This window comes from Bactrocera oleae, chromosome 4, assembly GCF_042242935.1.
Source record: "Bactrocera oleae isolate idBacOlea1 chromosome 4, idBacOlea1, whole genome shotgun sequence".
NCBI classification, from domain to species: domain Eukaryota; kingdom Metazoa; phylum Arthropoda; class Insecta; order Diptera; family Tephritidae; genus Bactrocera; species Bactrocera oleae.
Genome location: NC_091538.1, coordinates 70,418,565 through 70,562,743, shown reverse-complemented (window position 1 = coordinate 70,562,743; position 144,179 = coordinate 70,418,565). Strand labels below are relative to the sequence as shown.

Genomic DNA, 144,179 nt, shown 5'->3' with positions numbered 1-144,179 from the left:
AAGTAAGGTAGCGCACTATGAATATTTCCGTGAACTCGTTCAACCATTGCAGTGATGAAAAATTCAATTGCATATATACGTGCTTGATTAATTATAGAAAGGATTAATCCTACTTTGCTCGTGTAAAAGTCGTGCCAAAAGACGAAAATTGCATTATGCACAGGAAATTGGTTAAAATGTGAAAGTAACAAGCAACCCTCTAACCTTCAAAGCTACACAATATGCGCAAATATTTTGCGCAAAAGGCAGAGTTGCCAACATTCTTTGTGAAATATTCTTTCAAACCACATTATTTGTTATAAACAACCTAAAAGTCGAACCAAGATTGCTTAATAAGGAAAAAACAACTTTTATTAGATTTTGATCTTGATTTTGATTGGTCTGTTTGAATGGCTATATGCTATCGTGCTCCGATTTGAACAATTTGTATGGAGATTGACTTGAATATTATTTTGTGCTAAATTTCGTGAAGGTAACTCGTCCAATAAAAAAGTTTTCCATACAAGAACTTCATTTTAATCGTTCAGTTTGTATGACAGCTGTATGTATATTATATATATATATATATATATTATAATAATCTTCTCAAATATAAAAATTTTCAAACTAATTATACTCTCTTCAGTTTATAATTATTGAAAATTATCTACTTGGTTTATCTTGCTTTTACTCGCGACATTGTGGCAACCCTACTAAGGTGACAAAAATAACTTTTTACACACTGTAACATCTCCATATACTCGTATAATCATGTTTGGTACGGAATTATATTTATATTCAATTTAATATTTCAAAATTAAAAAAAATGGAAATTAATAATAATATAATTCAGTCCGTTTAATCCATTCATTTCGGCAGACAATTAATTTGAAAAATTATTTCGGTTTACTCAAATGCTAACAAAATTACATACACACAGAAATTGACATATGTACAAGCAGCTTGTGCAGGACATTGCTTCACTTGCGCGGCGAAGAAACGCAGGGTGTACCATCCTTATAACGGGTTCGGCGTCATTTGTTTGCAATTTCATCAACGTTTGCATAATTAAAATGGCAGCCATAGATGGTTGGGCGGGGATGCCAATGCATGTTAATACATAGCTATGCTTGTGTGTGTGTGTGTGTCCACAAGCCGAGTTTGATAATTTAGTGGCTGGGCAAGATGAAGTGGAAGGAGACCACACCAGACTATAACAATTTCATAAATAATTAAGTGAATGCAGTGGAGCAGCGAAAAAAGTCGGGTCACGTTCTCACGGCTTTTATCTTCCCAACCCCTCGTAAATGAGTAGAAAAGCAGATAAATTTAAAGGCCACAAAGACAGGTGCAAGGACAATAGGACACAGTTGTCAACAGCAAACTCTCGCCATTGAAAGTTGTTGCTGTTGTTTTTGTAAATGTAGCACGTGCGTTATGTCAATACGGTAGAGTAAACGTGTGCTTTTCTTAGTTGAAAGAACGAATTGACTACGTGAGCAACTAGTATATATTAAAGAGAGCACGTGAATTACTCAAGAACAATGCAAAATAATTTATATTCGGGTTTTTTGTTATTATTTATTATGTTTTCAGTTTCACTTGTTGCCCGCGTTCATTGACATACCTTCCCCAAAAATCTACATTTAATTGCTTGATTGGCGAATGAACATTTCGAGCTAATTAATTGTTTTTGCTTTCAAATACACAACTATGTGAGGCATCACTTTCTCTAGTTTCTTTTGAGCTGTTACTGAAATTAAACAGTGACCAGAAGAGCTATGTTATTGCTGTTAAAAAGACGCTAAATAATATATGGGCTGCAGTGAAAGTCGAGATGCTTTAAAAAGTCACGGTCCCTCAACATTTTCATGAATTATGTGCAAAAGTAAGTAGGTCAACAGCACCGTGCCTAAAAGCAGATATTTTCATGTAACATATCTCATCTCTTATATTTCATGACGTGAACTGATACCATTTTATGCCTCCAATGTCAACCCCCTTTTGCGCCGCTGTATCTCACTGCAATGACACATTCTGCCTCCAAACTAATAAACTAGCGCCCAGCATCGCTGTAAAATATTACTCTTCGGTTAGGGGTATTTCTAAAAAAATATTAATTTGTTACTCTTGTTACTGCACGACAACCGCTAAAAAATTTGCAGACAATAACTCGCTTCTTTTGACGTTCATGTAAACGTTCTTTTTGTGTTGACAAAAGTTTCTGGAGGTGAATTGAGACACAGTGTAGCATTATTGCACACATGTCTAGTAGAATTTTGTTCTAACCTTCTCATCCTAATTAAATTTAATTTCTATTATTTGACCTCATGTCATCACTTTTCCAAAAGCAAAAATTTAAACCGGTTAAGTCTTACAGATAAATTAGACCAAGGACCATTTTCAATCATGAGTATCATAGCCCTCAGTAATAAACAACATACCTTCGGGTTTATTGCTGCCAAAAACAAAAATCTATTAAAATTCATCGTCGTTCAAGGAAGAACTAATGTTTGTCGAATAAGAATAACAGCACAAATAATAAGGAGAATTATCTCAACCAATCAATCAAGCGACATTTCTACTTAAAGATTTGAGATAATTATAGAACCATCACTAGGGTTTTTTGATAATTTACTTCTTCTTGAATGGCGTTATTACCCTACAGAGTTTTCGGTCGATGATACAATGTTCCCCGGCGTTGCGAAAGTGGTAGATAATTCTAAACCCCTAGTTAAATTAAACTCTTCTTTGTTTAATAGTATTAAAAACATGGTACTCCAGCGCACCTTATCCTTATTTAATCAATATTCAGTGTGCTTATCATAATTATAAACTGAGTACTTTTAAAACTTATTACTGCACTCTTCAACAAAATATCTCACTGTGGCATACCAACCTGTCAGTTCGTCGTACGTCTCATTTTTCAGGTGTCTGTTTTCCAGTTATGAGTAGGGAAAAGGCCATTTCTGCTTCTTCGCACCTTGCTAAGTTCTTGTAGCTGCTGAAAAAATTTTTCAAAGCACCGATAACAGTACAAAAACAAAAAAATACACACATGCGTGTATGCAAAACCTGAATCTCTCCTTGAAGCAACGGTACACACCTTAGTGGCTAAAAGGACGCAAAAACTTATGGGAAGTGGCGAAGAGGAATGCGCTGGTGAAAACATAAATTGAAGATGTTTCATAAGTTTTTAATGGCCCAGCGAGGCGTATGACATGTTGTTGAATGGGCGGACGATACAACGTCGGCGTAATTCACCAGCTAAAGAGCGCGGAAGCGTGTGTGCATGAATGGAATGGCAAACACATGGCCGAGGGCAATGCAATTTACAAGGTGCATACGCGGATTATGAAATAAAAACGTAAATAAACTGCATAACATTAAATAACCAGATGAAGAGCGCGCAGATGAGTGCAAGTATTCGACGACAATAAAATATATGTGTGTGTGTGTGGGTATGTGAATTTGCTTGCATTCCAAGCCAAGTGAAAGTTTTGGCTCTGCAAACGCGCCATCGTTAATTGAGCGCCAAAAAGAAAAACCAAAAAAAAAACAAAATTAAATTACATAAAATAAGAAAATAAATAAGAGTAAATCGCAGCCGCGACCAACCGCTTGGTAAGCTTCGCTCCAACGCCAGTTGTTGCGCATTCGGCGCGTCGACCATTTGTGTTTACGACGCCCATTATGGCTTAAGTCAGCTTAGGGATTGCGTTGCGTTGCGACGCAATGACGACGGACGGCAAATAAACAAAAACAAAAAGCAGCTTATAACGACAGCTGGCCAGTAAAACTTGTCCAAGCGTTAGCCAATGCAACTTCTTGGGCCGAATGCATTCGCAGCAACAACAAACAAACTGCGACTACGCGCCGACAATTAACGCAACAAATCAGGAAGTCAACGGCAGCAGCGTTCAAACACGTTTCGCTCACAACAAACATATTTACTTGAATGCACTTTTTTTTTATTCACGAGTTGCATGTGGCAGCGTTTTGCTTTTAGTTTCGGTGTTTGTTGTTGAATAGAGACATACATATTTACATGGTTGCTTGCATTAACACTCGCAATTGCTGCAGCTAATTGCCTTGCCGCTGCGCTCTAATGCATGTTGCATGCCTTCAGCACGCGGTTGAATGACTGCTTGCCACTGCCAAGCTGCAATAATATTTACTACAACTGTCACGGTCGCTCACCAAGGCGACGACAATAAGTTGCTTTATCTGGTAATAGGCAGCGGCAGTTGCAAACTCGTCGCATATTCATGGCTAAATAAACATATGTATGTTTGTATGTATATATATATATATGTATAAATGTGTATGTGTGTGTGGGCATACATATGAAGCTATCATTATACGCCACCATTTATGGTTTTTTGCTCTATCCAAGGTAAGCATGGAGTTATTCAAGCTCATTGTTGCAATGCTTGCAGTATCTATTGTATTCTCCCCTTGCTTGCCTTCTCCGGTTCCTAAGCTTTAGCTTTCTCGGCTCTGCATTAATTGGCGCTTGATAATAGGCACAGTCAAGGCAGCTGTGTTAGTAGACTTTGTTTTGACACACTTTTCTTCGGAGTATGTATTATTACTTACCGTTATCCGCGACTCCTAACGATTAATTACTTTATTGATTACCATATTGATTGCCATTAGACAGTTGCGATCGGAAGTAATCATACTTTATGCTATTATAAAGAACTAGCATTCCGTTTTTCTTCACCTTCACCATGCCACAGCCTCGTGTGATGTCTATTATCAACCCCCTCAATGGCATTTATATTTAAAATATGGCTTAATGACAGTAAGGCGGCAATTTAGGCAAAGCTCAGCTAAAGCTTGTGCTAAAGTTTTCCCTTAAATTTAATTCTTTGATATCATAGATATCATCGTGTAGATTAAGATTATGTATTCTGCCACACCGTGTTGTAAGTAACTTGGATTTCCCAAAATTTAAGTAAAATATTATTTTCTGGAAATTTCTTACGAATGCGTGATTTGCATTACCGATTGCAGACTGTGTGAGCATTTTCTTGAAATATTGCAAGTACAATTGCCATAACACACCAGTATACCATATATGAGTAAGAATTGCTTAAATAATTAATGCTGTTCCATCACACCGTCGACTAGCCAAAGTAGATTCAAAAATATCATTGCACAGTGGGGCGAATATACTCGCATCGCAGACAAAATATGCTAGCTGCAAAAAGTCCTTAAATAAATTATACCTCTTCGTGATGTGTCCAACTGCCACAATTTTTTTTTTTGAATCCCGTTATAAACATAAGTGATCAGCGCGACAAGCTTAGTCGATTTGGACATGCCAGTCTGTCTGTCTATGTATACGTGAACTAGTATGACAGTTTTTGAGATATCGATCTTAAATTTTGCACAAGATCTTTTCTCATCAAGAAGCTGCTCATTTGTCGAAACCACCGATATGGGACCAATATAGCATATAGCTGCCATACAAACTGACTGATCAAAATCAAGCTCTTGTATGAAAGCTGTTTTATTTGTAAAGGGTATTATAGCTGCGGTGCAGCCGAGGTTAATGTTTTACGCTAAATTTTGACCATAGAATTCGAAATGCTTACCCACTGTGAATAGCTTAGGCGGATTAAATTCACGCGATTTTCATAATAATTTTTATTTTTTTTTTAACTTCAAATTTACAGTAACTTTGTTTAAAATTATATGTATATGTATATGTGTGTGCGTCAATGGATGTACGTGCTGCAGAACCGCCAGCCATAAATTCCAAGTTTACGCGCTTCTTTCAATTTTTCCACAGGGAGTAGCAGAGCAAAGCGCTTGAGCTTTAACGAATTTACACTTAGCCAAAGTTTTTTTCCGAGAAATTGCAGTTTCGAATTCAACTAAACTGGATACCATGTATGTGTATGGATGAGTCGGAAAATTCGAGACTTCAATGTGGTGACCAAGCGATTACGATACCCAAGAGGTGTAAAATGGAGAATTGGAAGAGCTTGCCACATATTGTAAATATGTGTGTATATCTTACATAATCAATTCAATCAGTGAAAAGAGTGGCGGTGAGGAGAAAAAACAGCAACTTCTTGCCACTTTTAACACTCAAATCGTTTTGAAGAAAGTCAAGCCGCTCCCACACCAGCTGCTTGATGGCCGGTCATATTTGTATCTTTAACTGCAGTCAGTTATATCTGGCAGCTGTGTATGCTGCAATACAGTTGTATTTGGGAATAGCACGCTCCCTCACCAAGCTCCACAGGGGGGAGCACACGATTCCCAATGAGAGTATTTTTTTTTCTTTTTTTGGGTGCGGAGTTTGTTGATTTTCGATTTACAACACATAAAAATCCCAACGTTGTGTGCTTTATTATTTAGTAATCGATGCCGTTATGGGATTTACTGGCGCGCATCCTGCAGCCGAAGGCAATGTATGAAGGCGCGTGTGTAAGCGTACACACACATACCAACGCACGGCCAGTTGCATGAATCACTTCGTACGCATCCGCAAAAAAGGATTGAATTGGATTGCTTTTGAAATGAAATAATTTTTTAGCGCTTCAGCTGCTACCGACTACAACTGGTGGCATCAGCTTGCCATACTCATATATGGTACGTACCAGCGTTTGGCGCACTTAACCTGCCACCGCTCGACGCAATGACAGTGGCAATGAGCCATTCTGTCGCATATTTAATGAGCGTCGGTTTGAGTTTGTTTACATTTACATTTATTGTTGGCGCACATGACTTCAGCTACATTTCCAGCACCATTAAACAGTGTACAAAGTCCTGCTCGTATGGTTTTGTTGCTGCTATGAATAAAAAATTTCACATTCCACCGCAATTCATTTGAATCCTACAACACTCCTGGTGTGCGCTGTTTACTGTCTCTGCCTTTTGTTTTTGCATTACATTTTACAGAATCGAAATCGAAGCTTATCAAATATTTAGGTGCGAAGTCAACAAAATAAATAAAAAACAATGCTCCAGGTTGAGGGAGAAGTGCGATATATAAGCTGAAAAAAAATTGAGTATTTGTGCGGTGAAGATGTAATGTCGGGTTAACCTCCATTGACTTTATGATAATGCGCGGCAGGATGCAAGCTCATTTCACATACCCTATAAATATATAGGGGTCTTCATATATAAATCTATTTACATATGTATGTAGTCTGCTTCATATGCCGCTGCACGTGTGCAAAGTCATTAGCACAGGCGAAAAATTGCAAAATATGTACATACATATGTACACATGTAGTATGTAGTGTGTATGTGCCCAACTAAACGATTGGGAATTTTTTAATAGTTAACGGATTTCTGAACAACTTGAGCTTCTTCAGATTGATTAAAGCACGTTTTGAAGCACTATTCATTAGGTTAGATGCTTTTACAATTGAGGCTTACGCAAATGATTATTTCCAAAATTGTTTCAAATCGGTATCAGACAAGAAAAATAGTAACTTAGTTAAAATACTCTTCAGAAGTGCACTACTTATGGAATGAGCTATTTTGCAGGTTGTTTATGTCAAACAACTTGGCTAGAAAGAGCTAGCAAAATGTTTTCCATTCGATGCAAATCGTTAGTCAGACATAGTTACCATAAGTAGTGCACTTCTGATGAGTATTTTAACTAAGTTACTATTTTTCTTGTATGAAATAAGAAAAGTTTTCCATATTGATTTCGATAGATCTGTTTGTGTGGCAGCTAGTCATATAGTGGTTCAATATTAGCGGTTCTCTAAATCATTCATGAGGAGATCCTAAATAATGTCCAAAATCAATTTTCTCTGGTAGGTTCGTTTACCTCATTTTACATGCACGGTACGGTTTACTGCATTTTAGGAGAAAATACATTTATTTGAGTGAGAGCTGTTTTTAAAGCTGCAAAAATTTATTATAAATTATGAAGTAGAACAGAGGCGCTCAGCCAGAAACTCAGTTGGTCCCTTTGGATCACTACCACACCGCTCGGGCGGTAGCTTATTTCCGTTGCACGGAACATTGATTTTTGATATAGGTATTATTGGAGCAAAATATCTGTGCTTTGAACAGTGATGTCAAGTGTTGAGTTAAGTGTTATTTCAAATTGCTTGAATTCTAGATGTGATCGCAAAATATTATGAAAATATTTATTCTGTAAATGGTGACATTTCCACTGACAATTTCTAATAAACGCGAATATTTTTGGTATGCAAATTATGCTCAATTCAGCAGTTTTGACAAATATCGATCATAAATTTGATTTTTGTAATTATCTAATAATCGTTGATCCAAGCCTATGTTTATGGGTAGACATATCCATAGTTTATATTAAAACAAGTGAATTCAAGCGAATTAAAGAAGGAAATATCAAATTGTTATTAGTCAATTATTTTTTTTGCATCTCTCTTTCGCTCGCTTCAAACCTTCTCTTTGCTCAAATTTGTAAATGTTTCACGATTTTTGCTAAATTGTGTATCATATGTGCAACATCAAATGTCCCGTTCACCTAACGTATGCTCAACTAAATCGCTGTGTTTAACACCAATTTGTTTGCATTTCTAAATTTTATTTATAACCTTATTACGGTTATCCACAAAGCGCAGGCATTATTGTGTCGGCACACACATAACTATGCACACACGAACATTCAGATACATTTATACTTGCAACACGTCGCGAAAATAACAATTATCTAGCCTAAATCATAAATCTATGGGGATCAGCGCGGCTTTAAAACGACGGCTAAGCCTTGTTGATGATGTCGAAAAGATTGCAACATTTGTACAGAAGCATATTTGAAATTTGAAAATATAAAATCTACGTTTATACGATTCACTTTTATTAAACACATGAACAGCTAAACGTGCATATGTATGCAAGCGTAAAATAACGGTAAACATGTAAAGGCGCACACTTGCATATTTAAGTAACTCAAATTGTACACCGTCACTTAAAACATGCGAATGATTTGCTCTCACCTACGCTGTAAAAAAAACCATCTCTGTACACACGCACACATATGTACATACGAACATACACATTACACTCGAAATTCACGTCGAATGGTGTAATAAAAATTCGCACGGTGATACATGCAACCCTGCCAAAGTGTGCACAATCCGCATGTTTTTAGAGTGGAATGTCAAACAAATGTACAACACAACTGTAAATTTGTATTTTGGCATGTTTTTCTTGTTTGCCACCAAGAGATTTGCTGCGAAAAAATAAAATGTGAATGCTTAAGACCGACGTTCATATAGCTGTGTACTTGACGTCTTGGGAAGGAGGAGGTTATGGCACTTATACGCCACAATTTCGCGGCATTTTGGTGGATAATGTGCGCTTGACACTAAAGCTGCATCACCGTGGGAAGCATACACTTAGGCGCATTACCACACACACAAACCCAAGCATACACACGAAGCTACAACAACAGCAGTCAAGTTGTATGCAAAATTCAAATACAATATTTTTGAATTGTTACAAAGCCCAAGAGAGCCAAATAAAATATTTAAGCGCTCTCCAGTAGCAGCAGCGGATAAAGTAGCAAATAAAAGCAGTAGCTGAAACTAGCGGCAAGTGAGCAAAGAACGCCAAGAAGTGTGTGGCAAGTAGCTGGCTCCTGCACAGTGATGTCACAGCGGCAAGTAAGCTTTGCGTTGATAGTCACGCTGCCTGCGGACCACTCGTGATAATCATATTCGACTTAACGGTCCCGAGTGGCGCGCCATAGATATACATTTAAAGTATGGTTGGGTGTCATCTTCAAAGAATATGCAAAGCTATAAAGCTACATATTTATTAAAAGTAAAAACTGTGTTTAAACGAAATTATTATTGAGGTTAGAGTTCAACTTGAGTTTGCCATAAGTGTGTCAAAGTGACTCGTGAGGAAATTTATTATATATATTTTTTTTCAAAATCTAATTTTATAAGCATAATCTTTATATTCATATATTTGAAGCGTCTCTCTAATCGCTCATTTCAAATAATTCTACGTTTCAAAAAAATTAGAAAAAATCTTCCGTATGCCCAGCACAGTTTTGAAGCGTATAAACAGCAGTTCTTTAGTTTAAATAAAAAAGTTTTCGTTTCTATTTTATTTATTTTTTTTTTAATATATCCATTGTCATTATCTACCATCGTTGCTTGGTTTTTAAAACTGCGCCTCCATTATAGCTGTTCAGAATATTTTTTATTGCAGTTTTATTTACTTACACCGAAGGTGTCGTTCGTACGCATTCCCGCTGGTGTAGTTTTCATTTTTCAGCAAAGTTCACCTAACTTTTTTGCTTGTCAAAGTTGAGGCAAAAACAACTGCTGCCAGCATTTCCCGCCTTGCTAAAGACAACTTGCAACCTAAATTAAAGTGTTGTTGAGGGGTTGTGTTTTTTCCTCCGAATTTATTATGTTTTTACATATTTTTTAAATCATACAAGTATACTTTTTTTTAACAATCTAAAGACAAGTGTGGAGCTTGTATTTCCTAATTGCTCCCCGACTGTATTGACAGTGGAAAATGTTTATTGTTGCACATTGTAGCTAAGAGTTGCTTCCATTCTTAAGCTATGCAAACAATTCTCAATATTATTTCTCTTTATATTGCTTCGTAAAATTTTTAAAATTCAAAATAACCTCTGCAATATCAAAACAGCAACAACATCCAAAAAACAGCAACATGCTTGACAGTTTAGCGGAAAAGTTTTAACTGAGTTAGCATTCTCATTCTCTGATAGTAGCAATCTCACATAAAAAACGATTTTAAAGCTGCCTTCAATTCAGTTCAACTGAAAGTCTGGCGTTCGAAAAACTAATTAATGTTATTGTTGTTCTTAACTATGCAGAAAATATTCGCTAGTAAATGTGAGTAATGTTACAGTTCTTAGCGATTAAAAATTCTGGTCCATCCCGGTTACGTATACCCGTCTGTCATGGACATAACGCTACTACACAATATAGTTCCAAAGTATGTTTTTGAAATAATTAATACAGAAATTTCTTAAATAATCAACTTAAATTCATTTTTCTTCTCTGATACCTCAAGCAACGAGTTTTCATTTGATCAGTTCAGCAGCTCTCACTCTATAAAACAGAAAATTATGTCAACATTTGGTTTTCCGCAAACTCATCATGTCTACATCGTTGTGGGGGTACCATAATAACGGTTGTTTTTCATAAATTCTTAAGAAGCTATAACTGCAAGGGAGGCACCAACCATTCACCAGCCCCACACCAAAGTCACGACGCTTGGCAGACTGCCGTGTTTGAAGGATGGTTTCGAGTTGTTCCCTGTCGCGCTTTTCTCTTCAATTTTTTATTAGCACCATGTCTTATGCATACATAAATTTGTGTAAGGGTGTGTGTGTGAGAGAGTGTGCTCGTGGCAGTTTTTTCGCAATGCTGTTGTTATTGTGTTTATATCGCCGTTTGATGGAGTGTATCGCACTCAATTATTATCAAATATGCACCTCCGCTTATGATATCGTCTTGGCTGCCGATGGTGTCGCTAACTTGGCAGCAAATGGCAATTTTATTTTCTTGGGATGCCTGGTGTGACTGGCAGAGAATGTGCCACTACCTCTCGCATCTACAAGTATTTACAGCTGTTTCATACCACTCACTCTCACATATCACTCACCCTTTCCCGTTGCACTCCACAAACCAGAGGTGCAAATCCACTCGTTGTCATTAATTTTTTCTCACATCGTAAATTTCAGAATAAGGCTGATGAAGAATTATTTCATTGGTTGAGGCATAGATATTAAACGTTAATAAAAATAACGGTATTTAAATTTTTATTTTGAAATTGTTTTCAAAAAATTTACCAATTTTTTCTTTTTTAAAATAATAGGATATTTTTCACTTTAAGAAGAGGCTAGATTAAGCAACAAAAGATCATATGTATCAAGAGAGAACTAAAAAAATATTTTAAAACCAAGACACTTGTATTCTTTCGTTAGTACCATATACTTTTTCATTTTATTTTTTGCTAATTTTTTATTCTAATTTTACTGTTATAAATATTTTTAAACAAACAATGCATTTTGTCCGTCTTCGTTACAGCTTTGACCGCGAGCAACCCTTCACATTCCAAATTGGCGCTGGCCAAGTGATAAAGGGCTGGGACCAGGGTTTACTGGATATGTGCGTCGGTGAGTGCAAAATAATATTCAACCATAACAATAATTCTATTTTATAGCAATATTTTTTTTTATTATATTATATATTTAATAATTTATATATGTGTTCATATTTGCACAGGCGAGAAACGTAAATTGGTCATTCCACCCGAGTTGGGTTATGGTGATCGTGGTGCTGGAAACGTCATCCCACCAAAGGCCACACTCTTCTTTGAAGTCGAATTGATCAATATTGGAAACACTCCACCACCAACCAATGTCTTCAAGGAGATCGACGAGAACGGCGACAAGCAGCTGAGCCGTGATGAGGTAAACGTTTATGTATGGATCGCACTTTCTTCACCACGTAATTAGTTACATTAAGACGTTATGTTGAACGTTCAATGGAATTGGTGATGGTGGTGATGATGACTTAGTAAATTATACATACTTATATATACATACATAGATATAGTCAGGGCGGTAGAGAGAAAATCGGGGCTCGGAGATGATTGTAGTGAATTGTTGGAGAAAAAAATCTGCAAAACATTGTTGCAGAGCGCCGGGAACCTCTGAGAACTCCGGACCCGAATGGAACCGTTCTCGATCTCTCTACCGTCTTTCCTTCACTGCATATAGTAGATGGGTATATATTTAAGTCTAACTTTATATTACTGTAAAAATACCCTACTGATTGGGGAAATTACAAGGCTCTAAAATAACGGACGTCATAAAACTATGTATAATTGTTGCTATATTTTGAATCGAGTTAAATATTTTTGATTACATTTCTTTGCCAGTTAAGAAGTCTATGTTAGTAGTCAATTACTATTCTTCATTACAATTCTTCAAGTCTAAGTTTTAAAGAGAAATTGAAGTTACTTTTTTGCGAAAATAGGCCCGAAAATCCTCTAAATATTCCATATTAGATTACAACTACACTTTATATAGACCTGGACCAAAACATTTTAAGGGGGTATTCTAGTCTAGAGACATGAATTTTTGGTATTTTTAAAGTGTTGTAGCAAAAAGTCAATCAATATTATTTATTGGTCCCAAAAAATTGGCACATGAACATACCCATGATTTCAATCCTCCTAGTCATCTGAAAAAAATCATCAATCTGCAATGATGTCGCAATTGTATAAACTAGCGATAAGTAAAAAAAATTTTTTTGACCAAATCGCGACTGTTTGGAAAAAAAACGATCTTATATCATTTTTTTCTCGTATTTGGGGATGAGGCTAGTTCATACTCGAGAGAGGTCAATAAAGAAGAACTGAAAATTTCAAGTAAATCGGTTCAGTAGAACTTGTTACGTGGGTATCGTATTGAAAAAGTCTGGTCTGAGAAATACGCATTTAAAGTTTCGCATAAATTATTTTGTTCGATTAGACGCAGCCGAACCAGTTTGGAGAACGGGTCAGTAAAAAGTCTATATCTCCGAAAATAATTTAAATTTTTAAAAATCCTAGCGAAGGCATATTCTTAAAGTGTGTGTGCACTCAAATTTATTAATTTTATTGTTTTTGGGTACCTTTCGCATGGGCACAACCTCCAGTGTACTAACACTTTTCCAAACTGCATGTACTAATATTATTTTCTACAATAATTTTGCACCCTATACATGTGTATAATTTAGCAGTATTATCCAAACTTTACAGATTAATACAATTTTTTCTCCTTTCTGTTTGAACAGGTCAGCGAATATCTGAAAAAACAAATGACCGCCGTTGAAGGTCAAGACTCGGAGGAACTGAAAAACATGCTCAAGGAGAACGACAAACTTGTTGAGGAGATCTTCCAACACGAAGACAAGGACAAGAACGGCTACATCTCGCACGACGAGTTCTCCGGTCCCAAACACGACGAACTCTAAGTCAACTGCGACTCGGGTGTGGTGGCAAGCTTGCCAAATATACTTGTACAATAGTAGTTATATTAATGGGTGGCTAAAGCTATCGCTACATCCCACACTCATACATTCGCAAAGAACACAAACACACGCGCACATACGTTCACAAAAATATACGTACATAAATTTACAAATAATTATTAAACAACAACAATAAATAAATTGCATTGTAGGAAAATGAGTTGATACATACATACGTACATACATACATCAAATATTTTTACAAGCAGGCGTAGAAATGAAATTAAATAAATTTGCAAACAATTTCATTTATATCTGCGTTGCAAGAATCTACCACTTTCCACAATTAAAAAGCAAAACCTAGAATAAAATCAAGGAACAGGTACTACTTAGCTATAAAAAGTCTACAAACAATTTGTGTTTTGTTATTTTTTATCATTATTCGCTTTTTATAGTCAATAATGTGATTCGCATTTTAAATTAATGATTTTATTTTCTTTTGTACTTTTTCACATGCTACAATACACACTTAAGTAAAATGTTAACATTGTAGTTTATGTTGTACATATGAACAATGCTGATTTTGATGAAAAATTTATAGTTTGTACAATATGTGTAAGCATTTTTTATGGCAAATATTGTATTGGATGGAAGAAAATGTGAAATAAAGTTTATTTAAAAAATTTTGATTTCTTTCCTTGGAGGTTTTTTTTTAGTTTACACTCTAGACGCTAGACAAATGTTCGCGTAAACATCAAGTTTCAGGAAACACAAAACGATATTGAAGATTTCAATACGTTAATGACACCTGTTAGCTCCACTGTCATCGAGTTATAAATTAAGTAATGTTGAGTTGATCTTTTGATTAGCCGAAATTCTAACTTAACCTGAAATTCGTGCGTTGAAAAGAGGAGCGAGAGTATTTCTCAAGCAAAGGAAAGAGAGGTAGAAATGAGTATGAAAAGCTCAAAATTCTAATCACGAAATCATTATTCTAGTGGATATAAAGATCGTCGCAAAAGTAAAAGGTTCGTAGAATAATTTCAATAATGGAAAACATATGTTCATAATTTACATAATTTATAGAGATACCACTACTCTAAACGGTAACATGATGAAATATGTTTCAAGAAATGATGGAGTTAACATTATATTACAAGTACCTATATATGGACTTTCGAGTAGCAACCGGTTGGCCAAAAGTCCACCAAATTTCAATTATAAGCGGTGAGAAGTTGTTAGAATACCAAAATATACTATTATACAAAATAAGGTCGAAACTTCGAGGTACAACAGTGTCACATACAATATCTATCGAATTATACAAATAATAATACCACTCGTATTTCCACTTCTTACTAGAATTTGAAAGTATGTTTTTAGATATGGAAAAAGAACCAAAAGTAGTTGATCGGTGAGTTACAAAAGTTTAAGTTTTGAAATTCAACGCCGAACAACTTTTGTCAATTTGGTTAAGAAGCAAACCTAGTAAAAATTGAAAAAATATGGATCTTTTTCATATTTCGATAGTTTATATCTTTAAAAATAACAGACTACAATTTTAAAACGATATCTGAAATTGTTTTTGAATTACAGCCTTTTATCGTTTATTTTCAAATGCGTTTTTTCTGGAAACAGCACATTTTTCACATTTTCTTGAGTGATTACTAGGTGAAATGAAAAATGATGCGATTTCATTTGCGATCAAATTTTTTCTGCTTGTTCTGTATATATATCTTCTAGTAGATATTTTGTTTTTTTTTAGGTTTCATCTACGAAGAAAGTCGGAGACATTGCAGCAGTGAAGAGACGTTTACTTTAGCGCAGTCGGAGAGCGCATGTAACTCCAAAAATATTTAATTTTTTTCTTCAAAACTATACTATGTATTCTTAAAACATATAGGTATATATATAAAATATTCTTAAAATTTGCACTTAATTATTACAGTTTTTTTTTTTTAAAATTACAAAACAAAAATCGAATTTTTTTTGGGTTGTCACACTAAGTCTGTCACTTAAATGCTGTTAAAGACTGAGGAAAAAATCGTGCACTAAAGTTACATATCACTTAATAAATCTCTCGACATGCACACCGTACCTAATCTAGGGTGAGTTGATAACATTCGTTGAGAAGGGTTCGAGCTAAAAATTTATTTACATTTCCAAATTGGCAAACTTGAACTGTGCAAACTTTATGAAAGGATATGTTTATCTAGCACATCCAGGTTCTCCAGCGTCTGCTTTCAATTGATGGTAATAAAGCAACAAGAGATATATACCGCTTTTGAAAGCTCCATGTGCAAGATTTGGCCACACTTTGGGTTTCGTTCTCAGTTGTGGACTAAACCTAAATCCCTTGAATAGTTATACAGCCAGTCAAGGAGTTGAATTTGTAATTGCAAGAAAAATTATTTCAGTTTTTGCTTAAAGCCATAAATGAAAGTACACATGTGTTTTTAATATTGTATAATATAGTTTGTTTATATAATTGCTAATAAGATAGGTACTTTATTTCTCATAAAATTTTGTCGTAAAGAAATTAAAATTTCAAATAAAATGAAGATACAATTCGTTTAGTTACATGTTAATCGTTACGCTAAAAACAAATTACACAAAAAAGGTCTCTAACCATCTTAACTACGTATAATCAATATACATACAAGTGTATGTGTGACCCCCTATACCAACAAAATCAGCTTTTAAAGCAGCCTTATTGATAACAGAACCCATGGTTAAACGTCTCAGCGCTGATTAAATGATAATATTTGTTTAACTACGTTCCATAATATTGCCAATTGTCATAACTTAGTTGCCACTCGTATATTTTGATCATAGCTAAGCCATAGCAAGAGTAAAGTAACAAGGTCTTTTGGCCGGCCTACTTTCACAATTTACGAATTTATGGATGTTATGCTACTTCAAGACATAACGCTAACTTTATCGATCAGTTATAGTAATACAGCGTAGAGTTGCGATCCTGTCCACTATATGCAATACTGCCTCACTTATCCAATATTCCCTCTAGTTTATAGTATAGACTAACAATTTAAAATGTAAAAAACTAATTCTAAAATTATTGCATCCTCAATGCCAGACGATTCGCCATGTAATGTCGGTATTAAATTGTCGTCCAAAGCGTTCATATAAAGCGGAGGGAGCTTGTTGCCGCGTGTGCCAGCCTCGTAGCAAACCTGCAAATCATATACATGAAATATTATAAGTATTTTTTGTTTATCTTTAGAATTTACATTCTCTTGATGGAGTGTTGCACGCAAAGCTAGCTTTCGGCTGCCACTTGCTACGAGCAAATCAAGAAAGGGCACCAATGCGACACATGCACTGCGCGCAATTTGTCCTGCCATCCGCGTGATGTCCATGGAAGTGGCTGCCAAGGCAGACTGCGCAGATGTGTACCACTCGTCGTACTGTTCCAAATCGTGTGTATAAATATTTAATATGCACATTTTATTAGCAAAATTTTACTACTCACTTTAAGTATATAAATATCTGTAAGTCGTATAGCGTAGTTTGCATTCGCGTAGTTGAAACTATCGTGCACACGCATACTGGAAATGCCTTCCATTGATTTTTCATCAATGGGTGATTTGACGCTGAAAATTGACATTTATGAATTTAATTCAGCTATTTTATTGTAGTTTTTAGAAATTTACCCAACATTAAAATCTGTGTCATTCTCCACCCATTTGATGCTCACAACCTCAGTTTGCTGATCATCGGCGTCCACCGGACCGCATATTATTTCCACATCTTTTTGATTTTGTAGGGAATTTCGTATTTCTTCCATTTTACTTGGTAATATTTGCACCATCAATCCATCTTCGACGATGCTACATTTGCCAGAGAGACCACTCGTACTTTTCAAAGACTCGTTTAACACGAAGAAACTAGCGCCAGTCACTTTTAATGGAAATAGAATATCACAAATGAAAAGCTTAATTAAATAAGCATTTTACAACAACAAGAATTTAATAATGATTATTAACAAGATTTATAAGTATTTTTACGACGAAAAACATAAATTATATTAAAAAAAAAACAAAACTATATAAAAGTTTTATAAAATAATTATATTATACAATTTTTTATAAAATTAATTATACGAATAAAATGATGTATGTATATAAATAAATTATTACATAAATGGGTAAAATATTTAATCAATATAACCTTAAGCGTCATGCTTTTGTTTATTTAAATATAAATGCGAGCATTCACTTTGCCTCGTCTCACCTTTGCGTGGCTGCCCTTGTATATTGATAGCTTGCGTTGAATATGCATACATTTCGGTGCCCATGTCATTGACGTTTTGCATGCACACCAAATGTCCGTCCGCAGTTTTCGAAAAGTTTCCACCAAACGCTAATATATGATCGCTGGCATTTTTAATTGCTTTAATGACGTCATCCTGTCGATTACGTGGTATCATTACCGTCGTTTGTCTATCCTCCATATGTATGTACATGCCCTTTATACATGGCAATGTATATGAATAATTGCGAAAATCCTGAAATAGATAAACAAATGTTGCACACCCACAAAAAAAATTGACGCATAGACAACAATCTTACTCACCGCCAGGAAATTGATTATAGTCTGCGCTATTTCGGCATAAACTGATTCGCGATTACGTATAGAGATGTGCGGGCAGGGATAGTAGCGATATTGCGCGCCCAATCGCAACATTAAGCGTAGTGGAAATACTTTGGCCCACGGCACTTCGTAGCGATGTATGAGTATGCCTATGAGAAAAGGCTGCTCCGGCACTAATACATCTTGCAAACATTGAAATGTAGCGCGTATGAAGATGAAACCACCATAATCACGCGTTCCCAGAAAATTACTCGATCGTGGGCTAGTATAAGACAGTTCGGCAATTGGATTGCCCAACTCGGCATCACGATAAATCTCATATAGATGAACAAAGATGTCCTTTGGTATTGGCGACGCAGTAGTGTCTTTACTGATCAACGAGTTAGTCGATTGTGGTTCAAGTTCCAATAGAATAATAAGCTCATCGTTACCAACATGATGCATGCCACATGTGCTGAAGTTGATAACGGTGCGATTCATGCAGCATTTTACTGTATATTGAAAAAATAAATTTAGGCACTTCTCGAAACTAAAACTATTTTTACTTACGATTCAATATTTTCACATCTACGAACAAATTCTTTTCCAATGCAAATCTAAGCGTTTCGCTTCGGAGCCGCTCCACGAGTTCCTGGTTGTTCTGCACTTCCTTGAAGTCAAAATCACAGTTGCTTTCGTCTTTGCGCACATAAATTGGTGGCAAAGTGTTATTGTCACCCGCTGGAATGAAGCAGCCATTTTCGTCGCTACCCGAAGGTGGCAGACGTTTGGGTCGCGAAATTGCAGCCGCATCTGCTACCTTACTGCTACTATTGGAGCTTTTCGTTTTATTTGTTACTGATTTCGTTGATTCTATGGAAAATGGCGAAACATGTAAGCACAAGCTCAAATTTCATATTTCGTTTCGTTCTCACCTTTATCATCGTCTTGCACTGCTGCCATTGTTGCCGCCGCAGCCATTGGTGGTATGGAACCGCGGAACAGCGATGCCACTAATCCCATTGTTGTTGCATCACTATTACTACTGCTTGCGCTGGGTTGTGTGCGCACCGGTGTAGGTGGTTTATTGACTGCACCGCTGCTGCCCCTTGATTTATCACTCTGCTGATGCGCTCCACGTCGCGCATGTTTCGCTTCTGTCCACTGATGCTCCATGCTAGCCAAGTCACTGCCGGGCGCTATTCCATCACTAAACATAACGCTTTTCCGCTTGCGAGTTTTCTTGGTGCCATCACCACCGCCGTTCGATGAATTCGAAGAATAGCTACTGCCTTCTTTTTTAAGCACACCCACTGGCACAATAACCGATGGTGGCTGTATGTTCTGTGTATTCACCTGCCGGTAGGGCGGTATGGTGGAACAGTACTCCATGGGATTATTCGGATTTGGTGAACGCACTTGGCCTTCTGTTTGATCAGCTGTTACATTGGTATTTGCAGCTGCTGCTGATGCAACATCATTATCCACGCCAGCATTGACCTCACTACCAATTGCGCCGCCACCCTGTTGCCTTTGGTTAAGTATAAGAAAACATTGTAAGCAAACACGTGATTCGGCGGTGCTACTGAGAAACTCCAATTTGAATTTTTGAGAACAACAAACGGAGCAAAGTACTTTGCCGCAAGCACGACAGTGGTGACGTCGTTTAATCATGGTGAATTTAGCGTGGCACTGCATGCAACCGGTAGCCATATTGTCTGGCACCCAAATTGGAGGCACTTTACCTAGATTCGCGTATGGATCACTGTAACCTGTGGCCTCAGCCACTTCGTTAATGGCGCCGATTTCCTCTTCTGGCGAACCGATTGGAGTTGAATTCGTACCACTTGTATTTGGCGCATTTGTATTGGTATTCTCCATGTGCATCGTTGTATTTTGCATTGTGTGTGTGCCAGGTGGCGTTTGGCCTGCATTTTCATATAAGTTAGACTGTATCGTAGGCAAATTAAGTGATGTTGGGCGTTGTGGTCGTTGCGCAGCACCTTCACTGTAAGCACCCTCATCTGTACTACCACTTTCATCGTCTGTATTTTCCGCAGAATTTTTAACTAAATAATCGACGGTACCGGTTGTAACTTCTTCGTCGCTGATTCGTTCGCCCCCAATGACGCCTCCCTCTAAGGAACACTCCGAACCAGTATACGAAGATGCAACGGAATTAGATGATGGCATCATATTCGTGTCAACATGCGCTGCTGCTGCGGAATGCGCACGTAATTCAGAAAACTCAACAGTGGATGCCTGTGAAAAACTGTCCGCATTAAGACAATCACTACTGACACAGCCCTCTGCCACCTCAGCGCCATTATTCCCTGCTACGCTAGTACTACTAGCAACATTGACGTCGCATTGAAGATCTGATTCCACGTTTTTCGTTGTTGACTTTGTTGGCGTAAATGCAACAACATTTTCAGCCTCTTTTGAAATTATAGCTGTTGACTGCGGCTGAGGGGGAGAGTTATGATTTATTGAAACATTAAATTTAGGCACAACGTCAGCCCCGCTAACATCATCGATGTCCATCTCCTGTAACATGCTATCCAGTTCTGTATCAGAGATTTCGTCCATGGTTGAACCAAATGTTATAGGTTGCTGTAGTACTTTTATTGGTAGCGGTTTAGGTGGCGGAACATCATATTCAAGATTTTTGCCTGCAATTTTCTCATCAATTGCTTCACCTGCAGGTTTCGCTTTGTTAAAATCATCGGTACCAAGAGGGGTAGACTATAATCATATACGGAATATATTAAAGAAATTTTTATATTTATGTACATATGAATATCGCGGTTTTCATTATATGATTGATAGTAAAAATAAAAAATAGAGTTTTTTTTTACTAACATAAAAATAAAGTTACACAACTCACTTCCGAATTTTCAATTTGTCCAGTTTCACGCTGCTGGCTTAATGGCGAGTTACTCGTAGTCTCCGACAAATCCTCCAATACGTTTTGCAAAACCGATGATACGGTGGGTAAATTAAGTTGAGAATTTCCGGTTGCCAATGATATGGATGACAAACCTACAGCTATATCTTCTATTCCCCCTGTACTTTCAACTTGCGGTGCACTCAATAAGTCGCTCTCCTTTCCATCATCCACTATCTCTTCATCTGTCATTGCACCCTGCTCCTCATCATCCTCATCATCTGGCTCAGTTACGTTTGGATGTACAGGCAATAAAGCATCCCGATCCTCACTTGCGCACTCTTCATCAGGGGTTAGCGGAGCTGAGTGTTCGTCAGTAGTGGAAACAATACCAGGAGATGGACCTGACGAGAATGTCGATGACGATGAAGTGGTCAAGGAGTCTGACGACAGTGGACTGTTATCACCTATTTCATTCTCTTCATAACCAACTCTACGAAGATGTCTATTATTTTCAGTAAATTTGTGCAAGTCGTCACTTGCCTCTTCTTCATCTTCTGCATCAACCTCGTACAATTTGCTATGAGCTATGCTACTATCACTTCGCGCATCTATTGTTTTCACAACCATATCATTATTGAATGTGTTTTCTTGCATTTGATTCGTTGCCAAATTGTCAGATATGACACCATCAACAAACTCATTTTCATTTGAAATCATCTCCAAATCCTGTTTCGGCTTCGCTACGTCTGATATAAGACGACACTCTTCATCATATCGCTGAGCCGGAGCAGTCTCCAGTGATTCTACATTTTTTTGATAGTCATCTAAGCTGTTAAATACCTGGGAGACACCTACAAATCCACTTTTGTGAGTAGAGCTATTTAAACTAACCAATGCACATCCATTATCCCCTTTAGATGGATGGTTAGACGATTCGGCATCATTTTGTGCTGTCGTCGTAATCAAAGCGGATATAGATCTATTGTGTTCATCTGCGGCCTCTCGCAATTCCAAATTGTCTAAAACTTGGTCTATATCCACTAGATCCATTTCAATGTTAAGTTCGTTGTTGCCATCTAACCTGTGGAATAAGCAATTATCATCATAAATCTTTTAGCAATTAATAAAAACAAGATATTGCAGCTGCGATTATGAATCGAAATACCGTCAAATTAACACATTGGGCATCACATCGGAACACAACGCAATGATTGCAGAATTTCGGCCGCTTGTGATATTTGAATGGTAGTAATTCAAAAACTCAGAATAATTGCCAAAAGTTCTTAATTTATTCTTTTGTAAGTCATAACAGATGTTAATCAGTTTTGCAAACTATTTACACATATTTAGGTATATGTACAATAAAAAAAATATTCCATCCGCATCACATTGTACTATGTGCCTATAAAATCATTAATTAGTCCAGCAGTCAGCCCCCGCATCCATGTAGGCATAAATATCACACCTACAGCACCTTTTCAAAAACGGTTCTAATATCATTTGTGTCCAGTTTATATGTATCTACGTATGTAAACAAAATCATATTGGATTAACTTTTTCAAAATCATGAATGCGGTGCAGTTTAGGAGGTAGGAAAAATCTATTTATTCCGAAGGGCCTAGCTTTTATTGCTGCGCGATTCCATTCTGTTGATGAATCATCTTTTCACTGTTTTTCTATTATTTACAAATTTTTCAATACACTCAGCTGTGCAAATTATCAAACATTACAAAGGTCTCTATACAATTTCCTAACTCCTCCAGTGAAGCTTTCACTTTATTGCCGACGGAATTGTTTCAACTTTGTTAATATATGTTTACATTTAATAGGAATCGTTATTACCGACTACATACCCTTAAATGTTTAAAAAGATTGACTTTCAGCTGGCGAATTTAGCGTAGCAAATTAATTTCTAAATCTGTGATATTAAACAAAAAAATGCACTTGTATCTGCAGATAAAGAACAGGGTTGTAGTTTCAAATTCTCGAAAAAAAAGTATTTTTAATACACTCAAATAAAATAGATTCCTGTTTTTATACGAAATTGATAAGTATTTTATTAAGTACATACAAATTTAATAACATTAGAAAAACTTCATTCATAAGAGATGTACACAGATATAACTTTAATTTATCAAATATATAATTAAGCCCTATAGACTTGATTTCATATATAATAAGTAACAAAATTTATGAACCGAATATAGATATATTATTGAAAATGGATTTGTTATTTACTTTCTGACTTGGAATTTCATTTGCTTGAGAATCTGCAAATACTAACCACTTGAGTTAAATATACATTGTATGATTGTATATAACTTTTAAACTAATATTTCTTTACTCATCATACTTTTGTATTCATGCATTTCTCAATAGTAACCGATGTTGATTCGGTTAATGAGCCGACTAACTCTAGTTACCATACTAGAGCAAAACTGTCAAGTTACAGATACAATCATAAGACAACCTTGGCAACTCTGCAATTTGTATCTAGATATTCTGTGCACCCGAAATTTAGTTCACTATTGTGTATATTAGTGATTTTTCGCTCCTGCCGTTTTTCAGTACGCCATTCAAAAATAAGAAAAATTTCATAAATACAGACTACTCAATCAATTTTTTTGGTGTTAATTTATGCAAATAACATATCCACACGACAACCTTTCTTGGCCCTTGTAACAAACATAGAGGAAATGTGAAGAGATTCACAATTGGAAAAGTGCAACACTGAGATCTCCAAATGTGTTTTCAATTAACTTCAACATGGAAACCAATTGTCCTGCTTATGAAGCGCCTGGATTAAATCAAATAATGGGTATTAAATAGTAAATATACAGATATGTTTTCAATTTATGGCGTACAAAACAATCGATAGGCAGTATGCAAGTGCAGATGTGGCTTAGTTTAAATGTACAACGTAGAAAGCAACACAAAAAATATATACCTAAACAGAAATAGAAAATGCGAAAATAGAAATAAAATCTGAACGAAAAAGAAGTTGTAAACTGTATGGAGCAATAACGTGCCTATTTCCTCTCACCCTTATGTAAAAATAGAAATAAATAATAATAGATTAGGTATATGCATATGAACGCATATGTGATAGGTAATTGTGATTGGTGAAAGTCCTTCCGGTACACTGCACAAGATGATGTGTGCTAGTCATTAGCTTTTATGGCTCCACTACGGTTCCACTTTGAAGGTAACTAGGCTAATATTTATATAAAAAGAACAATATCCATGAAATATGTAACGGATTGTTTATGTAGGCATGATATTGTGTTATTTATGCGTGTTTAACTTTAATGCAGACACCCCATCATGCAAAATGAAAGAACGAAAATATGTTGTTGCTGATCGAATTTCTACAATATCCTAAAAAAGAACACTTTTGATTGATACAAATGTAATATCGAAAATCAGACAAGTTCAATTAAACCGTGTACTCACCGAATATGAGGAGCTCACTTTGTTTATAATAGTGTATATGCTGGGCTACAAAAATATTTTCCTCATTTAAAAACATTATTAAATCCATAGAGAAGACCACACTCAAAACAACAATTTTTAATGTTAACAAACATTTTTTTACGTTTTGTTAATAAATCTGCCACTGGTGTTAGATACTTAAAATCGGTCTAATGGGGTCTGTTTATTTGGTTTTTCGATTGTGTATTTTTGGCCTTGAGTATTTACTTTATTTTATTTTTGAGATCTAATGTTTGAAATGTTAATTAATTAATTAAAAGAGTAAAAAGGGGTATTGAAAAAGAGATGGACATTCATAATTAGTATAATATCCAATTTTTCTTCGTCTTATTGTTTATTGTTTACTAAAATTTTCTAATATTCTTACAGCTATAAGTTCTGACCTCTTTGATATTCGAACAACTATAGTGGCAAAGATATTAGGAATCGTCGCTAATAAATAGAAAAGCCTAACAACATATTTTATTACACTGTAATAATAATATGGAAAATTTTAAAAACAACAATCGACCAACAACAACGTTGCAACAACAACATCAACATGGAGCTTCTGTTTCTGCTGTAAAAATGAGTAGTAATAGTAAATGCGTGACACCAGTTCCTTCAGAGCAGCCACGTGGATCCTTTTTTGAATACACACCACCTATAGCCGATGTGCCAACGGACTATGATGATATTAGTAGCAACAAGAGCACGCCCTATTACACGCCATTAGAATTTATCCATGGTACCTTTGAGTTTCCTTCGCCCACAAAATTGGAACACATGGAAGATATTGTGGAGTTGCATTGTTCATCGCCACCTGCGTCCGAACAAACGGAAATTGTTTTACAAAGAAAAACTCCCACGCCAACTCACGCCGCTACGTCACGTTCATTGGCAGGAGCTAGGCAACAGTTATCCAACAGTACCTCGCCGGTGGTGTCGCGAAAATTAAGACGATTTTCTCTATACGAAAGAAGATCGTGTTCGCCGCAACAGCTTTTAATAAAAAATGCGGTGTCAGCTTCTATGGATAGCAGTACAGAATGTGTGGCCGCCATGGCAGATAAAGAGAATGCTAAACCTTTATATAGATCAGGAATGGCTATGACGGAAAGGAGAGATCCGCATCTACGTTCAAATAGTGGCAATAGTTCTCCAATTGCCCTATTGGAGTCTGATGCAGTTTCACCAAAGATACACGATATTAGTACGGCTGGCGGTAGCAGCAGTAGCACTCGGCTGCCTTGTTCCCCCAAATTGTTGGCATCGTTAAATAATCTGAATTTAACTGGTTCTCCACTTGGCTTAATTAGTTCTGCGGGATATAAAAATGGCAACTACTTTAAATTTCCAGAGATTGATCAAGTGGTACATGAGCAATCTTCTGATCTACCAACTGAGGATACCTCCGCTTGTGTATGTGACAATCAACAAACTCGAAGCAGCAGACAACGGAGCAATGGAACCAGTAAAGAACGCCAAAAATCAGTTTCCTCTAATAGTAATTTAAATACATGTTTAAATAGCATTGGTCAAGAGCAAGCGCGAAACGATACATCGACAACTTCAACGTCCACAAAGCCAAGTGCAATATCTTCAACTGCAGCTGATGGTAAGAAAAATCGGAAAAATAAGAATAATTTGACTATAAAAATTACTGATGTGCCCTGTACTATAATCGGACCAAGTGGGACCGTACCGACCTCTCCTTCTCCTTCGTCAAAGCCAAAAACACCAACTATCAAAAATACCAAAGAGAAAGCACTGTCACTTGACTCAGCAGCAAAGGAAACAGAACTAACAATTATAGTTTCATCTGGTGGGCGAAACAGTTCTCATGCTAGTTGTGATGAGATTGATGCTCAAACGCTCCCCCGTGGCTATCTTCCGCTGCAACAATTTATGCCACGTAGCGTGAGTGGCGCGCGTTTTGAGCGTATTACTGGTGATCGCTCTTTGCGAATTCCATCGGCGGCCGCAAGCAATCGTTCCACCTCACTGTCACAATTGGCACTGCTTGGCGATGGTATAATTGCTACACATGGCCATCGTCAAACTCAATCCCTATGTCCAAGTAGTACTACGTCTTCATTAAAAACACCACTGAGCGGTAGTAGTTTTCCTCGGACACCGCGTCGTCGTTTACCCGGCGGTGGTAGCATGAGCAGCAATACGTCTACTGAATGGTTGGCGGCCTATCATCGCAATCGAAACTCTGCCGACGTTTATGCTACTGTTGCAGGAGAATCTGAGTTAACTGAACACTCGCAAGTCGATGTCGACACGGTGGTCGTTCTACAGGAAGAGACCGACAATGGAGGAAGGACAGGTAATAACAACACATTGCTGTCAGCACCAACGCTGTCTCTCACACCACATCGCGGTATCCATAAGCATAACGCCATGTTACACGCATCAAATACGAATTTAAAAACTCTTCCTGAATTCCTAACATTAGTCGAATTTTCCACAACGACGAATGCATCTAGTACACATCAACCGCATAAACAAAAGTCTATGGAGTTGCCCAGCAGTACGATGCGCGCTAAACCGATTTCATCAGCTTCTTCCACTAATTTGCTACAGCGTCGTGGTTCCAATCATAGCCTAACACTGAATCTGCACGGTTCGTGCAGTAATTTACTTGGTAATTGTCGCAGCGGCTTAAGTGTATCTAACTATAGTCTTGGTCCCGCCGTTAGTAATTCCACAACAAACTTAAATTCGAAATCAAGTTGCAATATAGATTTAAGTGGTGCGCCCATTATTACACAGCCACATGCTCACGCTACACCGACACAAGGTGCCAAACAGAGCCTCTTCCGACGACGCGGCTCCAATCAAAGTCTTACGCTAACAAGTCTAACAGCAGCCTCATGCGGAAATCTCAACACATACGCCAGCCAACATTCGCTGAATAAGGTTACACGCACTTCTTCATTTATCACACAAACTCAGAACACCACGAGTAATGCTACGACAAAGCGTGGGCTTTTGGAAAGACGCGGCTCCAATCAGAGCCTCACATTGAACATGGGTAGTTCATTTGGCGGAATTGGCACCGAAAGACAAGTGCACGCTAGCAGTAGTCTCTTTTTGGGTGACGCATGTGCCGAGGAATGCGATATGAGTGCATTACAATCGAAGCCATCCTGCTGTGCACCGCCCACACCGCATAGGAGATTTTTCAGTAGCGAAAGTCTGAATCGCGGTTCCACACCCTTTGCAGATTTGAATCAAGCTCACCGACGAAACGCTAAGCAAGTGTGTTTTGGTTCAGTATCAGATCTTAAGCCAAGCGCCAGTATGTCTTTGGACTGTGGCGTTAACGGTGGCGTTGGCGCTGGCACTGGCAGCCAACAACAATTGGGCGAGTTGCGGCGTGATAGCTTCAATTTTCAGGATAGCACTGTGTGTTCATGCACTGGTGTACGAAACATTATGACGCGTCCGTTGTCTCCGCAGAGTACTAGTGAAGAGTTCAAAATCTACTTAGCCAATATACAGATGCTACAGAATGCTTCCAATGCACTTAATCAGCTTGATTTAATTAAACTGAATTACATTTTCGACAACAGCTATGCGTCCCATAACAAAAGCTTAGCGGAACAAGCGGTGCCAATGTTAAGTGTGCGCGCCAATAAAGAGGCTGAAACACCACCGGGCATACGAGTAGCTACTTCTGAAGACTGCGAAGTGGCTGAGCGTTATTTGGCAGCTGTAGAGTCGGTGCTCACAACGATACGACCAGACGATGATGAGCAAAAGCGAATCTTCTGCGATTTGCATAAGGAGTTTTGGGATCTTCCGTTGAATCACCAAGAGAAACCGATGGTATTTGGCTCGCAGGCTAAGAATCGCTACAAAACAATTTTACCAAATGAAAACTCGCGCGTGTTGCTGGAGAAAGAAGGGAAACAGCTGGCTGAATTGGTCGAAGATATTCGAGAAGAACATGCAGACCTAGCCGAACACATATCACGGCAACTACACATATCCGACGAAGTTCCCTATATCAATGCAAATTACATAAAGGTTGGTTAGTGTAATTTAAATTTGTTTTTATAATATTAATGTTTGTATCTCGTAGGGTCCGGACTACACATCAAAGTGTTATGTGGCCACGCAGGGGCCCTTGCCGAACACGATATTCGAATTCTGGCTAATGGTATACCAGAATACTCGTCGATATTTTCAAACCACCGATAATAAAGCGGGAACGATACAATATTATCAAAAAGTCATAATGCTCACGAATTTCGCCGAAAATAATCGACAAAAATGTGCCGTCTATTTTCCCATCGATCTAAACGAAATATTCGTAACGACCAGTTGGCAAGAGTTCGTTGCACCCACTGCAGCGGCGGCGGATTTTTTTAACGCATATTTGTTGCCAAACGAAAGTACTCCACCTCCGCTAAACTTGGCTGATGGCGGTACAGAGCCTGAATCACACATTGGCATCGAATACTATCAGGCCGAAGTTAGCGAGGAACTGCAACCATTTCTACCATCGATGCGTGGCAATTACTTCGTTATCAAAAACATTGGGATCGTACGTAAGAACGGTTTCTCGATACGTAAACTGGTCATTTTGTATTGCATCAATGTCGGCGCTAATACTGAGGAGTCCAGTGCTGGCAATCGCAATACCAAATTGTTAATCAATCGTTTGTACTGTTATCATTATTGGTATCCCGATTGGCCTGACCACCGCTCACCACGCGACATCAATACATTGCTCGACATTTGTTTACACATACTTAATCTTGGCAAATGCGAGTCGGAATTTGATTCCTTCGAAATAGACGATGACGACAATGACGTTATTTCGGTGCTACAACCGCAGTCAATGCATGCTTCGCATATTGCAGCACAATCGGTAGATTTGTATCAACAGGATATATTCAATGCCATGCAGCCACTGCCAGTCATACATTGCTCTGCAGGCATCGGACGCACTGGATGCCTAACAGCCATACTAAATGCTGTTCGTCAGCTACGACAATCATTCGCCTATTCACTAACTACAATGGCCGCAGAGGCAAGCAAAAGACAGGAGAGCAGCGCTGGCGCTGGCGGCGAATTGGACGCACAAACGCTCCTCAGCCCTGTTGATTTTGAATTGCCTGTCCGGTTCGTGACAGAAGCGCAGCGCGCTATTATAACGCCGAACGGGGTAATCGACACTGAGAGCAGTTTCACACGCAACACGCTCTACTACATTAATTACATACTGAGACGTAAACAGCAGCAACAAAGTGACGACGCTGAGCATAAGGATAACCACGAAATTGAGGGATTAACAGCTGAAGCGGAGTCGTTACCTTGGTCGTTGCCAGCTATAAATGATTTACCAAAAATTCCCGATATTTTTGTCGATGTGCTGGGTATTGTCTGCAATTTGCGTCTTCAACGCGGTGGAATGGTACAAAATTCGGAGCAGTATGAATTAATACATCGAGCTATTTGTCTATATTTGAAGCGTACATTTGCGTTGAAGCGTTTCTAAGCTCAAAAACGTAAGATAATTAAAAATAATAATATTTAGCAATATATTTGCAGCATACTAGCAAGTAGCACTCCAATGCTAAGTTTACGTAATAAGTAACTAGCGCAAATGCGTATCGAATAGCATGCTAAAGATGTTGACCGTTAGCAAATGCATTTGTATGTAACATAATTATAATTATTAGTTTTGATAACCGAGCAACTCTGTTGAAGACGGAGTATTATAGCTTTTCAATTTGCATTACTATTTATTATTATTTTTCTTTAAGACTACATATAAGCGCATTAATTTAAATACGTTTTTACTTCGCTGATTTAATCAAATGAATTATTTCAAAGCCAGTTAGCTTTATATTGTCAGTGTGCAAGTTGAGAAGCGAAAAACTGGAAAAAGCAATCTCAATAAATCGAAAGTCATTTTTAGATCGACTTATAAACACTTTTCTGAATCGGGAAGGATTCAATGTTGAAATATTATGTTTTTTATATTATGCCCAAATTCGGTTACGCATTCATTTAAATAAACAGTACATAGGTATTTACCTTAAAATGCAATTAAGCATACTTGAACAGCTGTGTCCAAACACCAAAAACAGATTTGAAAAAAAGAAAAAAAAATGTAAAAACCGTTTATATAATAATAATATTAGAAATTGCGCGTAATTTAAGTATATTTTAAAAATCGATTTTTTCAACAAACGCATTTTAGAATCAGAATAATTCTACGGCATTGATTCGACAAAATTTTGTTTGCTTTTACGCAAATGTACGTGAATATGAGCCACGACCCTGGTGGCGCATAAGAATGCCTAAAAAAAACTTAGCGTAATAAGCCATCACAACAACAACAAAAAATTTAACACAAAAATTTCAAATATTATTAAATGTAATTGTTGCTAGTATAAATGTATGTATGTATGAATTGTACGCATATTAGATAAATGAAACTCGAAATTAGTGAATAATATTTTTTGCAACTTTCAATTTGCATATGTATGTATATATGTATTTGTGTATGTGTATGTTGTAAAATATAGGTTTTTGTACGCGTTTGGTTTATACGCTTTAAAATATAAATGCAATCCAATTCGATTCGATTAAATTCGAAACACGGTGACTCCAAAAATAATTTTTAATGAATTACTGCAATTAAATTCTAATTAAAATCACATGTAGTAAATCAATCAAAGCCAAATACAGAATGATACACATTAAATTTAAATTTTAAAAAGTATATATGTATAATTATTTAAAATATATGGCATTAAAATAAAAATGTAGTAGTAAGTTATATACCATACATTTTTTTAAATTCATAATTACTTTTCACATGACGATTTTTAAACGTCCGTTACAATAAGTTGTACACATCGGCAGCAAAATTTCGAGTTTATTTGTCTCATCGGTAATTTTCCCTAAACAATAAATTAAGTTTCGATAATTTATATTTTATAAGCAAACAGAATTTTTTTAAATAGTCTCTAAGCGAATGGACTAGTCAAATAACTGAATAAATATTTAATTAGAAAATATATGTACATGATCGTTTAAAAGTACAATGTATGCACAAATTTCTTCATCAAATTTATTTTATAAAACTTAAGGTAATTATTGCTTTGGGTCACATTTACTTGACATCTGATTCTTATTTACTTTATTTTACTCTGAATAGGGGTTATTAGAAGATATTGTTCAGGTAGGACCACTATAGCATATGGCTGCTATACAAACTGAATAGCCAAAGTTAGGATAAGAGCTTTTAATACCCTTTAAAAGAAATACACCTTAGAACATTATTATAGTTACGGTGCATACGAAATTGACGTTTATTGCTTGTTTCAAATCAGATCGCTAAGTATAATTAAATTAACTTGATTATCATTGAAACTCACCTAGTAGAGCAATACCTCTGTATTCTCATCATCCGCGTTGTAATTTAAGATAAACACGTGTAATCTTATTCTCAACCAACAAATTTTTATTCCATTAGCATACTTAATGTACCAATCCTAATTACAAGTGGGAAGATGCATATACATACATATATATATACAAAAAGGAAAACATATTCCAATTAATATCAAAATTATCTTAAGCTAGAAGCTATATAATATCAATTACCCAATAATCCGATAATCCGATAACAAAATAATTTCGAGTATACAACACCATTTATAAACCTATATTTACTTCCATTTCACAGCTTAGCACTGAATCGTGAGTAATCCAACGCTGGATAGTTTCGATAAATTTCCTTCCAAAAATCCATGCGATCTTTATCTGGATCACGATCCATTCTACATTCTTCATCAATAATCAAACAATTCAAGCTGAAGTCCTCCTTCTCATCATTTACGCTGTTTATTGGCTTCCAAACACAGCCCAAATCTTTTGTGATATCACTTTCTGCTGGAGTGGGATTACCATGGCGCGCAAAGTTTGTCCACATTACACTAAGACGTTTAATATTGCGTCTATCCCTCTCTGCGAATTTCATTGGATTAATACCTGGTGTTTGGAAAAGATAATTCAATTCGTCACCATGACACGCGCCAGGTATATCTTCCAATTGCAAATGTCTCTTAAATAGATCCCGACCACCTGTATAGTCATAACGGTAGAAATAGAGAGGTGAGCGCGTTTTGTATTGTGCTTGATATTTAACAGCCAGCTGCAAATCCACCATAAAGTGGTAGTCTGTCAGCAAGTTCGTCATGCAATCTAATTGGTCATATGTGATTTTGTGACCGTTAAAATAGAAATCGCGCAGTTTTTGTGCCAGAAATTGAATTTCGGCATGATCAGTGGCGAGTGGTATGTTTCGTGGCACAAAACGGGCCAGGTCATTATTTATTTCTTCGATTTTACGCACTGCATTTATCAGCATCAGAACACCTTCAGCTGAGTTGTAACCCATTAGCATTGGCATGGGCCGTGTGTCTTTACGTTGTAAAAGTTCCAAAACAGGCGTGTTAATAAAGGTATCTGTACTGCTCGAATCTTCAACAACTGGATGAAAGGTAAAAGGCAAACCTCGGCGACGTTCATCTGGCGATAGTACAGGCAAAATGTTTTTAAGCACATTCAGTGGTGTCACTTTATCATGTGACTGTAAAAAGTTAAGCATAACGCGCGTGTCACGTGATTTGCAACCGAGCAATTCGCAGAACCTACGAACTCTTCGCGCTGGATTTCGTTGGAATACCCACTCCATATTAGCAGAACCACTTTGCATAATCGCTTTGTGGAATAGTTTGTGGGCATGGGATGCTAATGTGTGTAAATGAACTGATGCCGCGCCAGCACTTTCTCCGAATAAGGTAATATTATTAGGATCGCCATTAAATTGCGCAATATTATCGTGTACCCATTGCAAAGCCAGACGCTATATAAAGTTCGATGCCCAAATTTATAAGATACACGAAAATATTATTTCCATATATGAGGAATTTACCTGATCCTTTAAGCCAGCATTTCCCCAAATACCTTCCTCAGGCAGGCACAAAAATCCCCATGCGCCCAAACGATAATTTAATGTCACCACAATAACATCTTCGGAAATTAAACTTAGGGGTAAAGTACTAGTAAACCGAAATGACGTAGAAAGTTATTTCCAAATAGAATAGAATATAATTAATTTTACAGTTTAAAAACCTACGAACCCATTGCTTGAACCAAATATGAAACCACCGCCATGTATCCATACCATAACTGGAAGCGGACGTGTTGTGGAAGGTTTGGCTGGAGCATATACATTAAGGTGGAGACAATCCTCTGTACCCAATATATTATCTGTGATGGGTTCTCGCTGGTGACAAGGCGATTTCTCTCGTGTACAATCTAAAATAGGTGTATCAAAAAATTCCAGTGGAACGGGAGACTGAAATATATTTGGACAAGATACAAGTTACGGGTAAGAATATTTTACTTCATGTTTTAATTACTCTAAATCGTAGTTCACCGAGTGGTGGCACTGCATACGGTACACCCAGAAACCTATTGTAGGGTTCACCATTTGGTAAACGATCTTCTCGACCAATGACAACACCTTGCCGTACTTGCACTTTAACCCGTGATGATTCCTGTCGATATACTTAACAATGATTATAATCTCAAAGTAAACAAACCATATTTAGAACTATAACAATGTACCATTGAACTGTAGTATCTTAGAGCACTGCGATTGGTTAATAGAAGCTTGAGAAAGTCTCAACAACATTGGGAAGTGACCGCAAAGTAAATTACTGTGGTAAGCTTTTAACAACATAACGACAACTTGATATGCACTTTGGCAGTGCAGTTTTAACAGCCGGTGTTTTTTTTTTTTACTATTGGTTATCCGTTACGAATAATTATGGATCTGTACTTTTCTTACGCTTATTTCACGGCATATATTTTTGATACTGATAACATAATATTGAACCCTTTAGCCAATACGTAATCTTGTTAACACTTAAAAATTTTCTTATGGGGACACAACTTCCCACTACACCAATATTATTTTGTAAATTTATAGTTTAGGTGCCCCAACTATATATTATATTTTGACGCGAAGATTACAAATACAAAGTGAATTTTTTCAATAATTCTATTTTTTTTAAAGCTTTTCATAACAATACATAACGTTTTTTTTTATTTTTAAAATAAATATGCATTAAAAATAAAAAATTATGATACATTTAAATGTGTATATATTTTATTTAATCCAATCAAATCATGAACTTAAAAACTTAGACTATTTCTATTAAATTTTTTTTTCTGGCATCCTTGTACAAACATATTGTGAATGATTAAGTGTAAGAAGATGAAGTTTTATTTGTTTTGCCATTTATATTGAAATATTTTTTAGAATTTATATAGTAGAGTAACAAAGAATAAGTTATTTGCCGATGGGTTCACTATTTTCCAAAAGTAAAAAGCAAAGCCGTGTTACTGAACACGACAAGGCTGTGCTGGTAATTAGCAACTTCACGACAGGTTTAGACAATATGCTACTACAATCGAATAATTTTTCTTTGTTTCCTGACTTAGCGATTGAAACAACAACGAGATAAGCTGAAACAGTATCAGAAACGTATTGAATTACAGCTTGAAAAGGATAGAGAGTTAGCCAGAAAATGTCTTCAAACAGGACGACGGGAGTAAGTGCAAATGAAATATCTCAAGAACTTAGTATTAATGAAAATTGTAATTTTTAGCCGGGCTAAATTACTACTCAGGAAGAAAAAGTTTCAAGAAACACAACTTATCAATGCGGATAAGCAATTAGAAAATTTAGAAAAAATGACTGCTGATTTAGAGTTTGCCCAGGTAGAACTGCAAGTGATAGAAGGCTTGAAGCAGGGAAATGTAGCCCTTAAGAAAGTGCACGATTTAATGGATATTAATGAGATAGAAAAGATTATGGACGAAACAAGAGACGGAGTGGAAAAGCAACAAGAAATAGATGCCATATTATTAGGAGCACTCAGCGAAGAAGACGAAGAAAATGTATTAGCTGAATTGGATGCATTAGCGGCTGAAGAGGCTACTAGTTTGTTACCTGAGGTGCCAGCTGAAGAATTACCTGAGCCGGAAATCAATACGTCGGTTGAAGATGCCACTGTCACTGCTGAAATTGATGATGCTGAGCCAAAAAAGAAGCGAAAGAACCTAGCAGAACAGGATAGAAAAGTGCTTGTGGAAGCGTAAATGTACATCTGTAAATACGTATCTCTTTACACTTTCGTATTCAATTAGATTCGGCAACACCGTCTACAGTTGTTTTTTGTTTGCTTTTATTGTTTAAATTAATACTAAGTCACTTAGTTTAAATGTGAATAAAAAGTTTTATAAATCAAATACAGATACAAATATTTTACAGAACATATTTCCAAAAAGGGTAAGTAATATAGTTATCCTAATTGTACGATGTGTTTTTGATTTTAAGTTCATAATGTCTCTGTCAAAGTAATACTAAGTCACTTAGTAAATATACATAAAAAGTTTTATAAATAAATAAAAAATGTACAGTTAAATACTTTTTAGGGATAGTAAAGTAAATTAATTATAGGATGAGCTTATACTTTAAGATTCAAAAGGCATTCGATATCTAGTAAAATGTATTGTATGTTCATATGTATATTAATAATTACTCATTCTCCAGTCTAGTAAATAAATGTTTATAGGTATTTTGGGTTTTACGAAAGAATTTAGCCCGACAAGTAAAAATAAAGATTATACGCAATCCGTTGAAAGTTTTATAAGATTTCACATCGTTGACATGCGGGCAAAGGTCATAATCTGTTCATGGTTCGAAGGTGTTTCTGGCGTAATTCTAACGCGTTGCCATGATTTTGTTTCGCTTGATTTGCGGATGGCATCCAGCACTGCTTGTACATATAGTCCATCTTCAAATGTTGCAGCGGCTTGGACAGGTTCCTTTACCCATGATGCATCTTTGTTTGCGAAAGCTTCCTTTAGTGCTCCAACCATTTTACATAAACCTTTTATATATGGGCGTGGTAACAAGGACTCAGAGGTTGCAAAGTGCAAATCTTGAACATCAACATAAATCGCTTCTTCCTTCATTTGCGGTGGTTCAGCTTTATGTTTAAATACAAACAAGTCTCCGCCACGCACGACTAAATGACCTTTGCTGCCGCAAATCATTACCTCTTGAGAGAATGACTTTGCCGGTACCGTATGACTGTGCAAGGAGGCAGTGACAAGTGCACCTCCGCCAGCCAACTCCATTTGGAATGTACAAAAATCCGGGGCTGAAATTTGCCGTATACCATTAACAGCCGCTGTTGTTTTTGTGTATGAACGCACGACGCCATGAACCCGCACTGCATGTTGTGGTAACAGATAGCTTACCAGATCAATAATATGACTGCCTACCAAATTCAAAGCTCCACCACCCATTGCTGCATCACACATCCAGTCAAATTTTTCTGGAAATAGTGTACCTAATTGTACGCGTATATCCACCAAAGAAATTTGATTTATAGGCCCTATAAGTCCTTCTAGTAGACATCGTTTCATATGTGTAAATGCAGGAAGAAAACGTAGTGAATAGTTAACCAGTGTTATTAGCCGAGGATAGTACTGTGATGCATGTACCATTTTCAAAGCGTCCGCTTGATGTAGCCCCATAGGTCGGTCGCAAACAACATGTTTCCCAATACCTAAAGCTTTTTTTGATATCTCTGCATGCTGAAAAGGTTGGCATACGATAAACACCAAGTCGACGTCCTTACGAAGAAGCACATCATCGATTTTGTTTGTAAAAAACGAAATCTTTTGTGACTGTGCTACTGATTCGGCCTCTTTTAAAGGTCCCCATATCGCCTTTATATCGAAACCTTTTTCGCGTAGTAGTGGTACCAGAACCTTTGTAATAGCACCAGTACCGAAAATTCCAACACCGGGTAACATTTTTGACTTATTTTTAGGAACGAATTATTCTGCTCGGCCAAAAAGTATATACTTTTTGCTACATGCAAGTAAAATAATAACAAAAACTTTAAACAGCTGTTGTGTTAGTTACTATTGATATGCCGTTCACAATAAATCATGATTTCCTCAAACTGTTATACGCGAACGAAACATATGTATTAAATTGTGCTACCAGAAGTTTAAGTTATTTATACCGTTATTTGCCGGACTGGGAAAATTTAAAAAACAATAGTTGTACGGATTGTACTTCGACATTTTGTGTAAGTGATTATAGCAAATGAAGGCACAATTAAAGGATTCAAAAAAAAAACAATGCGGTTTAATTTCACGTATGCAAGTACGGATTATCAACACCACAAATTTGTTACATAGTTTTTCTAGAAAATATTGTCTTTTGTCAAATCTAAATTATTTATACCAAAAGTGGATTATAAATATTAAGAATTCGGTTTCACTGTTGTTTTTTGTTTTGCTATGTCCTTTTTCAAACGATTGCGCAATTGCGCATTTTCCTCGCGTAATTTGTCGACTTCACTAAGAAGAATCACATTTTCTTTGAAAAGCTTTTCATATTTTTTCGCCTCGTCCTGAGTTGGTTTACGATCTTTATGAATTTTCAATATGCGTTCAATTTGTGCACGTTGCCGTTGAAATTCATCACGTACCTCGGCATCCAATGAGATATGTCTTTTAAGTTCATCATCACTTGCATGGCGCTGGAATAACTCTTTAACCTTCACCTGCAACCGCTTTGGTGAATCTACAAATGCGGCGACGTGATAGATTTCACTGCAAATGCTAGTAATACACTCTCTACCGGCGCGCGAACGATGCCGCTCTACTTTCAGCTCTTCCACGTTACTAAGGTACTTGTCCTTCAGTTCTTTTAGTTGTAGCTCCAATTGTATATTGTTCTGGTTCAAACCCTCCAATTCATTTTCCATTTCGAGTATGTGTTTCCGTTTATCATTAATTTGGAATTCGCGTGGCTCTATTTGCGCCTTGAGTTCGGCGATTTTATGTGATAGTACCTGCTTGTATTTGTCCAATTCCTGATTCTTATGTAATAGTTCCTGTATGCGTTTCTCCTTAGCGTTAATGGCGTAGTCACGATCGGAAATGTCTTTAAGCAAGTCGTCAATAGAACGCGTTAGGCGTGTGATGTTCTTTTGTGATTTATTATGTTCTTCTTTTAATGTATCCACCTCCTCGAGCAATTTCTCAATGTCATTGCTTAATGTTTGATATCGTTTCTCTAAAACACCCGACTTGCCACGCCACAACTGTGTTGAATTCTGTTCGTTGTTCAGTTTGTTTTCATACTGCAATTGCATCTCCACCATATTCCGATCATTCTCCTCCTCTACTCGACGACAGTATTCGAAGAATTCGATCTTCTTGTCCTGCATCTCTTTCATAAGACCACGTATCAACTCTTTACGTTCGTCCAACTGCCGTTTGTAGTCTGTTTCTAATCCCTCCACTGTGTCCTGCAGTATGCCTGCGGAAGTCTTCAATTTGTTTTCATAATTCTCGCGTAACGCCAACATACTGTCACGTAAATTGCTAAACTTTTGATATTCAATTAACATGCGTTCCGAATACTGATCCGCTAAGTTATTCAATTGCTTTTTATGCTCATCACGTAGATCATTTATTTGGAATGTAATCTGATTCATCTCTTCCGTGTGTCTTTGTTCAATCTCATTGTTTTTCTTCTTCAGCTCCTCAAGTGCCTGACAATAGCTGCGATGCACTTCGGCTAGCTGCTGGCCATCAAAGATCTCATTCTGGCTCAGCTGATATTGAAACTCTTCGGCTTGCTGTCGCAAACGAATTTCCAAGTTTGTGATTTGCTCGTTCTTCTCATGTAATATGTTGCGTGGTATTAGCACTTCCTGACTGCGCAGCAAATCAGTATCCATTGATGCGACCTTACCGTCGATATTGTCCATTGCCCATATCGCTAGTGTGCCATTTTTTGAGATCACTAACAACAGAGTGCCATCATACGAGAAGAAGAGTTTGTTGATTTGGCTGGTGAAGAAACGAAATAGCGTACAAGAAGCGCCTCCGGCATCCATGAATGGCAGTTGTATGTTGAATAAGTCACCGTATTCATTGCCCACAAACATAATGAGATCCGAACGTGACAGACACATATCTGTCAGTGGCGCACGCACCTTGGAGGGTACAACAATCTCACGTACGATCTCTGAATTTTGGAACTCGCGCAGCACGCCAAAGTTTGTTGCTGCATAGATGGATAGTGGTTCGTTGAAGGTGCAGCAGACCGAACGGTACTCGGTGCCCTTTTGCACAATCTCCTGCACTCGTGTACCTGTTTCAACGTCCCATTGATAGATCGCACCTTCAGCACCACCCGATATAAGATACTTGTCCGTGCCTGTCCATGCTAAAGAGAGCACTATGCCATTGTGTCCCTAAAACAAATATTGTGTTAGTTATTTGAAGTGTGATCCATAATACTGAAGCTAAATATAGTAGTTTGATAATACTTCTGATTTCTATAATGGTTTTTTAACGTAATTATCGATTTCGAGGTCATTGGATTCAACATGATCACTAAATGAACTATCGTGAATGCACACGAAATAAATCGTATTTCATAAATAAAATTAATAATTTTAATTTCGCCTAAATTAGCAAGATTTTAAAAATTTATGTTTTGTTTGGGAATTTTTTGTCAAGAAACCACTATATACGTCACCTCATAAACATTTTAGGATTCCATCTTTTAATATTGATAATATTCTAAATGCTTTTCGCCTACCTTTAGTTGCTTTAAAATTTCCAAATTGTAAACAGAGGTTATGCTAATGACGTTGTCATAAGCGGCGGCCATGAAATGACCATAGTTCGAGTATTTGACATCCTTGCAGCGTGGGAAGTTGTACGTTTTAACGATCTTAAAAAAAGAAAGAAACTTGTTATTTATTTGTCAGACATGCCGCCAGTCACCTACATTCAATTCGTCCATGAATATTTGTGTGATGCGCAGCTGATCCGAGAATCCAATAGCGGCCATCAAACCGGTCGAATTCAGTTCTACGATATTCACATCCACTTGAAACTTACGCACCAATTCGACCTTCTCCGTTTCGTAGTTCCAAATGCGCACAGTTTGATCACGTGCTACAAATACAATAACAAGTTCATGGACATTTTACCTATACACGCTCTCCTTTATCTACTCACACGCTGTCATAATGATCGGCTTCCATGCGCACACCGACATGCTGGTGATTTCGGCAAGATGGATCCACGCGCCAAGCGGTTGAAATTGCAATTGCTTGGCCTTCAATGTCTCCGGCACAATCAAGATGCCAACATAGATCTGCGCATGTTTCGTTGTCACAATGACCGTCTCTTGACGCGAGCAAATCGCCATATTTGTAATTTGATAAGTATGCTCCGCCGCGAAACCAATGGGTATGGTTAGCACGGTCTTTCGCTCTAATTTGAATTTGGAGACACGCTCAAAAACGAACACCTTATTAAAGATGGCAAAGGCGAAACCGCGTGGAAATGCTGTCAGACATAAAACACGTTGATCGATGAGCTTTTTGTCGGTCAGTATCTTATGTTCCAACTCTTTATTCAACAAATCTTGGTCCCATATAATATCTATAAGATCGGCATCGTATGCCTTCTGTCTTTGTTTTATATCGCCGTTCTCTATCAAAAGCAGTTCATTGTGGCTGGTGCCGATCAATATTAAATCAGAGGCAATGTAGGCGATCGAAGTGGTATGGAAATCGACTTTGATGTTATTGCTAATGCTTATGCCCTTCTCGGACTTGGTCATTAAGAGAAACACACCGTCGCCGGCTACGGACAAAAGACAATGATCTTGTGGATTGCAAGCCAAACACTCGATGGTGCCCCTTGCCATATTCACCGTGGGTCTTGCCTCGATCACAGTGCCACTCTTGTCCAGCATCAGCATATATAAGGTCTCCTCAGGTGGTTTGGTAAGCAGCACAATCGTTTTGGCATCACAGGTAAACGCCATATATGATGCTTTGGCGGTGGCGTTTGGAAATGGCAGACTGCGTCGTTTCTTGAGTGTTGTCAAATCATATATGGAGATCGAGGTGCCACTGCGAATGATTATAGAAGGTGCAAAATGAAGATGCCAATTCTTTCAACTTACACTTTGGGACACGTCTCAATAATCGCCAGCAATTTGCGCTGAACACTCATCGCTATATACTCGGGATATACACCCTCCGGCAGTCTGTATAAAATACATAAATTCAATTTACAGAGCACAACACAAGCCATTGTAAAGGCGCTAACCTGAGAAATCTTTGCTTATTGCTCACATAGTCATGAAATGCCAGTACGCCTTCCACAGGATAGATGACTTCCTGATACAGATTAAAGTGTATATTACCAACAACATCCGTGCGCAATCCATATATATTCTTTGGTCGTATGTTAACAGCTGTAGCTGATGCATCGCCCGCATTGTTGGACTCCATGGGCTCGCCTTTTTATGAAACTAAATCAATTTAACACGAGAGAAAATTGCTTAACAGCGAAATTCAGTAAATTCCTTCACTTCCACAAGCAAACAACACAATCATTGATCAAACAAATCGGTTCGCAACCGCTCTGCGCACAATGCAACAAGCAATACACAGCAAATTAGCTCAGAAAATATGCGTGAAAAATATATGCGTTTTTGTATATGGAGCAAAAGAAATATTTTGAAAATTCAAATTTCAGCGTTGACACAAATCAATCGATGAAGTCAATAAACAAATGAAAATGAGCTGTGTTTGGAAAGCAAATCTACAAACACTCAATAATGTACAGTAAATCACAGGAGTGTGGGTATACTAGTTGTATGAGTGACATAAATTTCTACACTTCTGAAGCCATTTCTGCTGTGAAGTGCGCAGTGCGTATGAGCAACATGTGGCCAGTTAATTATTGTATTCGAGTGAGTAGTAGGTTGGTTTAATTTCGATTTTAGTTAAAATTTCTTTTTTTTTAATATAATATTATAAAAGTGAGAATAAATAAAAAGTATGGAGCAAGGCAACAATGTATTATCCGAAGAAATTGTTCGGATCAGATCACTATATCATATAGCTACTATATAATTGAACAATCGGAATCAAGTTTTTGTAAGGAAACTTTGTATTTTTGAAGGGTTTAATAGCAACCGAAGTTAACGTTTTTTCTTGTTTTCTGATGTGTGGATTCTGATTGAATGGGCAGAATATTTTGATATTCTGTTGCAATAATTTAACTTGATTTGATATTACAGATACGAAGAGAAAGAGCAAAATATATTTTTGCTCAAAATATACATTTAAATATATGAAAATACAGTATTTTATTAGTAACATGGATTTTTTTTGCTATGAAGTTTGCATTACTTGGCCTTTTAATTAATTTTATTGTTGTCTAGGTAATAAATTATATTAAAAAAAAAACAAAAAAGAAATATATGTATTGTAGTTAGGTCATAAAGCTGATTTGTAACTATGTATGTGTAGTTATCCAGTTTCGCTTCGAATAATCTTGTTCGAGTTTAAATTCAAGGGCACATTTAGTGTAAGAGCCCAAAAAAGTCGATTTTTAGGAATTTGTTTTGAAATATTATAAGAATGTACAATCAAATTTAAAAAAAAAAATTTTCCAAGTTACACGCGATCTCCATAGACAATAAAATAGGTCCCACTGCAATGATTTCGGCCTTCTCCGTGCGTCCTGAAAGAAATCTTTCTAGAAGATAATGTTAAAAAAAGAGTTGGTATTTGTTAGTTGATTGAACTGAGTGGCCAAAATTTAATAGACTGTATCTCAAAAAATATTTGGACTTGGGAATATTAACTTTTATAATGTGGTAGGTATTTTTAAAGGCATAGATTATCGAAATATGAAAAACATTTTTTTTTAATTTTACGCTTAATGTGATTAGATACATTTTTCTTTGAGTAAACATATCAATTTTTAGTGACTAACATATTTTTACTTTATTCAATGGCTTGCGGAGTACATTAGCAGCTATTTACATAAAAAAATAAACTATTTTTCTTATAACCTAGTGATTTCGTCTAGGAATTTTGGAAAAATGGAAAGTAAATATTTATGCAACAAGGCAATAAATTATAGTTTTCTCAACATTAAATTAGGATTTTTTTCATTACTAGCCACATTTATGTATTTCAAACACTTTCACTTAGCTTCATAAAATTTTGCGTTTTCTTACTAATTTCAGCAGTTGGCGAAACATTTTATTAACAGTCAATGGTATTTTTATCTCAGTAAGCGCATAAAAAGTAAATCCAATATGTGTACTCTGTAGCAAAAACATGCATGCAAATTGCATCACTGCGTGTGCGCCTTAATTTATTTTTAACATGTGCCAGCGCTTGTTTGCAGTGCTGCTGCAAATAGTAAATAAGCATGTACATTAAGCAAAACAGATGAACACGGCAATGCAGAATGTTGAAAAGTCATTGAAACTTCGGTCATCGTGTAAACTCAAACAAAAGATGTCAAAAAAGCGAATCTATATGCATGTTTGCATTCATAAGCGCGCTTCTATTTATAAGCATTGACGAGAAAAGCACTCGAAACGACTTACATGACCACAGAAGTGATGACTTGAGTTAGTGTCTGTGTGCAATTCTGTTTATTTTTGTGCTGCGTTCTGCTCTGCTCTGTTCATGTGCAACCAATCATGTTGGGCTAAGGATAGACGCCACAGGAATGGTGAAGACTCCGGCAAAGCATTGGCCTGACAGCTGTTGACTTTTTCGCTTCGAATATCGTTAAGTGTGCGTCGTGTATCTTTTCTTTGAAACGGCGTCGACTGTGTACATACAAGTATATTTCATAATTTTTTTTATTTGGTCTAAATTTAGAGTTAGCTGAGTAGCGAATTCGGAAATATATTTTTGATTGATATGAATTGATATGTCATTATATATAACATATAGGTATTATTGTTTAAGAATTATATGTATATATTTTTGAAAACCCAAATCTTAGTAAGCCCACTATGTAATAATTTCTTGGCTACTATTACGAAAAGGCTTCCAAAACATTTCTTTCAAATGGAGTCAAACTTTTTTGTTATGTATGTATTTATACATTACACATATTATTTTGGGTTCACAGCTTTCAAAAAATTTTCTACGATTACATTTTTCAACTCAAATATATGAAAATGTACCAGAATACTTAGAGCTCGAGTCCCGATGAAGGCAAAATATCAAAGTTGAGAAAAGGTTTTGTATATTAACATTAGTTTATCTGACAAAGTAAAAGTACCTACCCGATTGCATTTTAGTTGTTAAGAAGCGTCGCTCGACAATTTTACGGAGTTCCAAGATTATCTCCAATATTGTAGACACATCCTTTGTCAAATACCATCAAATTGAAAAGACTTGGTCGAAAATCTAAATATGGTATACACTACACTTTAATTTTACATACTACTCAAAAAATAGCTCGTTTGAAGAATCCTAACATATACCAAAAATATACAAAATTTCCGCATTTTATTTGAGACGCGTCCACTGTAAATGCTTGGCGTTGGGTTCGGTAGATAAAAGTTGAGCGTTCACGGAAGCAACCGCAGCGTAGCGTAGCCATAGAAAGTAACAAGAACACAGAGATAAGCTTTATAGTTGTGGCAAGAGAGAAGCATACAATAAACATAATGTGAGAGAGGGGGCGAAAGAGAGCGCAAACCAACAAGTAACAATGGCGCTCTTTATGGAAACAGAAACAAATACACCAATTTTATATGCATGTATTATGTATATAAGTATATGTGGTCATAATGAGCACAAGCAGCTGTCGAACGCAACGAAAACAATAACAAAAATAATAAACAACTGCACTATGTTTCGTTTACTTTGCGCTGTTAAAAAAGTCCCTTCGTGCGACAACGCTCGGACACATACATATACATACATACGGAATGCGACGCACGGAGTTGCTTCCCACCCTAGATTGAGGCGAAGCGTATGCCGCACAACACTACACCTGCCTGACCGGCCTCACAATGCCGACAGTTAAGCAGCGCTGCCGCAGCTGTGACTTCGCTGTTTCGATTTATAACTCAGCTGGTGGAGCTTCGTGCGAGCAACGACACCGTTTGAGCAGTCAGTGAATTCAACGAACTGGCGGTAAGCACAACGCAAAGCGGACAAAGTGGAAATTATAAGGTCGCCACATAAATTAAAGAAAAGTGGGAACACACAACAACAATAAGTACAAGTGAAAACAGTGTAAAAAGTGTTGAAATTTAGATGGTGAACACACCGCAAGAATATTTGGTGACTTGTACAACGCGATCGTTATGTTATTGTTTCCACATTTATACGTATATGCCACATGTGAGTGAGTTAAGCTGGCAAGTGGCAAGAATGTAATTAAACTTAAAATTACAATAAATCAATTGACTGTTTTCGCGCACACATTAACAGAAAGGTGTTTAAGGTGTAAAAAGTAAAAAACAAAAAAAAAAGCGAAAGTGTTATTGCGAACTTCCATGCCTAACGGTAATTGCTGGCAATGAAGAGGAAGTGGTGGTTTTGTAAAGAATGAAGAAATATAATAAAAAAGCCGCAGGTGCGTGTGAAAAATATGCAAATTTATTTAAAACATGAAATCATGAAGTCGTGCATGAAAATAGCGCCGGAAATAGGCGATATGTATAAAGCAACAATAACAAAGGTGTGCAATTATTAACAATTTAATGCGTTAAAAGGAAAACAGATGCATGTGCCATAAATGGTTGCTTTAAAGCTGCGCCAAATAGTTTTCGCATTTTTATTTTCCTCCACCAAGGAGAGCGGCATTTCATGAATATTTTTTACATTTCATAGTGCAATTAAAAGTGGCACGGACAGCAATGGTCGCTTTTGTGGAAGCGCCATTAAAAACAGACTGGACGCTAAGTTGCAGCAGGCGAATGGACAAACAACAACAACAAATAATAAACGCACCTACCTACATAATTATACCATATATAGTATATATGTATTAAATATATATGCAGGTGTGTGTTAATTTAAGTTGAAATAGCTTGAAACTACGAGACAAAAACAACAACAATAAAATATATTAATTTACCGAACCAGCAGTTGTGTTAGCAACAACTAAAATGCCGTTTCATGTTTGAGTTGCATGTGTGTTTATATATATATATATATGTGTGTGTGTGTGTCGTTAATGGAATAGTTAAGTCAAAACTCAAAAAAAGTATAAAACAAAAATAGTTGTCAGTGCTGCGAGTTGCTCAGGAAATGTTCATCCAAAATGTATGAAAGTTGCTAGTCGGCAGCGAGCGGGCAAAATAGTTAAATAATCAGAATGTGGCTAACACAGAAGTCACTAGAGACTAGCATTCGTCACTTGGTATCCGACACGGCCACGCCAAGTGTTGCATGTACATTGGCACACATACCTACATACAACAAATAACCCGACGGACTTTTAAATCGTAAAAATATAATGGATAGCATGAAACTCAATTTAGTGCTCTAAAGTGAATTCAGCTAAATTGAATTAAATTTTGTTACAAGCATAATTGAAGAGGGAAATCCGCCGAAATGTTTCGCAATTGATTTTTATTTACAAGTTTCGCATATTTTAAACGCTTAAATATGCACATTGCACTGTATGTTGGCGATAAAGGCACTTATTGTGTGTAACGGAATGTTGCTGACAACCGCGAGCAATCAAGCTAATGAGCAGTCGAGGCGGTAGTACTCCCTATACCCACACATATGTATATCATATAACCTATATACATACGCACTCAAGCGATATACTGCTTCCAACCAAGAGTGGTTGCCTCGTATTTATGTATGCATGCCTGTGCTTACATATATTGAAATTCCATAAATTGCTTTGCAAATTCATGTCCCAAAACTTTACGTTTCGAATTTCACAACACCGCATTTGGAATTTGCGAAATGCTGTAGTGGTTGCTGCCACATTCACATTGGGTTGAAAAATTCGGAAACATTCTTGGGTTTTATGTGTGCGTAGAAAGCATAATTAAAATTTGAAATATAGTTTTCGCTTAAGTTTAACACGTTTTCTAACATAATTCTTAACAGAAACGAATATAACAGTTCAGCTAAATAATCCAAAATTATATATTTTTCATTCAGCATTCGAGGTTTATGCAAAAAGTAAGTTGTGGAAGAAAATGGATCCAGGACCTTACAACGAATGTTGCATGATTTGTAAAATAAAACACTCCTAAATACATGTTGTTGTTGTAACGGTTATGTAAATCCTTTTTGGGGGGTATGGCGCAAGTTAATAGTCATTAAAATCACCAAACGGGAGGCCTAGTAAATGTGCTGTTTCGGCGGGGATGGCCCATAGGAAAAAGGATGTTAGTTGAGTTAGTTTCTTAGGGCATACAAAGAGGTGGTTGGAGTCATACGGGAATTCATTGCATTGCGATTGATTCTAAAAAGGAGGAGCTTGGCCTGCTACAGTATCCAGAACAAACTTGGTTAAGGGTCACTCTAAGTCCATGAGACAACTCGTGCTCTTCTTCTGCTATTGCTGGTGGTTTGACTCCAACTACGACATTCACTAGAAAAGAGTGAAACACACATATGAACATGAAAGTGTTCTGTTGATAAAAAAAATTATTACAAGTATATCTCTCAAAAACATTTTTTCTGTTTCTCCACTTTCGAACTATTAGTAATTTCAACAGTGAAAGGATTTATGAATCAATGAACTGTATTGCTGAATGAATGTTGGGATGCACAAGGCAGAGTAAAAGTTGCATTACTTTTTAAAAAATTTCGCTATATGAAAACATATTATCTGTCCTCTCTTCTTTTGGTGCCTGATTACCAAGCTGATCGATCAAAGTAAAGTTTTTGAATGAAAACTTTCCTATTTTATTTGTGAAGGGTATTTAGCTTCGGTGTGATTTCAGTTAACGCTTTCCTTATTTTAATTTTGTAATTTTTATTAGTTAAAAATTTTTCAAATCCTTGCCTACATTTAGGCGCATAATTTATTAGAAATGGCGAGTTCATATATATTTCAGACTATTATAACATCAATTAAATTATATTTTAATAATTTTTGTAATTTTCAACAACAATAGCAAGAGTTTCATGGAAAATGGATTAATTCGATGGGTGTATGCATTAATTCGTGCGATTTTTTTACGAAAATTAAGACTTTATTGTGAAAAAATTGTTATACATTTAATGTTCCAAGTATTGCCCATTGGAAGCTATGATGTTTGCCTATCTTTCTGGCAGTTTGTGAATCCCATCCCAAAAGAACTTCTCCGGCTTGGAGGTGAAGAAAGAATCAATCCAATTTCTGATACCCTGTTCTGAAGAGAAGCGTACTCCGGTGAGGGCATTCTGCATTGATCTGAACAAGTGGTAATCGGAAGGTGCTATGTCTGGGCTATAAGGCGGGTGAGGTAGAACTTCCCACCCACAGTTTTCCAAATAGTTTTTAACTGGCCTTGCAACATGTGGCCGAGCGTTGTCATGATGAAAAATTATTGATTCGTGTCTAGTCGCATATTCTGGTCGTTTTTCCGCGATGGCCTTTTTCAAACGAATCAATTGTTTTCGGTAGAGGTCCCCATTGATCGTCTGACCCGATTTCAATAGCTCATAATAGAGCACACCCTTGTGGTCCCACCAAATACATAGCATAACCTTAGCAGCATGGATATTCGGCTTTGCCGTGGATGTTGATGGTTGGCCGGGCTTCACATACGATTTCTTGCACTTTGGGTTATCATAATGAATCCATTTTTCATCGCCAGTGACAATCCGATGCAAAAACGACTTCTTTTGGTGGCGTTGAAGCAACATTTCCGACATGCAGAATCGACGTTCGACGTCTCTTGGCTTTAATTCATAAGGCACCTAATTTCCTAAGCTTCTGGATGAATCCTAATGATTTTAATCGTCTGGAAACGGTTGCTTGATCAACTCCTAATACTTTTGCAAGTTCTTCTTGCGTCTGGCATGCATCTGCGTCGAGCAATGTCTCCAATTCTTCGTCTTGAAATTTGTTTGGCTGTCCGGGTCGTTCTCCGTCGTCTAAGTCGAAATTGCCACTTTTAAACCGTGCAAACCACTTTTGGCACGTTCGTTCGGCTAAAGCATGGTCACCATAAACGTCCAGTAAAATACGATGGCTTTCGGCAGCACTTTTCTTCATGTTAAAATAATGAAGAAGAACTCCCCACAAAAACACTTTATCTTGTACAAATTTCGACATTTTCAAATGAATGAAACAAATTGTTGTTCACGCTCAAACAATTTATATCTACTGAAAACGACGCGAAATGGCAGTACCTTTGAAATGAATATAGCCACAGATGAATACGACGCGTAATAATACTAGTAGAGCCCTCTCTTAGAAAACCGCATGAATTAATGCATACACCCATATTTTTTTGGCTCAGTTGAGTCTTAATTGAATAGGAATTCATATAAAAATATAATTACGAAAATTAAAATAACTAAAAAAGCTTTTGGAAGATTGTCTTAAATTGAGTTAAATTGCAGTTACCGGCAAATATTTTGCCTTTAAGGCTTAAATATAATATCGCTTTATTCAAAGCCATCATTTCCACCTGAGACGGTCGCTGTTGAAATATCGTTTAATATATTTTTAGCTATTCATTGCGAACTCTGTAGCAATGTGCAATCAAACGGTAGCCAATTGAACTTTCAAATAACAAAAATACCAAATTAACCAAATTTAATAAATGCTTTCAATTCCTGTGACAAGTAAACAAAGCCACACACAGAAAATGTTGATGGATATAAAAATGCGCACAACGTGTGTAGAGATAACTGTGAAATCGCTTTCAAAATGAAATATTTATTACCAATATAACAGTACAGACAATATAGCAAAAAAAAACCAGATATTGAATGCCACAAACACCTGCCACGAGCACATAAAGTTCGATAAATAAAAAGACAAATAGTTTCTAAAACAATTTCGTTTGCCATTTATATTCAAATTTTTTGTTCAATCCAAATTAAATTCGTAATCAATTTAAGTTGTCAGAAATGTTAAATGTCGCCTGTTTAGTACTTACTTGTATTGAGCATGACTCGCACTTCTACCTGCTGTCCATCACTACGAATTTCAGCATTTTAACTTGTCATTTGCTTGCTGTCGTCTTAGTTCTAGCTTCCGATGACTGCCTTCACTTTAATATAGTTTGACATTGTTTAACTGTCCTCTATTCTATATTCTATTATTCAGAGAATTGAAGACATAAACTTTTTTTTACTACTAACTACCGCTACTTTGCCCCGCATATCAACGGCAATTACCGGGTCTGTAATAGCCCTTGTGTTTTACGCATACACACTCACTCAAGTACTTGTGTTTTTGTGTATGTGTGGATTTGCATGTAATTTGTAGTCATTCCTCTACCTGCATTTCCGAGCTCGCCGCACAGAATAAACTAAAAGAATGTTACTTAATCAATAATTGTGACACGAACTCGAAGGGCAGACGGTTCGGTTAGCAGCAAGGAGCTTTAAGCCAATAAGTCAGTACAATAGATAATAATGCAAGCTAACACATATTGATACATAATTATATATGTACTTTAACTAATATATATTATAAATTTACCTTATTTAAGCACTTGGTAAAATAATTGATTTGTTGTTGCGTTAATTCGCTGCCTGCTTTTGTCGTGTACTTGACTGTTAGTCGCCTTATTGACACATATAATTCTTTAGCTGATTGCTAACACTGGCTCTCTGAGTAGATTGAAATACTTCAAGTGTTTTCAGGAAGACAAATCCTCGGGTTATTGACAATTAAAAGCATATATTTCTTATCCAGCTTACAAGTATACATTTTCCCAGAGACTCTGTCATTTTGTTGTGACTCTGTAACCCTTTTCAAGGTGAAGACCGTTAATGATGATTTGGTAATCAGAATACGGTATATTAATGAAAAACAAACTGTCAGAGTTCTCACGATAATAAGTAAATTATAAGAAGGGAAGCTCATTCAGCATTTATCGGTGTTCACAAATAAAATGACATAAATACACATTAATTTTTTGCTGATTGATGTTTTGTAAACAGAACTCACTTATAGGTATGTGCTTAAAATGTATTACTCACATAATTATATTCCTTGAGATGAGAGAATGAAGAAATATATTTAAGAGCGGAAGTGCTTTGTGCTGACAGTTTTGATAAAAGCGCGAGTTTTTAAAGTCCTTCTGAAGAAAATACTAAAGTTGTGTGCTGTATGTTGCTCTTAATTAACAATTTTTGTGTATAGTGAGATCTTTTACTGGTAGAGATACGAAGCCAACACCCTCAAAATAGTAATTACGTCGGCACTTAAGAATTCAAACCAAATCTTGTAGGTTACCTTATTCGCTTTGTTAAACCAACGTTGATGTTTTTCTGTGATCATTCAATATTCGTTCTTAAAACACCCTTTAAAAAATCAATTGACATAAACTAAATCAACAGTTTTGAGGTTAAGGTGAAATAATATTTAATATATAAATTAATTCTTTAAATTAATTTTTATATATTTTAAAGAAATATTTTTGACTTTTTACCTCTACTTGGCACTACTTTCGTTTATATGCAATGCGTAGTCTATAAATTCTCTTAGTCAAAGTAAATATGATCAATAAAGTGTGTGCTCATCATAGCACGAATTCATAGTCAATAAAATACATTCCTGTCTGAATACAACTATGCGGAGAGAGAAGAAAAATATACGCAGTGCAAGGAGTGCGGGAAGGCGCACAAGGGGTAAATAACCCAGGACAATTGCTTCCAATCCTTTCAAATGTAGCCTGACATATGTTTTTCTATATAATTATGTATGTACATGTGTATGGCTATTGCAATAGACAAGAAAAATATTTGTATTTCCATATCTGGACAATGCTACTTAGCAAGTCATACAATAAACTATAGTGTGATTGCATTGCATATAGTAAATACGTATAAGGTAGACTGAGGGAGGAAGTGAGTGATAGAAAATATTGTCAGACAAACTATTTACTTACATCTAGAGTTATCCGCTATTTGGTAATACTATTTGAAAATTTTTTTTAGAAAAATAACTCTGTAATAGAATTATTATTTGTGCTTTTGAGAAGACGGTGCAATATTGGGAATCAAAGTAAATAGTATCAGCAGGTGACTCCTTAATGACGTAAATGCGATATATATTTTTTTAATTGAAAGTTTACTTAAAGTATTAAAGACAGCAGCACAAATCTTCGTGTATATATGCATAAGATATCTTGCAAGCATGTTAAGGTCACACTTCTAAGGTTTATCTTAAAAGTTTTTATTGTTTTAAAGAAAATAAAATTTTTTTTAAAAGTTCGAATTTATTTTTTAGAATGGCTGCAATTGAGGGTTATATATCGATTACAGCGATATTTTAACTTATTGTTATCATTTTTATAGTACGACTGCCTTTTGCTTAAGAATAGGCCAACATCTCGGAAATTTCTTTCCAGCAACCATTCGTTGGAAGTCTGAAGATAGAAACTGAGAGCAGTTCCAAAGAATACGGTTTATTCAGGAGCAATTTAAAGTTTTAAAATTTTTCCATCGTTTAAATTAATAGGTCATACGGCAAAACGGTGAATTGTGAGCTCGCACTCATTGAATTTTCTAGCAGACTGCTAACGAATAGTTGTTTGGCTCAGAGTCTGGGTAAGTTTCACCAAGGCATTTTTTGTTATGAGCAGCACCATTTATTAAAAAAATAGTTTTTCATTAACACTAATAATTTATGCAGTTTGTTTTTTAAATAATAAAAATCACTCAAAATTCTATATCTCAAATTCACGAACCGGTTGTCCAAGAGCTGTGAAAGTAGAGGTGCTCTTCAGGGTTGGAATTAATTACAAATGCAATACACTCAATTCATAGAAACGATACGAACATTTCAGCCTCCTTGGTATTTCCTGTGTCTATACTCAGATATATATCTATTTATATTATAGTTTTCTTATAAAAAAAAAAAAACCTAAGCCCAAAGTTCTGGCAGTCAGGGATTCTTTTTTATTACATTATAATTTTTCACACTCTGAACAGGGTATATTAAGTTTGCCACAACTTTTATATTTGAAAACTTGAAAATTAGAACTTCGGTGTAACTAAAGTTAACATTTTTTCTTGGTTTTTATTACATTTTTTCTTTTATCTTTCATCATTTAACATCATTTTTGTTTTTATATATTTTTGCTTCGCAGAACAATAACGTGTTAATATATCCAGAGCGTTGGCAATTATTGCACACATTCATTACAATGGACATATAGCTCATCCTCTCTGGCTATAAATAAACGATCCCACATGATTTCTTGTATGTTCTTGCCCTCATTCAACTCTGGCTCTTCGCTACTCATTTGTCTTAATACATTGTTGGCTAAAATTTGTCTTTGTTTCCATGGTTAATCATTTAATAATGCACATAGCGCGTGTGAAAGCGTAGAATTATTGAAAATTTCTTGACGCGTCGCTTTAATGACCACGCTGACGTTGACAGCGGAAGGAGCAAGGAAGCCAAAATCATAAAGAGAGAAATACATGACATAAATAAATCAGGCACAAAGTGTAATATTTAATTGCAGCTATATGCAACGCAATCACAAGACTCTCTCACACACATACACACATGCACACATAAAGTCTTGGTTTACGCCCATTACATTTGCACTTTTATTGCGCTTTTCGCATTTATGTCTTTTTGCTAGCCTTCGGCAGCTTCGCTTGTTTATTTAGCTGTTGATTATTGAGATGTCCTATAAGTCATATGCATAAACAAACACCTACATGCAGATGCTATGCTCTTGTCTGCACACTCATGCGTACGATCGTTGGTCTTTTTGTAATTTATTGCTTCGATAAAGTGAATCATAAAAACGCCGACAATAAGTGGCAGTACTCATAAATCGTTCAGCGTGTATTACTAAGGATACAACCTTAAATCTACTGTACAAAAATATATGCGAAGTCTGTGTTTATGCATGTGCTTATGACTTCCGTTATGCACATTGGGAAATGTACGGCACTTCGAGTTGCAAACACTCGCATCTATACGACATACTAGCAGATCTATATATGCGTAACACAGCAGGCCTTAGCAGTAAGTACATTGGTGCTTACAAACTCATACTCATATATGCGTAAATGTGTGTGGGTGTGTGTGTTGTGTGCCCACTGGGGCGTATAAGTACTCTTGTGACTTAGTGTCAGCACTCGTGTTGCTTGCAAGTACCAGTGAAAGCGCATACAAGCATAAATATGTATTTTATTTTATATACGTATATGTACATATGTTTATCTGGGTGCACACAGCGCAGCACATTCGCTCGGGTTTTTCGACATTACTTACTCGTATGTACATATGCGTTTGCGTGTGTCACGCGTGCTGCTGCCAACAATTGATATTGAACTTTCTTGTCTAAATTATGCCATCCAACGGCATTGCGTTGACTCGTGGAAGCCATAATTTACGATTTTTGTTTGTTTAAAATTATGTTAAATGCGTTTGCTTCATACTTTGAAGCAATATGTTACCGTTCACACACTCATCAAATAATTCGTACTTGAAGCTAAATTATGACTATATTATTTATATATACTATAAATATTGCTTATAATATTATTTATGATATCTAAAAGTGATAATGTGAATTGAAACTATATAGTACAGAAATCAAAGTGTAAGATTGTATGGCTTAAAAAGTTTACGTTTTTTGACAATTCTTTGCTATACCTTATAACTTTTGGTAACACTCATTTTATTTTCAAATATTTCTTTTTGGAGAAATTATGTATAATATATTATTTCAACGTTTCTATTCACTCATATCAGTTAATATTTAACAAAATAAGAGGTAAAGGTAGAGATTATGATCAAATATCATCTGATCAAAATTGACCCGGACTGAAAAAAAAGGATGTCGAATTTTGGATTTTTCAGTTTCGGTTCATTTTTCGATCACCCTTCGACGTTATATTTATAAACTCACGTTTCGTCACCAGCAACGATGCGTTTGATGAATGTAGAATCCTCAGCTTCGTTGTTACGTATTTCGTTTGCTATCTCTCTACTCGATGTCGTTTTTGCAATAGATTCAGGTATTTTGATATACCTAAGTCTAGCAATGACATGCTTCATACACAAAATATTAACCAAAATGTATGGAGCCGATCCGTGAGAGATCAATTTTCATTAGTTGTTATATTCGATGTTATGAAACTCTCAATCAAACTTTGTATACAGTCTACTAGATAAAATGCGATAACCCAAGATACAACGAATCTCGAAAGCATACCATTTCATAATATTTGGTCCTATACTTACTATTTACCACATCCTTAGTGTTATATCTAAAATCTATATTATAATTTAAATATTATATTATAATTTTAAAAATTCCGGTTGAGTTACGAGTATATTACTGCTCTCGTTTCAATCATCCCGAAACTAGTTCAATAAAAATCGATGTTGAAATAGCGCACAAAGCCACATGTCAAATAATAAAATTCTTTTATTTCTCTGCGTTATTCTTTAAACAGTTGAGCTGATATTTATGTGTGTTTGTGTGACATATAAAGCATAAAATAATATTTTCTCTTAAACAAAAATGTTATTTCTGGTATTTTAAAATTTTTTCGACTCATTGACTTTCAATATCGCTTTCTTTCGCTCAATATAACAACAGGTCAAAGCCATAGCTTCCAATAGCTCCATTAAAAACAAACAAAATAATAAACAACACAATCTAACTTAAATACGATGTGGTAATATATGTATGTGTATATACGAACTGAATTTGCTTATCGGCAATCTTTGCGGTCAAACAACTACGATTATTTTGGCAATTTCGACTTAATGAATGAACTTTTGCAGTTCGTTGCCTCTAGCGTCAAAAATTGGCAATCAATAGGCAAAATACGCGCTCCTTGCCCATTACACAGGGTTGCACATGTGTGTGTGTGTGTATGTGTGCGGCTTGTGTGCTGCCAAAAGCAAACATGAAATATACATCCACCTGATGCTGATATTTGGGCGCAACAATTCCCTGCCGCATATTCCGCGTCGCGCCGCTCGTTATAGCTAACGTTTCACCATTTCACGTATTTGTTTACAAAATTTCGCTTTCACCGATTTTACCAAGCGATTGCGGAATGAATGATTCAATTTGTCAATATCCCTTTATCTTGATCATAGTTGTTGCTATTGTTGCTTATTTTGTATTTCCACGCAGGCAAACGACACGCAGCCGAATACTACACGAGTAAGCTTAAATATCTAAGTGTGTGTGTGTGTGCGCTTGCATGTGTGTCAGGCAGTGAGCCAGCAAGTGATTGAGAAATTCGGTGAACATTGCACAATTTCACTTTCATCTATACACACTCGCAACACACACACATTTTACGCAACATTTAAAACATTCGCTTTCATTTTAGCGTTTGTTGTTGGAGTTCTGGCATTTAGTGCATGTTTCGTTGATGAGCAAATAGTGCAATGACTACCTATGTACTAATGTATGTATGTAGTTGCCACCTGGCTGCCACATTCGCTGCTTGTTGGCGGCCTATCATGTGTGTGTGTTTACATAGGCACTAATTTTTTGTGTTTTGTGTTTTTTATTTTCAATTTTCAATGAAGCGCGTTTGTTTGTTTGTGATTTTGTCTATTTGGAATCGATTTCAGGCAACGCGTCTCAGCTGCGTTGGAATTAAGGCAGAGCAAACGAGCAAAAAGTCACTTGCAATAAGACATGTGTACGCGTAGCAAATATAGACTGACAAGCTGACAGGCTGCAAAACTGAGGAGATTTATTTTGTTTGCACACAATTTGGGCGCGAAAGTAGCGCGAACTCTTGACTATTTATAAAGCTGAATAGGAGAGAGTGGGATGAGGCGGGAATGACGCTAGTAGAAAACATATTAAAGCTGGACAAATGTTGAAAATCTCCTACAATATTAAATTTAAGACTTTATTTACTTTTGTGATAAAATTCAAAAATTTATAATGAAAATTATAGTGAAAATAATAAAACAAATTTAAATAGAAGAATTAACATGTTCACTTATAAAATCACTATTTTTTTATAGAAACTCTAATTTGGTGCCATTGTGCATATGCGAGCTATCACCTAAAGTTTTAATTAAAAGTTGTCAAAGCTTTTTAGGAAATCTCTTAGCTTTATGCATAAGAGCAAAACGAGATTTCATATAAATAACCAAAAAAGCGATTTTAGCTCGAGACTGAAAAAAATAATTAAAAAAAAATGCTTCAGAACCATCAACTGCATCAAAAAATACTTTGAGTATCAATCGTAAATGAACACTGGTACAACTTGCTTCATTTATATTTCTTTCAGTAACGAAAAAAATTAGATCTATTACTAATCTTACTCTCTAATATGTGAATAAAAAAAATTGCGCAAGATTAACAAGTACTTCAGTTAAATTGTGTTATTATTATTATAACAAGATAATCAACATACATTTGATAAGGGATATTCAAAAGAATCTTATACACCGCTATTTTGCCTTCCAAAAGTCATTAACTAGACTTATTTTACAGTCTGATAAAATTTGAATCGGATTGGTTCACTTAAACTGCGCGCGCAAGCGAAATCCAAAACATTTTTTTCTTAGATTGAATTTTTTTATGTTCGTGTGCAGTTTGTTCTCTTCAAGTCAATTGGTCTGTGTTTGGCAGAAGAAGAGAATCTCAAAGTTTGTCATGGATCGGCTCAACCTTTTGGAAATTGGCTTTTTTGTCAGTCCGGGCCAGTTTTGACAGTAAATGGGTTATAGAATTTTTATGCATATCTAATATGAAATATTTCTTAAATTTGATTGTTTTGAAAAGGCTTTTGGCAAGATTTAACATCAACAAGCTAAGAAAGAGAAATATCTCGAATAATATCAATCGAATAAATAATATTTAAACATATAATAGGCTTGGATCTGCTTTAGAAGCTATAGTTTTTTAGACCAAAGAGGACTTTGAATAGGTTTTCCTTGCTTTTACACGTTTTTAAGTTTTTATGCAGAAATAACTTTCGGTGTCCACAATTACAGAAGGTCTGATCTCATATAATAGACGTGACGGTGAAGTGACTGTGAACATTTACTTACTAGTCTTACTACCGCTACCTGTTTTTCGATCCTACGATCAAATTCATTATAACTAACTTGTAATTTTTTGTGCTCATGACTCTCCAATAGTTATTCTTGGTGCTTGAGAAGAAATATGAATGGTAATACTCTATATTTCAATTACAGCCAGCAATGCCAAAAATCCAACATTTTTTTTCCATTATTGCTGAAGATTCTAATTTATGTAACAGCAATAATTGTTTTAATTCATTCTCACAGATTGTGGTTACATGAACTTGTTAATGCCCCAAAAACTCGCCACTCATTACCGCATTCGCTACATATAAGAGCCAATACTTACGCAAACAACACTCGATGTCGAATATTCCAAAGCTTCTTATATTCACTCAAGTACACTTTGATACTCGTATGCCGTGAGTGCTCGTGGTAATGTCGCATGTCTGGACCATCTTCATTTAATCCTATTCATAAATACATAATTACAAGGCGAATTACGTTCGCCTGCATAAATGTGCATAGAAGTACAGAAATGTAGAGTAAAGATAATTCGTTGTAATCCCAATACATATGTATGTATGTATGCGTGCACTTCAAGCATACCTTTGTGCTAAATGAGCGCCGGAATGCTCACAACGAGCATAAACTTGGCTATTGCTTGTGACAGCTCTTTTGTTAGCAGTTTCACACTGCCGGCTAACCCATCAACTCACACACAAATTCAACCTCTCACACACACACACACACGCTTGAGCATGGCCCAGAGCAATGCACTGCAAGAGGAAGCGTATTTTGTGGCGTACGCGGCGGGCGATGGCGGTCGGTCTTCGTATTAAATGCGAATTATCTTATGACTCAGCAGCAGCACACTTGCACTCTCATATAATATTTATATGTGTTTGCACGAGTGTGTGTGCGGAAAAACACCTTAATCAGCGCAATAATTGGCTTGTTTGTGTTCTGTTATTTTTCGTTTTTGCCTTTTCTGCCGTTGCTTGTCCATTCACAGACCAGTTTCACCTGCATGCGACTTTGTGTACATTGTAATTAATCGGATGATGCGTAGGAAATACAGTGGTAACGGTAATTATTACATACTGACGCTGTTGTGCGATTACAAAATGTATGTAAATGCGCTGTAATTAAATCAATTTTGTCTTTAATGCATTACGTAAAGCAGAATTTTGTATTTTCTCTACTTAGTAAGAATGAGTGTCAAGAGTTTCGTAAGTGAATCGGAGTAAGATGCGTTAAATTGAAAAGTTTTCATACGGAGCAAATTAAATTTTCCTACATATATATATACATATATTTCTCCATTTCGAGCTTGTGTTTTTGTGTGTGTGCTATGCTTTAAGCTTTAAATTAATTTATAATTTGTGGCGCTTTGAGAGCAAGGTGTTGTCTTAAGTCTCGCTAAGATGGAAATGACGTGCACTAATGCCTTTAATAGGATGAGATTATTGGTGTGGCTATTATTCATATATTGTAATATATATATATAAGTTTGATATAGTAATAAATTGATTGAGTAGCCGTATTTTATCCGTAATATACATATACTAAATTAACCTGCGAATGAGATCATAAAATAATTAACACATTTGCTTTTAAAACGTGACTTCGTTTTCACCGAAGCTATAATAACCAGCTATATGCTATAGTGGTACGATTTAAAAAATTTAACAGGAGGAGAAAACGACGTGTGCAAATTTTCAGAATCGATATTTAAAAAACTGAGAGACTAGTTTGCGTATACATACATTTTGTACGATCTTCGATCTTCCCTTTTGGGTGTTAAAAAATTCGTACCACTCTGTTCACGGTATAAAAAGTACTGAAATAAAAATTAAATTTTTCATTAATTTAGAAAACATTATAAGATGATATGTCCAACCCGCAAAACATATAGTTAATATTTGGTATTCATATTTTTTTCCAATTAATGATTGTGGAACAGGGCGTATACGTAACTTTGTTTGGTAAAAACGTTTCACATTTCATTTAAATTTTTATATCTACACCTTTATAAGTTATATAAAACATTTTTCTCTTTTTAAACTATAAATCCTCGATCAAGCAGTGCTTAATGAGTTTTCAACAAATAAAAAAATTATTGACGCCATAAGTTCTGATTTTAAGCGCTATTGAAGCAAATCGCTATTTGATGAGGCTTCAAAATGCCGGCCATAAAAACATATAACTTCTAATCCACCAGAGCATTTCACTCTAAGGCACATGCATTCATTCGAGCACATTTATTACCACATTAGAGAGCAAATTTGCTGTTCACAGTCACGCAGATTTTAATTTGTAATTTTAAGTACGTTGTGAAATTTTATTTCGCCACAAATGCTTGCCATGAAAAATGGTAGAGGAATAGGATTTATATGGTTGGGAAATGTAATTAATAGACAGCAAATTCTCACAAGATATAAATTTAAATTTACTATGACATTTCATTTAACGACTAATGTGAAGAGCAGTGTAAAAGCGCAGCAAGATTTACTATATTCTTAATTAATGGCAACGCAAATTTGAATGAACGCGTAATTACTAGAAAAACTAATGTAAACAAGCCAGAATAAACAAAAGAAATCACGCAGTTGAAAGAAAAAAAAAATTAATTAAATGGAAGACACACAAATTTTTGGCAAAAAGACTGAAGAACGTGAAAGCGCACTAACACCAGAACATCCTTTGGCGCATACAAACAAAGATTACACGCATTACAAGGTCAAGCGCAAGCAAAAACACGAACAACAAAAGTTGCAAACACAAATATTTATTTAAGCGCCATAGCAAACGAACAAAGTCGAATATTTCAATTAAAAAAGTACAAAAAGGAAATGGAATTTCAAAAAGTAAATGTAAAATCTGCGGAATGTTTTGAACTTTGGTGGAAAATGCCCGAAGTAATCGCCAGCGGCAACAATGCTCAACTAGTACTTTTCAAAGCAGTTGTCGGGGGTCACAACAAAGCATACGGAAAAACAAAACATGCCAGCAAAAGTATTGCTAAATATAAATATCATGTTGTTCCTGCTTCTATTAGAGAGCTGTTCACACAATGTTCTTTGAATGACTGAATTTAGGTGGTAGCAACAGCTGGATTACAAGTAAAATTGAAATGAATTAAGACTAGCAGAATTGCCGCTCTTAATAATTATGAGTCAACTGGAATCTGTTTTTTCTCAAACGCACTAAATTTTTTAAAATAGAACTTAAAAATTTATTTCTAAATAATTATTTGCTTCTTTTTTCTAAGTGTAGGCAATTTTGACAATGCATTTTATTCCGCTAAAATAAAATAATATGTGTTTTCAAACTTAAAGCTTATATAATCATGATTTAAACGAAAAATTATGGAATAACTTTAAAATACTAAAATATCAGCCGTGTGAATAAATAAAATCACACAATTACATGACTTAATACATTTTAGGAAGACAAATATTTATATCAAGCAAATAAAGGAAAAATGTGAAAAGAAATGGCATAATGTGAGACAATGAACAAATAACCGAAAACGGTCCAAAAACTGTTATTCAGGCAATAAAACACTATCTGACAACTTTAGTGAATTTCAAAAATTAAGAAAACCAAATTTCAACTGAAAACTTAACTGAGAAAACTAAAATACTGCAAAATAATAAAAAAAAAGCTATAAAAAAGTTGAGCAGCCGCAGAAGAGCGCAATCGACTAAGTATGAAATGCCACACATCAATTACTCGTAAAATGACAATTTCTATGAAGACTGATTTTGTTTAGTTAGAAACTAACAGATACTTGAAACAACTGTGTAACGCACACAACTACGTAGACGCTCGGGAGCGCACACAACTAAAGGCGAACACAACGCTCACAATATGGCAAGCAACGACAGAACACTCTATCGCAAGCGTTTTAGCACCGGTATTGGCAGCAGCAGCTGTACGATGGAGCAGAAAATTCTAGTACTCATGGCAGTCGTGATTGCAAATGCTTGTATAGCAGGTAAGTGCGCCTAAAAGTATTCTTTGAATAAGTTATTGTAAAATATTATTACTACTTTAGCATTTGAAGATTTGTATTATCATTTATATGATATGAATTTGTATGGTAGGTGTTTAAGCTATCAGCACTTTCTCTTTTCTATTTTAGAACTCAGAAATGTTTTGGTGAATATTAAAATATTTTAACTTCCCTTCTTTTTGTTTACATTTACTTTAACCATAATTTTAGGAAACCAGTTTTAGTTCAAAATATAGAATACGATATTTAGGAACAATTTGTGGAAAAACAAGTATTTAATACAAACAATTAAAAAACAACAACATGTACACGTATTTTAATACAAATCTAAATTATCGCCTACATAGACTCCTTAGCCAATACAAGCATGCCAACGCATAATCCAATTCTCTATACACTTGTTACAAACCTCGTCTGGAATGGCCTTCAAAAGATTGAAGTATTTCGGTAGAAGTCTTGTATTGACACGCTTCATACACAAAACGTTAACCAAAATATGTTGAGTCGATCCATAAGAGATTTTGAGATCCACCTATGATGCCAACACAATGATTTTCAAGCACTGTTTCTTTAACTTTACGATGTTATTGTCATTAACAGAGGTGAACTCGCGTGTGGCAAATCTCCGATGACTTCGCGATTTTCACAGAATGCTTTGTGCCACTCAAATACTTGTGTTTTTGATAAGGTAGACTCGCAAAACGTTTCTGCTACATTTTCAATGATTCTGCAGGCGTGCTTGCTTTGGAAACACAAAAATTCAAGCAAACTTGTGGTTCAATTCTGCAGACAAACTTTTTGCGGCGTAACCAAACATACACCATACTGATTGACATAAGGAGATCAAACTTTACGCTAACATAAAAAAAGTTGTAACATTCTAGAAAAAAAATTCTAGTGTTGCGGTTTGCGCGCGCAGTCCGGTTCATATAAAATATAACTACATACATACATAGATATATGCTTCATAATTGATGGTGAATGGCGCTATATTCTCAGTAGGTAGTCTAAAATGAAGAATATTAAGTTAGCTCCATATCAGAATTTCAAATATTTGCACATATAAATAAAATTCCAAAAAATCCTACTTTATATATACTTTCATAGTATTTTGTATACTAAAGTCTCTTTAGCTCTGCAAAAGAGCAGCTTCCTTAATTTTAACCTCTTCCACCATACGTCAGTAGACACAGCGTTGGACTCTGCCTTACTTCCTCAATAAAGACATCTGTTGTTCTATTTTAAATTAAATTTTGCTAATATAATATACAAATATATAATACATATATATAAATAATATATTTTCATATGAAAAAGTTAAACAACGCGTGTCAACAGAAACAGGATGCTTGTCTCACTTTCATTACTTGAGTCAGCCAACAGCTGAGGCACACATTCACTTAGCACAGTGCTCCAGTGCGCGCTGAGACTCAAATAGAATCCTGCGAAATTAATTTTTAATTTTAGCTTACTTTTCTTCAGTTATGCAGAATACTTATTGGTGCTTTTGTTTTTTTTATTTTTGGTGTTTACACTAAGAAACGCTTGCATAAACACCATATTCGCTTTTTATGCAAATTTGCCTTGTTTTGCCTGAATTAATTATCCTGCAGTCCTACTCACTGCAATTTATGTGCGCATGCATGTGAGGAGAACAATGCAATAACAATAAAAATGAATAAATATCTCCGTTTTGTAATGCTTGCGTGTGTGCATTCGTCTCTCAGCAGTGGCTTGGTGAACCTGCTTTTTTATTCGTGTCTTATAAGTTTATGTGTGTGCAGATCTTACCTTTTCACTTTCCAGCACTATGCTTGACAGCTCATCCTTCATCTGATTCTTTGCGCGCTCACGCTTTCTGTCTCTGTAACACATGCAATCCTCTTGATAAAAGTGTATGTCGAATTAAGTGCTGTCTGTTCTCTTATTCGCTTCAGTTAGGAATATGCTTTATGCTGCTCTTGTGAGTGGAAGGCGGAGCAGAGAAGCACTCGTATATCCGCATATTTATAGGAGTATGTTTTAATTATTCAAGTGTGTTCATCATATACCATTTGTATAAGGTAAATAAATAGTAAATTCACACAGCCATGTGTGTATTAAAAAAACAAATGCATTTTGGAAGATCTTTAATGTGTTCTTAATACTCATGTTTTTAAATCCTAATAGCTGTCTTATACTGGCGGTAGACTCGGAACTCAGAGCATAGTTTTATAAACTCTAAGCTCAGTCGTTTGAGTTTAAGCTCAACTCAAAGTTTGTTTTACAAAGAATCGGTTTTTGGAAATGAAAATTTGACATGGCAAATGATAACAGTTGAAAAGTGTAGTTTAACGAGCCGAAGCGGGGGCTATTTTGAAAAGTTTGCTGTTGAATAGTGAGTGGAAAGGGTTAGTAATTCAAACTTATACTGTATTACGAAATTTATATACGAAACTGCTCATACCATCGATTTAAAGTTATTTGCTGATTAAAATTATGAGTTAGTCAGAAGACAAGTTCTTGAAACAGTGTATCGGCGGTCTAAGGTACCGAACTATTGTACAAGTATATATGATTTATTATGATTTTTTTGTATTCACCTTAAACTAAAAAGGAGTATGTTCACCTACCCAGTGGGGTGATGGAAATCCGTTTGTTTCAGCTTCGGCGAAACTCGTATGAATTTCAACGTGATTAGTACACTGCTCAACGGCATTAGAATGCAATACGCTTTTGTTAGCCTTTTTGTTTAGCTTCAAGCCTTTTATAAAAAGGTACACAGCATCCAATCGAGACAGCATACTCATTCCAAATATCACTGGAGTAAGAGTTGGCAGAAATTGTGTAGCATTAAAGCATTAAATTAAAGTTTAAAATAGTTAATTTGTACGCTGTGCGGCTTGAGTAGAAATTAATATTCTTCCTATAACAACTGACTGTAATTAAATGCAAAAAAATTGTGTAGTTTATATAACAGCTTTTAGGATATACGTTAGATAAGTTAATAGAGTTTATATTGTAACTGGTAAAAAATTGTTTTTATTGCTAAATGAAATCGAAGTTTTTAACTTGAAACCCTGAACACAAATATTGTATTTATCTTTTCCTTTTCTATTTTGTAAAGGGTCTACCAACAAGAACGACGTGATGTAAAAATGAAATAAAATACCCAAATGTGGTCACAATGGTTTCTGTTTTTATTGTGCTATGCAGATAATTCAATGCCATTTATGATTAGAACAAAATGTCGACCCAGTGGTCACTATCGCGCCGTTTGCATATCTCTACCCGTTTACGCCAATTTTCGATGACCCGGTGCAGCAAAATCAAATCTGTCAAAATCACGCCATCCCTATTGGCAGACGCTGTATATTGGGCCAAATACTTTAAGCCTATAAATGTTCTTTTTGGCTATGAGAACAAAAAATTTCCAGCAAATGAGTTTTAGTTTTTTTCTCACATTGATTTGTTTTTTGGTATTACCCTATGTCGAGCATTTTGGGCATAATCACATCGCTAACTATTAGCTTAAACAACACAAATACACCTGCAAATCGTATATATATATATATATATTATATATTAAATAAATATTTCCACTTGAAAAATAAACATTACAAGTATTTTTCCAAAACCATTAATCACATGAGCTTTTGACTGATTTATAACCTTCTCAAACCGAGGAGCATAAAGTGATATATACTGATTAAACGTAGTGAAGCGTGTCCAATGATATACTTATGTGATTATTAAACCTTAAACCTCGTAATCAAGCACACACGCGCCATTTGTGCAGATTCAACATAGTTATCCGGACAAAGTTTATATTTAATCATGGCAAGGCAACTAAGGTTACGGCAACAAAAAACTACTTTCCAAAGTTTCATAACAAAATTATAAGCGAGTAACGGTTAACGCTAATTAGAATTATAATTCGCGCTCTTACGTCAATCTACGTGTGTGTTACTCAAATTACCTATACTCAGGGGTAAAATATACATGTATACATATATATCTTTGTATTCTTATATATAGATATGTATCATACGTTGATTGTATGTAAGTTTGCGGATGGATTATCGTTGCGTTTGTTATAACAGGTAGACGAATTATCTCAAATAAATGACAAATAGGTGTCATACCGAAGCCAAAGCATTGTGGTTTCCTTTCCATTGCAGCATTGCTTCAGGCATAAATATTTATATGAGCGCCAGTAAAATAACTATTCAAATTAGAAGCATATAATATCATATCTGCTTTAATAGGCTCATATATAATTTCGAGTTGCTGATTACCAAAGTGTGATTACAATTAAACTTAACACTCATGCTTTAGTATATTTTTCTCATTAGTTAATTTAGGTAATTTTTCTATATTGCTTTAAATCTATAAATTTAATTATGGTATATTAAACCATGTGCTATGAACTGTGTCAAATATTAACATTTTCTCTTTACTTGAAAATTTTATTGTAGTATTGGTTAGAGTATTTTCACATATGGAATTCGAAATAATTCTCCATAAAGTGAAAGCCCCTCTTTAAAAATATAAAAACGTAAAAACATTTCCAACTAAGTAATTCTAAGTGATTTTTACCACCGTTATAAGAAAGAAAATGACCTTACAAATTCTCATAATGGACCATATATATTTGAAGCTGTAAGTTCCGCCAGTAATCATAGCGTGGTTTTTGTCACATCACTGAATCATTTTCTTCAGTTGCCGAAAAAAATTTATCAAAATTAGTCGAATTTCTGGTATCTTACCATAATATCGTAAATAGTTGAGAATGAATCTCGGAATACCACTCAAGATTTTATAAATGGCAACTTTTATTTACCGAAAGTCTTGAAAGTAGGGGGACTTCGCGGGACTAAACAGAAATTACGGCTTTTGGACGAATTTCTCAGAATTTTCGAATTAATTAAATACCTTAATAATATGTATATAGAGTTTTTTTTCAAACTATTTTGCCAATAAATTTTAATTTTCAACTCAATTATAGCAGAAACTTTAAATAAATCGATGAAAACCCGATATTAAAATTTTACACATATGATGATGATAACATATTATATTTATTGCTCTTACGCAAAACAAAAAAATTATTATTATTATTCACTAAATCGCTTATAAAATAATGGTACAATAATGATAATTTATATACAATATTTTTTGTTTGTTTTACAACTAACTTTTCCATTCACTTTTCATATTTATAACACATTTAAAACATGATCATTTTAATCTCTATCATCTCTGCCACTTGGCATTATATTCAAACAATTTCATTTAAGCCCTGCTGAGCATTTACATTAAACAATTAAGTATTCAAATGTGAAATTTGAATTCAATTGCTTTAAAAATGCAAATGTTTATTGAGCGAGTGTTTCTGAATTTTCAAATATTCATGATTCGAGGTGAGCCTTGCGTCAAGAGGATTTATAAACACACATAACTTTTATTGCAATTTACGCAGTGACAATTATGCTAAGCATGGCAGGAAATAAAAAGCTTTTGTCACGCACAAACACACTAATTTATTAAAGCGCTACAAATTTGTTTTACACACTTTGTCCTAAGTGGGGAGTTTTGTTGAAAAAGGAACTGGTTCAACAAAATTGTCACAATTCGGGTCGACGAATTTGGCATAAATTAAATGTTCTCTGATTTACTTAAGTTTGCAATTGAATACTTGTCAAGCAACTAAAATCAAATGTCACAAAACAGGAGCATAAAGTGTGCTTTAAAATGAAATTGTTAAGAGGGTTTAAAAGGGAATAAAACACCCGTAATGGAAAAAAGGTTCAGCTGTGATAGTTGACAATAAAAGGCATTTGCACAACATCTCAATTTACCAATTGTCGCAAATGCTTTTGTGAATGAATTTTGCTCCTTTTCTTCTTAGAATTTTCCACTTGATTTGTTGCAACAGCAGCAGTTTCAGTAGCAGACTTTTATCTGTGCAGCAAATATGTTTTGTAGCTTTTGATAAAGTTACAAAGTTATGCATACTTACATATAAAAGTATACATATATACCTCTGGACCGCACACTTATGGATATACGCATAAGTGGTTACATATGCGGTGGTGTAATAGCCACACAATGTGCATTCGAATGAATTACCATAAATCTAAATAGCATATGCGTGTGTATGTTTGGCATTTTTGTTGTGTTAACCCTTTCTTGTCAGCACAATATTTTATATACATAGGTATAACAGTGTGTATAGATTGGTGATTGGGCTATTTTATATAACAGTTTTAATAGCAAAAATATATATCTTCAAAGCACACTGATTATCAGCAATTTTGAGAGAACATGTAAGCTATGCGTATAATTGAGGACTTGTTTCAAGTTGTAGATGTCAAAAACAATAATTTGGAGATTTTTGTTTATGATTTATTTTTAAAAGTTATGCTTTTCAAATGGAATTACTGCCAGTAAATAATTGATTTATTATCAAAGATTTTTGGTAGTATATTCCAACTAGATAACTGGAAAACTGGTATTTCGGTTGCATAACGCTTTTATTTCAGCCCTTTAATGATGGCTATAATTGAATATCCGGATTGCAATGAAATGTTAGAAATTCTCAAAATCGACTAAACATAGTGCAGTTGAAAAGTTAATTGAGTAAAGACTGCGAAAAGCATAACTTTCAACGTCTATGCAACATCGTCCAACCACATTTTCTTACTTTTTCGTTTTTCATGAAATCATCTCTTAAGAGAAGGCGTTATGAAAATATGTTTGCAGAGCGAACTAAAGGCTATTTCGGTTATGTTACCAGAACGGACCCAGTTTACCGACTCTCGACTTGGAAGAATTATTATCTTTACTAAAAAAATTTTACCCGGTATAAATTGGTATAATCTTATTATATTCGTGTGAAGTTTGAATTCCAATCAGCTGTTTGTTAACGACACGAAAAGTTTGTCTGTCGATTTTTACTATGCAAAGTAAACAATTGAACAATGAGTTTGCTTCAAACTTTTTATTTCCAATGGAATCATGGCTACGGTATTGTTGAACATTTTGCAGAAGTGTTTTGGGGAGTTTACTACTTTATTAAGAACACATTTATTTTAATGGCATACATCATTCAGTGAAGGTCTTGAAGTCATCAAAAATGTGACTCATGCAAGTGGTTTATCCCCCTCTGTTATTGACTAAAACAACGAAAAAGTTAAAGACACAGTGGCATCACAGAGATATCGGAGGATTTCAAGATCTCTTATAGATCAACTCAATACATTTTGGTTAATGTATTGGGTATGAAGCGTGTCAATGTTAGACGCGTACCAAAATACCTGAATCACTTGCACAAACAACGTCGAGTAGAGGACCTTACATTTATCAAACGCATCATTATTGGTGACGAGACGTGGTTCGGGACTGTCTAGCTATCTAGCGCATGGAGGTGTATGGAAATATAATTTTACATATGTATCGATTCAAAAGCAAGCTGCTCTACAAGCACTATTTCAAATATAATGAGTGGTTTTGGAGAATTTTTAATGTTCTAAGCTTGAAAGATTTGTGTGATTGCTTCAATGTAGTAGTAAAACTATGAGCCACTCTATAAACATGTTCCATTTATAAACTTTAGAAAAATTTAATGAACCCACTTTCTGAAGTATAATATTTTACAATAAAAAATCCGTTTTCATAATTTGTCTATCGAAGCCGAAAAAAAGTATACACAAATAAACCATGTATGTAATTTATACAATTTCCATAACCTTAATAATATATTGTTAGGCCACGAAACTTAACACCACCACATACGTGAGACCTGTAATTATTTAGCGCTACACTGGAGAAATGCCAAAATGGTGCGGCACAATTTGGAGGAGACAATCCACAGTCAGCGAGTATCAAGCTTATGTTTAGGCACACAAATTATGCAGGCTCTGCAGTGTTAGGCGCTCAAGTAGGAAACTAGGAACCACCGGATGCGTGGAGGTACAGGGACCCGAGCACCGTTGCAATGGTAAACCGCCAACGGAAAACCGACAAACTGACGAAAGTGAGTGGCAAATCGGCGGCAAGCAGACAACCATCAAAACGAGCCATCAACTCATCAAATTTATACAAATTGCGGAAATTTGAATATTTGCCGAGGGTGCTGACGTTTTACATGGCCATACAAATATGCACATACTTGTATATACTCACAAGCTGGCAGCACTGTTGTCATAGTCTGGCGGTGGAAGACAATAAAATTATGAAAAAGCTGGTTGGGCTGTGTGTTTGGAAGGAGGTAAGTGAAAGTACAGATAAAGCAGGTTCGTGCATTGTTTACTGGCGCCGGCGGTAACTGTTCTTATTGCAATGAAATAATTCAACGACAAAAACAAATACAAAAACGTACATATTTGCATTACACCGAAACGTGTTTCTTTCTTTCCATGTATTAATTCATATTCAAGGCTGTCTGACACAATGCTAGCAGGAACAGAAATTTCCACTTTACCGAATTCGAAGTCGATTACCTTCAATCAACAACGAATTAATAATGCATAAATATAAAACTCTCTTTTAGAGACATAACTGTTCACAGTTTCGGTGTGTGTCTATGCGTTTTTTTTTGTTTTTTTTGTTGCAATATCCTTTGATGCTTTTGTCATACCTAGATACATATGTGCATTGAATATTGTAGAAAGTAATAATACCGTTACACATGTACATATACGTATTTATGCTTATGTGTGCACATCGGAGCGTAATTGTATGGCACATTGCAAACGTGCAGCTGCCATGCCATAAAATGCTAATGGAATTGACTGCCGGCGGTCGGAATTATTTAAGTGATTTCAGTACGGCACTTGCCGTGGCCACCGCTGCCCTAGCCGCGTCACAGTTGCCGTGTTTCGCCGTCCATTCATCCATGACACATTCGCTCAATTCGCTATTCTTTTGTTTGGCTTCAGTTATACTGAATCGCCAGCGGCTAAAGGCGAACAACTGACTAACTGGCGTTCGCCGTGATTACGACGACGTGACGTCCCCTCCAATTTATTGACTAGCCATATACCTAAGTGAAAGACAGATTTCCGCCGAATAGGAAGTTATGAATTAATTTGGTTTGGCAAAGGAGGAGGAGAAAGAGAATTGAGAGAAAAATGTATACACGAAATTTGGTTTGACGTTGCGGTTATTAAACTACTTTCGCTTACCATCGTACGTGTATGTGATTTCCCGGACGGAAAGAGTTCAATTAGCAAAACAAAATATAAAATAAAAATATAAACAAAAATAGGAAGTAAAGCACTTAAGAAGTATATAATTTGTATATGATTTATTAGCAGTAATTATATATTAATAAAGCGCACTAACTCAGTCTACTTGTTATTCTTTACGAAATAAATAAAAAATTCTTACTTTCATAGCAGAATTATGAAAATTAACGATTTGTAAATATGTTTATTGTTTTGTTAATAAACGATATCGAGAGAGTATCTTCAGTTGTTACTAATGCAGCACTGTGGAAAATATATTTGTGGATCATATTACTCTCGGGCCCTCGTATCTTTGGGTGTTGGTATAAGGAATATTTGATGAAAGTTGATAACGGAAATGGTCACCAATTTTTTGCTATATATGAGTTTATGCTATAAAACTTGTATTATATCAGGATAAGAAAATTATGAATTACTATTGCTTAAGAAAACATTAGTTCTCTCGTGAGCAAAATGCATCTTGCAATTTTCTGAATAGTTCACATTCACTTCAAAAGTGAAGAGCCTAAAAGGAATTACTTTTGTTATAAAAGAAATAACACATTTTATATGTTAACTAACATTTTTTAAAACTCTAGTGAATCGATCAGCTCACTCAAACATTTCTTTAAAATGAAATAATATATGTTCTTTGCGAAGCATAAACCCCTGCAGTTGCAACACAGACGTTTTTGTACCTAATACCACACCATAAAAATAATACTGAATAAAAAAAAATGAAAAAATGTTAAATTCTGCTGCACCGTAAATGTTATACCCTTTACAAATAAAAAAGTTTTACATACAAGAACTTGATCTTGATAGCTTAGTTTGTATGTCAGTTAAATGCTATAGTGGTCCGATCTTGTTTGAAGATTGTAATGTTGCCATCAATGAAATATTTTGAAGATATTTTGTCAAATAAAAAAAGTTTTCCATACAAGAACTTGATTGTGATAGTAATCCAATATCGGCAGTTCCGACAAATGAGCAGGTTATTAGAGAGAAAAGGACGTGTAAAAAATTTTAGATCGATATCTTAAAAACTGAGGGACAAGACAGAGACAGAGTTACCAATTTTGTGGCAAACTTAATATACTTGTACACTGATCAGGGTATAATGAATACTCATCTCATAAATTGCTTCTAAAGTAGCTCTAAATAATTGTTCAGTGTCAATTACCATAAAATGTTCTATTGCATTAGCAATAAAATGCCATGACTCATGAGTAATCGAAGGAAAAATAAGTATGTATGCAAATATATGTCATACATACCCACCTTCATTTACATACTTCTAAGTACATTCGCAAATTCGTTCGTCCATGCAGCAATTCTCCGCTGAGGCGTTCATTTCTGCATTGATTCAAACATCGATACAACTGTTCAACCGTCAATTTCTATGTCAATTCTGTCATACTCAGCAGGTTGTAAAGGTTTCTGTTGTCTTGTCTGGCGTTACTCGTACTTGGCGGTATTCCATTAAGCAAACAAATACTCGCTCGCACCGTATTTGTGAACATATTTGTCCTCAGAAGTAGCCAGCTCCGTCGCTGCAGTGGCTGGCGCGTTAACTTTAACATTTACTTAATTTATTTACTACTTTTTGTATTGTTTCGTGTTTCGTTACACCAAGTCCGCCCCATGCCGCCACGAACGGGCACCAGCGTTGCAGCCATGACCCACTTTGGCGTATAAGTAATTTCAATTCCCCATTTTTTATTCGCCACTAAGCGTGTGGTGCTTAGCTTCAGCTCTATTTTTACAATATCACTCGTGGTTATTATTGTATTGGTATTGAGTGTGTGTATGTGTGTGACTGTTTTTATATTCCTGCAACATGCTGCTACAGGGTTTTGTTCACCTACCTACCGGTTGTTTGTATCACCTAAAAATCGAGTTAGATATAAGGTTTTGTATATACAAATGATCAGGAAGAAGAGACAAGTTGAAATCCGAGCGACTGTCTGTCTGTCCGTCGGTACAAGCGATAACTTGAGTAAAAATTGAGATATCTTAATGAAACTGGGTACACGTGTAAGGACGAGTTCGTAGATGGGCGTATTTGGACCACTGTCACGCCTACAAAGCGCCATTAATCGAAAAAAATAAAATGCCATAACTAAGCCGCAAATTTAGATAAAAAATCGTTATTTGGTACAACGAATCGTAATAATGAGGGGCACCTGTGGTTTGAAACTTTTCTAAAAGTGGGCGAGGCCACGCCCCCTCTTTGGTTTACTGTATAAAATAGTACAGTTACCGCGCCTACTTTTTACGTAACACAACTCTATCTGATTTTTACACTTTCCAGTATGCAATTCAAGCACGAATTAATATATCGGGATAAAAATTTGCATGAATATTTCCTTGAGGGTATGCCATTTGAGGTTTTAAAATTGTCAAAATCGGAACACAACTATTCAAGCCCCCTGATACCGAAAATGTGGACCCCAGAAATATATAATTGAAATTGGGAAAAAATGTTTTTTGATGATAATATAGCCTTGTGTTAAAAATGGGTTGAATCGGATCAATACTTCCCTTAGCCCCCATATACCTAATATAAAGAACTTTCGAACTTCCAGTGGACTTTATACCACATTTATCGGCCAAAGAGCTAATTCTTTTAATGAAATGAGAAAGCGTGCTTTTCTTTGTGCCTAAAATGGATTAAATCGGGCGAAAACTTGCCTTAGCCCCCATATAACTGATATTCAGGATTTTGAAACGTCTGGCTGACTTTACTCCATATATACATACAAGTATAGTTATATTTATATATTTTTCAAATTGCTTGAAAATAAGTTCGCAAGTTGCAAGAGTATAAAATGTTCGGTTACACCCGAACTTAGCTCTTTCTTACTTATTACATTGATATTTGTTTTGTCATTGTGTCCTTGCATTGAATGATTAATTTAATATTATTCTTATTAAAGTGTATTTTTATTTGCTATCATTTTGCAGGCACCATACCCGCCACACCCGAAAACATCACCGTCACGTTCCTCACGCCCACAACGGTGCGTGTGTCCTGGCAAACGATGATCGATTTGAATGCGCATCCAATCGAGAAGTATATTGTGACATATAAGCCGACAGATGACAGGTATGTAAATTAGCCGCATGTTGAAAAGTGTAGCATTTAATCCCGAAGCACTGGTAAAACCAATTCAATTTCATATGTGAAAAATGTTGTAGCGTTTATGAATTTTAGAAGGATTCTTAAAGTGTCGATTTTTTGTGGAAAACATGTTTACGACAGATATGTGTAAATGTGGTTGATAAATATAAATTCCTATTTATAGCGGTAAAATTACACAGCAAAACACGGTTACCACCGAAATTAGCGCAAAAACAAATTTCGAACATGTATGCTTTTTACATGCATGCATCCGTACATACGTACTTCGTTGCCCTTCATTCTTAGCCAGCTGTTTGTACACCTGCTTTTAGCGCCGTTTGTCGTGTAAAATATGCCCCCCTCCCACTCCCCACCGTTTTGTGGTAATTTTTCAATGCTTTATCACTTTTTATCGTGCTTTGTTATTGGGTTCATATATTTTCTTGTAATTGCATTTGTGTATTTTGTTGCTGTTGTTGTTTGTCGTCACTGCATGCAATTTGCCCTTTTCGTTCGTTAGTTTGACATTTACAAGTGGCAATGCGATTGTGATAGTTTTGTATCAAGTGTATTCTCAATTGTATTTGTGTTATTATTGTTGTTGTATAAAACTAGAACAAATACAGCGTAAATTTGTGGGCTTTATTGGTTAACAGCATTTGTTTGGCTTAGCGTTGGCGCTATTTGTGTGTTTATAAGAAAGTTTGGGTGTCGAGTGGCACGAGTGTCACTTTTATGGCCCGCCAGCCACGAAAATGCTTTGACGCAGTTGAATGCATGCATTTTGTTTAAATTGCATTTCATTTAAATTGCCCATTAGCCGCATTTTTATTACGAGGATAGCATGCAGAGGAAAAGCAAATGCGCTTATGTCAAGACACAGTGTTAACGACGTAAGCCATTTTGCTTCCGATTTCGACGATACTTTAACGTAAGCCGCTTTTAGCGGAGAGTAAAATTTTGGATGAGAGCTTTAATTCTTTTCATTTGGAAGGTAAGGAAACAGTTGTGCTCTTCATTTAAAATCCGTGTTTCATATTTTTCTAGTGTATAGAAAAATTTACAACGATTCTGTGTCAATATTTCAGGACAGCTGAGGGATCATATCCACTTGCAAGTTAGATAAAACGCGTTTTTTGTGAATTTTTTTGAATACCTACATTACCATAATGTACATAAGTAGAATTTAATGTACTTTCATAATCATAGGCGATTTCCCGAAGGGTCTCTGAAGAAAGTTTTCTGGCGGTAAGAAAGACTTTGTTGCTTCAAATTATCTTAAATCGAGAATCCAAAAAAAAAAATTCTATTAGTACCATAAATAAATACACATAATGATTGAATGACTAGTAAAAAATGATGCCTTATAAAAAAATAGTTGATTTTTGTTCAAAAATTTACACTTCAGAGTGGCTCAAAAAATCAAAATTCTTATCAAAACGTTTACTACTTCGATCATTACCCGACAAATATATCTAGAAGGTCGTATAAAAATTTCAAGTTGTTCGGAAAAATTTTCATTCAAAGTTTTGCCAGCCGATTACACTAAACTAAAGAATTTCTACAAATAGATGCTTATATTGCCGGAAAATATTATCAAGCATCCACGTTCGATATATTTGTATGCAAATTCAAATTCGATGTTTTGAAATTCACAATTCAGCTTAATTTGTAATAGCTTAATGATGGTTATGTGGGTTTCCAGTACTAAATTCTAATGCTAAATTCTGTAAAAATTCAGAAGACCTTAAATTTTACCAATTAATTTCAATTGTATTTCGGTACCTCAGCACATTGCCATATATTTGTCAATGAAATGCGATCAAAAGTCAGTTGCAAGCTTTAGGCATTTATTTATCTTACATAGAATTCAGCAAAAGTGTGTTACGTATACGCAGCGCCACACAAACTTTTTGGAATCCAATAAACTAAGGATTTCTCACGTAACTATTTCGTTGTGTGTTGTTGCATATGACAGTTGATTTAATTTCAAAATTTAAATGAGCGAATGACGAATCGAAAAATGACAATAAAGTCCTGTAAAAATAAGATTGCAAACTGAGACCGTTAAATAGACAAACCATTGGATGTTGAAAAGGTTCCGTTTGTATCCATTCAAGCATTGTCCTAATTTCAACGCATTATTCTTTGAACCACCAACAAATTTCTGAAAAACTTTAAAAATACAGAATCATGAGTCTTATTTTTATATGGTAAAGCTAAGTATTAAACAATTTCGATAGGATTGCATACGATTATTTATATTCATAGTTTTAACTACTTAAAATTAATAAATTACGTCTTCTATTTTCCTTGTGAACAATACAAGTATATGCAATTACACACTCCCTCAAGTCAGGTATTTCCAAATATATCGGTTATAAGGATTACATAATTGAAGTGGAGTCGGATTTATATTCGACCACATCATTCCCTCTTATATCTCACCACCATTAGCTTTGGCGACGGTTGATTAGAATTCGAAAACTAAACTAAATTAACGGCATTGCATTCAAGGGTTAAAGTATAATACCAAATACGTTTAAGCAAAGACGCGATAGCACCAATGCGCCTTAAGTACAATAATAACTCACAAAAACAACATAATGGAAAACTTTTAGATTGTTGTTGTAAAAAGACACCAAAGGCGGCATACAAAAGGCAGTCATTTGAGTTTTCTATTTGACTTTGAATGCTTTGCGTTGCAACTTTCTCAAGTTGTTAGCGCAAATTCGACAATACACAAAAACGAAACAACAACAAAAATAAACCTAAATAAACAAAACACAAAACTACAACGAGGAGAAAATATAGTACACTTTATGGGACGAAAGTACTGAGTGAACAACGAAGCCACCAGACTCTAACCTAGAGATTACATGCGTTAAAACTCGTTTTACTTCTTAAATCGGTTGCTTGTTGCAGCGAGCGTTAAAGATGGTCGGTTAGTTTATGACCGATTATTTTTTCTATTTTTAAAGTACTTGTACCTACCACGCCACCAATTCACTTGTCGTTGACTCACTTTAGTGGTTCCAACATGTAGTCTTAACGTAAACGCTACGTCAAACAGGCCACATTGAAGCCAAAGGCGACGATATGAGTACAAGTACGAAAACTTCGTATGAGACAATGGGGAATTTGAAACTTTTATGTTAACTACCAGCAAGGGAGCTTTGTGGTGATGTGGAGCGAGTGCAGAAGTTGAAGAGGCAGAAAACACCAAACTGAACTACAAAAGCAAGGCCCCAGTGCCATTAAGTCGCTGTGTTAGTTACTTGCAACTGCAATGCAATGCCTGTAATTATGGTATAAAAAAAGACAATCTGCATATAGCAGGACCAGTAACAATACTAACAAGACTATAATCCTTTAAGTAATTGCCAGAGACTCGTTGGAGAGCTGAAAAGTCCATTGTTGTGTGCTAACTAAAGAAGAGCGTAACCTCAATGAAAAGTGTAGCCACAACAACAAAAAAGTGAACAACCGACGCCAAACTAAATAGAATTGTTCCGCCTCTTGCCTCGTCGTAGGCTATGCAATGCATAAGCAAACAAGTGAAGGCGAGCCTTGAAGAGTGTCCGCAGAATGCAAATATTTTGAATGTAATTCCTTCAGTGTCGGTCAAAAATATACAGAAAGTATTATATAAATAAATAAAGCGTGCACAAAATGAAAATTGCAACTTTGCGCAATAAAATGAGCAGCGTCATTGCCCAGAAACATTATTTATGCATGAGTTCATTATCTGGAATATTATTGCTTTGCTAACAGAGACGTTGCCACAACATGTTTGTATATACAGTGCCAACCTTAAATATAATAATCTCCATAATCATATTTGTCACTTAGTTTATCTCTGCGGAGCGTCTGTGCTGGTTACACTTTTTCGACCTTTCTCTGTGCATTTTATAGTTTCATTTACCACCTCGGCTAAGTGAATAACACTGAGAAAGAATGAGCAATTTCTTACACCCTGGCAAATCCTTGCACGGAGTATAATAGTTTAAAACCAACTGGCCAACAGTTTGATAGTTCTTATTAGCCATAAAGTTTTATTTAAACAATCGTAAATAGGTCTCTATCGTGATACTATACGGTACTAATCCGATCTGAACAATTAGCTCGAAGATTGATGCGCTGTCTTGGACAAAAATCTATGCCAAATTTCGGGAAGATAATTTGTCAGATAAAAACGTTTTTCTTACAAAAACTTGTTTTTGATCGGTCAGTTCGTATGGCAGCTATATGCTACTGTGGTTTGATATCGGCGATTTATACAATTGAGTAGCTTCTTAAGGAGAAAAGTACGTGTGCAAAATTTCAGATCGAAATCCCTAAAATATGAGGGACTAATTCGCATATAGGTATACAGACGGACAGACAGACGGATATAGGTAAATCCAGTCAGCTCGTCACGCTGATCATATATTTTCTTCCTTCTGCGTGTTAGAAACTTCGTGGAAAATATAATAGGTACACCCTGTTATGGGTATAAATATAATATATATATAGGATTATCTTATATACATAAAAGTCATCAGAATAATGAGACAATTCAAAGTCGTCCATCCGTTTGCCTGTTCGTGTAAGCGATGGCTTGAGAAAAAAATTGAGACATCTCCTTTTCAACTTGATCCATGCATTATTTGACGCTCTGAGAAAGTTGTTGTAGTACTAAACCATTGTCACACCCACAAACCAGCGTCACATGAAACAACATGGAGTCCAATACACGGATACTAATTACGCTACAAAATTTAAATTGGCCAAGTTGATAATGATTTAATCTACATATCTAATCAATTAAATTAAAGCTATCTTGACATATTCTCAGTAAGAGCACTTCCACCATTCACCTCTTAAGCTAGTTATGTTCGAAATTACCGACATAAAATATTCTAAAGATTATGATCCAAAACAAAAAAAAAAATTTTTGGTCAAAAAGATCGGGAGATCCAAAGATTTACATTTTATTGTATCTGTCAACGTTGATCCAAAAATTATCCACAATTTTTTAATTTTCTTTTTTTGACTTCATGCTGTTTTCACTAAATTTTGTTGAGAATACCTATATTAGCATTTAGTGCGATTCACACTTTTTCATAGCCTCCATATTACTCGATTTCTTTTTTTCTAAAAATATCCAAACCAGAATTAGTTAATTTTAAAAATGTTCTTAATGGGTTTACGTTTCTTGTAAAAGTGCTACATACCTACATCACGAAATATGTCATTCATGCATATGTGGGAGTCCGTAATGTGTAGTTACAGCCGCACTAGGCACTATCTCACATGTTTTTCTTAGCTCTAACTTTATGTTTCTTATTATTTTGAGGATTTGCGGTTTATTAGATTCAATCTTACGCTGTAACTTAATGCAAGAGTTTGTGTGCGCTTTCTACAGCATAGCGCTGTAAAGTACAGTTGTTTTATATATTTCTTTTACCACTTTTTGTCCACTCAATGTACTTAAGATTCTTACCCTTTGCGGTCAATAAACCGTCATTAATTATAGATAATTGGCTCGAAAGGCAGTTGAGGTGGAGACTTAGAAAGAATGGCAATTAAATTATAAATGAGTTTATTAATTGTCTAGCCAAGATCGCTGCGGAATAAACTTAATGAAAAATTAAGAAATATTGCTTAGAAATGTATGCCTTTGTAAGTGAGTTTAATCGATATTTAATGGAAAATATTAACTAAAATTAAATCTGACGAGTAGCAAAAGCATAGTAAATAAGGACCTTCGAAGTTACTTCGCCAAATATTATGAACGTTATGTGAGCAATTGATATATATATTATATATAATGACAATTTTAATAATACTTAATGAAGGAGGCATTCAGTGCTGAAACTACGTTTAGTAAATTTTTTGAAAATGTGATACAGTGACAGAAGTGAAGAAGTAAACGATATGACGGCTTTGCAATAACAGATATAGCTTTGGTTTTTTATATTTTATTGCATAAAAATATGTTAATACGTGGCAACATTGCTTAAATATTATATATGTCGAATCTCCTTCATTTGATACCCATATTGTAATAATGTTATTTACAAAGTGGCAACCCTTCTCAAAAGTATTTTCACCTAACTGGCAAGATTTCCTTTTGCACTAAAATTCTCGATAGATTAAAATGATTTATTTTAGTTCGATGTACCTATATAGTTTCTCGTTACTTTTATACACTGAACAGAGTATATTAAGTTTGTCAAGAAGTTTGTGATACATACAAGAAAAGTTGTAAGGCCCTATAAAGAATATACAGTGATGGGCGATGAAATAGAGCCAGTACTATAAATATCTTTTAAATCAATATATTTTAAGAAATTTTGTTTTTTCTGGTTTTTTTTTATTGGTAGAAAAGAAACAACGCATGGAGTATATATTAAGATACCAATTAAAAGTCTTAAGTCTAAAATCAAAATTAAAAAATTAAAAACTCATTATCATGTCCCGTTTTGGCTGTGCTTTGAAGTAGAGCCAGAAGACGTTATTTAAATTTATTTGTTTCCGGTGATTTGAAATTTTTAATTTTTAAGGAAACAATCAATAGCAATAGTAATAACTGTTTCATTTATACCTATATAGTGCAGTATTCATTTTTTTTTATAACTGCTGTGCAAAGTCTGTGCATATAATCCACAAAATTCTGGCTTATAACAGCTGGAATTTTATGTACATAGAATATTAGATTCACAAAAAACTTTTAAATGAAGTAACATCGTCAGCGATTGCGTGGCTTTATTTTACCGCATATCACTGTATATAAATGAGCAGGGTGATAAGGTGAGTCGTTTTAGTCATGTCCCTCTGTTTGTCTGTATATAGGCAAACTCTCTCAGTTTTTGAGATCTCGATCTGAAATTTTACATACTTCCGTTTCTTCAAGAAACTGCTTCATTATCTGAATCGCCGTTTTCGGACCAACTGGTGATGGATACACGGCGGTTTTCGGGTTAGAATCACCCAATTTTAATAAAGTTTTAATACTCTTTATTGTATTTCCAAAAATATATTCGAAAATTGTAATAATTATATTCAAATACTTTCTTGAAAATATTTTTCCAGTTTTTTTCTTACCTAAAAACGAAAATGTTCTTAAATATCAGAACAACAATAGTATTAGTCCATATTTTCATCAATATCTGCTGTTACAAAATGTGCTCTAAATAACAGAAAATTCTAAATAGGCGAGGTGCATTTTTGGTAAAATTACAGCTTGTAATTCATATATTATTCTTGTACCAAAGTCAAGCGCATGAAGTTAACTAATTTATTATCATGACTGGCGTTTTACAAAAATCCAATTACCACATAAGACGATTTCAAACTACAACAACGAATACGAGTGTATCCGTATGTATATTTAAACATTTTTAAATACGCTCAACCAACAAAAGTGAACTTGAAACTGGATAGTAGGATGTGGTATAATATGTGTGAATATATACATACAGTATGTATGTCGTGGATAAGAAGTGCAACATTTCCAAATTTAATTTTCTTAGAATCACAATAAATATGGCACGGGCTACTTTGTTTTTGTAGTAAAACGTTATTTATATGTGTGAGTATATTGAACGACCATAGGCCATGGAAGCAAAATCAGAGTCTCTGTATTGTGTGATTAACTTAATACAGTTAACTTAACTGAAAAAATGTTTCCTTGACCCCGACGCATGTAATTGTGTACCATTTCTTTGCTCGAGTAGAAAATGAAAGAAACTGATACAAGAAAATTCACTTTAGGGAATTAAATTTTAAACCGATTGATTTCCTCATGGGATGTTCTCGGCAGCAACAGCTGTAAACTAGATAAAATATACGTCTATGAAGGAGTGTGAACAAAGCTAAAAAACTTATATATGTATGTGTTTGTACAGACGACCAAGCTATCTGCTACACTATTACTAAAATGTATGCCTTTTGCACAGACACACACACACATACGCAAACATGCATACACATATGTATTTAGCTCCAACTTTTATGTATTTGTGGATTAGCCTTATGACCCAAAGCTAGTCACGTTCGTTTAACCGAAACAAAGCAAAACTTAAAGTAAAAAAAACCAAAAAAAAAAAAATATACACAGAAATGAAAAATACAAAATGTGGTTTAAATGTAAACGCTTCTCTGCTCTAGCTTAAGAATTAATGGAAAAATGTCGTGGCTACAAGTAAACACCTTCCGCCTACCGCTATCACTTACATACTCGTACATAATTATATATCTCAGTATGTGGGCTCTTACGCTCTTCCTTTACAGCTTTTTCACTATTGTTGCAAGCACATTCACGTGAGTGCGCATACATATATTTGTATGTATGAGTGTGTGCAATACAAACCACTTAAATAGCTCTCTTTGTAAAGCCATACTGCCGTGAGGCTTTCGTGAATTGAGTTGGACATTTGGCCATTTATCAGCGAAAGTTACCCAAATAGTCGTTCGACTGTCCATTATGAAATTTTCGTAGTTTGTCGTGTTTTCGCCTCTAACTAACTCGTTGTCCGGCCGTTGTATGAATGTTATGTGTGTAGGTGTTGGTAGAAGTGTCAGTATTTGAGTCTGCTGGAGGCGGTCATCACTTGTACACCGATTAGTAGCTCCGAAAATGCTCGCCCCAAAAGCAACTACCCAAAAAGTCGAACATAGCTGGTATGTGCTTACACAGCGAAGCACACCTGTAAACATAGATTGTGGAAGAGCAGCTGTTGCTGGATACTGCGTTGTGGGCTTAATTGTCTGTCGCTCCAATTCGAAAAGTGTTTATTCTGACAAGAGCTAGTTTGTGTATTTAACCAGCGTAGGTGCTGGAGCATTCTGTCTTAAGTCCTTGATATTAGTTATAGTTTATTAAAAGAGCTCACTCAGATTATGTTATTATCAAAGAAGCTTCTAGCATAGCGATGCTACTCTCAAATATGAAAATGAATCATTACCTCAGCTTATTGTAGTATACTCTAATTCTCGTGTAGTTATAATCTATAAAAAAATGCACCTTATTTTTATATGTCTTTCATACCACTTATTTTAAGCATTTCTCTTTAAGTTTTTGGATTTCAGGTTTATTGATTTTTATTTGGTACATTTTGATTAGCTTTGGGTCGTTAAAAGGCAGATCTGATGGTTCACTACATTTCGGTTCATTTTATAACTTTTAGCGTATATCTTTAATGCCTTCAGTATTAAAAGGTTTGCCAATAGGAGCACGCGAACTTGTTAGTTAGACTATATGATTCTACTAAGGTCGCACTTGAGAACTGATAAGATAGATTGCAAGCATTTTTCATTAAAAAAATGAAATTACCTATTATCCAGTACTAAATTCTTAAATTGCTGCCATTTTCATTCAGTTAAGTACGGGCTCTGACTTAATCGGCATAAATACATATATCTTTTGTAATACATTATTCGCTGGACCCTGAACAGGATACTATTAAGTTTTGTCAGGAAACGTGGAGACCCAATAAAATATATATATAAGTGAACAGCGTGAAGTAACAGCTGAGTTGATTCAGCAAAGTCCGTCTGTCTCTATATATGCGAACTACTCTCTCAGTTTTTGCACATATCATTTTCTCATCCAGAAACTGCCCTTTTGTCGAAACCTCTAATATCGGGTTACTATAGCATATAGCTACTATACAAACTGAACGATGAACATTAAGTTTCTGTATAAACCAATTAAAAAAAAAAAATTATTTGCCAAAATATCTTCATGAAATTTGGTATGGATTATTGTCCAAAGGAACCGTATAATATCCAAATAAATTATGCAGATCGGACCACTACCTGTAGCATGGTAAACTGGCCGATTAAAATCAAGTTCAAGTAAGCAAGCTTTTTTAATTGTGAAGGGTATTATAGCTTCGGTTCAACCGAAGTAAGCGTTTTTCTTGCTTTTAAATTTTCTGCAAATACAATTTTTTTAATTTTTAATACTCATGCACAAATCAAATTTCACATATAGAGCAACCCTGTAGATCTTTAAACAGCAGCTGTTCTACTTCGGAAGGACTCGTCGTTGTTGTTTTTACGACCGCAATGAATGATTAATTCATTTTGCTGTCGGTGTTCCTGGCTGTCAGCCCTTCCACAAGCTCTCTCAACTTGCCCAACATTTATTTACAACCTGTCGTTTGTTGTTAACTCTACCTTCTCTCTCCTCTATTACCAAATCCGGTTTAGTTTTGTCTTTTCAACACTAATGGGAGCAGGTATCCTAAAAAGGCAGTAAATTCAACAGTATCAGAGTCAAAGTGTTCATCGGTCACCTCACGAGTCAACGGACAACAGCTTTTCACTAACAAAAACGACGGTAAATATAGATATATATAGGTAAAAATGCATACACCTATGCACTCTTACATTCTTTTGTCCTTTTGTTTGTGGTTAGTGCGGAGTACCGTTGTCTATTAGTGCGGCGCCATTAGTATGGCATTGGCGACGCTTACGACCACTTTGTGCGTCTATCGAAAGCGAAATTTAGAATAATTTCTTTGTGCTGTTATTTGGAACAGTGCGTTTTTGATTAAATACTACTTACTAATTCTACTGTGTTTGTGTTTGTGTAGGTGCGTGCATGATCTAATTAATGTGTGGGATTGTGACGTCGCCAGTGTAATGACGTATCTATTTACTGCTACCGTTGCCGTTATTATTGCCCTCTAATTATAGCTTCCGTCATTGTATTTAATTTAATTTCTTTTTACACTATAACCGTTGTTATATTATGTTGGCATCGCTATTATTGCATTTTACAAGGGCTTTGTCATTATATAATATATATATTTAAATACATATTACAGTGTCCGTTATTTCCTAAGTTGATATTTTTTTTGCGAAGGTCCCCTGCTCATACGGCTCATACTATTTGAATACTCAGTTACTGAATTACATGCCACAGTGTATTTGATGTATAAATTTAACTGTGCTTAACTTTGAAAGGAGTGGTTTTATGGAAAGAAGCATTAAGACCTCTTAATAAAACGTCGTTTTTAATTTAAACAAGAAAATAACTACTGTATCGATTGTTTTGAAGTTTTGAGGGTATTCTATATTTATGCACGTTGAAACATTGAAATTTTTCTAAAAAAATTTAAAAAAAGTATTTTTTAAGTTATACGACATCTCCGACAGCGTTGAAAAAAAGGTCCTACACTGCTGCAGTGACAGCAGACACCTACAAATAAGAAAATTTCGTTAACTAGAAGATATTCTCCGTATATTAACTTACGATCAGGCTTACTTACGTAATGCATTTAAAAATAATTGAATTTACATTTGAATACAATTTTTTTTTTGATAATCCCAACTACGGGATTTAAATAATGTAATCCCACAAATATAAATTTTTAAACGCAACTACCGGATTGAAAAAAAGAATCCTTCCCATTGGGTATCAAGGAACAAAACTATTATATTCTGTGCATCATGTTGCAAGAGAATGAAAAAAGTGAAATTGTTTTAGAATTGACAGTTTTTCGCAAACAGTATTATTCACCTAACGGTTGTTTGTATTAAAAAACTAAAATCTAGTTTTTAATCCCAATGTTGGGATTAAAAAAGAAAATTTGATTTTTAATGCCAAATTTCTTAATTAAAAAATCCGCAGCCCTGCCTACGATAAAAAAAAATCAAAAATTGAAAAAATGAGCAGCGTTTAAAAAAAAAGTTAATTTTTACCCTAAATCTTGGTTGTTTTTTTCCTGCCGATATTCATTTACATACAGAACAGGCACAAAAAATTGTATGATGATCGGATTATTTGTCTTCCAGTTTTCACTGCAGCAATTTCGAAAAATGCTGCCTCAAGAAAAACGTGTTCAAAGGAAAATTGATGGAGCCGTTTAAGCTGAGCGGTTACATTTTAGAAGGCTATAACTCAAAATATATTAGAGATATCACTTTGAAATTTTAGTATTTTATTTTTAGAAGTTTAAACAATTTAAATATGATCAAAATTTCACACTAGGCCCCTTAATTCGAAATATCAAATAAATTCGTGTTTGCCGCAAAAAAAAAATTCAACTTGGGAAATAATTTCTCCGCATGGATTCTCATAAGACAATAACCGGTTCGGATTCATACAACTAGGACAAAATTAACTTTACTAAAAGCAAGATTTCTTGCGAGCTAGTACCTATAAGCCGAAAGCATCTTGCAACCGCAAGTTTTGGTGGTTGACTAGTTCGCAACGGTCAACCGTGCAGTATAAAACCTCATAAAGATAGCGGAACTCCAACTTGTTTTCAATCTGATGTCTTCCTTACAACCTCATCAGTTTTGGAACTTCCTACGACTCCGCTATGACCAAACATTGATACATGTAGTATCGCTATAGCGAACTAGATCTATATTACTGCTATCTCCAAAAGTCAGTCGACTTTAATTAAAAAAGCTGCAATGCTCTGTAAGCAAGAAACAGGAGCTGATCGATCGATCCGTACCTACTTTACCCCAACCCTTGCAGGTATAAGTGAAGAAATTATACAACTGGGAGTTGGCCCGGCGACACAGTGGCTTCGATAATCAAGAAAAAATATTCAAAGTCAAAATTATAAAGGGTTTAAGAGTGTCCATAACTAAGACTGTTATGGAGTCTGGTGGCACACTTCTCAGCAATACACCTCCTTTATTTACAAGTGCTATATTTAAAATTACATGGAGTACCATTAGTCACTTTACTATCGTACTATTATGGAAATAATGAAATACTTTTTGAAAGTCTAAATGTTTATTTAATGTAAGCAAAAAATAATAATTTCAACCGATTTGATTTATATTTAAAATGCAAATTCGTTCGATAAAATTACAATGAAAATCTTAGCAAACGCAACGATTACATCAATTTTTCTTCACTTTAAACACGCTTAATACTCGAGCTGCACAGCGCGCACATCTACCACATCCCCCAGCAGATAGGTCACACTTGTCGCACACATAAATACACTAGTGTGAGCACATGCCACTGCGTATACTCAATACAATTTGTCGAGCAATTAATTTACAAGAAAAACCCATTTAAATATTAAATCAATAAAATGCATAGAACAAAGTGAAATATAAACAAACACATGCACATGCGTGAATGGAATTATAGCGAAATGCAGTAGCGAGTGACTATGACTAAGGGACAACATGATTTTCCGCTTTATGTCACCGCATTTCCGAGCGCAATCACGCTGTAAACGACAGCGCGAAAGTCATACGGGTGGCAAACAAGCGACTAATGGCAGTAACAAATCAGCTGGTGTATCACCAGTCAATGCGATTGTAGCGAGTATGAGTCAAGGCACGGTGTCATTGAATACCAAAGGTACTAACGCTCCTCTTAGTTCTTGTGCTTCAGCATTTTAAATGATTCCCTGAATACCTTTTCACCGTTACTCTGCCATTTTAACAACAATGTAACAGCGGTTCCACTGTTTGGCATTTATTAGAGTTGCTTAGACGGTAGGTACATTGAAACCTACTTCCTCGATTCCTTCGAGTATGCTGTACCTTCATCATTCAAACGTAGATTTAGAGCTGTTCACTTCCTTGTGGCCCCATTGTTGTGAGCTTTCACAGCTCGTTTGCCACGATATCGCGTTTGTTGCATATCTAAATTTATTTGCTGTGTTGTTGTTTTGTGTTGAGTGTAGCGCTGTTATTGACGCCTTTGACTTACAATCTTTGTTGGATTCACTAGCTGTGGCTTCACAGTTGCTGGTGGCACATCATTTATCATAAACACTGAACGTTCGATACTTGTCCCTCCAGCGGAATTTATACGCTACAAGTTCGTGGCTTTAAACGACTTTTTATGATTTTATTCAAAGCGCTTTACCCATTGTTATCTTGCTCATGCTCGAAGCAAAAACTTGCAACATAGTACATATACATATATTCCTGCCACTTCTCTGTATGCCACATTAAAGTTATTGAGTATCTCAGTTTGCTATAAATTTTTCAGCATCCGTCTGAATTTGTTAGCGTGCTGCTTATCATCATATCAAACAGCGAGCAATGTAGTTCATATAGCCATATGTATAAGAAGCGTTCCAAAGTAAACAGGACTTTTAAAAAAAAGACAGAACAAATGGTTTTATAGGCAAAATCAATTAATTTTATTCAAAATAGTCTCCTTCTGCTTTAATACAGCTTTTTGCACAGTCCAAAAGCATGTCGAACGAGTTTTTAGCTCGTTTCCCAGTATTGCCGCCAGTATGCCGGTGCAAGCCTTCTGAATAGCCTCCACATCTGCATAACGCTTTCCTTTCATCGGCAAATGCATTATCCGAAAAGGTAGAAGTCGCACGATGCCATATCAGGTGAATACGGGAAGTGGTTGATTGTTAAAATGTGATTTTTGGTCAAATAATCGGCCACAAGCGTCGATCGATGAGACGGCGCATTGGCGTTCAACAAACGCCAACTTCCATCTTCGCGATATTCGGGCCAAACACGTAGAATACGGCCCACCAAACGCTTCAAAACTCCAAGGTAGAATACTGCATTAGCGTTTTGGCCGAGTTGAACAAATTCTTTGCAGACAATACCCTTGAGATCATAAAAACAAATCAGCATTGTCTTCACTTTTGACTTCTCCAGGCGGTTTCGGCTCATTTCTCATTTATGTCCTCACGACCAGTCTACGACTACGGGATAGGCAATCATCGCCATAAACTTGTTTCATCAATTGAAACGTTTCGGTAAAAGTTTTACCAATTTTAAAACAAAATTTAATGTTTGCTCTTTGTTCGAAGCTCATTTTCGCTCCGATGACAAAAACATAGTGACACTTGAAACGCAATAACTTCACTACCAATAAATGAAATGGTCGGTGTTTTAAAAAGTGAACAATTTATATGCAACACTTGCCGCTTTCGCTTTTACGATTTCCACAAGTGTTGACATTCACAAGCACAGATTGGCGTGGAAATTGAGCGTACGTGTGTGTAACCACTTGACAGCACCCTGTCCGAACTCAGAAAGCTAATATGTGATAAAACAAGTGTTTGTAATTGAATACTAGTGGGTTGATTCTTGCGGTTGAGTGGTCTGAGTGCGTTGCTTTTAATAAGTGGTTCGTTGTTGAAATCTCTTCTGTAAAAATATTTTAAAAAAATTCCAAATTAGCAAAATTTGAAAATTAGTCAAAACATATTCAAAAACTAATTTATTTTCAAATGACATTTGAACTGTTTACCACTGAATTTAATGATCATGAAAAAACGGGAAGTTTATCAGACCAATTTTACTTTGACTTAAGCTAGTTTTGCAAACCATTGCGGATCATCAGTAGTTACTAAAATTTTTATTACAAATATAGGAAAGTTTCCATTATGGAGTATACCATTTGATTAAATTTGAGCCGAATTTCTCCACTTGAATTGCGCGTGTACGCTGAGTCGACAAAAAACCTTCGTGTAGAAGAAATAAATATTTTGATGAGTATACTTTATCACGAGTGAAGATCATCATCAAAAACTTGCCTCATGCAAGCAGTGCATCTACGTCTCTTCTGGTGATAATTTCGAAAAAGTTAAATAAAAAGTTCTTGGGAATTGTTGTGTTAGCGTCATAGATATAGCAAAGGATCTCAACATCTTTTATGGATCGACTTAACATATTTTAGTTAATGTTTTAGGTATGAAGAGTTGAGAGAGAATGCTAGACGAGTACCAAAATACCTAAATCTTTTATAAAAATGAATCCATTAGAGGTCGCATAGGAAATGCTTGACAACATAGATGAGAACCCTACATTCATCAAATGCATCATTAATGATGACGAGACGTGCGTTTATCTGGCAAAACTATCCAACAATCTAGGGAATGGCGCTCCAAAAATAAGCCGAAACCGAAAAAAAAAATTTGATGGAAAATGTATTTAATTTGGCATACTTGTATTGGCTCAGGATTCTATTTTGAAGGCACTGATAAAGATTTGTATTAAAATACTTGAAAATATAATTTTTTGTGAGTCCGGGCAAATTTGATCAGATGGTATGTTTTTTTGATTTCCTTCATGATTCAGTGGGGTAACTTGAATTTAAGAGTTACTTGAGCTAATTATGAAAACCAATACAATATGTTATATACATTATCAGCGTATGCCGAAGCCTAAATAGCTCAAGATTTGTAGAAGCATCATTTTAATCTATCAATTTGAAATTTAATACTCAGAAGGTTCCGGTAGAAGGAAATAAGAGCAATAAGAGTCCAATAGTCCATTCTAATAATAGCTAACCGAGCCCATCAAAAAATTTCTTGTCGAGACGCTCAGTTTTATCACCCCTTATCTTTACACTATACGTAGCAAGTTTTGTAATGACAAACACAAATTCTAGTGTTTACCCACACAACACCGCTCATCCCTCTGTGTATATTTTAACTCAAGACAAAGCTGCAACGTTACTTCTTAAATGAATATACGACATTAGTGTGCCCGTCAGTTGGTTAAAGTGCCCGTTGCATACACTAGGGAAATTGAGATTAAGTGCAGTGACTAAGTGTGTTTGCCTCTCCAACAACAATAGAAAGGCACAATATACACACGTGCATATTACCACAGTCGACAGACAGACATATTTGCTTGCCCTTACGGCCATGGTAGTACATCGTACTAAAATCAATTGAGCCATCTGCCAGACGTTGCACCTGTTCGGAAGCCACCAGCCATAAAAACCATACGTACAAGCATATGTGTGTGTGTGCTAACATTCATATGTGTATTTTGTTGCTATTGTCTACCTGAAGTTAAGTGTTTCCCTCACTTTGCCCTCGCTTTCGCTCATAGTGATGAGCACTTGGGGAATACCGTTTCAGCCCGATGACTGAGTAAGTGTCGTTACCTTTCAGTGCAAATAACCATCGCTCTTCGCATACGCATTCCTCTCGTTGAAATTTTGTTGCTGAATATGTGACGATTTTATGTCAGTGTCGAGCATCTTGTTGCTTCCAGTGTCAACTTAATTGTGTTCGTTAGCGTTATTGTTGTAAGTTAATTTTTGTACGATGGTTGTTTATGCTTACCAACGACAAGTTGATATGCTAACCCAAACATTTGTATACACCGCCGAGAAGACCCATATCCTTTGGCATTGCAAATCTGTGTTTGACATTTAATTCGTTGTCAACCAGTTAATTAAGTCAATTAAAAAATATTGGCATTCTCAACGTGTTGGGATAAGCGTGAAAGCCACTCTATTCAATTGTGTACATCAAATGAAATTAACCGTAAAAATTGCCCGTATTTGTGTGTGTGTGTGAGTATGCGCGTGGTAATGTATGTATTTAATGGGGGCATTGTGTCTGGTTAATAACTTTTCCCAGCGCATGTGTGTTGGGTGTTTAATTCTTATTTCGACGCGTCTATATCTCGAGTCTATGTATTTTTTCTGTGTGTGTGTAGAAATGCTTTGCTTTGTTTTGTATCGGAGTGTGTGTCTGTCTACATCTGTACAATATGTTATGCATATGCTACTGACAATTCTAATTAATTTTTATTTTATTTGTAGTTGTTATTTCTTTTATCTGTTGCTCGTAAATTTTTTATAACCACAGGGATTAAGTGGTGTCATTTTCCTGTGAATTTGTGCTTTTCTTTCTCAGTAAAGCATGTGGCTTAAATTGAGATGATAATCTAATAAAATGGTTAATGAAATTATTGTGCGTTTAAATTAAATAAAATGTTCCGCTGTCATTCTAGGATTTCTGGGAGCTATAAGCTAGACAGATTAAATACCAGTGTAAATTATATTTAATTGCTAAAATGTGTTTTATTAGGTGGTCTTTGTTCTTATTTAGAAGAGGTGTGTGTTTGGAATTTAAACTTAATTTAAAATTTAAAGAATAAATACGCTTAAGGGAGTAGCCAGACTGGTGTCAACACCATACTTAAGTTTCATGAGCTACTACGTCCTTACTTCAGTTTCTGAAATACTACTAAATGAACTCGGTACATTGATTGTGCCTCATAATTGTAATGTCACATGTAGCGCGATATCTCAGCTGTTATACAAGTCAGCTGTTATATAAATTTTATACGACAACACTGAAGAATACACAATTGAGGGATAATTTCAGACAGATGGCGCCACTAGAAGTCGCGTTGTTTAAAAAGTCCTGGAACTTTTGAATTGTACCTTGTAAAAGGTATCAAGCATTGGAAATTTTATTGATTTCTTAAAGCAGTTTGAGGATTTTACCTTTTTTTAGGCACCACCACACACTTGATTGTATTTACCAACTTACCCACTTCGTATGATTCTATGTTAGTTCTTCTTGTATGGTAGCCGGATACTGGATTCGGTTCTCCAAAAGCTCCCGGAAAAAGGGTTAATGACCTTTGGAGTAATTAAACTTGAATTTCTTGATTTTTTCGATTTCGGTTCATATTTGGAGCACCATTTTCTAAATTTTTGGAGAGTTTCGACGTCATACTCCTAAGCCCACAAGGTAAACATTGCTTGTAAAAAAACAGCTGTCAAACACACACTAACTGATATACAGAGATCAAACTTCTCACAAATGTTCTACCAATCTAGGAAACTAGGAAACAACTTTATCTAATCTGTTTGTCCGCGCAGTTTAACTGCAAATTTCATTTTGACTGCAACGAACCACAAGATCTATTTTTCATTAATTTTTATTTTCAAACGAGAAGCATTAAAAGCCATTAAAAATGTCATTACGCGGTGCCAGCAGCAACACCATCAGTTTCAGTGTCTTTGATTCTTCATCGTCATCGTCGTAAGCACGAAAAACATTAAACAATAAGCAGTTAAACAAATAACAAAATTAGCAACTAAATTAAAAAGAAATTGCTGCTATTCGTTTAATGTACCACCGTTCGCTCGCAGCAATCAAGCGAGAATAATAAAGTTGAGCTGGTCGAGTGGAAGATGCTGTAAACAATCAAACAACGCTACCCAGTGCGCCCGCTATTTAGTTGCAATGAGGTGTTTGGCAACAAAGCGAACGTTTTTCAATTCATTGATCATCGTTTTGCGGCTCATTTAATTCTTACGCTCATTCATTGCTTTTAATTAAATTTTTAATTACTCAAACAAAAACCACTTGTCCACTTTTATGTGACTTTCTTATTTTTGTAGTAAAAAGTTGCAGAAATACATGCACTAGTTGGGTTTCTGTAAGGATTTGGGGAACTTAATCAACTATTGGAGTCAGAAATTTATAATGTTGCCTTCTGTGCTGGAATTTTTTACAAGATATCATCACGAAATTTAGCATAGTTTTTTGGCCTAGGTAACGCTACAATCTACCGAATAAATTGTTCATATCAGACGACTATATCATACAGCTGCCATGCAAACTGACCAATCAAAATTATGAAAAAGATATTTGTATGCCCTTTTACACTATAGAAAATACAAACACCTATTAAGAGTATTATAGCTTCGCTGCAGCAGAAGTTCTTGCTTTGTTTTCATATTGTGTAAATAAATCACTCATGTGTAGTAAATGTTGTTATTGTTGTAGCAATTACTGCTTCAAATTACATGTGTATCATATAACTTCACCAACCAATGTTTTTGTTGTCAATACCTATTCAACATATGCCTTCTTGACCATTACCTTTGAAATCCTCACTTTTTCCACAATCCATTAATTTGTTGGTTTTTAGTAGCACAATTGTATCAAACAGCTCTTGCCCTCAAGATCAGCAACCGTTAGCTCGGTTGCATTTAAAGAATTGTAATCGGATTTGTCATGGCAGCTCATGTTTAATTCATTCACCTTCTCATACATAGCTAGCCAAATTTATGTACATATCTACATATCTATGAATCCGTGGCTATATGCCTACATGGTCATCTAGTTTTGCGGCGTTATTCTCTTTTGTTTCTCGCTTTATTTTTACTATTCTTTATCCTCTTAGCTCGTTCGTTCGCTAGTCTACTCCCCTGCTCCCCTGCAACCCAGCATCCATGCATCTATGCATCCTTTATGTTTTTGTGTGACGCTTGTAGTTTGTGGCAAAGAGTGGTAATTGAATTAATTTAAGTTACAGGGTTGTCCAGGATGTCGCCGGCAATAGTGAGGCAATCATTTTAGATCGTCTATCGCCCAGCACCCAGTACTCGATAGCGGTGACGGCCATTTGGCTTGGCAAGAAGTATCGCAGCAGACAGATCATATTTCGCACATTGGGTAAGTAAACTTCAATGCATTGAAGGCAACACATATGTACTACATGCCTACAAAATAGCTATATCTATTAGTAAATATACAAAGAAATTCGAAAGAATGGAATAAGATACTAAAATTGCGTACTTAAGTTTTTTTTACCATAAGTTGTGCAATTCCCCCAGGCTTATTTCCAATACAGTGGTGGCTAAACAAAATATATTTGAGTATTTTATAATAAAAAATATTATAATTGGTATGTTGTTCGGCAAGTTATATAAATGTATTTTATTAAAATCTGAAATAAATATAGACATTTATATATACTTATACTTCTATATATATTAGGGTATCTCTTATTTCCCGAGTTGCCTTTCTTTTTGCAGACGTCCCTTGAAGTTTCAGTTTTTGTCCAAAGAAACATTATCCAACGTAAAAAATCTCTTTATTTTCATTGTTTACTGTGTCTAAGCCATGTTTATTTTCCTAAGTATATAACATGGAATTTTTTTGTTTTTTGCATAAAGCAAGAAGAAGCAGTTGAAATTATATATCGAATGAATCAATTATAAATTCTGTGTTGCTCATACGACGTGGTGTACTGTTTGAATACAGAACATTTAATCAATAGTTTTAACTGCTTATAACTTTCGAAGGAATATTTCTATGCAAAAAATCATTAAAACCTTTTTGTACAGCACAAAATTCTTATTTAAAATACCCTATCATCAAATTTGTAAATTTATTTGCTTTGGATATAAAAAATGTAATGCAAAAGAACAAAAAATCCCATAATAAATATGATAAGTTACGATTTGAAAATAAAGAGCTTCTTTTATTTTGAATAATTATATTTTACGGAAAAACTGATACTTCAGAGAGCGTCTGCAAAAACAAAAGCTACTTAGGAAATAACAGGTGTCTTAATATACATATATACACATATATATATATATAATGTAGAAGCACTGAGAGCTGAGAATAGCATAGCTCAAAAAATGTATGATTCCCAAACGATCACAGACATTTTAGTCGCATCCAAAATTAAACATAAACTGTTAAAATATTTAAAATACGACTTGGTTTCCACTATTTTCAATTCATCTACATACCATAGTCCTCTCCCTCAAGTCGTTTTGTTTGATTTTAATAACCGTAGACAGTTTCTGACATCTTAACGGAGGTAGTAAGGTGTGGACGGTAACAGCCCGGTTTCACACGTGTAGATAAGCAAAAGAACTCAGAAGACATTCTACAAGAGAGAAAACTGAGGACTTGGACTGCACATAAGTGCCTTTTGAATATAAAGTAAATATCAATTTCTGCTTTTTTAATAGCCAGTCCAGTTGCTTGTGGCATATTTTGACACTTGTAAAATTCTAAGAAACCACACACACATATGGTCAGCCAATAAATATAACTCAAATTGAGTGCTCAATTGTCAAATAAAGTTCAAATAATATCAAATTATTTGAATTTTTTTTTTTTAATTAACTTGAAGTTCACCACTAAAATTAATTATAACGCAAGATGAAAATGCTACGCTTTAAATAACAAGTAAAAATTGCCTAATATAAAAGTGAATAAATAAAGTAGAAATAACATAAAGCAAACGTTGTTACTTTATCGAATATAAGACTTTCACATGCCTCTCTACCTCAATATTTTCGAATGCGAACTTAGATTTTAGTTGACCATCATTGTACTTTGAAACAGGGAAACTTTGGTATAGAAACCTTCCGATACATATACATATAAAATATACATATATAAATACAATAGTTTATCAAATTTTATTCAAGTACATCAATAATAAAACTAATCGAATTTTTGCCTTTTTCCCAACTGTCCTATTCAATCATTCATATTTCTACTTTTCTCTCCTGCCATTTCGTTGCTCGTCGTGTATTTGTGTGTGTTTGCGACAATTGCTCATCTAACTGATTGGCACGCGAACACCAATGTCAATGTACGAAAACCAAAATGAAAACGTTACAAAAATGCGACACAATCAAAACAACGCTTTCAGATATGCCTAAGACATCGTCGCAGCAGGACTACGCGTCCGGACACACAACCGGCGCGCTGGGAAGCCAAAACAACGTTGGAAATGTAAATGCGGGGATCGCCGGAGGTGGTGTGTCTGGTGCGGCCGGTGGAAGTGGTGTTGGTGTTGCTGGCACGGGGCTTATCGGCGGCAATCTAGCTAGCGCAGCGGCAGCAGCTAACGGTAACGGCACGTATGGGGACGATGTAACGTCAACAGTGACGAATACAATGGCGCAACGGCCACGTGAATTGCCAACGGTAAGTGTTTGTTAAGCCGTAGAAATTTATTAGTGTATGTCTATGTATATGTGAGTGAAATTTGAAGTGTGAATCGCAGATGTGTGTTTGTTCTTACTTGATTTCATTTATTCAATTCGTGTAATATCAATTTCATAGAATTTATATAACTTTTTGTGATCTTTCCGTTTAATTGAATTGAGTTTATTGTTTCTCTCTTGTTGCACTTAGATACGCGGCGTTGAAATCGGTATAGTGCTTATCGTTTTGATGGTGTGGGCTGGCGCTATAGCACTATTCTTCAACCGTTGGGGAAAAATCCGCATGCTATTGCCCTATCAACCGGACTACAAACACGAACAGCTGAAAGTACCCGGCACCGGTGTGTGCACTGGCGCTGGCTGCAATGGCCAACATTCGCATCAGGTATGATTTGTAGGCATTTCTTTGCGCGTTCAAATACACCTTTCATGCCTTGGTTATTAGCCTCCTTATGCTGTTAAATACGAAATGAGAATTCATGCTAGTGAGTGTTTGTGCTCAATAAATGCAAATACTTGAATTTCCTATAAATTATTTATTACAAAAGTGTGGTTTCCCAAAAGCAAAAACATAATTTTTTTTATAAAAAAAAAATATCGGAAAAATATCAAAATAACATATTTTTGCATATAATAAGGAAAAATTAATTTCAAACTTGTAGAACGCAAAGCATGCGGGTAAGCAAAGTGCCACACGGCGTATACGCAACTTACATCTCATGGTGCTAACGACGTATACGCAACACAGCACTTCTGTGTTAGCGCTTGCTTTACATTTGTGTTGTGATTCATTTGGTAGTTCAGAACACCAAATAAAGTGCTGCAATATTTGAATATTTAAAGAAAAGTGTCTATGTTCGTTTGGAAGAGCAGCTTAAGTCGCGTTAAGGAAGAAATTAGGCAATGAAGTGATCAAATTTTGTGTGGCAAAGCGGTAAGAGGTTTGATGTGCGTTCTGAAAAATTGTGTTTGCAATGAAATTTGGAGTTTAACTAAATGACAGCCAAATTATATTTAATTTGAACAAGACGCAAACCAAATAGTCTACATCTTCATATTCGATATACGCTATTCTTCCATACGAACACAACTGTTAACATTCTAAACCAATGCTCCCACTTTAATGAATATAACAACATCGCAAATATATTGCTACTTGTTCACTCATTTAGAATAAATAGCTCCAACTACCAACTTTACGTTGTGGCAACTTACATGCAAATGTGCTTAGTTTTAGTTACTACTCCATTTACTTATTTTTGTACTTCTTTTATATGGAATATAAATGTGTACATAGTCTCTTAACAAACACTTCAACTCTCCTTTCACTTATACCCAATTGTGTTTTTTCGTATTGATGCAAAACAATAAATTCTCAACTGTTCATCAACTAAACATACTAACCAACTCACGGCTTTAACTGAAATAACATTTCTTTACTGTTGTTGTATTTTATATATTTTTAGAACCTACACCCAGATATATTCGTAAAGGTATCTACAAAATTTAATACAATTCAATTAATTTTATTACTTGCAATTTATTAATTAAACCTAAAACTGCTGACTCGTAAATATCGGCTTAGATATCAATCATGAAATATATTTAACTTCATGCCTACATACAATACACGTACATGTATGCATACATATATGTAGTTAGTATACTCGCATAGTTAGTACTTCCTCTATTTGAACGGGGTGTTGAGTCTACAACCCTCAGTTGAATGCTTCCTCCCCATTTACCCTTTTTCAGCATTTTTCGCATTTGTAAACACCAAAGTATTTGAAGTTTTAGCTATTCAACGAAGTATACTTACCAACAGTCATATTTTGCTAGCTAGTTAACGAAATATTTACATAAACATACATACATACATATTAGAAGAAAATTTTTAGACAAAATTCATTTTTAAAGTAAATTTTCGAGTAAAAAAAAAATTTTTATAACTATTCTAGAAGCTGTGGAGAGTCCTCTTTCTGGCCAAATTAAAGTTTTCAACTTAAAAAGCATTTTTGTGGTCACTATTGGAGTTTAAAAAAAAAAAGTCTTATACGACAACATGCTTTCCTTAAGCGTTAAAATAAATTTTGAGTCAAAAACCGTCACATTCGGTGATTTTTATATAAATGTAAAGTGTTTAAAACAAAAATAATTTTTTTTTGTCCAAAAAAAATTTTTACTCGAAATTTACTTTAAAACTGAGCCTCTAGATGTTAAGAAAAAAAATTTTTTTTTTGTCCAAAATTTTTTTTTTTGACCAAAATTTTCTTTTCTTATAATCTCCAGATTTTACCCCCAGGCTAAGCAAAAAAATATAAAAAAAATTTCGCTCCACCCTAATACATATTTATATCACAAACAATTCCAATTTTACTGCAAACCATAATTTCTGTCAATCACTCGTATATCAATCACTTGTATATTTTGCTTATTTAATTTAAAAATATATTAGAGGTTAGATCTTGGTTAAGCTTTCGAAAGCAAATATTATTCATATACTTACATACTCGTATATATATTTGCCCCCGCTATAATATTTCCAAAACAAAATTGAAATGATGCAAATGTGATAAATGTATTGGAATATTTACGAGGCTAAATGTTAATTGCTATTTGTGTTATAAATTACTGTAGATATTGGCGGTTTGCCAAAATTATGCAGATGTTAGCATGTTTTAGTTATACGACTACTATATAACCTATTTAAATAATCGTTTTTTATAAAGCATTCCACAGATTAATCAAATTTGCATAGGCTTGCTATATACGCTGTCAGTTCATTCACCGCATTTGTTTCAATGGCCCAATCAATTCATGACGCTTACACAGAGCGAATATTTCAATATGAGACCGAGTATAAAGGTGCAGTGAGGCAAAATTTTTACTCTCTCAGCTCGGTCAGCTACGAGCAGTTTATAATAAGACAGTGCAACATCGCAGTGCCCTAAAAATCGCCTTCTCATGATGACTCGCTTCAAATAGAATTGGAGGGGCAAAAGCAAGTATGACCTAGTTCAGTTAGTTAGTTTTTCTAGACCTCCTAGTCCTAGTCTCCAAGCCTCAATGTTTTTTACAAATTTGCTTCATCATGGCTAGCTTAAAGAAAAAGTGAAGCACCAGTTATTTGTATCGAATTATTCTACAATGTTTCATCGCAAGCTTGTGATGTAATGATCATAAAAGAGCTTCATTGATTTTGTTCGGATTAAACTCTGAATACTGTTCCTACGTTGGACAAAAGGCCCTTGTCTTCACAATAGGTTTGTTTGACGGATCATTGGACCAAATTTAGAGATTTAACCTCTATATGGTTCAGTAAAAATCAGGAAGCAAATATATGCCTTATATCTTTGTCGAATATTTATCACTGGTTTGCTTCTTCAATTCTAAATGAATTTATTTCAATTAATTTAATTTTCTTCCTTAAAACAGAAATTATGGTTTCAGTATTGAAAAATCATGAACTAGATAATATTAGTTATCAAACCTAACAATAATTCACAAACTTGTTTATTATATTACAATTACATAACATATATTTTGAAATTTGCTTATGCTCAAAACAAGATACAAGTATATAATGTAATAAATTCAAATTATATATCATACTTCAGTCTAAATGCATGAGTCGTGAATACTTTCATAGAGTTACTTATTACATAATACCTAACCTCAAACCCACAACATTAGATACTCACAAAGAAGCTCCTAATAATTTCTATGACCCACTTCAGCAGATTAGGCAGTTTATTTATTTACTTTCTTGGATTATAAAGTTTTATGCACAATCAACTCTTTTATAAGTACTTATGAAATTATGTGATAGAAGATTATATAATATTTTAATATAAAAGTAAACATAAATATATTACAATTGTAGCGCAATTCTTACACAATACTAGCAATTATAGAAGTAATTATAAAATTAAGGTATACATATATGGTATTTGGTTAGTCAACATTTTGGTAGACAATATGACAGCCGCGCCTTTCCACCCAGCAAAATTGCGTAGTTATTATGTATGTACAATAGTTAATTCATTGTCCTTGCATACACAGCGTCGACACTCAAAAGCCAAAGTGTTTACATCTTTCCTCCTTTTCTTTCTTATCTCTTCTCCTCTTTCTCTCTCTTTGTTCCGGCTTTTCTGCTTATTATTCGTGCCGTTAATGTGTGTGCTCGTGTGCGCGTATGCGTGTCCACTACATTTGTATGTGTGCGTCCACTCGCTGCTGCTCACACATACACGTACATTATATAAACGCACACACACACGCTCAGTGTTTGCCGCGTTGCGAGGGTTGTGGCATCTTCGATCGCTGCTTTCAATATCCGCGACGCGAGCTGGAGCGCGATTGCGGCTGCCAGTTTGCATTGTTGCATAAGGCCGATGTGGAGAGCTAGCAACCAGCGCATGGTGATGGCGTTGCATCATCGGAAGGCTACGTCAAAGTCGATAGCATCGATAGTCCTACTGCAGCGCTGGCAACACCATTGCATAGCTGTGGCGCCATCAGTTGTCTGCGACTCGAGAATGAAGCTGCCAGAGGTGGCGCCGTTGCTAATAGTCGCCATAACTTGAGCGACAGCGATTGTAGCGTTAGCGAAGCGGATGAAAATGGCGCTGTCGATGAGAACGACATTGACACAGATGGTCGAATGCAACGCGATCACCGCTCCTTGCACCACGAGCAGCAGCATCAGCAATATCATCAACAACATCAACTGCTCATACAGTCGAAATCGAAAGCGGGTGGCGGAGTCAGCGGCGGCAGCGGCGGCGGCAACGGACACAAGTTCAGGCAGAAGCGTTTCATTCAACAGCGGAGTATATTGAAAAATTCAACAGAGCGTTCAAGCAATCAGGATGAGCAGGAACTTTTGGAGGCCAAAAAGCAATTGATATTGCGGCGACGACGGCTCTTCAGCCACTACCGCCAGTACGAGCAGTGGCGTCGGCGTCAATTTAGCTACGATCCGTGCTACTATCGCGCCATACCGCTGCCAATCGGCCAGGCGTCATCCATCAACTATGCTGGCGGTTACAGCAGTCAGGGTCAGGGCGCATTCCGACGCCGCCGCCAGTACAGGCGGCAGTACTCGTGTGCCGAACGTGAGGATTCGCGCGAGAGTCGTGAGTCGTCGTCGCTGCATCGTTACAAAGGCGCAAGTATGGTGGCTAGCGAATCATTCAATACCGATAGCGCTAACTATATTAACTATGAACAACAACAAGTACAATCACATCAACGGTCAAATCAATCGCAACAGCAACAACATCAGCGTGAAGAATCAATCGAACCGTACTCAACAATGGCACGTCGCAGTGTAAGTGGGATTTTTAAGCTCTTCCTAAAGCACAACGAAAGCACTTTGGCACTCGATACTTACACGACGGCTTCTCAAGGGAGTACTTTGTTCATAGGTTGGCTGTCGGCAAGCTGCACCGCGTACAACTCTGTTTGTTTTTAGCGTTGTTTTAGTAGTTGCACTTTGTAAATAAATAAATCCACCGCTTGAAATTCCTAGCGTCGACACGAACACCAGCATCTCACTGCACCCTGTACAAAATGCAAAAGCCAACCATTTTGATGGTGAACACGAAACTTTGTTCCTTACACTACTAGTTGGCTTCAAATCCTGCTTGATTGATTGCTTTCGAAATTTGTCGAATTCCGGTGACCCGAAGAGTAGCATCCGATGCGTTGTAATTGGAAGGACTAAGGATGTTTGGGTTGAGTTAAATTTGCTGTTCATCCTTAATACTTATTTCTTCTAAAAGCTTACCTAGAAAACTGTTTCTGTCATAAAGTTTTATTAGTCTTAGAGAAGTTGCTTCGCTTTTGGCTGAACTTTATTCGCTTGAACTTTTACATAATGTGCTTTGAAATTTTATCTGCTGTGAAACTGTAAATTCGCTATATCTTTTACATTTCTCTCTTATTTAAAAGTTTATTTTAACTATTGTATATTTAATTATATGCATTTAATTTTTCCTCAAAACGCTATTTCGCTATTTTCGCTTGCATTTTTCTTCCAATTTTGTTAGAGCATCCTGTATGAAATTTTTTTCTGTTCTATAGAAATTATTCCAATGTTTTGAAACTTTAGACCACTTTAAAGCTTTTATTTTGTAATCTGCTTAAGACTTTCCGCGAAGTTCACAAACAATTTTAGAGATTTTCTACCACCGCTTTTATGTTTACAAAAGCACTTTTGAAAAGCATAAAAACCAAATGATTTCAAAATAAAATTTTAGAAAAGTTATAACTGGGATATATATTTGGAAAAAAGCTGTAATAACAAGGTAGGATCAAATCAATCATCTGTGCCGGTTCGACATTGTTTTGTAGACAGTGTTTAAAATCCATATAGACAGCCATACTCTCTGGTACTGACATGTAACCAGTATTCAAATTTATTACAATTTCATATGATGCCAATATTTGAATATTGAGTTTATTTTATCAATTTGTTTGAACTCAAATTTTCAAGCAAGTTTTTCATAAACCTGTTAAATTTGATGCATATTTATTAATATTAGTTTTATTTTACTAATTTCATATTGTAAAATTTTTATCAGGTGGTAACCTTACTCCAGTTATATTTTACCATTATAATTTGTTGCAAATATTTTTTTAAATAAATGTATGACATATTTATATTTTCAACCTTTTTTGTACGATATTCATATTGCAGTGTTGCTTTATCGCTTCCACTTTTGTTTCTGGAGCGTTAATTTGAGTTCTTAAATATCATACGAACTTCCTGAGTGAAGATTATTACATAAACCGGTATCTAATCTAAAATATTACTGTGATAATTTACAAGTAATTTAGTTTTTTTTCATATTAAGCAAATAAGACTTAATTGACAACATCCAGATAATATTTTTCCATTTAGAGCGAAAAAATTAAGAGCCGATTTCAGGAATTTTCAATACAAAGAGAATGTGTCTATGAGTAAAACGTTATGCAGTATGCCACCTGCCAATATTAATTAACCCAGTTATGAAATAATTTAGGTAATTTTTACCCAATTATTTCAATACCTTCATTAATTCGTATGTGAATGTGTGAAAATCCCTTATAACAGTTTATATGTATTTGTGGAGCGGCAATGGTATCCATAATATGAATATGCCCATGTCAATGGATAAATAGAGACACATTTGTGACCTGTATTTATGTATACGAAAATACATAAATGCTTACAAGGAAAACCAATTCCGTGCTCTGGTAAAATCGATTGCAATTAAATCTTAATAAACATGTTATCCTGTATAAGTGTCCAGGGACAGTTCAAAATAAAAGAAATAATTATTTGCGTCAACTTAAACACGCCAATTAAAAGAATTAAATTGTATTTAATCGTTATATTTATTGTTATTGTTATTCTTGTTGTTATTATTACAATTTATTTTTTTTCTACTTTTGTACTTTGGAAACATTATATAATTTCAATCAAACTATTCCATTGATTGCATGTAATATTATTATTTTTATAATAAAATATGAAGCAAAATCTTTTTTACCAAACCATAAATCAAAACTGCTGATTAATCGATTAACTTGCCACAATTAATTGCAATTATCATAATTTTTGTATTGCAATCAATATTTTCACACAATTATCGAGTAATAAAGCGTAATTGCCGTCTCAAGTTACACATTAAAACGAATAAAATTGATTTATGAAAATCAAAATTTTTAATAACGGAAAACCATTGAACATTCATATGTAACATATGTATGAACATGAAAATATATTTTTTTGGGGTCGAATTTTTCTACACACCTTTAGCAGCTCATTTAAATAAATGTGATGTGTTAGCAATGTGAAAATTATGTAGAGTTTACATTGCAAGTCAGCTACCGCTGTTTATTGCATAAACAAATGAGGCGTCGCAAATTGAAATAACAAACGCCATTCATATATTTATTAAAGCTGTCGAAACGCCAATTAAGCGGTAGGAATCTACGTAGAATAAATAAACACCCGAAATTCTGCGATAAAATTGCAAGAAATAAATTATGAAAAATCAACATGTTATACAAATATGAACGTATTTGTAAATAGATTGAAAATTTCATTTAAGGTGGTATACTAGTCTAGAGACATGCATTTTAGGTAATTTTTAAAGTGCCGTAAAAAAAGGCAATAAATATTTTTACCATCGATCTTTTTATCAATTATTTATTAATGTTACAAGAGTACTAAACAAAATTAAAACAAAAAAAGTTAAAAATTTAAAAAACTGGCAGCGGATGATGTGAGGCGTCTCAAAAATTGGCACATAGCATACCCATGATTTTAACCCTCCTAGTCATCTGAAATGGAAAAAAAAGTATTTAAAGTTTAGTGTGAAGTCTTTTGTTCGATTAGACCAAGTCGAACCAGTTTGGAGGCCGAGCCAGTAAAATGTCTATAGCTCCGAAAATAATTTACATTTTCAAAAATCCTTGAAAATATCGATCGAAAATCGATTTTTTTGAAATTCTACCCGAGAATACCCCTTAAAGAAAAGGAAAGAAGAAAACAAAGGTTAATTCGAGTAGACTATAATGATAAGTTGTTATTCGAAAGATTTTTGTGAGAAATATTTAAAATTATTTCGATTATTTCAACATATATGTATTTGGTACATGTACCTCGACTTGATGCTTGTTAATTCTCAAGATTATATAAAAAAAAATTCGTTAGCCGGTTTTCTTACTGGTATCGAATTTATATCGTTCGTTGTGATATTAACAAGCTAATATACCGAATTTGAAAATTGCTTTTAAAATATTAAACTTAGTCAAACTCTGTGTAATTAGTTTGCCTAGGGTATAAGTATCTAACACAAGCTTACTTTTGACTGACATTAAATAGCTTATGACTGAAATATCAATATTTATAAAATAAGAGATAACTTTGCTTTTATGAGCCAGTGACTGGATTTTATTTAATCTATTAGCCCATAATTGCCTATGAGCACTGCTCATATATTGATTCGTTAATGCACTGTTCGCACTCACGTTACTCCGCTGTTAAATAACACTTGCATGGGGAATGAGTGACCTAGAAAACGGAGATGGCTTGTGCAAGTGGTTTTCAATTACAAACGCTTTCCCTTCATTCAAATTCTTCTCCCAAACCATAATTTGATATGTCCATTCAGTCTTGACGCTTGTCAAGCCTCTGCCCGCCGTTATCTGTTAACTTATCATATACATGCGCAACATCAAAACTTGCCTTTCAGTAGCTCAAAATTATCGGTAGTAAATTGGTTTAACTGTGTAAACATGCATTCACTCGCTCTTGATTGCGCATAAAAGCCATAAAGCAAGCCCTTGGATCTCTGTACATATGTGTATGTGCATGTAAGCACAAGTTTCGATAAGCATACCTATACATACACTAGTTTATATTCATATGCATGTGTGTACGTAAACCGTATCTCAGCAAAAATCGCTTGAATCCTACTTGCAAATGAAATGTGTTCCATAGTAGATGAGAATTACTCCAAATATAGCTCTAATGTGCGATATAACCATTTACTATAGTATTGACAAGCTTCATAGCCAAAACATTAAGCAAAATGTTGTTGTTGAGTCGATCCATAAGAGGTGTTGAGATCCTTTGCTATCTTTTTGATGTCGAAACGACGATTTTCAAGCACTACTGTTTCCACAACTTTTTCGAAGAGGCAAGTTCCCGATGACTTCATGAACTTCACTGAATAGTTTGTGCCATGAAAGTACTTGGGTTCGTAATAGAGTAGTCTCAACAAAACACAAACTAATTCACATATAGAGATCAAACTTTACGCAAACATAAAAAAAGGTTGCATAAAACTAGGAAAAAATTACCAATTAGGTTTGCGCGCGCACTTTCAATGGACCAGTTCGGAACAAATGTTATCAGATGTTATAGCACTTGGACTTGCACGGAACGAACATTTCAACCACCACAGCCTGTCGTGGAATCAATGCTAGCATCATTAGTTTTGTGCTTTTATTTTGTAGTAACCAGTTTAACCTTTGTTCGAATGAATTGAGGGCTAATTAAATTTAAAGCAAAGCTTTTACTACGCTCTCAACGAAATCAAAAGCGAAGATTACACAAGAAGACGAAAACATAAACTCAAAATAGTATTTGAGTTCAAGTCTTTAAAATCGCAAATTTTTTCTCTATTAGTTTTGATTCACTTAAAAAATGCCTTTGTGTTGTCAGCATGTTCCGTCAGTGTTTCATGTATCATATTGGACGCCAATTGGACAATAACCTGATAAAACCCCTATAGCTCAGAAACGAAGATCGTTGCTAATAGCGATGGGCTCGCCAGAACGCTTTCAGCATATGTATTCAATTAAATATTTGTTGTTAATAAAAGAATGTATCAGGCATTACTACTATCTAAGTTTATTTATTTTTTATGTTTTCCAATTATTTTGTGTATATTATTTATGATAAATTGAATAATTATTATTTTATTATTAAACAAAATCATAATCGAATTTAGAAAGTCTATTAAATTAGATGAAATAATTAAAAAATATTATATACAAGTATATATATATATATATATATATGTAGGGATAAACAAAAATTGCCGGTGCCTTCCTTAATAATAAACTTAAAAGTTACAAAAATTATAAAAATATGAAAAAACTACCGAATTATATGAACTTTCAATTAATATTTCAAAATTTTACACAATATAATTATAACACATTTCTAGCATAAAAATTGCTTTCGAATCATAACGGTAAGATTTAATGTAACATACACAAAAGTTATGAACGCACAATGCACACATACACCTGTATACACAGCAAAACGTAATGTGTTCATACACATATACACACATACAAAGCTAAAATAGAAATAATTTAGAAATAAACACCCGCTTAACATGTTTTTGCGCCAATTTTCCAAATCGTTCGCTTTTGATTTTCGTAGAAATGTTTAATGATTTGTACGTTTGTTATTTTAGAGGCGTGTGTTTGTACTTGCGTATATAGCAATCAGAGTACATATGTATTATGTATTTACATAGGTATGCTTTAGAAAAAAACCAACAAATCAAAATACCGAATTTTCGTGTTAAAGCACGAATTTCACTTTTCAATAAACGTTCAATAAATGTTTGCAGTTTCAATATTTGCTTTTGTCGTCCGTCAACGCGCCATATTTTATATTTCTTTTGTCCCATGTATCCTGTCGACAGAAATACGCTGAAAATATTGTGCGCCCCCACACTGAAAACGTATTTGTGTCTCTGCTTCCAGCATTTCCACATGTTGCACGAGGAGCGCTCTGCCTCCATTTCGGAACGATGCACACGTAGTCGCATCAATTCGGCCATATTTGTGTCGTCCGAGGGTAGAGGATTTGATTCAATCGAATTCCTGCGTCGACACGGTTCGCAGAGTGTATTGTGTCGGAAGGCACGCAGCGCCGAGAATATCACCGACAATGAGCGCAAGGTGAGTTGAGAAATGTGTGGAAATGTTTTAACTAACTCAAATGTTTACGTTTATATATATGTATATACCATTTTCGGAAATAATTTTTACTACAGAAAAGTTTCTCCGACAATAAGGGTTCGTGGCGCAATGAAGGGAACAATGACATCGATCCGAATGCATCGAAGCGGAGACAAGACGATCTCGACGGTAGCGCTATTGAGCTACGCGAATGCCGTCCCATTGCCAACAATTGTAGTGCAGGCTGTTGCGGCGAATCGCGAACTCTATCCGTGCTCACTACCAATACCAGCTGCGATCATCCATCCACATCGGCGGCCGCAGCGGTTTCAATGGCCGCAACTAATGTGGTTGTGGGCAGCATCTCGATTGAAACACCACCTTCCCACATCAAAGATGAACTGCATAACAGCACAGCCAGCATCGCAGCCACAACCACCGCCATCGTCGCTTTGCAGAATGGTGAGAAGAAACAGCGTCCAAATACCTTTGTGGGCATATCGAAGAAGACTTCCGTCTCACGAGATTCCAACGACACTGTCGAGGAGTTAGTACTCGTGCCAAGCGTCGCGGCCACGGCGGTGCCGTTGCCAGAAATAGCCATTACAAATCGTTCTCGTACGCTTGTGCGCCAGCGTTCCTCAACTGCCTCCATTTCACCGCACCGCAGTCCCAAGTTGCTAGCGCTAAAGCATGCCAAACCCAAAATCGCGGCGTTACCAATGGTTTCGGTTTCGGGACCATCACCACCGCACGAGAAGCCGCCGCCACAACCGCAAACGGAGTATTTGTAACAAATGGCAGCCGAAACATTTATTTAAGTTTAAGTGAAAGCAACGTTGACATGGAAGATGGAAGGCATATATGAATATATGAAGAGAATACAAACGGTCGGCGCAGCGGCACGTTATGGTGTTGTATGCGCCAAATCAATAAGGCACAAAAGAAACTTCAAGCTACCATATCCTCAGTGAAGTATATAATTGGAATCTTTCCTATACTCTTCCTAACTTCCAGCTCACGTATTTAACACACACACTTACAAATGTTTCGGCTATAATTGGAACAGTTCGTGGCCAACTAGTGTTGGGGTGGTCTATCGTCTAAAATCTCACAAAAAATCTCAAAAATGACTGAACTATTCGTAACTATTGAAAACCGTTAAAAAAACAAATACATATGTACATAAAACTAATATATGTGTATGTATGTATGTATATTTATTACAAAATTATTAAACCTTAGTACTAGATATTAGCTCTAAAAATACAACCCGAGCCATTGGTAGATTGGCGAAAAGCTTTAACAAGTCACTTGAAAACTTTCAAGCTTTAATATTACAAATACCATTAATACTGTTTATAACATTTTTTCGTCATTAATATTCATTATTGATTAATATTATTAATGTAACATATGTATATGTGCAACTAATTACTATTTATAAGCATATATATGTATGTAATTATTTATTATATTTACGTAAATATGTTTTGTATAGACTTAAGCACAGCTGACAACAAATTATATTAAGCAACCGCAGTAACAACAACAATAAAATCATAGAATAATTGATTACTATCATTATTTCTCCGTTTATCAAAAACTAAACACATACATGCACGTGCTTAGGAGCTTACATTGTAGGTTTTCGAATTGCGTTTCTTTATGGAATTCAATATATATATATCGTATAGTGATTAGTTTTTTTTATTATGTACTTAAATAATAATAAATATATTCTTAGATATGCATGTGTAAGTTATATATTCATACCTACATGGCTAATATCATATATCTATATAGCATGGCATATTTGGTATATTTTGTAAAAGCTTTAATGCTACAAAGGAAAATTATCTTGCAATGGACAACATCAACGTCAATGCCAGTTTAAAGCGCGTATTCAAGTGGCAACTTATTAATATGAAACGCCCCCTTGTGTTTCAGTTTTTGATCCAAAAAAGGTATCCAATGTAAACAGACTCCTTATTTTCGATTTAATCTTTGCTAAATCATTTTTTGCATTAAGCAATTAAATCTACAACTTTAAAAAGTAATATTCAAATACAAATTTTTCCGCTCTACAAAAAGCTTCAAACTATTTTATTCATAAAAACGTTGTTTTAAAAGCTATACGCAATAGAAGTTATACCTACATGAAATGACCTCCTGAGCATTCATACAAGTGATTGAACATTTTGTGTTGATCATACGGCATGGTGTACTATTATATATAAATATGTACGAGAACAGTACCTTTGATGTATAACCTTAACTGCGTATAAATTTCAAAAGATTGTTTGAATGTAAAAAATTCGTAAGTCTTTTTTGTGCAGAGCGGGAAATTTTGCATAAGAATATCACTTTATTAAAGTTGTAGATTCATTTACTTTGGAGATAAAATATTTATTGCAAAAGATCAATTAAATTCCATATTCTATACATGTGAAAAGAAATCTGATTAAGACACGCAGAAACTAAAACTACAGAAAACGTTTGCAAACAATAAGTTAACTTCGCAAATAACGTAAACCTTAATAAACATAGTTATATTGGTTTTTTGTAATTTTCCAAAAAATTTTTTTAAAAAATTCTGTTTCGAAATTTATATTTATATTTTAAAAATATATTTTTTAATTTATAGATATTTAAGAAGAGATTATTTATTGTACAGTGGAGCAAATTTGAATTATATGGAAATGGTGGAATGTAACTCAAACTCAAGAGATTTTGAATATATGCTCTTAAATAAAATGCGTAAATAAAAAAAAATAAAAATAAACTTACAATTATGTACAAATGTAAGAAACCGTATAAAAATTATGCATACTCGTATTTACTAAAATTAAAGAAACAATAATAATAGTATGTACTCACAGAGGAATTTAACGGCTTGTCAGGGCTCCAAAGGCAGGCCAAAATCAAAGCTCAAGAATTTCATAAATCATTTCAACTTAAACACATTTAGCTAAATCAACTATACATAGACACACATCAGCATTTACACACTAATACTTAGAAATTTAGTAATATATAGAAGCTAACATCTATTCCATTGAATTATTTGAAGTTTGAATCGTTGAAAGCCAAGTAGGACCCTGACCCGAAAACCATTACGTACAACATTAAAATGTATGTATATTTGTAGTATTTATACCAAATCATAATAGAAAACTAATCATGACCTAAACAATATCTACATGCATAAATATTTAATATAATATATATATTTATATACATATGTTTACACCTACTGAAAACTTAATGAAGAAATATGGTATAAGCTTTACTCTCCTCTATCAAATAACAAATAAATATTTACATGTAAGCAACAAAATTTTATGCACATACATATATACTTATGTACATACATACATAAATACATACTTCACAGTGTATACAAAAAAATATTGACGAGAAATGTTCAAAGACACCAACCAAATATCACAGTGCAACCGAAGGATTTGATTTTTCCTAAAACCAAAGGAACGAATATATAAATATGTAAATAAACATGCACATAGAAATAAAACTCAGCAATTGAATGACTACCTATAGAGTTATACACAAGCAAGTATATACTATATACTATATAGAGATAACATTTCAGTAAGTATATTGCCAATACTCAATGTTTATAAAAAATATTAAAAAAAATAGTTTAAGCAGATTTTATTGACCACGTAATAGAGCATTTTATGGAAAATAATCGAAACATTTGTGTACTAGGTTGCTATCCGAAATTACACAAAACATGTTTTGGCATGTTGAAAATAGTACTTCTTAATTTATAAAAAAAAAACACATTTTTTAATTTATAAAAAACAGAACATTTTTTAATTTATAAAAAACAGAATATTTTTTAATTTATGAATAAAAACATTTATTAATTCATAAAAAAAAACATTTTTTAATACATAAAAAATAAATTTTTTTAATTTATAAAAAAAAAACATTTTTTAATACATAAAAAATAAATTTTTTTTATTTATAAAAAAAAAAACATTTTTTAATTTATGAAAAAAATATTTTTTAAATATAAAAAGGTAACCTAATCTGTTCCAACGACAGTCGCGTGTAAGTAACGCTACGGACAGGTATTTATAAGTAACCAAAAATTGTCAATACGACAGCATTTCTTAAAACAACAATAACAAAAACACGCATGATCTGATAAACATATTTCTTATTAACTATTCTCTCATGGGGCTGTTCAGAATTCAATTCTTTGCCATTATAAAGTTTAAATATTTTAATTATTATTTTCTTCGAACAAATCTAGAGCATACATATACATACATATGTATTTACATACATAATGCAGACATTTTCATAGCTGTACTCTATACGAATGTAAAAGTTCCAAAAACAATTATAGAACCTAAAAAAAAGCAACAGATAAATGAATTTGAGGTTTCAGAATAAATTGAATGTTAACTAAAGTGTTAACAAAAACGAATTTTTTAATAGGAACACAAATAAGTTTTGATAAGATGATAAAATTAAGATGGCGAATTATGGCAAATTAACTTTTTTCATTGCTTTGGCGCAGTTGGCAGATTCTCAGGCCACAGATCCATTTCACTTTATACTAAATAGGTAAAGTTTTTTTTTTTTAATTTTGTGCCCGCCGCATTGTTTTGATGTAAAAAAAACATTATTTCCAACAATTTTATTATTGATTTGTTAAAATTAATTTATTTCTCGTTTTGTTTTAATTATGTATTTATTTTTTATTTTTTTATTATAATTATTTATTTTTTTATTATAAATATTTACATTTTTATTTTATTCTAATTATTTATTACATTTTAATGTAAATTACCTTTTTTAAATTTTTTATTTATTTATAAGTAAAAGTAAGTTTTTCACATTTTTTCAAATTGATTTTAGTTTAGAAAACGTATGTTAAATGAAAAAAAAATATTCCGTCTCTTGTTTATTCAACGAACAGCTATTAAAATAAATATTGTGAAAATGCGACATTTAACTTATATTTTTGGAGGTAAATATAAATGTATCCGTATACAAACCTATGTATTATATATATATACAATTACTCGAATGTCCAGAACAAGTGTAATAAAAACATATTATTCTAAAATAATTCCAGAAGCTTTACCCAAGTCCAATATAATGTCAAAAAATATTGAAATCAATTAAATAGTTTCGTATTCACACTCAAATAAAAGATATAGATATTTACGAAGTCAATAATATATATATGAAAACCTCGTAAAACAAAATATTATTTTATATTGTATAAATATATAATAAAACTACACATACAACTTTTTAAACGTCCAGTTTTATTATGAGAGTAGCGCAAACCCAAACTAAAACTTTGGGTTTAATTGTTAATAAAATATTTTTCTACCCTTTTGTGCATTTTTTTAGTCTTTAAGTTAATCAGTTTTATACACGCCTGCATAGATTATTTAAATTGCGAATTTATTTTTTGAATCAATGCTAATTTTAACAAGTAAACGAAGGAATTTAATAAAGGTCAAATAAAAAGTTTTAACAAAGGTTTACAGCTTCTTTAAGAAATTAGTGTCTTATTTAAAATTACCACAAAAAATACAAGAATTATGTAATATTTCATATTCGTATTAGTTAAATAAGTTCATCCGAGCCAAATCGTAAAATCAAACCAATATTTTATAAGTACATACATATTTCACTTTGAATTAATGCAAAGTATTTACGTATCAAATTAATATTATTTGAAAATTAATAAAAAGTGTAGAAACCATTTTAGAGAAGTAAACATAATTTTAGTAAGAATTTTAATGCAACAATTAAAAAAAGCAGTAAACAAATTTTGTCATTAATGAAATGTCAATTAAATATACGATTATTTCAGAATGTCTAGATGTTAATTAATTTATTATAACGATATTTGCTGATACATAAAAACATTTGTATATGTTTTAGAGACCTATCATGGAAAAACTAGATAAAAACTGTCATTAAATAAATGGGAATTAAACTTCAAATATAGTAAATATAAATTCAGTGTGTTTTATTTCGTTTCTAGCGCCTCTCGAAAATCACACAATGATTGCCTTGATCATAGTAGCTTTGCACTAGTTCTACATCGGGCACTTGCGCTAACATTGCCTCCAGCTCACCGGACTCGAATACATGGTAATAGCGCAAGTAGGTACTTGAGGGCGCATGGTTGTTAGTATCTTTAATCGCAGCTGATGCGCCTTTCAATTTCCACGGCACCAGCACATCCTGCTGCATGAAGTCGGTGCGATTTGTGTGTACAGGCAATTGCGGTGCACCATGTATTGAAGATTTAAAATCTTCTGTCTGCAGCTGTTGCAACACCTCTGCTGCACATTGTCGCTGTTGCTCAACGGTTGTCTTCTTTTTATTTAAGGCTTTATTTTGCAGTAAGTATGCCGATTTCTTATTATCATTAGCGCGTTGGTCTTTCGCCCAAACATAGATCAGTGCACGTCCACCTGAACGCAGCAGCCTTGCCATTTCCCGTATCGCAGCCAAACGCCGCTCTGCGGTTGCTAAATGATGAATAACCGCAATGCTAATGCAAGCATCTACAGCTTGGCTGCGGACAGGTATATGTAAGCAATCGCAACGAAAAGCGTTTGGCAAATTTGTGCCATCCTCGTTAATGATTTTTGCACGCTCTAAGCACGCGTTAATAAGTCCACTACTACGATCGCAACCAATTGTTAAAGCATTATTATTACATTGAAGATATTTTCCATTGCCACAACCAATATCGAGTAACACTGATCCAGTTTGAAAGCTACGTAGAAACTCAGCAACACGTGGCCAAGGTGTGTGACGAGTTTCACTGAAGTGTGGCGCAATACAATCATAAACGCTGTGCACGTTCTTTTCCTCTAATTGTGCAGCTATCATATCGGTTATGATAGGACTCAATTTAATTTGTGTATTTATGCGCGAGTCACAAAGTGTCGGAAATCTGCAGTCGCACGGACCTCGTCGCAAACGACGGAAAGTTAATGAAATACGTTTTTGGCGCGGCCTCACAGTCAAACCAGTCTCGGAGGGCACAACATCAAGTGTACGCGGAGTAATACCATGTGTCCAGTCATAACGCGATGCTCCCGACATTACCAACATTGAACGACGTAACAATTTGAGTGGCTGTCGATCAGAGCCACGGCGGAAATCCATAACTACTTCACCAAATAGTGATAAGGAAAGAATGGGATCGAGAAAGGCACTATGCGTATCTACATGTGGAGGTATACCCTGTCCAGGTTCATAGATGTTAACCGTCAATTGATCCGGAACATCCCAATCCCATGTTGGTAGACCCAGCTTAGCCATTTCAGTTTTTAGTCGCGGCCAGAGTATATCACACTCCTTTGGTATTTTTTCGTTTAACGGTTTTGTGGCATCAACGTTATTTTCTCCATATATGAATTGATAACCAAAATGTTTTACACGTCTATGCTTTAAATCATTTTGTTCGACATCTTCTATATTAATTGCTTTTAATAACATATTTTCTTCAGGCTCTGTCAAAAAATTCGGCAATAGTATGAGACCTTCAGGAAGCGGTTTAGCCCAAACATTTTCTTCCCTGCACATAGGTAAACTTTTAAAATATGACAAATAAACCACACCTCCACGTTGCTCTAACCCTTCACGTCCGTGCATGCTGTTATAAATACGCTCCGCATCAAGCACATTATTGCATTCCAAAAAGCAATATGATTTGTTTGGCAACATGATTACTTGTTGCACAGGTGCATATTGGATTGCATTAGATAACACGGATTCTTCTGTAAGGCCTGTAGAAAGACCGGCATTCAAGATAGCAAGAATGCATGTAGGCGTTTCACTACTTTCAATATCAAAGTCCGTACGGATTATTGCCTCACACCGCCGCTGCTTACGCTCCAATTTACGAGAACTGTAATCTTTCGTCATTTTAATTTTTACTTTTCAAAGATATATTGGTTTAACTCTAAGCAAAACTTTACTATTCAGATCCGAGCAAATGTTTATAACACAAATAGAAAAACGATTATCGGTTCAACATGTGTAATCTTAATGTTTACCTTTTATATGTCAGATATTGTCGAATGAAAATCAAAATAAACCAAGATCAATGCTGCCAATTTTTTTCGTTTTTTTGAGAAACCATACCAGTGCTGACAGCTTAGTAAAAACTGTGTTGTAAAACGTCTAGAGAACTTACACTTGAAATTTGTAAATAACAGTTTTATGAAAGTATTAAAAAGTTATTAGCGAAGTAGTTCCTTTCCAACATTTTAAGTTATAATCAAAAGAATATTTTATTTTAAATGTACATTATCTGTTGGCTTCCACCAATGTTCTATTTTTCTTATCTTTACGAAATATGAAACTAATGGGACCATAAGCGATTCCAATTGGATAAATGTGCCCATTCTGCTGTAGTGCTTCCCAACTAACGTTTTCCAATCAGCTTGGGTACATTCAATAAATTTCTGTTTTCATTTTCGTTGTAGTTTTCATTTGGCTGCATTTGTGTGCATTTGTCTGGTTGTGCTTCGTGTTTCAAGTGTACAACGGAAGATATTGATAAAAATTTGTACAATTGGTGTACTAATTGAGAAAATGTGTATATGAAATTGAAAATTGCAATTGTGCGTCATATAAATCAAAAGTGAAGTGATAAAGTGTAGCTTGGGAAATGTGTGGGACCTTTTATACTGCATTTGAGATAGCAGCGACAGTAATAACAGCAGCAGGCTGCAATAAAAGCAGAGATTTATGTTCGCAACAGTGAATGTCGCTGTCTATAATTATTAAAGGCATTGTTTTTGGAGGGGAGGTGGGGTATACGTCGCCGGAACTTGCAGCGCTAGCACTTCCTTAAATGCAATAACAACAAAGGAAGCAGCTAAAATGGGTAAGCAGTGCTTAAGTGGAGCAAAAGCAAAATCAACAAAGAAAAAATTTGTGAATGCCAGTATAACAAACATTAAAAATGCTTATTAAGTTAAAAATAATATACCTATATGCATAAAATTCAGACTACAAAGGCGTTTGCAATTCGACGCCAACGTATGACGAACACCAGCGCAAATGACACCGGCGTCGTCTACGTACCCTGTCAAAGAATATACATCCATGCATAAATATTGAAGAATTTTGTATTCTAAAATTTTGCAGTTACCTTTTAAGTCATAAACTTACTTCAATCGATTTAACCAAATTCACGGACAATAGTTCAGGGTAGATTAACTACTGGCTGCTGGCTGTGAATTGGAGTGTAATGTCGTGTAGCAATAGCAGATACAACGGTGTCTGTAATGTGTGGATAAAAAACAACATATCAACCTACCGGATAGCAGAGGGTTGAGTCAGCGCATTTCAAGTGCGATAACTAATTATGTTCGCAATACGGTATTTGTATGTATGTATGTTATGTATGCGCATCGTTCATGCACGGGTAGTGGGACGACCAGAAAGCAAACAAGTATGCAAGGGCTCTGCTGCCACTTTTGTTCGCTTTCCGACACTATGGAACATTTCGAAATAAGCGCCGTTGGCTATTTTTAAGTCATTCCCACAGAGTACAGCGAACAACAAACTGCAAAGTGTGTGTGGCATTGCTGTCAAACTAGGCCAGAGCAACTTTCGCAGCAACAACCAACAACCAGCAACTAAAAAGCATTCACCGTAGCCATGACAGTCGGCCTAGCATATGCTAGATTTAGCTGTAGCACGACATTTGTTGCGCGCTCCCACTTCACACCCACATGCCGCATGCAACCGATAAAAATAACAATAAAAAGGAAAAAACATAAAATCGAAAGAAATGACTTTTGTCTCCATGGGCAGATGAAACGGATGTACGCGGGCGTTTGGACAACTGCATTTTTTTTTTTACCACAAAAATGTTATTTATTTGCATGACACTCTTTTAGCTGCAGATAAATAGTTGAAGCACAAGAAGAAAAATGAATTGGATATTTTGGTCTAATATCAGTGCTTGCCCCAGTTTACAAAATTTTTCATACAAAAATAGTATTCAATCTATTAATTGTTTTTCTACTTTTCCAGAATGCTCCCAAATTGATTTATATGAGTTTCTAACAGAAGCAGAATTACAACATTATTATAATGCAATTAAGTAAGTTGTGTGGATATTATTCAGCGCACACATTTCTGTATATATGTTATATTTTTATTCGCAGAAATGAACTGAAAATTACAAATGCTGCCCACGTCAAATATGCAACTGACGAAGACCTCAAGCACATAGGACTGTCGCGGCCAGAAATACGTCGACTGCGCAAATACTACGAAAAGCACTTTCCACATGGCTATCTGAGTAAAATAAAGCGCTTACTACAGGCGCCGGCCACAATCGTCAAGCGTGACGGCGGCGATGGCAGTACAACACTTTCAAATGCATCATTGCATAGTGCGGCGGAGTCGCCTTCAACAGCGCGCAACGCCAACTCACCCAGCAGGGCACCAAATAACAAGCATATTATACCAGCCGATTCTATAACGGTGAATAAACAACTGGGTACTGGCGAATTTGGCATAGTACAACAAGGCGTGTGGACCAATGGCACAGAAAGGGTTAGTGCACAGAAATAAAAAGCGGTACTCAAATAATAGTAAATCAATTGATTTTTTTTTCAGATACAAGTTGCTATTAAATGCTTATGCCGTGAGCGTATGCAATCGAATCCTATGGAGTTTCTGAAGGAGGCCGCCATAATGCACTCTATTGAGCATGAAAATATTGTACGTTTATATGGTGTCGTTTTGGCTACGGACTCATTAATGCTGGTTACTGAGTTGGCGCATTTGCGTTCTCTACTGGAATGTCTAAAAGATCCCGGTTTACGCGTAAGCTTTCTTACAATTCCAACGCTTTGCGAATTTGCCATGCAAATCTGTAACGGTATGCGTTACTTGGAAACTAAGCGTCTTATCCACAGGTGGGTACAGCCTTTTCCTTCATTCTATACTTTTATACATACAAGTATATAAAATTTGTGTTTTTCCTACTCATCCTACTCATTGCAGAGACCTTGCTGCGCGAAACATATTGGTTTTCAGCAAAGATAAGGTTAAAATTTCTGATTTCGGACTGTCGCGTGCTTTAGGTGTAGGCAAAGACTATTACAAGACAAATTTTAATGTCAACCTAAAGCTTCCTATTGCCTGGTAATAGCATTAAAATTTGCTTTTGCATTGAATATATAACATTTGCACCTTATGCCTTACAGGTGTGCACCGGAATGCATCAACTATTTGCGCTTTACTAACGCCTCAGATGTTTGGGCTTACGGTGTTTGCCTGTGGGAAATGTTTTCCTATGGATTTCAACCTTGGGCTGCTCTCACCGGGTTGCAGATACTTGAAGCTATAGATGCACCAAACTATCAGGTGAATATTTTTGAGAAAAAAATTTAAATAAATTATAATAATATATTTTGTTTTCTTACACAGCGCCTCGAGCAACCCGACTGCTGTCCGCAGGAATATTACACGCTCATGATGAAATGTTGGCAAGATGATCCCGTAAAACGTCCTAAGTTTACGGAAATCTATGAGCTATTGCCCGATATGAAGCCTGAGCAATTGAAAGCGGTTGTGCATTGTTTGGAGCCCAAGAAGGATCATTTATTGTATCGACAAGGCGATATCATAACAGTACTTGATCGCAATACGGGCACACCGTTTTGGAAGGGCGTACTTACATCGGGAAAGACGGGATTCTTCAACCCCTCAAATACCGTGGCATATCTGGAGGGTTTACCCACGGCTAACCGGTGAATTTAAAAATAATTTTTTTATAATTAAAAGTTTTACTTATATTTTTGCTCCAACTACTTTTAGGGACTCATTTTGTCGCACCAGTGAACGCATTAGCAAACGAAAATTACGCACAGAAATGATATCAAAGCCGCAGAATGATTTTAAACACACTGGCCATGTAGGCATCGATGGCGATTCTTTTGGCGATATAGCTTTTCTTGGAAATTCGCAAAATGTAATGAATAATTATCTTCCATTTATTTGTTATTAATTTAAAAACGATTTTTAGTACAATCATGTGCCACGGCAAATCGTTACACCTTATAAGCCATCGGAAGATATCGAGCAAACACCACTTCTACTGCCACCGACACCAACCAGTCCCGATTCCTTACAAACTGCTAGTGGTTATTTCCCCGAAGAGGGTCATGGCACGTCAATGAATCCTACATTTATATCCTCAACGGAAAATACACCCAAGCATTTCAACACGGGCAATGGCGGACAGTCCTCGTTCGAGTTTCCCGGTCAGCAGTCACACAGCAAGTCCTTCACCAATCCATTTACCCACAAGGCAGACGATGAAGTTATGCGTAGTGGTGGTACACTCGCTATGCAAAATAACAACTACGGTCTGGATAGTCAAGGCTTCCAAGCTAACGTAGTTGCCGGCAGTTTACAGCAATGGCGCGACGCAGGCAAGAATGGCGGCAGCAATGAGGATCCACACGAATACCATGAAATTTCCGATGACGAAATGACTGCTGACAAATTAGACTTTGGACCGTCGCTCTTGGACGAAATTAACTCTATGTTTGGTTCCATGAGCGCCAGCACAAGTGCAGCCGCCTCGAAATCATCCGATTTCGAGCATACAAACAAAAAAAATGAATTCGCCGAAATCACTTCGAAATTGGTGGGCAAAAGTGGTGATAGTAACAGCGGCAGCAAGTTCGGCACATCCTCGAAGAAGAAATCATCAGGCACTGTTAAACCCATATCGGTGAAAGACGAGCGCATTTTAAATCAAGCGATCGAAATCGCCAATGAAATTAGCGCGAGGTGAGTTGTTTACTATTTTCGAAAAATTCTTTTGTTAATACTAACTCTTCGAATCGCTTCTATTTGTAGGTCAATGAACGACTTAGTATGCGACCAATCGTCCAATACACATAGTCCAAAACGGAAATTTAGTTTCCGATTTCCGCACTTAACGAGTAGCGGCAGCAATGCCAGTGACAAGGCGTCTGGAGGTAACTCCTCGCCAACAGCTGGCAGCGCGAACGCAAATGCAGCAGGGCAAAAGTCGCTATCGCCATATTCGAAAAAGAAGAATTTCACTGAAGAACTGGAGAGCATACCCGATTTACAGGTGAGTTTTAGTGTTGATTTTCAATGCAAGCGCCATTGCCTCGATTTATACTGAACTCTCAACTGTTGCGCCGAGTTACTAACAACCACATTTGTATGTTTCTCCCTCCCCCTAACGTTAATTTGAAAAAAAAAAATAAAAAATTATGGGTTCGATTTATTATTATTTTGTTTTTGGAATTTTATTTGTTGCTCATTTATTTCATTTATGTCTATATATATTTTATTAAACATTGAAACCGCAAATGGTTTGATGAAATAGCGATTTCGCTCCTTAAGCGAAATCAAGAATGTTAACGGTCCCGATCTACGTATACCGATTTTCGATAAAGAAAGTTCCGATTTTTGTTTTGAAAAATCGCGTGAAATATTAAGTCGTCCACTAAGTTTAGATCCACCGCCATCCCTAACCCAAAGCACAATATCGCCCACTTCCACGCTCGATTCGCAATCCCATCGTGCTGTGCGAAATCAAAAAAGTATCAGCGAGAATATTATGGATATCGAGAATACATTGAAGGCGCTAAATTTGGATTTCATGCACACCTACACGGAATTGGACAAAACCGACTCGGATGAGACCTTGCTGAACGAACAGTTTTCCAATATCGTATCGTCGATCGAGGATGAAATCAGTAGCGCCACTGGTAGCCTCAAATCCGCTATCTACAATTACAGCAATGGCGTACAAACAATGTTCGACTTCAATGCCGCGACCAGTCATTTGGACAAGCACTTGCAATATATTAATACACAGAGCCACGCGCAGGCGCAGTCGGCGCTAGGTGATCTAATGCAGGATCAGAAAATGACTGAAGACAAACGATCCAGCACACCCGACACGGGGTTCGCTTCGCGTGACACGAACATCTCGCTTTCACGTCGAAGCAGCCAAAAATCAAATTATAGCCCACAAGAAAACTACTACAGTCCCAAAGAAACAGCGACGTTAGGCCCTAGCGGCAGTAGCAGCAGCTATATGACACACAGAGATGATAGCCTACAGCTCGCAACCGAGCGCTTTAGCGCCACAAAATACGGCAACTGCGCTTCACCAAATAAAACGTCGGCTCTGAATGTAAGCAATACTTCGGTGTACTCCAGCAATCAGCTTAAGAGCAGCGCTTGCGCTTTGGGCGTTCTCGATGCCGATCAATATAAAGAGAGTGGTCATCGTCAGCGCTCCATGTCTTTCACCGACAATCCAATGAACCCCATCTCTCCGGTGCTGTCCGAACCACAACAGCGTTTGAAACGCCGCTCTACGCATTCGGCTATGGAAACTCACGCTACACACACACCGCATGTGCGCAGCGCTTCATCTTACAAACCGCGCTCGATACGCGCACGCACATTGCGTCGTCTCAGCTACAATCCCATCATATTGGACTCTAGCTCATCAAGCGATGGTGACCCGGTAAGCGATTGTAATCCCAGTATTGCGCGTTCGGAATGCGACATACGAGCGCGTGTCTCCTCACTCTACCGTCGCCGCCGACCAGCAAGCGGTGGCAGTGTTACTGGTAATGGTGTAGCGCACAAATTGTTAACTCCCAACTGGCAAGACGATGACGCGGCGGAGTTGGCCACGACATCGCAGAAAAAGTTGTACGGTTCGAATGTGAGCATAAAGTCGGCGCCGCATTACAATTACGGTGGACGCAGCATGTCGCATCATTACAGTCGTCAGTTGGAGGAACAATTTGCCTACGAAGACCGTATATATGATTTTGGTGGTGGGCGCGGACCGGGTAATAATTATAGCGGCAGTGTAGCGCCCGCTATAAGTGGTCCAACAAGAGGCATGGACATGAATGGAAGCAGTGGCCTCGTTGGCAATACCATAGTTGGTATGGGTTTGAGTGGTGGCGGTGGCGGTGGCTCCGGTTCGGGTTCATCTTCGGCTACGTCATCGGCGCCACCATACAATAGTGGCGCGCCTATCATCGGCATAGGAAACGCTGGGGAACGTAGCTTCGGCGCGCTCAGCGGCATCAGTGCGCGTAACGCAGTCTTCCATGAATTCGATGTCAGTCGTTTGACCGGCAAAAGTCCCACTTCCAATTTCGCCAACTCCTCCCCGGAGGAGCGCAACCGCGTACATCCCTCGCCGCCCAAGTCCCTGCCGTTGCCGCTATTGAATGCGGCAGCGCCAGCAACAGCGGCTGGCACCGCAACAGCACTGCAAAAAAGTTTGGGCAGCGCCAAGCAGCAAATGGAATTTCACTGGCCCGAGAAGATACATGCGTCAACAGTAAAGCAGAATGAGCTGCTCTGGCGACAACAGCAGCAGCAGCAACAACAACGGCAAAGCAAAACGTCTACCAAACATCAATCACACAGCGCGTTTTTGGGCAGTATGCTCGTCAGCAGCGCGACTGCCGGCGTTGGCCTCGCACTGAGCGGCGGTGGCGTCATGCCAGGCGAGGCATCCTACACGAGCGACAGTTCTTCCAGCGGTAGCGAAGAGTTCGCTTTTCGCACCGAGTTCATACCTCATGTACCACCAAGTCCAGCTCCATAACTAAGAAAAATGCTGAGATATTTTTTCAATTTACTTTTTGGTAATGTGTTGGACGAGCAGCAATAAGGCAAAGAAATGCTGAGAATTGAAAGTACAGTAATGAAAAGAATTGAATTAGTTATAAGCAATATAATACATAGTCAAAGCAGTATTTTATTGTTGTACAAAAAAAGTATATGTATATTGTAACGCAACAAAAACGCTACCATAGAAATTCTACTTGTTGCAACAGCAGAAAACTTTGAAAGCCCTTAACAAGATATAAATATATGTTACATAGCAGCGACTGTTGTTCAACCTGTCACCTGTGACCGGTCGCAATCGTTGCTTTCAGAATTATAAGCACTCGTTGGGCATGCATGTTAGTAGGGCCCTGAGATTATACAATACAAATCTTATATGACGTTGTAGTGAGATTTGTATATTTTCATTTATGTAGAAGGCAAAAGCTTGTAACTGCAGCGGCAGCGGATCCAGATTATTGGTCCGTCACCGCACAGTTTGGTGGTTTGATTTTGGTAATTGATGCCGTAAGGTTTATTGACAAAATATCAACAGCAGCGCAGATAATTCTTAACATAGGGAGTGCCTTATCGAAATTAATTATTTTCTGCATCAATCGCACGCACACACACACACACACTCACATACACACATGCACACGCATGCACTCAGTCATTTTTGCGCAGTATTTGTTTTTACTGACATCTCGTAAATTTTTCCACAACTTCCGCAGCTCAAATTCTGATCAAATACATACATACATACGTATGTGCAACGTGCAACAATAAGTCATGAAATTGCGAATTTATGTCACCATCACCCATTAACGTACTCGTGCATACATACATAAATGTGAAATGTTCCCTAATGCAAAAACAACTACAATGCAGACTTTGCAGACTTTTTATGCGCAACAATCAATAGCTTAATGGAATTTTTATAAATCATATTTTTTACAATTTATAAATTTGTTTACTGAAAACAAAAGCGATAGCAATAGCGAAGCTTCATGAAAACAATAATCGTACAAATGCGAATAAGAACAACATGACATTGCAAGCATAAACACGATGAGAATTGAAGGAAAAATAACATTTATAAGGAAGAAAAATGAGGTTCCTCCAAAAAATTAAAATAAAAATAAAATAAAGAGTTTATAGTTGTTGGCTACAAGCTCCATATTGATGGTTAACTTTTCAATCATAAAAATATTAATATTTCGTCATTTCGAAGCATAGTAATTTAATAGGATCAAACAACTCTGCACTCTTTTATGGCATATTCGTATTGTAACTACAGTAAGGCTGAAGTCAAAAAGATAAAATATCCATCTTATATAATATCTTACTTGTGCTAAATATATATATGTTGTTGCAACCGCTAAAAAAAAGCAGGCGGAAATAGTTTTTTTTACGGATATAGCACTGAAATGGTCAATACAACAGATTACCAAAGCTGACAGTATATTTACTTGAAACTTCAATGAAGCTAGAATTATGAAAGAAATGGTAATATCGGTTGTTTTCACTTTTTCTTATTCCAAGAAATTAATTTGCTGATTATAGGTCGCTTACTGAAAACGCTTGACTTGGAATGTGAGGTTCAGCTGCCTTACATTCGAAGTTTACAGATAGATTTTTTACCCGAAAATATAGATAAAAATGGTCTTTTCTACTATTTTAGCCGCTGTAATAGAGGCGTGCTTGACCACCACTCGGTGTTTAAACTGGAATTATTTAAGTTCATTACAAGCAAAACTTTGAGAGACAATGACAAGCATAATTAAATATACATAATATATATGCTGGGCTTTGAAGTGCTCTATACAAATTGAAATTCATGGGTTATTAGAGTATTATACAAGTATCATCGATTTGCGACAAAAAAATGGCCGAAAATTCAGATGAACAATAATGAAAATAAACCATAAATTAGTATTTAACCAAAAAGTGTTTGTTGTTGATATGCAGAAAATTTCATGACTTCTAAAGTTTTACAAAAATTAATTACAAAAATACATCTAGATATATAGCAGATAATACAAAGATCGCTATGATTTTATTGCTAGTAAACTCGATTGTGAAACCGCCTTACACACGCAATCTGATCTGAATCTCAGTAAAAAAAAAAAAAAATAATTTTTAGCATAAAGCGAATTTTAATTTGCGACTTTACAGGCACTTGAAACCATGTATTCGAGCTTATAAGCGTTAAGAGATTCTAATATACTAAATCCTAGATGTCTGAAGTAATTTAGCTGATTTCTCTGTCGAAATTAAACTTTTGTGTTTTCAGAATTTATTTCCGATATTCCAAATCTATCACCTAAACAATACCTTTTCGAAGTAGAGCGTTACTTGGCGTTCTCATTAAATAAGTTTAATGAGCTCTACTAAATAGATCGATCAGTGCAATATCATTGAAAATATGCCAAATCGGCAGCTCCTGCGCAAAATTATTGAAAACTTTATTATGATTTCTATACGATCTCTGATCTTTGCTGATGTTGGAATATCGAAAATCGTATGTCTAATTCATATTATGCATTTTTTATTTTTTTAATTTTCGTATTCCAAACACTAATATATATCTTTTATGGATTTTACATAAGTATAAGGTTGTGAGCACAAAATAATAAAAAAATATTAATTTTTTTTTGTAATTAACTTAGGAAATGATAAATTACGAAATATACCAGTGCTTGCTGTTGTCGGTTGATCGATTCACCGCCTCATTAACATTATTTCCACACACACTACTTACTATAATACTTCACTTGATTTCTAAAGCATTAAAGTTAGTGCTGCAGTTTTCAATTTCTGACTTTTTTATTCAGCAAATATTCATTAAAATTTTATTTGGAGCAATTCCAAACTTATTGTATATCTCCTTAACAAATGTTACGCCTAAAATTAGCAGTGCCTGTAAAGGAAATACAAAATACTTTTTAGCATAGCTTACCGTTTTTTAACGCTTTTATCGCCTCTGCAAGCAACGACATGACGGCAAAAACAAATTTTAGCATCCTTAGTATTCTAGACTTACTGTTTCTTAAATCTAGAAATGAAAATATTTTTCTAAAATTAGTTGCTCTGCTAAAGTATAGACTTAATATATGGTATTTATGCTTGAAACACTAGACACTATATACCAGTCCACACATACAGTTAAATCTTTACATATAAGAATTGATCTCTTGACAGCTTAGCGTTTTTTTAGCGTAGAATTGAAATGTTAATCGCTCGCAATATTTGCAATATTGATAAGGCGAGCTTATTTGCATAATTATGGCTGAGCATTAATTAGATAGGTGGCAATATGTGTTTGTATACATATCTCTCCACATTTACTCGTATTATATATATTATATCCTTAGGTATACAACATTTGGCGATATTATCAGCGGAAATTTAAATTCAAATTACAATTACATACATACATTTATATTATATGCTATATTCCTTCATTTTATTATACATATATATTCGCGAACATATTTAGACATTAGTACGATGATTACTTAAAAGATATGGTATATGTAAAATCATCCTTGTATATACAAATTTATATGTAATCGTAAATGTATGGTCAATGCCATTTATATTCTAATTTGCCCTTGACCTCTCTACATGCATACTTATCATTATTATATTTATTTAAAAAATCGCAACACGCTTCATTTCCATACAAATATATTTAATCTTACAAATGTATGCACATATGTACTGGTACTCGTATCTTGGTTTCTTGGCGACAAAAAAAAAAAAAAAACAATCGCAACTAGCGCGATAAGGCAAAAAAAAGTCTATTTCTACTCGTACTCGTATTACTACTTAATTCTGAACGACAAAGATGCAAAGTTTAAATTCTAAATAAGAAACGCAAAGCAGAAAACTTTTATTTGAAAGCAATAAAAGTAAAAAAAAAAATATCAAATAAATAAAAAAAAAAAATTGTATTTACTGTATTTTATTGTATTTGCATGTATTGCATTGCCGGTTGCATTTATGATGTTTCATAACAAAATATTAATGAAAAAATAAAACTTAAAAATAAGAAACAAAGTTAAAATAAAATAATACTTGAAATATAAAAGCAAAAAACTATATTATATTTAAAATAAATATAAAAATTAAACATATAAAAATTACAAATAAAATTAAAATTTAAAATAAAAAAAGATTTAAATGAAAGTCAGCTGTATTTTCTATTCTATTAAATGATGATATTTAAAAACAAAAAAACTTAACAAACTTCTAAAAACATAATCAAACTAATATTATACATACATACATAAATACTTACTTATACGCTACCCATGTTTATTATACACAAAACCATAAGAAGAAAGAGAAAAAGTAAATAATATATATTTAAAAACTAACTAAATTAAAAGAAAAAAAACTGTTAGAACGTTGAGTTGAATCAAAATGTTGCTAACTTTCGGCATTAATTGAAATGTTAAAACTAAAGCTAAAACAAAAAAAAAACAAAAAACAAAAAAAAAAAGCTGAAACAGATGTGAATTTAACGAAACAAATTAAACAATAATACATACATATGTATAATTAAAAAAATTGAAATATTGAAACAAGATAGTACAGGAAATTCAGTGCATGCAGTTCAAAAACGTGTTCGATTGTTCGCAATTTGACATCTACAAAATACAGCAAAAATATGAATTAACAACAATAATGAAGGAATTAAACCAACCACAAGCAAATAAATAAAATATTATTGTATTTCTATACAAGAAAATTTGTTTATTTTACTATAATATTATGGGTTTATAGTTACAACCATACACCTCCAACCAAACAGAAGTGTTGCAGATCATAAGGTTGTGTTGCGTATAAATTACCCTACTGCAAGTAAATTGACGAAATCTAACCTTTTCCAAGTCATTTAAATGATCTCTCTTCAATAACGTCATATCTTCACTATTCTCTCTTTAAAAATTTTGCTTCTGAAAGATAGTGCACGAATTAAAATATATAGCGGGGTAACAATTTAACTGATTTAAAGGCAGCGATGCCCGAAAGGTGCAGATAGTAAGTCAAAATTGACGTTGGATGAATGAAAGCATATGTAAATGAAAGCGCCAATTTTTACAAATACACTAACAGTGGTTCTCAACTATGAGACTTTTCTTTAAGAGTCACGTCGAATTTAAGGTTAAATTTTTTGTGACAGTTTTTGTAAAATTTGTGTTAATTTTAACATATTGTTTTTTTACACAATACTTTTTTTATTAAATATTATTCTTATAAAATATATATCCGTTTTTTTAATTTAAGTATATTTTTTATTTTTTATTTTTTTGTTTACCTAATTATCGTTTATTTTTTTAATTTTCGCCCTTCAATCCCCAACGTTATTTCTATATCGTTGCAGGCTATTATCGGCGAGGAGGGTCGCGAAGCTTACAACAGTTTAATTGAGCGCAAATCCTCACTGGGCGCAGGTCTAGGTATGGGACTCAGTCCCGCCGCCACTTTGCTAAGACATCTGGACACGAATGAATTCGAGTTGGCCACCGCAAAAACATTGCCGCGACGCTCCATGCATCTGCATGAGCGCAATGAACCTGCGCGCGGCATTACTTGTCGGGACAATGGTGATCAAATTGTGGTGCCATTGCATAATGCGCCACGACCAATGACATTGCCTACACGCGGCGCTGCTGGGCGCGCAAAAAAACTGGATGGCACCGCGGACGCGCGTTTAGCAAATGGCTGCAACGCTAGTGAGTCCACCGAGCATACTGCAACGTCGCCGATATGCAATGGAGACGGTAATGGCGGCGGTTCTTCGCCCTGCGAAAGCCCCAGCTACTTAACGAATACATTCTATAAATTTCCCGAGAGCGCCGCTAATACAAACGCGCCAACAACAACTGCAACAACGCCCACTGACGACACAACAAATCCCATACCGTTGCCGCCGCGCGAAGGCAAAAAACACATTAAGACCAATGCCAAGCGGCATGTACGCAAATATCCGCTCATAATACCGGTGAATGGTCTGCAGCGCACGCTAAATATGGTGACAGAAACCACACCCACGGAGGATGGCATAAAGCCAGTCACAGCGCTGGCACTTAGCAACGGCGTGATGCAGCGTGCGCTGACAGCGCCACATTCAGCGCAATCGAAGGTGACACCTAATAAGGCGACCACATCGACGTCGTCAATGGGGACGTCAACAACAAAGCATGCGTCACAGCCTCACTCGAGCGACGGCCACACCTATCAGAACCTGGACAAATTAACGGATGCGGAGAGTGGTTCGGGCGTGAATACCACTGACTCCGCTTCGTTGCATTTTGAATCGATAATGGAAGCCGACTACGACAAGGGCAATGTGTTGCAGTCACCCGATGTGACAGATGGTTTCTACAATTTCTCTATACAAAAGGAGCACTACCACAAAGGCAAGACGGTAGATTTCGACACGAACAAAATGTGTGGTTTATACGTGAATGAAGATGAGCTGCGCAATCTGGACATCGAAAGGAATCTCAAATTACAACAGAACTCACTGACTGCTAAATCAACCACAACAACAACAACGTTGGCTACCGCTGCTGCGGTGAACACAAAGCCACAAGCGCCAGCAGTGAGCGCAACTGCGGTATTGACCACAACAACAAATACAACAACGGAAATAAAGCCAGCACCCTCTGTGGTCACCACAGCAACCATAACGTTAGCCACCCCTGCTGCTGAAGACGCAACAACATCAAAAGTTGTAACAGTACCAGCCACGGAGGCTGCAGTTATCAGAGAGAAGAGCGGCCAAAGTAGTCTGACAGCCGACAACGAGCTCGCCGGCAATGCACTCTTTAAGAAAGTTCGCGAATCCGTTGACCTGGCTATGGATAAAAAGCCGTCTGGCACTACCACTGCAGCCAATAGCAGTGGCTCTAGCACTACCAACAAAGTGCACAAAGTAGCGCGCGCTTCCTCCATTGCAACAACAACGACACGCCCTCAAACCGAAACGGAATACTTTGCGGCAGCCGCTGCGCGTCTAAAAGACTCGAATTCTGTGAGCTGCGAAGATCTGCTAGAGTTTTCCGACAAAAAGCCGAAAGGCTGCGAACGTGGCGTGGACTCGGATGAGGTGCGCATAATGGTGAAAGTGCTCGGCAAGAATGTGAGTTGCAATAAATTTGTTCCCAGTTTTTTTTTTCAGCTAAATCCCCTTCAATAATATGGCACTTTATACATACTTTCAGATTGTCGAGCCAACGCGTTGCCTACAATCACTCGAATTCATCGGCTGGGATGTGCACAAGGCGATCAAAATCATTAAGCTGCAAAATATTTTACCTGCAAAAGAACTGAGTCTTGCCGCCACAGTGGAGGCCTTGCAGAAATACGACTGGGATTTACACACAACGGCGCTCAAGCTGAAAACAAATAAATGCTAATTAAACAAATTGAAACTTTAAGTTCAACCGACAAGCGCCACGAAATTAGAATTAAGCGTTCAACACAAAAAAAAATATTTTTATGTTGATTTTTTTAAATTTGCGAATATTTAAAATTGATTGTGATTACTGTTTGCTCGAAAGAAAACGATTAGGCTCATATATTTGTATCCATTGTAAAAGTAATAAAATTTTATTTTAAGAAAAAAACTGCAAACTGTTAGAAGTGCCAGCAAAAGCTCATATACACAACTAAAATTGTTTGCATATTCACATTCTTACACACGCACGTGTCATACAAAATAAAAATTAATCTTTAAGCAGCTAAAAAAGAACAAAAGAAAAACATTAAACTGTAAACAGAAGCCAGTCAGTGCCTTTTCGCATTAATGCGATGCTGAATCATCTCAGATGATGATCCGGATGTCAATGAAATTGAAAACACGAACACCAAGGAAATCTCCATATGTGCCTTGGCTTATTAGCGATTTGAATATTAAATACCTATACATACATACATATTCTTATGCCATTGTAGCACAGCTCGACTGCAAGTGTGTATCTCATGAAAAGTACTTATTGCATTCGTTGTATTGCATTTCACTAATAATATTAATAATAATAATAATGGCAACGCAACTATATTTTTACTCTTAAAATTAAGTTAACACTTTAAACTGACTACACATACACATATATACATAGATATATATACATACATAACTGTTGAAACGAAATACAGATATTTTTAATACTTTAGTCTGTTTCTAATTCCTTAGCGCGTCTTTATACGCCTGTAGCTCTTTAAGTGTACAATTTATTACATATTTACAGACAACTACATATTTTATATATATTTACCTACAAACATTCTATATACAAACAGATATTTATATACATATATAACACGGAAAACTCTATTAATATTGAATATTAATGCCAATCCAGAAAATATCGAATACTCTGCATTTGTAATACAAAATATTTTATTATACATACATACATATACACACGCACACAAACATATATAAATATAATATTTACAAGTTCATATAAGCATTTAAAATATATTATATATAATATATATGCATATACATAAATATAAATAATAAAAGTGGTTTATTGGCTTATCTGTTGCCTTGCGTTATTTTCCAATTTAACTTTTGAAATTGTAATCTAACCATCTCATTTATATACAATACATAACACAAAAATAAAAATAAAATCAATAATTTAATAACTAAACTGCTGGTGTAATAATATTGGAGACTTTGGGCAAAGTGAAAACATTTTGGTGGGCATTTGCGGTGCAATTGACCTTTTGATGTCATCGGAACACCAATAAGCTTTGTAGACTGCAGCTTAAAAGACTGTATTTTCTCCAAGAACTAGCTTGAAATATGCTGTGAAAACAAAACACGACCGCGAAGAGCTCGACTGGCCTCCGTAAATACGGCCCTTACTACTTATACTGTGTAAACTTTCATCAGAGAGAAATATCAGTTATTAATGTATGAAGAAGGCGTAGTGAGGGATGAGATTGCTATGCTTCATAAGATAGATTTAGTAAACGGAGTATAAGTCGGATCTGTTCAAACTACAAAAGGTCTAAGCACGCAAATTCAATGAAAGCAGTCTATTTAAAATCGTAATCCAGATCTTTAGTATTTACTAAGTGCTTTTTGACTTGAAGACAATTCGCCGATAGATACATACATCTGTCTATAAAAAAAATCTTCGTTTATTCGTGATTTGTATTTCGTCTACCCAAAACTATGACATACATTGTGACCAGAAAGTTTCCGAAAATTGTCATTTAAACTGCCCGCGCTGAATACTTTTCAGCACTTTTTTTTTGTTAAGTTAGTACTGTTGAAATCAGTCGGCCTCCGTATTGTTTTGAGATTTTAATAATGGAAATAAATATTGAACAAAGAATTTGCATCATATTTTTTGTGTTTCGGAACCAAATTTCGTGTGCGGAATCTTTGCGAATGTTTGAAAAGGCTTATGGTGAATCAATTCTATCGCAAACAGAAGTCGTCGACGGGTACAAAGCCTTTAAGTATGATCGAGAAACCGTCGAAGACATGCCTCGTTCCCGTCGTCCTTCGACGTCTACCATTGCCGATAACATCAAAAAAGTGAAGGAAATCGTGCTCGAAAATCGTCATAGAGTGTTAGAGAGATAGCACGTAAGCTAAATATCGGCCGTGAAGTAGCTCGTTTGATTTCGACCGATAATTTGGACATGAGACGCGTCAATGCTCGGCTTTTTCCAAAAGAGCTGATTTTTTTGCAAAAAGATCGCACCGAGCTGTAGTTGTAAACGTGGAACCCGTTTCAACACGATTGAGGCCGTAAAAGAAAGTTCGCAGAGGGAATTGAAGGCGTTCCCGGACAACGTCTACAAGGTATACTTCGATGATTGGAAAAAGAGGTGGCATATGTGTATCGCTTCAGAATGAGCATATTTTGAAGGTGACGAAATAAATATTGATGAAGATTAAAATTTTTTCGTTTTATTTATTATTATCGTATATATAATTCTTATATATATTGTACTAAGACAATAAAAATTAAAAACATTTTCACCTCTAGTTAGCCTCGTAAGCATAGTTTTGGTTGAATATGAGTCATGCTATAAAACATTATTTCAATTTCCTTTCTCCCACAAAATTTAAGCTGTCAAGCAACTAAAAAAATTGAATATATTTATTTTAAGAAAACATTTTCGCTTTTATTTTGATAAAAAACGTATTTGTATTAGAGAATGAACAAGAAAAAACCAAAGAGTATTTATACCTCACGCTCCACGTACTCGGACCGTGCCAAGAAGGAGAACGAGTCGTTTAAGGAGGTCATAGTGCCTGTACAAGCGATTGAAACAGCGCTGTTATTGCTCAACTCACAAGAGGACGCAGTGCTTGTGACCGTGTTCAAGAATATTACCGAATATGCGCGCAAGCAGGACGAAAATGTGGAGGAGCTTAAAAGATTGAAACTACTCGATTTGTTACTGGAGAAGAAGTTTTACATGACATCTGAAGCGGTAATGATACGACGTTTCGCCACATATTTGGCTTGTACGCTCGTTGAGAGTATGGATGTGTTGCGTGATTTGGAGCCGGCGAGAATGGTTTTTATTTTAGGAATATGTTTGGAGGCGTATTTACTGGAAGTGGATGATTTTAGTCTGGAATATCTAACGGTTATCATAAATAAGTGTCTGCAAGATCCACAAGTGGCAAATGAAATGTTACAAAAGAATGATTTCCTAGAGAAGTTCTTCATGTTGGTTTCAAGCACCGAAAATCCAGATATCTTGTGGCAATCTTTCGAGGCCATACACAAAATGTTGCTGCTGTTAGATGTCGAAAAATTGCTGGCGTTCAGCACATTGTCAACATTTCCAATCGAGCGTGTGCTTTGCGATATCTTAAACGAATTTGTAGACATACGCAGCGCGGCGCTGAAGATCGTCAAAGATCTGATTGTGGATACGAGCGATAAATCCACATTCGCCGACGTAAGTCGTTGTGTATTTACATTACAGCAATTGACGCAACTGTTCTGCGATTACGCCACCACCGAACACGGCAACGAAGCGATCGAAACATTGGCCACGGCAATGCGTACCGAGAAGATGACACAACTCTTTTTCGAGCATAATTTCTTCGATCGCATTATGCAGAATGTGGGCGCTCATTTGCTGGAGTATGCAGCGAGTGTCAAGTGTAAGGTGATTTGGATCTTTGCCGAGAATGCCAAATATGAACAGTTCTTACAACGCATCTACGAGGCTGCTGTCACGGATCTATTCTTGGACTGTCTATTGCAGGTGGATCCGTATGGCCCAGCTCCCTATGTGATAGCTGGTTTGAATCGCATGATGAAGAACCCGAATGCGGCCAATCGCATACTGCAGTTATATGAAGCGGGCGTAATAGAGCGGTTGGCATGTATGATATTAATTTAGGTTTCTTTTCGACGACTTTTAACTTTATTTCATATTCGCACCTCTCGTTTTAAGCGATCATTTCTCAACCTGGCATTGATATTCGCACACGTGAACAGGCTGCCGACTTGATTGGTAATTTACTGCGCTTCGCTTTCCATGACACTGCGCACCAATTATTGGCGCTGCAAATTTCTCTGATTCTGGGTCGCATATTTGGTCAACAACAACAGGATCTCTCCATTGACTTTTTACTATCGTTGCTAAATATCATCGAGCAGTTGGCACAAAATGAGGATTACCGCGAAATTTTGGGTGAATCAACACTGCTCACCATGAATATTGCGCTCATGCTAAAGGTGCGCTCTAAATTTCCGACTATAGTCATAGTTTCACATATCCGTTTAACTTCACTTTATATCATTTTATGCAGAACTCCTTTGCCACGGCCATACTGGTGAATAACATTTTCCGTTGTCTCTGCACGCTGGCTGATGAGCCTCAAGTACGTAACGTGCTACTCTCACACTACATTGCACAGTCCATGAAGCGCGGTCTCAAGTCTCTCTCAAATCTGGTTAAGACTTCTGTAACGAATTTCATTATGCAGACCGCACGTTTTCCCGAAATGGTGCACGAGTACATCGAGGCAGGTGTTTTAGAAGTGTGAGCTCCACTCTCCGTAAAAACCTATGTTTGTTCTTTATTTACCTCCTTCCACATTTTAGACTTATTTTAAACCAGCGTCTGGCTATGTGCGTGTCCACGTGGGGACCTGCCATCGAGGCTATACTTTCCAAATGTCCAAGCCTTAAGTTTTGCATACGCAATCATCTTGGCTTTACAGATAGCACTGCTGGCAATGATTTTCTTGTCTCCAAAAGAAAGTTCGATGATTTTCGCGTTTTCCAAAACATTCTGAAAGAGGATGTTTCACCGTTACATCCCATTTTAGTTGTAAATTTCGAGCGCAAAGTATCACCACCTGATCTGATTATAGAAGTACCAATAGAATGCTTTCCGTTGGATGAGCGTCCCGATGTTGCGGGTGTCTGGTGCTACTGCCGTAAACCAGGTGATAGTGAACTACCGCGCATACTGGATTTGCTAAATGAAGAACTGGAAGTAAGTACTGATTATACATCAAATATAATAAAACTGTCATCATCTTATAACTATCAAACACTCTTCGATCTCACAGAAATATGGTTTGATGCAAAATCCTGCGAAAATGAGTCGTTGCATTGACTTCGATAATTTGGCAAAGCGTGCCAAAGTCATCGCCGAAATAGTAGAGGCTGCGCTTAGCAGTAATCTGAAACGACTGGATCTCAACACCACCGAAGAGTGCTCCAATCACACTGTCAAATGCCATTTGTATGACATAGCTCGTGCGCTACATTGTAACTTCATACCCATTGGCATGGTACACACTGGTTGTCAGTTCGAGCGTGCTATCCTTTTCAAAGCGCTCGCCGATCAAATCGGATTGCCATGTACATTGCAACGTGCCGTCGACGGTCGTCTGCTCTTCAACGAAGTGCCACTGCCAGTAGAGATTGATCATGATCCTCATTGCGATAAGAAGACTATGAAATTTATGCCTTGGCGCATGTTGCGTCCCACACATATTGTCGATTTGATGTTTAATGTGGGTGAACTGTATCCCATACAGAGTCGACAAGCGCTGCAGTATTTGAGATTGTATTAACAGATGCTGGCTTGAAAGTAATTAGCTGAGAACAAGTGATCTTATATCAATATATATGATATATTTTGAAACATGACAAATAAAACAAACTGCTTTTTATAATTGCAGTACAATATATATTATATTATATATGTAAATAAGTATAGGTAGGCTATAAGTGGATCTGTGAAGCTTTCGGTTACCAACAAAAAGAGAATCGAGATTTTTAAAAAAATTTTGAGAAAAAACTGAAAGTTTTACACTAAAATCGTAGATCCCCTAAGAGACACCATTATTTCTTGTTTCCAATCTTAAGGCCAACATAAACGGTTATATACAGTTAAAAGGCCGTAAAAGTGAATTTTCCGGAAGATTTTTAAAATTAAATTGTTTTCAAAAACAAAAATATTTATCGGAGATTTGAGACTAATTGGTTTAGCCGTTTTCGAGTAATGTTGGTCACCGACTTTGAAAACACCGTTCTGAGAAAAACGCGTTTAAAGTTTGGTCACGTAGTCGCTGCCGCTCTGGCCTTGTACTTCCAAGCACTCTGAAACGCTTTCTCAAATTTGCGTGTAACTTCGAAAATATTCACCGGAACGATATGAAATTTTCTGTGGGTCTTCTTAAATATTGTAAATGTATTCAATTTTTCGATTTTTTTTAAATTTTAACTGTATGTAATCCCTTAAAAGCGCATTTTTGTGTGATCGCCTACTAGAAGCCGAAACCTTGAGTTTGGACTATTTCATTAGCCTTTACAGGCAATTAGTCTTATAAAGATTCTGGTTTACAATTCGGGAATATTTTTATTTTTATATGAGAAATCGGGTATGATAGTGAACCCATCAATGCAAGTAAGATTTCTGATTTCCCTAATATTAATATTTTTTCGTCATTTGCAACATTAAAGTCCTTTCAGAATTATGAAATATTTCGAATTGATTTCTTTCGAAATTCTTGCTGTTTTCAAATTTCCGTTAACTACACATCTCAAGTAATCACTAAGTTCATAGTGCGCATGTCCTTCACACATTTCCAATTCTCATGACATTCGTAACTTTGTTCATGCATCCCATACATAATGTGGTTGAGCCTTTCAATGCAAGTGTAAATAATACAAAAACTAAAACGGAAGCTGTTTCAGAAAACTTTCACAGAAAATTGATAATTGAAAGTGATTAGACGATAAATTAAATTTGAAACATATCTCCAGTATCTTATGCAATCGTTTAGAGATGTCGCACAAACAGAAAATAGCAATATACATGCTTTGGCTGGCATTGGGAGCAATGCAATCAGGTAGGCTAGCAGCTGGCTGCAAGTAGAAAAAATCAATATTTAAACACATAACGGACTAACTATGGATTTTGTGGAACTTTTTCCTATACACAGCTGATGGACAATCGATTTCGAATACGGTGCATCGCACGCAAGCTGCCACGGAACGCATAAATGATCTCTCCTGCTACGAATGTGATACGATGGACCATGGCGAGGCGTGTGTGGATGTCACAACGCGCAATCTAACCAATTTCATACGCAAATGTAAGGGTGAGGAATTCATTTGTATGGTGAGTGCGGAGTGGCATAATCACAAAGCAAAGCTAAACATTAAGAGTTTTTTTTTTTTTTTTTTTTTTTGGTTTTCTCACAGGTTAAGCGCTTTTCATACACAACCAGCACGGAGAATTCTACCAGCGCACCGAAAATGTGGTCGCTGGATCGGCGCTGCGCTGTGAACTGTGAGGCCGGCTGCATCGTGATCGGTGAGCGAACGAAGCTATACGCTTGCACTTCGTGCTGTGAAAAGTCGCTTTGCAATACGGGACGTGGCCGGGCCGCCAGCACTTTTCAGCGTGTGGAAACGGGCATTGGCACATGTTGGTGTGCCGTATTGGTGGCAACATTGTTGCAGCGACTATTTCTGCACAGCAATCAATAACTGTGGGAAATGTGAAACTTATAACGAAGAGCGAATAAATGGTGAAGAAGAAAAGCAGTTAGTCGCATTATGCAGTAGCTGGAAATAATGTAGAGGATATATGTTCAAATGAAGGCTCCGCAAGCAACTCTCCTATAAGCGCCAAAAACTTAAACTATTTAGCAAATATATACTCATAACGTGGTAGTTGAAAACTTTTTCCTGTTCAAATCAGCCAAATACTTTTGTGATACCAAAGAGGATAATTAATAAAACTAATTAGAATACTAATTAAAGTTTAGTGTTGAAATTCCATACTAATGCTTGTGTGTTCTCATATTATGCCTTAAGGTAGACCACAAGTAAGTGTAGTTCCGTTAATGACTCCCACTTCGCTACTTGTTTTGATCGTTTAACTCAGCCTAGGCATTAATAAAATTCTTAATTAAAACAACAAACGTCAAGTTTCAGGGTGTAAAGCGGCTTTAGACATCAACCCCGCCGTCTAATGCAGTCCAAATATAAATTGCCTCAAATGCTTACGAAAATGTTTTACCAAACTAAACATCAAAACCCATTCCCCTTCGCGGCGACTTGTGAGAATTTGACGCATGCATGCAATTTCCGTTGCTTTGGCCGCTGTTTGTCCCATTGTCCCATTATATTATATTTACAGAAACATACATGCAACCTCTTTCTCTCTCTCTGCATAAGCATTTCTCTGTATATTATTTATTATGCATACACATATACTGGTATTTATGCATGTGTTTGGTGTGAGTTATTTCCGGTTTGTCGCAAATTGTGTGGACTTTTTATTAGCTACACAAAATTGTGGCAGGCGACATATTTTATAATGGGTACTGCCAATCAACTCCCCTTGTATTGAAAATCCTGCATGGTTTCACACGTGCCTGTGTATGTGTGTGTTAATATGTACCTGGTTGTGGCATGTTATGCTCCCCGAGTTTGTAAACTGAAGGGTTGACTGGTGTTGCATACATTTGGGCGCTTAAACAAAAGTTGATAGGTATGGCATGATTTTATAATTATTACGCTAAAAGTGGTAAAATATTTTAAGCAATAAAAGCCAGAAAAGTTTTCACCGAAAATTCTGTGTGGCTCGAATTCTACGTTTTCTTCTTTATTATTTAAATGTCTGTTAAACCGGTAAAAGCATAAGTTACAATTAGTAGTCCTCGACCAGCTGGTAGTACGGTGGGTGATTCGCCTCACTATGGTGCTGTGGATCTATAACTGTATTTGTGAGGGTTTTTTTCCAAAATTTTAACGTTTATTTAAGAAAAGCAAATACTTTTAATTCAAGTATTGCCATCTGAAACTATAATATTTTTCCATCTTTCCGGCAATTGGTAGATCACATTCTGCTAATCTGATGTGAACCGTATTACAGTAAGCGCGTTCTGCATCGATCGGAAGGAATGATAGTCAAAAGGGGCAAGCCTTGGGCTATGAGGCACTGTTTCCAAACAGTTTTTAAACAATCCTGCAATAAGAGGCGGACTATTGCCTCGTGTCTAGTCGCGAATTCCGTAATGGATGCATTTTTTACCGCCAGTCATAATTCGTTGCAAAAACGACTCCTTTTTGTACGGTTCAAACCATATTTCTGACATAAAAAACCATCTTTCAACGTCTCTTAGTTTAAATTCATATGGCATCGATTTTTTTGAAATCGTGCTCGAAAATCGTCATGCGAGTGTTAGAGAGGTAGCACGTAAGCTAAATATCGGCCGTGAAGTAGCTCATTTGATTTTGACCGATTCAATGCTCGGCTTTTTCCAAAAGAGCTGATTTTTTTGCAAAAAGATCGCACCGAGCTGTAGTTATGACCGATTTTAAGTACAAAAACTCGTTCAATATCATCGATCACCAACGTATTCACCGAATGTGGCTCCATGCGACTTTTTTTTTGTTTCCAAAATTCAAGTTACCACTCCATGGAACCCGTTTCAACTCGATTGAGGCCGTAAAAGAAAATTCGCAGAGGGTATTGAAGGCGTTCCCGGACAACGCCTACAAGGTATACTTCGATGATTGGAAAAAGAGGTGGCATATGTGTATCGCTTCAGAGGGAGGATTTTGAGACTTTCTGGTCACAAGGTATACCCAAGTACATGTTATTCGACTTTCGTCCTTGCTAAGTCAATTACAGGAACACCTCAAGAGCCACCACAAACGATTTTTCATTTCAAATCATTCAGCGCATTTACAAGATATTTCGCTATTTGTAAATGTTTTTAACGGTCTGCTCAACATCTAATGTATTTTATTAGCAGCTTTCATATTTCAGTAATATATTCGGAAGCTTAATGTTGTTTTTAGAGACACGAAAGCTATTAGTTAGTAACGAGTTCTTTAAATTGAGATTCACTTATGTATGAACACCCGGTCTATTAAATGGAATAGAACTACTATCACTGTACTTACCAGCGTTATATTGTAAACCAACGTTATCTAACAAGTTTAAAATTACTATGCACCACCCTCTTTACTTTTCGAACCACCCACACTACTGAACTTTCACATACATATTTATGTATGCATATGCGTGTGCTTGTGTGTGTTGAATTGAAATATTTCTCGTTCTGGAAAGTAAATTAGATTCGTGTTTTAAGACGTTATCGACAACATCTTGTTGGCTGGTCAAATCTATGGCCACACATTGGGTTCTTAGTACACAAATATCATATTGTTATTGTTGTAAGAGCCTTAACTTTCGCTTGAGAGTGCTCACATTCACTTTAAACTAAGCACCCGAAGAACAACAGGCAATTGAAAATGCAATAAAATACCAGAGAACACTTGCAATTGCAAAAACAATAAAAACAATGTGGGGTTGAATATGTTGTGCCATATGTTGCATATATGCGGGGTCTTTGTGGCAAGTGGCATGTCTTTGTTAATCCCGAAAATTACAAACCAATTTACAATGTGCTTATATTCCATTACACCAAAACAAGTGCATGTTTAAACATACTTACACACATACAAGCGCACTCACACACGTCTACGCATATATAAATTGTAAAGACAAACAGAGGCGATTGTTTGCCTCGCTTGCCACATAAGTAATTGCAATGGCCCGGACGGTGGAAAGGAAAGCAAGCCACGGTGCACACAATGGACGGACGAGGGCGACACTATGTGGATAACAATCTAGGGCCAGAGGAGTGTCAGCTTTGTTTGAGAATACTCGCACGCACACACACACACACACATATATATATATATATATACGGGCACTGCACATATGAAGATCGCAAACTTTGCGGCAGAGGCCAGCGCCAAGAGTAAAGAGGGTTCAGTCGCATAAAGTGCAAGTGTTCAATTTGTGTGCATGTGTGTGTGTGTGTGTGTGTGTGTTGCCTAAAACACCCATACAAATTTGCTCATGTGGCTTAAGAAAATCTCGGCTAAGGAAATGGAGTAATATAAAAAGTAGTAACAACTGCACATAAACCGAGAACGTAAACAAAAATGGGGAAGAACTAAATGAAAAGTAAATGAAAAACAAAACAAATTCGACGAATAACAAAGGGTAGTCAGTACTCGTCGATCTCATCTCACCACTTGCCACAGAGGACAGTAAATTTTTTCGCCACACGCTAATCGCCTGCACCACCACCGCTATGCCACTGACGCCTGCCAACCCCTCACTTCGGAACTTAGGGTATGTTCAGAGAGACTCAGCTTTGGCGCGGCATGCGAGTGAAACACTGGCAGAGTGATTTCTTAGATAATAAAATTTTATTGTCTTCAACATCGTAAAATGCATGTTGATTATGAATTGTAACGGCACATTGGGCGAGTTGATGCTCGTAGATACTAGAAAAGCCAGTGAGTCAGTGCTGATGGAATATGATGTGTCATATGAGGTCGAACTCGCGTGGTTTGTCCATGACCACACAAAAGTAATTTTTTATGGCGGGCTTATACACGTCACACACACAACTATATAAGCATGTATAGGTATATGCACGTCCAATATGGTGCTTTTTTGTGATTAAGCGAAGTGTTGATGTGTCGACAATGAGGTGTTTACGATTTTTAAGGCATCTAAGTAATTACTCTCGTATCGCGCAAGTAATTGGTTAATGAAGAACAAAAAACATTTTGATGAGTTAAG

The 144,179-nt window shown here is 35.7% G+C and overlaps 12 protein-coding genes across 19 annotated transcripts in view; 7 read left to right on the top strand and 5 right to left on the bottom strand.

The window, feature by feature from the left end:
* Fkbp14 (peptidyl-prolyl cis-trans isomerase Fkb14) overlaps window positions 1–14,366 on the top strand; it is a 25,128-nt gene extending 10,762 nt beyond the window's left edge. For 2 of the 3 annotated variants that reach the window (XM_036367327.2, XM_036367326.2), the window contains exons 3-5: window positions 12,021–12,109; window positions 12,219–12,418; window positions 13,776–14,366. In XM_036367327.2, the coding sequence (XP_036223220.1) occupies window positions 12,021–12,109; window positions 12,219–12,418; window positions 13,776–13,955 (469 nt within the window). In that variant the 3' untranslated portion in view covers window positions 13,956–14,366. The remainder of the gene's footprint in view (window positions 1–12,020; window positions 12,110–12,218; window positions 12,419–13,775) is intronic. The other variant, XM_014232237.3, reaches the window with a different exon arrangement.
* A 2,037-nt stretch (window positions 14,367–16,403) lies between these two features.
* Sara (Smad anchor for receptor activation) lies at window positions 16,404–23,400 on the bottom strand. 3 transcript variants are annotated; one of them, XM_014247623.3, is made up of 10 exons: window positions 23,286–23,400; window positions 21,430–22,513; window positions 19,478–21,287; window positions 19,113–19,415; window positions 18,546–19,054; window positions 18,204–18,477; window positions 17,624–17,870; window positions 17,443–17,563; window positions 17,201–17,377; window positions 16,404–17,143 (listed from the first exon to the last, which is right to left on the bottom strand). In XM_014247623.3, exons 2-10 carry the CDS (start codon window positions 22,480–22,482, stop codon window positions 16,991–16,993), a joined length of 4,647 nt encoding a protein of 1,548 aa, XP_014103098.2. In that variant the 5' UTR covers window positions 22,483–22,513; window positions 23,286–23,400; the 3' UTR covers window positions 16,404–16,990. The 3 variants fall into 3 exon arrangements, with proteins under 3 accessions (XP_014103098.2, XP_069964446.1, XP_014103090.2); XM_070108345.1 differs by having other exon boundaries at window positions 21,430–22,508; window positions 23,286–23,375; XM_014247615.3 differs by lacking the exon at window positions 23,286–23,400 and adding an exon at window positions 22,598–23,278.
* Window positions 23,401–23,935: 535 nt separating this feature from the next.
* On the top strand, window positions 23,936–31,973 carry PTP-ER (Protein tyrosine phosphatase-ERK/Enhancer of Ras1). Of its 3 annotated transcripts, none has more exons than XM_014248034.3 (3): window positions 23,936–24,250; window positions 25,294–28,944; window positions 29,000–31,973. In XM_014248034.3, exons 2-3 carry the CDS (start codon window positions 25,408–25,410, stop codon window positions 30,419–30,421), a joined length of 4,959 nt encoding a protein of 1,652 aa, XP_014103509.2. In that variant the 5' UTR covers window positions 23,936–24,250; window positions 25,294–25,407; the 3' UTR covers window positions 30,422–31,973. The 3 variants fall into 3 exon arrangements, with proteins under 3 accessions (XP_014103509.2, XP_036223217.2, XP_014103501.2); XM_036367324.2 differs by having other exon boundaries at window positions 23,936–24,260; XM_014248026.3 differs by lacking the exon at window positions 23,936–24,250 and adding an exon at window positions 24,273–24,637.
* A 402-nt stretch (window positions 31,974–32,375) lies between these two features.
* On the bottom strand, window positions 32,376–34,884 carry clt (cricklet). Its single transcript, XM_014246988.3, is given in 6 exon segments — window positions 32,376–33,805; window positions 33,875–34,001; window positions 34,083–34,300; window positions 34,365–34,502; window positions 34,573–34,603; window positions 34,605–34,884. Coding segments are annotated over 6 exon segments (1,785 nt in total). The 5' UTR covers window positions 34,688–34,884; the 3' UTR covers window positions 32,376–32,617.
* Window positions 34,885–35,212: 328 nt separating this feature from the next.
* Window positions 35,213–36,261, top strand: Vps20 (vacuolar protein sorting 20). Its single transcript, XM_014247014.3, has 3 exons — window positions 35,213–35,375; window positions 35,452–35,561; window positions 35,619–36,261. The coding sequence occupies exons 1-3, from the start codon at window positions 35,310–35,312 to the stop codon at window positions 36,109–36,111; spliced, it is 669 nt and encodes a 222-aa protein (XP_014102489.1). The 5' UTR covers window positions 35,213–35,309; the 3' UTR covers window positions 36,112–36,261.
* A 366-nt stretch (window positions 36,262–36,627) lies between these two features.
* On the bottom strand, window positions 36,628–37,951 carry LOC106627029 (glucose-fructose oxidoreductase domain-containing protein 2). Its single transcript, XM_014247002.3, has one exon. It carries the CDS (start codon window positions 37,837–37,839, stop codon window positions 36,670–36,672), a length of 1,170 nt encoding a protein of 389 aa, XP_014102477.1. The 5' UTR covers window positions 37,840–37,951; the 3' UTR covers window positions 36,628–36,669.
* A 206-nt stretch (window positions 37,952–38,157) lies between these two features.
* On the bottom strand, window positions 38,158–42,594 carry tous (testes of unusual size). Its single transcript, XM_014246966.3, has 6 exons — window positions 42,184–42,594; window positions 42,038–42,121; window positions 41,080–41,984; window positions 40,847–41,016; window positions 40,655–40,789; window positions 38,158–40,304 (listed from the first exon to the last, which is right to left on the bottom strand). Exons 1-6 carry the CDS (start codon window positions 42,366–42,368, stop codon window positions 38,298–38,300), a joined length of 3,486 nt encoding a protein of 1,161 aa, XP_014102441.2. The 5' UTR covers window positions 42,369–42,594; the 3' UTR covers window positions 38,158–38,297.
* A 17,746-nt stretch (window positions 42,595–60,340) lies between these two features.
* LOC106627129 (uncharacterized) lies at window positions 60,341–110,969 on the top strand. The gene is given in 9 exon segments (XM_070108343.1): window positions 60,341–63,034; window positions 75,229–75,370; window positions 95,420–95,559; window positions 97,565–97,842; window positions 98,053–98,247; window positions 102,148–103,136; window positions 104,161–104,173; window positions 109,143–109,340; window positions 109,436–110,969. Coding segments are annotated over 9 exon segments (2,781 nt in total). The 5' UTR covers window positions 60,341–62,907; the 3' UTR covers window positions 110,135–110,969.
* Window positions 110,970–114,629: 3,660 nt separating this feature from the next.
* On the bottom strand, window positions 114,630–117,442 carry LOC106627119 (alkylated DNA repair protein alkB homolog 8). 2 transcript variants are annotated; one of them, XM_036367313.2, is made up of 2 exons: window positions 116,995–117,442; window positions 114,630–116,934 (listed from the first exon to the last, which is right to left on the bottom strand). In XM_036367313.2, exons 1-2 carry the CDS (start codon window positions 117,282–117,284, stop codon window positions 115,380–115,382), a joined length of 1,845 nt encoding a protein of 614 aa, XP_036223206.2. In that variant the 5' UTR covers window positions 117,285–117,442; the 3' UTR covers window positions 114,630–115,379. The 2 variants fall into 2 exon arrangements, with proteins under 2 accessions (XP_036223206.2, XP_014102603.2); XM_014247128.3 differs by having other exon boundaries at window positions 114,630–117,442.
* Window positions 117,443–117,847: 405 nt separating this feature from the next.
* Ack-like (activated Cdc42 kinase-like) lies at window positions 117,848–133,702 on the top strand. The gene is made up of 12 exons (XM_014247696.3): window positions 117,848–118,251; window positions 119,409–119,478; window positions 119,543–119,936; window positions 120,000–120,301; window positions 120,390–120,530; window positions 120,593–120,752; window positions 120,816–121,138; window positions 121,206–121,359; window positions 121,414–122,186; window positions 122,256–122,496; window positions 130,417–132,180; window positions 132,263–133,702. The coding sequence occupies exons 1-12, from the start codon at window positions 118,248–118,250 to the stop codon at window positions 132,455–132,457; spliced, it is 4,521 nt and encodes a 1,506-aa protein (XP_014103171.2). The 5' UTR covers window positions 117,848–118,247; the 3' UTR covers window positions 132,458–133,702.
* A 1,433-nt stretch (window positions 133,703–135,135) lies between these two features.
* LOC106618781 (armadillo repeat-containing protein 3) lies at window positions 135,136–138,243 on the top strand. The gene is made up of 5 exons (XM_014236703.3): window positions 135,136–136,419; window positions 136,491–136,774; window positions 136,849–137,081; window positions 137,144–137,540; window positions 137,617–138,243. The coding sequence occupies exons 1-5, from the start codon at window positions 135,231–135,233 to the stop codon at window positions 138,124–138,126; spliced, it is 2,613 nt and encodes an 870-aa protein (XP_014092178.3). The 5' UTR covers window positions 135,136–135,230; the 3' UTR covers window positions 138,127–138,243.
* An 870-nt stretch (window positions 138,244–139,113) lies between these two features.
* LOC106621688 (uncharacterized) lies at window positions 139,114–140,325 on the top strand. Its single transcript, XM_014240682.3, has 3 exons — window positions 139,114–139,407; window positions 139,501–139,679; window positions 139,763–140,325. Exons 1-3 carry the CDS (start codon window positions 139,344–139,346, stop codon window positions 140,048–140,050), a joined length of 531 nt encoding a protein of 176 aa, XP_014096157.2. The 5' UTR covers window positions 139,114–139,343; the 3' UTR covers window positions 140,051–140,325.
* Window positions 140,326–144,179: the final 3,854 nt, after the last annotated feature.

What these genes read in the sequence shown, in the direction of transcription:
- Sara (XM_014247623.3), bottom strand. Translation starts at nt 22,482, where the DNA reads ATGGATCTAGTGGATATAGACCAAGTTTTAGACAATTTGGAATTGCGA. An exon ending in ACAAGGGCAGCCACGCAAAG is followed by an intron (nt 17,871 to 18,203) that starts GTGAGACGAGGC and finishes TTCCATTAAAAG; the next exon opens with TGACTGGCGCTAGTTTCTTC. An exon ending in GACACAGATTTTAATGTTGG is followed by an intron (nt 17,564 to 17,623) that starts GTAAATTTCTAA and finishes GTCAATTTTCAG; the next exon opens with CGTCAAATCACCCATTGATG.
- LOC106618781 (XM_014236703.3), top strand. Translation starts at nt 135,231, where the DNA reads ATGAACAAGAAAAAACCAAAGAGTATTTATACCTCACGCTCCACGTAC. An exon ending in CGTAATAGAGCGGTTGGCAT is followed by an intron (nt 136,420 to 136,490) that starts GTATGATATTAA and finishes TCTCGTTTTAAG; the next exon opens with CGATCATTTCTCAACCTGGC. An exon ending in GAGGCAGGTGTTTTAGAAGT is followed by an intron (nt 137,082 to 137,143) that starts GTGAGCTCCACT and finishes TCCACATTTTAG; the next exon opens with ACTTATTTTAAACCAGCGTC.
- Vps20 (XM_014247014.3), top strand. Translation starts at nt 35,310, where the DNA reads ATGGGTTCACTATTTTCCAAAAGTAAAAAGCAAAGCCGTGTTACTGAA. An exon ending in AACACGACAAGGCTGTGCTG is followed by an intron (nt 35,376 to 35,451) that starts GTAATTAGCAAC and finishes TTCCTGACTTAG; the next exon opens with CGATTGAAACAACAACGAGA. An exon ending in CTTCAAACAGGACGACGGGA is followed by an intron (nt 35,562 to 35,618) that starts GTAAGTGCAAAT and finishes TGTAATTTTTAG; the next exon opens with CCGGGCTAAATTACTACTCA.
- LOC106627119 (XM_014247128.3), bottom strand. Translation starts at nt 117,284, where the DNA reads ATGACGAAAGATTACAGTTCTCGTAAATTGGAGCGTAAGCAGCGGCGG.
- PTP-ER (XM_014248034.3), top strand. Translation starts at nt 25,408, where the DNA reads ATGGAAAATTTTAAAAACAACAATCGACCAACAACAACGTTGCAACAA. An exon ending in TCAATGCAAATTACATAAAG is followed by an intron (nt 28,945 to 28,999) that starts GTTGGTTAGTGT and finishes TGTATCTCGTAG; the next exon opens with GGTCCGGACTACACATCAAA.
- LOC106621688 (XM_014240682.3), top strand. Translation starts at nt 139,344, where the DNA reads ATGTCGCACAAACAGAAAATAGCAATATACATGCTTTGGCTGGCATTG. An exon ending in ATTGGGAGCAATGCAATCAG is followed by an intron (nt 139,408 to 139,500) that starts GTAGGCTAGCAG and finishes TCCTATACACAG; the next exon opens with CTGATGGACAATCGATTTCG. An exon ending in GTGAGGAATTCATTTGTATG is followed by an intron (nt 139,680 to 139,762) that starts GTGAGTGCGGAG and finishes GTTTTCTCACAG; the next exon opens with GTTAAGCGCTTTTCATACAC.
- Ack-like (XM_014247696.3), top strand. An exon ending in CTAAAGCTTCCTATTGCCTG is followed by an intron (nt 120,531 to 120,592) that starts GTAATAGCATTA and finishes TATGCCTTACAG; the next exon opens with GTGTGCACCGGAATGCATCA. An exon ending in TGAAAGTGCTCGGCAAGAAT is followed by an intron (nt 132,181 to 132,262) that starts GTGAGTTGCAAT and finishes ACATACTTTCAG; the next exon opens with ATTGTCGAGCCAACGCGTTG.
- tous (XM_014246966.3), bottom strand. Translation starts at nt 42,368, where the DNA reads ATGGAGTCCAACAATGCGGGCGATGCATCAGCTACAGCTGTTAACATA. An exon ending in TATTCATGGACGAATTGAAT is followed by an intron (nt 40,790 to 40,846) that starts GTAGGTGACTGG and finishes TCTTTTTTTAAG; the next exon opens with ATCGTTAAAACGTACAACTT. An exon ending in AAATTTTAAAGCAACTAAAG is followed by an intron (nt 40,305 to 40,654) that starts GTAGGCGAAAAG and finishes TATTTGTTTTAG; the next exon opens with GGACACAATGGCATAGTGCT.
- LOC106627029 (XM_014247002.3), bottom strand. Translation starts at nt 37,839, where the DNA reads ATGTTACCCGGTGTTGGAATTTTCGGTACTGGTGCTATTACAAAGGTT.